The sequence below is a fragment of the Cinclus cinclus genome, chromosome 2 (assembly GCF_963662255.1).
Source record: "Cinclus cinclus chromosome 2, bCinCin1.1, whole genome shotgun sequence".
NCBI lineage: Eukaryota > Metazoa > Chordata > Aves > Passeriformes > Cinclidae > Cinclus > Cinclus cinclus.
The window spans coordinates 4,866,533-4,996,163 of record NC_085047.1 but is presented as its reverse complement, the minus strand read 5'-3'; the positions used below and the strand labels follow the sequence as shown (position 1 = coordinate 4,996,163).

At 44.2% G+C, this 129,631-nt stretch overlaps 4 protein-coding genes across 4 annotated transcripts; 2 read left to right on the top strand and 2 right to left on the bottom strand.

Moving 5' to 3' along the window:
* Window positions 1-36,590: 36,590 nt before the first annotated feature.
* On the bottom strand, window positions 36,591-69,989 carry ILDR2 (immunoglobulin like domain containing receptor 2). The gene is made up of 10 exons (XM_062511353.1): window positions 69,929-69,989; window positions 62,878-63,210; window positions 61,669-61,788; window positions 51,323-51,379; window positions 46,836-46,982; window positions 45,907-46,083; window positions 40,683-40,799; window positions 39,093-39,303; window positions 37,449-38,148; window positions 36,591-36,626 (listed from the first exon to the last, which is right to left on the bottom strand). The coding sequence occupies exons 1-10, from the start codon at window positions 69,987-69,989 to the stop codon at window positions 36,591-36,593; spliced, it is 1,959 nt and encodes a 652-aa protein (XP_062367337.1).
* A 12,515-nt stretch (window positions 69,990-82,504) lies between these two features.
* On the top strand, window positions 82,505-91,771 carry MAEL (maelstrom spermatogenic transposon silencer). The gene is made up of 12 exons (XM_062511340.1): window positions 82,505-82,543; window positions 82,957-83,037; window positions 84,439-84,541; window positions 86,440-86,595; window positions 87,058-87,099; window positions 87,663-87,790; window positions 88,545-88,599; window positions 88,937-89,078; window positions 89,794-89,856; window positions 90,466-90,598; window positions 90,815-90,893; window positions 91,656-91,771. Exons 1-12 carry the CDS (start codon window positions 82,505-82,507, stop codon window positions 91,769-91,771), a joined length of 1,137 nt encoding a protein of 378 aa, XP_062367324.1.
* Window positions 91,772-99,832: 8,061 nt separating this feature from the next.
* Window positions 99,833-108,624, bottom strand: GPA33 (glycoprotein A33). Its single transcript, XM_062511327.1, has 7 exons — window positions 108,576-108,624; window positions 105,202-105,353; window positions 104,136-104,346; window positions 103,441-103,599; window positions 101,136-101,249; window positions 100,556-100,679; window positions 99,833-100,097 (listed from the first exon to the last, which is right to left on the bottom strand). The coding sequence occupies exons 1-7, from the start codon at window positions 108,622-108,624 to the stop codon at window positions 100,016-100,018; spliced, it is 891 nt and encodes a 296-aa protein (XP_062367311.1). The 3' UTR covers window positions 99,833-100,015.
* A 6,576-nt stretch (window positions 108,625-115,200) lies between these two features.
* On the top strand, window positions 115,201-124,627 carry STYXL2 (serine/threonine/tyrosine interacting like 2). Its single transcript, XM_062511315.1, has 5 exons — window positions 115,201-115,319; window positions 117,719-117,813; window positions 118,669-118,900; window positions 119,650-119,867; window positions 121,800-124,627. The coding sequence occupies exons 1-5, from the start codon at window positions 115,201-115,203 to the stop codon at window positions 124,625-124,627; spliced, it is 3,492 nt and encodes a 1,163-aa protein (XP_062367299.1).
* The last annotated feature ends 5,004 nt before the right edge of the window (window positions 124,628-129,631 follow it).

Below are 129,631 nucleotides of genomic sequence, written 5' to 3'. Positions count from 1 at the left end.
AACTTTGCCAGGCTCTTTTAGTGGTACCTGCTATGCAGAAAAGGCTCCGTACAGCCACCCCAGGCAAAGAGTAAAACTTACAGGAAGTTGAGTTGCATTGCAAAACTAAACTGAATGTAGCCCAAAAGCCACCCCTGCTCTGTTTGGAGTGCAAATCTCAGAGATGAGACTGAAAAGCCAATCCTGAAACACTGGAACTAGTTTTCTGGAGAGCCAGGTAGGGCTCTTTGCACTTTTTGAGATGGCTTAAAACCCACTGGGTGTTGCACCAAGTGCCTTACACAAACACAACAGGAACTGAAGGAAGTCAACTGGTATAGCACTGGAGCCAACATCTGGATGTTTTCAGATGCTCAGCAGATGTGCTGGGGAATAACTAGAATAGCTGGGTTCAGGATGCAGCTGGGAACCCTATACTTTTGTGCTGTTTCTCTGGACAGACACAGACACAGCCCCCTAAGGGAATCCACGCAGTAGATTCATGTGCACACACATTTCTGAGAAGTGGGTAAAACCCTTGTTTGAAAAATAGAGCAGACCACAATGCAATCTGCCTATGCTTGAAAAATTCCACATTTTAGCTGCTGGTTTGGTCACTCTGACTTCTTACCAATGACAATTGCATCTCACCTCCTGCTTCCAGCATCCCAAACTTACAAATTTGGTTCAAGGCTACCACAGCAATATGCTGTCTTTATCATATGTGCATAGGACAGGCTTAAATTGATCTAAGATGAGACAGAAATAGACCTCTCTGAGAAAAGCAGTGAAGTGAGTCTTCAGACACTCACAGCAGTGCAGGGGAAGGGAGAGAGAAAAAAGAATTTACAGCAAGAAACACTTTCATTTCCTTCTGTGCTGCTGAAATAACATGAAGAAAAATCTCACTCAAATACCACTGCAAGACTGGGGCTAACCATCTGCCTCGGATGTGCACATTCAACTTCATTTCACCTTCATGCTTGAAGGGCAAGCTGGTAGAGCTTAAGGTTGTAGTGCTGTGGTGGAGACACGAGCCAGAACAGACAGCACATGCAGGGTCGCTTCCGAACAGCACCCCAAAAATGTCCAGAACCTCACCAAAACAGGATGCAAAAGGGGTCTGCATAAAGACTAATCCAGCAAGAGTTCACCTCCTCTTCCAGCCAGCGAGAGCAGAGCCCATTTACACACGTGCAGCAAAATCCAAGAAAAATACAACCTTTCTGCTGCTGCTCTGTTGTTCCAGAAGTGACTCTGCACGACTGTGACATTGCGGTGTCCTGCATTTCGTCTCCCTCTCAGTGACTCCAGGGCAAATGAGTACATTTATGAGTTCAATATTTCTGACTGCAAGTGCCCCATACATCACACAGTATATGAAGTCCCATTAGGCTTCTTCTGTCCCTCACATCCTCACCAGCTAAGAAAAAAAAAAAAAAAAGGAATCACAGCCAGGATAAAGACGACAGCACGCACACTATCTGTGTTGTCATCAATCAGCAACCTCTTTTAAGAGCAACACTCTCAAATTTCACATATAATGAGACTGTTAGATGAGATCTGGCATTAATTTGTAGCATTGGCTAATGAGTGTTTGCAGCATCCTTGCCTAGGCAGAGAATTCAGTTCCCCTTTTTATATAAAGGCACAGAGTTTTGTGTGATTACTGCAGACAAAAAACACCTTATAAGGCTCAACGGAAATCTGAAGTAGAAAAAGGGGGAATGAAAGGTGGACCAAATTAAAAAAAAAAAAAAACAAGAATTTGTAGTTGGAAGGTGAATTTAAATCATTCGGTGAACTGCAAGCTCACAGGGTCATTTTGCCCCTTCATGCTGAAGGCTTCACAAAAGGGGAATGGAGATTCATTCCATGGATGGCACGAGGCCTTGATGGAGCGTGGGATATGGAAAAACCTGAGCTAGCAAGTAAAGCAGGAAATAACCCATTCAATATTATGGAGAAATCTGTACATATCACCTCCTCACCTTTCTTGATCATGGCAATAGAGATACCAAGCAAAAATAAAAGCAAATGCTAGTATCAGAGCCTCAACTACTCAGCTATCTCCATGACAGGGACATTTAAAGAAACTCACAAATTAAAAAAAGGGTGTTGCAGAAATGTACTGAGATCAGAAGCTGCTACAAAAAGGCTCCAGACTTAACTAGAGACAAGGTTCATGTTGTTTTCTTCATCCTGTAATACCCCTGGGGAAGGAAGAGTCCAACACCTGCAAGAGTCAGAGCCAATAGTAATTCACTCTCTCCTTCTCTTCTTCAGAGAATATCATGGATATTTCCATCTGTCCCTTGCTAAGAGATGGAAGGAAGGTCCAATATCCTACAAACACATACAGTTCCTCTGACATGGCTCTCCAGCATGGCCCACAATGACAAGTGAAAAAGAAGAGCCCATAAATGGAAAAAAAAAACTGCTGGAAATGACACAGCTTATATTTAGCTGCGTGCAGGGTGAAATACTTTGCATTTGCTTGAAAAAAAAAAAAGAATTAAAAAACTCAACCCCAAATGGTTTATTATTGCAGAGCTATTCAGGGTTCAAACCTGTCACTACATGAACCAGGCTTAACTGAAGGAGCACATTGCTCTTCCTCCTTGTTTTGTCTTGCCTCATTCTGAAGGGAAAGCAGATTTTGCTAAACCCCATCTTGGAAGGTGAACATGGGAAATTTCACTAATGTTGCCACCTTCAAACTAATCATAGAAGCATTATTTACGAAGGCAAAGATATTTCACAGGTTAAAATTCTCTGCAGGATTCAATGAACAGTGTCTGAGCATTACGTCTGCTGTGGTTAGGAGAAGGTTAATGCCCGGCTCATTTAAAAAAATCTTCAAATACAGTGCAGAATGGGGACAAAAGCCACCAGAACAGCATTATAACCACAAGATTGAGGGTAGTTGTGACAGGGATTCCCTATCAGTCACACTCCAGCACATGAATAACAGAATGTGACAGTCAGAAGACTTGAAAAAGCAGGAAAAAAAAAAAATAAACACTTTGTGCCTTTACCTGAAGCTTTGCTACCACACCGAGAAACTGCCACCACTGATACCTGCAACAAGTTAAAGCACTCAAGAGCTTTAAAAAGCTTCTTTTAAGTAGCAGAGACTATTCTTTGATTTATAAAACAACAACAACCAAAAACCCCGGGTCATTTAGCTTTGTATTACTTACTAGAAGTGCTTGGAAAATGCAGACATTTGGGATAATGGCTGTCTTGACAACAGACTGAAATTCATTGTAAAGGCACCAGAACAGCACTGGGGGGAAATAATTAAGAGATCCAAAAATGAAAGAGGCTGAAAATAGTGTTTTGAAGGATCAAATCTGGAAACATATCTTCAACATGCCAAGTAGGACTTAAAAATCAGATTGAATAGTCCTTGCTCATGACACTCTTTAACAAGGTAGCTCTGGCTGGGGCCAAAACAGCAAACAATTGAGGCCTTTTAAGACTTGATTAAATTTCTGCATACCCTTAAATTTTGAAATGAGTAAGATTTTCAGAAAGTGCAAGCATGGAGGCACCCCACAAAATGAATGTCTGGCCATGCTCTACCAGCAACCCCTGGACCCTGGGCAGTGCACAGATCCAGCTGACACTCACCCCTGGTTCTTTTCCTCTAGAGCCCTTCTGAATACATATTTCTTTTTATCTCCTTGGAGACTGGAATCTGGGTGTATTTATCAAACATTTGGATTTTTGGGGTCTCTCCAGTAATAGAAGTAATAAATAAAAGGCAACAAACTGGAATGTTTTTGCAGCCAAGACTGTATTCGGAATTTGAATATTCCAGGCACATAACACTTGTGCTTGGGACAGTCTCAATTTATTTGGCCTTTACACCTCATGTGCATTAAAGCAACAGGAATACAGGTATAGCATCTGGCCACTTAAGTCTCTGCACAAATCTTTGGTGTCTTTAAGGCTTGGATTCATTCTTCCTACTCTCCCTGATGATTGAGTGTGGCACAGAGTACACAACTCTTCCCTAGTCCTAAACTGTAGGCTTAGAGATACCTAGGAGATGTTTTGTTCAGTTGTGTGGTACCTTCCTGCCCTCTCCTGACAAAAAAAAATTCCCAAATACCCTCCCTTTTCTTTACAGAATTGTAATTTGGCTGGGGAGACTTAATAGCTTTTAGCTGTCAAAGCAACTGGCATTCCACTCCAATGTATTCCAATTTTCCCTATTTTAACTTGCCAGTAGCACTGCGTCCACACACTGTAGTAATACAAAGTTATTGGTTAACTCTCCTCTAAATCTGCCTAGGATTTTCAAAAATAAAGTTCACCATCCTGCAAGCCCTTGAGGAAATCCAGTACACTTTTACTGTTTTCCCTCCCAGGCAAAGACAAAATTATACTGAGATTCTGGATGCACCATTATACTGAAACAAGCTGGGCACAAATCAATTACTGTAAAACATTTCAAATTAGCCAGCACCGTGTTTATAATTGTTGAAGTATCAGGAACTGGAGTCCTGGACAAATCTATAAACTAATCTTCCATCTGAGCTTAATTTAGGGTTTTTTTAATCAGCAAGACAGGAGTATTCCAGGGAGACTTACAAGGGAGAAAATCCTCAATTATTGGTCCAATACCTTCCCTTGCTTCCCAAGATAATAGGTGCTATTTTAAGGAGGGAGGTTTGCCTCCCTGCATTTCGAGCTGCATGGGACACCTCTGAGTTCCTGGGGTATTTCTTTCCCCCTTCAGTCACATTCCCATCATGATGTTTTTACCCATTACCCACTGAGAGTCACAATGTGAGCGCACAAATTCCTTGCGGAGAGCACTGCAACCATGCCCGAAATTGTGTAGCAAATGCCTCCCCACCCAGTTTTCTGGTGCTGATTCCAACAGCAGGAAAAGGATGATTGTCAGACTGCGGATGCATCTGTGCCATCATGTCCTGGGTACAAAGGTAGCTTTACCTTCTATTCATACAACATTTACTTTACCCTTAATTGTTGATCCTTCATGGGGGGTTGTTAATGTCACATAAATTGTGCTGGTATCTATCAGACATGCCTTAAGTTTCAGCTCCAGTTTTTTTATCTGTAATTGGTTGACTGAAGTCCCCCAAGGGGATTACTTTTGTATCTCCTTCCACTGCGAGGGCTTGGGGCTCTGGTCTGATCATTGCTCATCGCTTTCATTCAGCTTCCAAATTATTTGATTTTTGCTTTGTTGCTCTCATGGTTCCTGTCTCAGGATCACAGCACATTCTCTTGCCAGTGTCTTGGTTTTATTGCAATAATCCTTTGGACTTCTCCAATTTAAATTTCCATTCCCCTTATTTCCATTATCACCCCTTTGTCCTGTGAAATTCCTGCTTTGCAGAGCAGCTGCTAACAAGCCAGCTTTCTCTTCCTGCTGTTTTCTCTTCTGCCTTATCTTAGCCTCGTCCCTTACATTACACACCAATGTTGCAATAATTAATATCTCCTCTATGAGCTTCCCATGCCAGCCCAGAAAACACTGGTTCAAATTATTAACATCTGGGGTCACTCGACCTACAAATCAGGAGACAAAGCAAAGACCAATTCTGCAGGGCTTCTGGGTTCACTTCACCACCTAGTGAATGCCTTGTCAGCATTATTTTCCCTTTGTCCCGTTAACCATTTCTTAAATCCTCTTCAGCATGATCTTAAGGCATCTGATCCTGCCTTGGTCTGGTAATAGGAACTGTCTGGCTCTGCCCACACCGTCCTATCATCCAGCAGACTGTTCTCTATTTTCCTGCATAATCAACACTTTCTCTTTGTGGGGTAAATAGAGTTTCCAGTAACCATCAAACATCTGAACAAAAAGGGTCACATGCAGTAAAAATTCCCCCAGTCACTTGCTGAGCCTTTCACTCCAAGACTCCTTCCTGGAACCTGGGCATTTGCTGCTGCCAAACCACCAGATCTGCCAGACCAAATGGCACCATTGCTTCTGCCCCCACTGCTGCAGGAGGAACGGGGGGCTTGCACAGATGTTGAATGCGCAGAAAGAGGAACAGAGGAGTGATAGAGCAAATGGGAAGCGAAGGAAACAGAGACGCATCTACAGCAGCTGTCTGAGCTTGTATGATGAGCAGTGACAAAGGAAATAATTTGGTTTTGGTCTTATTCTTTACCTTACCTTATAAGACTGACTTGCAAATTTCCATTAGATCCATCGTGTCACCAATTACCCCAAACATACAAAAAATCAGTTCTGAGCTGGGAAATTGTCTTCAATATTAGCCTTAAACACGTTATGCAGTCACAGTTAAAACTGATGGCCCCTGACGGCCCCTTTTGGTCTCTGCTCCCAAATGCAGTCACTGCCAGACAGGCATCTTGATGCAAATCCAGAGTCCTTTCTCTTGACAATCCATGGATAATCACCAATTCTGCTACAATTACTCCAGATTTCTGATAATGAAGTACCTCTCACTAAACCTTGCCTCATCTCCAAATTGAATGAATTATGTAGAATTACAGAAATTCAACTTGCCACCACCTCTTTCTGGTTGACTCCCAGTGACAAAAGTAGATGAGCTCACCTGTCCCACAGATCAGACACTCCCCATGAGATGTCACAGCCAAACAGTGGATGAGGGGGCTCCATCTGGGTTAAGAATTCTGCTGCTAAATTGATTTGAAATGTTGGTTGACTGAGGAAGAAAGGGACACAAGAACAGAACTACAAAGTGTTTATTTCATGAGACTCCTCCATCAGAAGGAATTTTATAGGAGTTTTTATACAACTAGAAAAGAAATATTTAGCATGGCCATCTGACAGCACACAGACACGCTTTTGCCCTCTCCCCTCACACTCAGGACCTTTACAGCATTTTCACACACACAGTTCTGCATTGCCTTTGCCACTCCATGCTTAATGCAGGCACAGCTCCAGACCTTCCCCTTTGACTGCCCAACACAAGTGGTTGTTCATTAATCCTTCTCTTTAGAGCAACCTGCCAACATTCCACCTCATGGCTGTCACTACCTCAAAATTCAGCAAGGATATTGTGGTCAGTTTTGAACATCAAAAGTTAAGAAATCTCAAAATAACACAGCCACCCTTCAAACCCTCAAATCCTGCAGTAACTGAATTCTGCAGGAGAGCAGCCATCAAACACCAGCAAGGACAGATTGTGATCAGTACCTGTAGTTTTAAAGCATTTTCACCCAAACATCATTACAATTCCCCCTGAAAAGCATTCCCATAAGAGTCTAACATGTTTTCCTCACTGATCACTCTGGTGCTGGCAGGAAAATAACCAGTGTGGGGATTCACATGATGGTAGGGACTAACTACGGGATGCTCCATAAGTAATTATGGAAATCTGAGCTGAGTAACATCCTCCACGAGGAAGTATGTTGTTTAAAGCAGAAAGCAAACAAAAATGTCTGTTCACAGCTGAAGCCAAGTTTCTACAGTTACTAGATTTGTGTGTTTACTGAAAACTCAGAAAAAGTGTCAATTGAAACCTCAGTCTTTGCCACATCTCTCAAGCAGAACATCTAAATTTCACTTCGCTTTACCCACTACCTCCATCACTTTCTAGAATCATAAAACACAGCAGGAAAGGAGCCCAAGAGGACACATCTGTTCGCTGGACAGCCCAGCTCACACGTGATGATCCAGTGCAGCAGTGCTCAGCACTCCAGTGCAGGAACCACTTCTGTTCCACACCTCAGGGTGCCAGCAGGGACTGCTCCCTGTGCTCCTTGCAGATCACATCCTGGTGTTGAAGGGAGAGGCTCTGCCTCTTTTCCTCTGTAGGGTATCTGCCAGTGTCATGATCCTGCATCCTGCCTAGGCTAAGACGGTCTAGAGCAGTCTCAGAACTCTTCACATATTCCTTGTGGTACCAAAAACATGAAGCATTTGTCCAAGCCATTTCTGCATTTTCGTTTGTTTTTTTTTTTTTCCCAGATCATCTGAAAGAAGTGTTTCAGCTTTGTCTCTGTTGGATTCAAGAATATGGATTCACCAATAAGTTCTGTAATTCCTTTAAATGTTTATGATCCTGAGGGAAAAAAAACATATTTGCTAATTACTAAGATTCATTCCACAGAGAGTGACCACAAGCAGGATTATTCCTTTTATCTCTTGTTAATTGGAAATGCTCTTCCTTTATTATATTTATTTGAAATACTAGCCTAAAACCAATACAGAGAGATTCACTGTGAGTGCTTTAATACCTTGCCTCGTAATAAAATAGCATTTTTCATTTGAACAGCATTTCTTCCATCCCACATGCTTACACAGATTTTCTTCTCTACAAGAAGGGATGTACAGGAAGCCATATATATTTGCTTTCTGAAATGTCCTACAGTACCTCAGAAGTTCTGCCACACAGGTTTACAAATTGTCAACTACACAGCCAGGACTTGCTGTTGAGAAGGCAGAAGGTAACAAATGAGGTCCCTGATCAGTTCCACCACCACAAGAAGGTCCATTTCCTTGTCAAGCTGAGGATGCATTTTACTTGGATTTGATTTAGGAAGAGAGAATCCTACTGGGAGGTCACAAGTCATAGCAAGAGTGTGTTTTGAATCAGCGTCCAGATATATTAATGCCTAGGGACACATCTAGAATATTGTCTTTGACACTGTAAAAAAACTGAACTAGTCATTTTTAACAGCTTCCCTGCAAAACTGGAAACTGACATTTGCAACAGCTGCTATGTCAGAAGTGGAAACAAACCCCATCCTTTTGTCATAAGTTGAATTTGGCATGTCTGAGTTACACAATTACTGTAGTCTGAATGAAAATAACTCCCATACAAATGATAATTGCTTGCTTCTAAAAATCTAACTGCTTCCGGGCAAAGATTATTTTGTTCTGACTAGCAAAGATTCTGCCCACATTGAAACCACCTGCTATAAGATATTTGAGTCCTTTAGCTATTTCAGAATGAGACAGGACACGTTTCAAACAGCCTCCTGTTGATCTGTTCTGCCTTCTCATCCAAAGTAGAAGGGAAAAAAACTCCCTGGTTCCCATCTCCAGGAACCAGAGTAAGAACACTAACTAAAGGGCACAAAATCCAAGTCACCCCACACAACAGCATCATCAGAACCCACTTCCTACTTCATGCTCTTGTATTGCTCTGGCTTGAGTCAGGCATGGCAAATCCAGGCCACTGAAGCACAAAACATGAAATTTCCTTGGACATCCAGGGCTACCAGGAGGGCAGGGCAGCTGGAGTGCTTGGCTGGGTACTGACAGCATCAAGGGTGCAGTGCAAGGAGGAAACTCAGTCTCATCCTCTACTTCAGCTGCCAAATGCTGGAACTAGAGGGGAGGGAGACTGGGAAGACAGGGGTCATTGGGAAGAGAGGCAATGTGGCTTATTTTTGTGGCTCTCCAACAGCCCTGAAACTATAAACAGAGGGGGGTGTTAAGACAGTGAATTGGGAAGGCAGAACAAGGCATAACACTCAGACTTCTGTGCCAGGTAAAAAACAATAATATCTGACAGGCCAGGATGCTCAGGACAGGAAGGAGAGTCCTCATCAGTATTTTGTAGGTCCCAAAATCTCCACATTATTCCACTGTAGGTCAGACTTCATGAAGGCTAAGGCAACTTTCAGTAGCCTTGCTGGCCTGGGTTGACCTCAGTATCTATGTTAACACATATTTTAAAATATTTCTGGCTGGCAAAGTCAAGCACTGTATTGAGACAAAAAAAAAAAATACAACAAGATTTGAAAGAATTTAAAATTAGCACCCAATAATTAAACAAGGAAGCTCAATAAGAGCTCAGCACATTTAGGAGCTTAAATGGCTGGGTTTAAAAGTCTAACTAACGTCTTGTTTCCACTCTTGTAGCAGAAACCTAAATGCTAATTGCCAGGCTAACAAACCTTAAATCAAGAAAATCAACACGCAGGAGTGTCACTTAAATCACATGAGCTCAAAATGCACTGACAAACTTTTGCCAGGGGAGGTTCATATTGAACATTTCTTTTAAAGATTACACCAAAAGAGTGGACAAGAATTGGAATAATCTGCCCAAGGAGGCGGTGGAGTCATCATCTCGGGAAGTGTTAGAGGCTTCTGGATATGGCACTCAGGAATATGGTTCAGGAGTGATTAATATTGGTGCTGGGTTGAGAGTTGGACTGGATGACCTCAAAGGTCTCTTCCAACCTGGATGTTTTTTTGCGAAACAGAGGCAGCAGCTGCCAACTTTAACATATAGTCTGTACATCATGACACAAACAAGTGTCTGATCCACGCAGCCCAAGACAGAAAGACAAGGATTTTAGAGTGAGAATTTCCACCCACCATACACAAACACACCTGGAACTCTCTTTGGAAGAGACAAATCTGTGAGAGCTGTTGCACACCATGGCCATGTGCCATCCTCCTTCCTCTTTCCCAGCCACACAGAGCCCCGGTGTCCCATTAGGGAAGACAGGAATGTGCTGGTCAAGCTCAGTGTTCCTGTGCATCCAGCACTGTGAGGACCTATTTCCTGGTGACAGCTGATCCAAAAATGCTGCTCCAACTAGGGATAGCCAAGGTAAAAATAAACAAAAAAAAAAAAAAAAAAGGCTCAAAAAACACAGCCCCGTGCTTCCCCATCTATCATGGGGTCATTACTGTGAGCTGAAAACACAGCACATGGGAAAAAGTCACTAACAAACAGTTCAACACAATTATAGGCATCAGGCTGAAATTCTGGCAATGACAGGGGTTTGAGAATGTCACCTGGGAGCTGGGATTTAAAAGTGAGGACTGGGATTCACTTCCAAATCCAGTTACTGAAGTGTATGGTCTCTAAACAACCACTAAAGCCTGGCTTGTCCAAGTGCCATGCATTATGCACAGAAGACTTTGTAGCAGGTTTCCTCCTTAGCAATTTCATAAAGCTTAAATGAGAAATTTCTTTAAACTCCTGTCAAGATTTTTTATGAAATAAAGCCCCAAATGGCATAAACTGATGTTAAAAAATATTACTGACAGCTAATGAACCAGCTATTTCTATTCTCTGTAAACACTAAGACACAACTCTCAACTCATACTCAATTAATAATATCTAATAAGCAAACTCTGTCAAATTATATTTGTTTTATTAGTATTATCTTGCTAGAGTTTATTACAGTGCTCCTTCAAACATTAAATCTTTAAGAGGAGGCTGTAAGCTTAATTAATTAATATTCTATTTTTAATTGCTTGCCTTTTTCATATTCCAAATATACTGACGTAATTCCATTAGCTGAGGCCTTTTTTTTTTCCCCCAGTGGAATTAATTTCAGGCAGAAACTGCTTAACAACAGCAAGTGCAGCATGTTTAAACACTTCAGGAACATAATTTTGTTTCCACCCAGCACTCAAATGTTGATCTGGTCCTGCAGCTAATAAACCCACAGTCTAAACCTCTAAGACCACATCCACACCAAACCAGACATTCCAAACCAGATTAGCATAAAAACATGCTGCTACTGGGGAATTACTGGGAATTAAATACATTTTCTTACCTTCAAAAATATGGCACAATGCAGCCTGTATTTAATACTATTTAACATTTTAATAATTATAAAATATTAATAATTATAAAAGCCTTTTAAAATTGGTGACACTTCAAAAGTGGCCTTTTCTTTGCAATTATGTATACATTTCTTTATGGATTTGTTCATCGGGAAGAAATAGATCCAAGTATTCTTGCATGCTAATTATTTCCTTACTGAATCTGAGCAGAGAATTTTTAGATAGAATAGCTGCTTCATTTAAAAAAAAAAAAACCTGTAGTTTCATCAACTGCCAGCAGTGTCTGCTGTGAACTTTTGGGTGAATTTCCCTTTTTTCCATGCCACAAGAGTGACACCAGAGATTCGCCTCGTCAGGCAATTTTTCACAGCCAAAAAAAAATAACCAAAGGTATAGCTGTAGGTCAGCCAAGGAAGATTAATTGCTAGAGATGGACTTGCATATCTGGACTGGCAAGTGCACCTCTGGCCCTCAGCAAAATTCCTCTAATGCTGCCAAAGCTCCTGTTTGTGTCTGGTGTGTCTTTATCATCAAAAATGTGAAGATGTCTCAGAAAAAAAAAAAAAAAATTACACATTACAGTTACCTGCAGCATCAGAACTTCCCCCCAAGGAAACAAAATTTAGGAAAAATTGTGTAACCTCATACAGAAATCCAAAGCAGTGCCATGCATCCTCCTCAGCTTCCAGTTTTGCCTGTGGATGTGACAAGCCATGGGAAGCCACAGGAGACAGTGCAAAGCTCTCCTTGACACGCCAAGGCAGCATATGTGAAGAAGGCAAACTCCTGCAAGTCTCTAGAGAAGCCTCTCTGCAGTCACCTCAGAAAGTAAATTTATTTCTGGAGCTCACAGAATCTGATTTTCCAGCCTGCAGGAGGAAGTTTCCCTTTGCAGTGCATGCACTGCACCAAGGCTGCAACTCGAGCAGCAAATTATTGATTGAACCTGTCTTTGCTGCCTCCTGGCTTTGCACAAATCACTGACTTCAACAAGGAACAAGGCAAACTGCCTGATTTCTGCAAACATGGAGAGTGTTGTGAAAACCACAGCACTTGGAAAACAAATCACCTACGATTACATATTCATAAGAAAAGGGAGGGGGAAAACCACAAACCAGCTCCTTTCAACACTAAAGCAACCAAATTAAATATTTAAAATAGCAAGAAACAAGCACAAAAAGCTAGCAAATACAGGAAGTCTAAACCATGTGCAGTCCTGCAGCAACTTAGAGTTCTAAATGGGCAGAGCAGGTTAATGAGACCAGATAAAAGCTGGATGTCTGTCAGTGCCATTGGCAGCAAATGTCATTCAGCTTCCAAAGATCTCTGAAGGAGAGCACCAATAATTAATACATTTTGCTGTAAAAAGGATGGACAGAGTGCAGCCTCAGAGGCACAAGTATCAATCCTTGCACGACAATCTACACAAAAGGCTCATTAAATGATCTCCACAAGCAGTGCAGATTCCCAGAGACACCAATTCATTCACCCTCCTGCGGATCTGCTGGCAGTGGCACAGCTCCTTCCTGCCACACTAAATTGGGGCTGTTCCTCCTCACCTGGATAACAAGGCAGCACATTTATTAGGCAGCCAGGAAGTGGCTGAGCCTTTGCACAGTCCAAACTAGCAGCAAGATTTGCTGGGCAATGCTAGTTGGGGTTTTAGCTACAGCTTTATAACAGGTTCCAAGTGGAAAAATGCTGCCTTGCATCACCGGTCTTGCTAAAACTGGTGCCTTGCGTTTTTGCTTTTATATTTTTCAGAATCCCTGCTGCTTAGTGTGTAACTCTGAAACTTCATATTAGGTGTCAGTAAAGTCTCTTCACAGGGTAGTTAGAGAAAACAATAATTTCTAGCTAGAGAATCAAGGACAACCTGTACCCAAAAAGCATAAAGAGAAAAGGGAAGGGGGCAGGCCAGGGGGCTGAGACTTCATAGCCTGGGGCTGTGGTTGGATAATTGACCCCAATATGTCAATGAACCAAAACTTATAAAAGTGTAAGAACTCATGACCAGGATCCATCTTGGATCAGATTTGGGTGTAGCCCCAGCTGAGCTCTTGCACTGCCCAAGGTGTATCCTGTAAATAAATACCTATTTTATTCCTTTTGTTCTGTCTGGTGTCTGTTCCAGGTAACAAAAACACCCTGTCCTTCATTATTCTCATGCTCTGAGGAGCTGTGTGCCTGTACCTGTGCACATGTTCACAGGCAGCTCTGTCTAAGCTTTCTGTTTTAAGCTCTGTCTTGCTCGTGGGATCCTCAGGCAGTCATTGTAATTAGAGAAGGCTCAAGAGAAAACCACCTGAACAACTCCATCCTCCCCTGGCAGGGCTGCTGCACAAAACCCTCACAGAGCAGTAGTCTCATATTCATGGTTAATCATTGCTTCTCAGCACCCACAGACCACTGGAGCCCAGATAATTTGCATGTGCCATTACCTTTGGGCAGATAAGGCTGGTGCATGCAATTCCAGGTGAGGCAGATGCACCTGGAGCCTGTCAGTCCATGGGTTCCAATGGAAATGGAGCTGCAGCGGGAGCCGGGACCACTCCCTTTTACTTTGCATAATGCAATTACTCTGGTGAGGCTGAGAAAAATAAATATTTAAACAAATAACCGTGCTAATATAGCTCAGTCCCCGGATCAGCCACAACCTAAAATGAAGTAATTTAACAACACGCTGCCTGAGGGAAAAAAAACGTGGGGAAAGACTGACCCCTTCAGTACAAAAACGTCTTATTCCCCAGATATCTAAGAGCAAAATACAGCTTTCTTAGCACATCCCAGGATGTTTGTGTAATTTTAAAAGTCGACAAAGCGAGTTTCGACTTCTCTCTGGTGAAAAACAAGCTTTCAAATACAGATAACAAGCACCTCGTTAGTGCTTCTCCTTCAAATTCTGCCACAATTGTGCCAACATTTCCCTTCACCCATTCTGCTTGGCTTCCCAATACCTGGTGTCCTTCCATGCACAGGTCTACATCAGAACTGCTTTGCTACTTCCCCAAAAACTGCTGGGAAAATGCACACACACACCAGTCACTTCCTTTTTCTTAACTTCTGCTGCTCAGCATGATCTTTTTGAATGTTTTCTTCTAAATATCTAATCGATGCTCTGACGCCAGCTCTGCATCCCCAGTGATCTCTTAACTCGTTCAGCAGGAACAGAAAAGAGCGAGAGAACTGACTCACAAATCACCAAGTACAATATTGAAATCTGTCTGGGTATTACAAATACACTGGCAGACAGCAGCAAGCTTCATCAATGCCAGACTCGAGGGACAATTGCAGGCTGTGATCTATGATGTTTGCCTTTTACTTGAGGGTGTTTCATCCACGTTCCCTAAACAAGCCTTTTTTCCTCCCACAGGCAAATGTCAGTTCAGTAAGGGAGACTGCATTATACTCCAAACAGTCTGAAATGACTCAGTGAAAAACATGAGGGACAACCACAGCGTTTTACTGCAAAACTTACATATCTTAAGGGCACTTTTCCCTTTATATTCTGAGTTCTTCCTCTAGACCTCTAAAACTACCTTTCGAGTTTAATTAAAATTAAAAAACCAGTAGGTAATATTGTTTGCAGATACAGAAAACTCGAGAAGGAAGTTTACTAGAATATCATGTTCCAATATTTACAAGGAAAACACCATTAAAAACAAATGTGTAAACTGTGGTGTAAATGACAAAGTAAATTACAACATAAGAGAGCCCTGCTGCTGTAACCACATGAACACAAAGATGGTGGCACAACCTTTGAGCAAAGCAGCCAAGGCACAGGTAAACTGGACTTAGAAGGGTCTCACAAAGGAAGAATCACTCAATAACTTGCCTTTCTTATGGGCAGACCTCCACCTTCAGGAGGATCCTCAGTATGACAGTCCTTTCAATGCCTAACCATGCTTTCAGTGAAGAAAGTTGTTTTGTTTTTTTTTTTTTTTTCCTAATATCCAATCTGAGCCAACCTTGCCACAACTTGGGGCCTATTTAACCAGCAAACTATTTAAACCTTGCCTGTCTTCTAAAGATGTAACAAAACTGAGCACCTGTTGAAAGCCAAGTGCATGGCCAAAGCCATAAATCCAGGTAAGAGGTAATTAGGCAATCAGGAACTGAGATAAGGGAGACACTCCTGTAACTGCCTTTCTGGGGATACAAACACAGCCTCCATTGACAAGATGCACCAGTGTGTTGGCCAGCTGTCCCTGGAGTCTTGGGAGCTGGCTCTGATAAATTCACACTGGTGTGTTCACTTGTTCTTTGTTCTAGTCTTCTCTTTAATATTTTTTTTTTCCCAGTTACTCAAAGCTGGGAATGCCTCTGCTGCCCTTGGTTGATTCTGCTTCCCCTAGCTGTTACAGTCCTTTATGTCTACAAGGGTTTTTTTCCTTGAATTTTACTTAGGGGGTCTTAAAAATCACACAATGACAGCTACTCTGTTCTGGGTGAGGGAAGGGTCCCTCTCAGGTTCCTTACGTTAACCTTCACACATCAGCTACAGACTTCTGGCACACAAGAGTGAACCTAGGAAAAACCCCCAGTGATCTCACCCTGTGTTTTACAGGGGAGGTTATACATCAAATAAAGTAAACCTCCTCAAGTACGTGTCACTTGTCAAAGTGGAGAACCTGGTGCACAAACACAACTTTGATTTTGCATTTCATATGTAATTGGCTGAACACAGAGGTCAATTTCTTCACAAAGGGAGCTCATGTCATCATTTGTAAACAAAACAGGGTATTCAAAATACCACTCCACGTATGTGCATGCATTTTCATCTTTTTTTCATTTGGAAAATCTGCAATTTATCCAGTCTGGGTAAGTTTGAATCAAACCTAGCAAGAAGTTTGTGGCACGCCCCCCTTTGTTATCCTTACCATGTGTTTGTGATCACTTTGATGGCCATCTCAGTCCCCGTCTGTCACAGGTGTCCTTGAGTGTCCTGGCAGAAAGCTTTTCTTCCTGCACCCATTTTTAAGGCTGCCGGTAGACTCACCTTGATGTTAAGAAGCTCAAAGCAGCAGTTATTGATCAAACACGATATGAATATCTTAGGATGGAATCCTTTCACAGTACTGGCACCTGTTGTGGTGTGAGAAGCACGTGCATCTCCTCAAAACACGGTGAAGGTGCCCTGAACTACAAAATAATGGAACGTGACATGGTGATGTTGCCAAGTTTTTGGCAGTTTGCTTGTTCACCTGTTTTTTTCCACAAACCTAGGCTAACCTAGGTAGCTGTATTTTAGCACTGATACAGCAACTGTTTGCTTTCCAATTTTTCAACCAGTCTGGTGTCAGTTTTGCTTTCTGCCATTTTTTTGCCTCTTTAATGCCATGGAGATGTGGAGATCCTCAGATCTTGACTGGACATGGCCGTCAGCAGCCTGCTCTGGCTGATCCTGCTTCAACAGGGAGATGGACTAGGTAGTCTCCAGGGATGCCTTCCAACTTGTGAGTCTGTAACTCCAACATCATAAACTACTGGGAGAGGGGGAAGGTTTAATATTTCACATCCAAACCAAGAGCTGCCATTATCTTCTTGGAAAGCACTTCAGTTAACTTTCTGCAGTGTTAACAAGCAATCTTCTCCAGGCTACAGAAAACTGAGCGTGTTGATGGAGCTGAAATGCTTGGAATAGTTTCCTGTCAAACAGGCTTGAAGAAAAGTAAGACAGCAAACTGTTCTCCTCGTTTATTTCTCTTTTAGCATCTCTACAGAGTGCTGGTGCTTTCTGCATATAAGTGATTGATGTATCACTCCACGCCAAAAGTTCTTTCAGTGCAGGTGAAAATGGATGATCAATACCTAAGTTTAAGAAACAATCTTCAGTGGGCAGCCACAATTCTTCAAATGTCTTTATTAAACTTCCTTCTATTCAGATGGCAGTTTCACTCAGTGTAAATGAATTTCTATAAAATCTGCTGGGTAGGTACGGTGTTCCTTTCAGCACTGCAATACCAAGAGAAATGCAAAGGCATTTCTAGCTAGAGCTTGCTGCAAAATGGAAAAACAGTTCATTACTGATGTCTTACTCTGTTTCTGTTACTTTGTCATTCCCACCAGGGTTTTTTCATTTGCTTTTCTCCAGTATGGGGATTTGGCCATCTCAACTATTTAAGCATCATGGACCTTTTAAAGACAAAATAATTTGAACAATAAAAGCATAGAGACTTTTAAAACTGATATATTTGCCTTGTCAAAACAAAGCAAAAAACATAGGAAAGGCGACTGTTAAATCACTAGCCAGCTATAGTTCAAAGTAATAAAATACTGAAATTGCTCTGATGTAATAAAAAAAATTGAGCCAAGGCTTGACATGGTGGTGTTTCTGAACTGCTACAGATATTTTGAAATGCAAGACTTTTTTATACCTTCTATCTAGATTCAGGCTCATTTATTTAAATAGTGACCTAGTAAATGCTGGCTTGTCATTTATATATATGTGGAGTTATTTTGTTTCTTACCCTTTTCTGTGAGATACAGTCACATTACCCATTTTGTACACTTCCTTGCTTTATGCATTTTCACGACAGCGAAATCTTTTTCTGAAGATTTCTCCCAAATTACCAACTTCTAACCATTGAAGTGTCTGCAGGATGGAGACAGTATGAAAAGAGTTCTAGCATTTCAAAATATCTGTAATAGTTCGGAAACTGCTGAAATAATATATAGAATGCTGATTGGAAGAAACCTTTGGAATCCAACCTCCTGCTCAAAGCAGGATTATCACCAGCACCAGATCAGGTTAGGCAGGGCTTTGTCTGACCACACTTCAAAAACTTCCAGAGATGGAGATCCAGCAGCCAACCAGTTTCTCCTTTCCTTCCTTTGCATACACTCATACTTTGACTGTAAGCACAGTGATCTCCAGCCCTCCACACTTCTAAGCAAATGTGCTGTATGGCACAAGCACTGAGAGGACACAGCAATGAGCCTGTCAGTTGTAGTGTTTTGTAAATTGATGGGGTTATGTTTTCTCTTTCATTCTATTTTAGTATTCCCATCCTATTTTGTTGACGACTGTTTCTCCATCTGTACACAGCCATCGAGTCTAATGAGCCTGTGTCAGTCATCACTTCTCCAACAGAAAAGGTCTTTAATGCAAACTGATATTTTAACAAACAAAGCCTCGGCAGGACAACACTCAGCCCTATTCATTTGCCTCTTGCTGCAATTCCCATACATTTCAAGGTACACAGTGATTAAGGTTGCTGACTAATTCACATCGTTCCTGCCCTGCTAACAATAGCTTGAAGTGAAAAGGGAATCTGGAGGCTTTTACAGTATTTTTTCCCCTCGTTAGCAGGGAAGATTTTCAGATTCCTGAGAAAACACTGCTTTTGTCACCCTGTGTCTCCTCAACTCATGGCAAATCTGTTTTGTACCACTGCTGAGCACAAACTACGCACTTGGGTGTTTTTGCTCCTAGAAAGGCTGGGTAATTTTCTTTATTGTAACTCAGCAGCAAAACCAACACCTATAAATACAATGTACTCATCAGCTGGGACACAGGGGCCAAGGTGAAAAACAACTTGGCTTTTTACAGCCTCGGGAAAGCCATCTGCTATCTCATACCTGTGGCCACAGGGTGGCTTCCTTTGTCTGCAAACCTGCTACGGTAAAGTGGCAGGGAAACCCAAGTGTTACCATGCCTAAGCAAACCCTCTCCTATGTCACCTCCTGTGTAGGGAAAACTTCTCCAGCATCAGCACGGGAAGAACTCAAGCAAACACCCAAGCTCCCACGTTTTCCACCACAGTTCAATGAAAACACACAGAGTCAAATTCCTTCTTCCCTCCAGGTATGTGTGACCTGGAGAAATTAAGACGAGCAGGCACCACAATGTAAGAACATGTGTACATTTCATTCCACGGGGGAAACGCCACATAAGGCAAATAATTCCAGAACAGTGACCTCCTGTCTCTTTTCCTACCTCATACAGCATGGTGTCGTCACAAGGAACTCCTGGGTGTCCTGTTTTCTACCACTCATTAAGCACTATACCCCCTTCCACATCAGCTGAGTTCCTTTCTGCCCTAAAGCTAAGCCTGGCAGTGAGATGTCACAGCTCCTGCTTGCTCCGTGGTTTAAGCCCAGCTGGAAATGAAGCACCACACAACCTCTTGCTCAACCCCCCTTTCTCCTCTTCAGCCCGGTGGAGTGGGGAGGAGAATCAAAAGTAAAACCTTTGGGTTGAGATAAGAACATTTTCATGATTGAAAACGAAGTTAAATGTAATAATAATGGTAAATAAGAATCATAATATAAAGAAAAAAAGAGTGAGCACAACGCAATTGTTCACTACCCCTTCCTGAACTCACTTTCAAGTAACACCCCCCAGTTTTATACACTGGGCATGAGTTCTATGGTGTGGAATATCCCTTCAGCCAGTTCCAGTCACCCATCCCGACTATGCTCCCTTCCAGTTTTCTTTCGTGCCGTTCCTAACTGGCAGACCATCACACACACACACACAAAAATAAAAAAATAAATAAATAAAAAAGTCCTTGATTTAGGATAAACAATACCTAGCAGGAAAAAAAGCACCGGCGTGTCAACACCATTATTTCTCACGCTGAATCCGGGCGGTGGAGCTTCGGGGCTGGGTTATCCCGGGAATGAGGGGAGGTACCAGGGAGCAGGGCTTACCCCCGGAGATGCGCGAGGTTATCCCAGGGCAGCGGGGCTCATCCCGGGGATGGGTGCTGGTATCCCGGGGCAGATGAGAATCCCCCCAGGACCCCTCGGTCCTCTCCCCGCCGTCGCCCCGCCCGGGAAGCGCGCTTTGCCCGCGGAGCAGGATCCGGGAGCATCCCTGGAGGAGCCGGGGCCGGGCTTGGAACACTTCCCATGGCAGAACCTTGGTGTGCCGGCCCTGCCGAGGAAGGAGCCGGCCGGAGCAGGAGGCAGGGGAGGACCAGCTTGTCCATTCTGCCTCTGCCGTCCCTGTCTGCTTGCATCCCTCTCCGAGAACGCAATTCCCTGCCCCGTTGCCATCCGCCGCTCGGGAACACCTGTGCGTCCTTCCCCACTTCCCACCCAGATCGCACCAGCTCTGCGCCCCTGCTCCGTGGGAAATCCTTGTCCCCTCCTGCCTCTGGCAGAGACTTGTCATGGCCTTCCCCTTCTGCCTCCTGTCCCCCCAACCCTAATGTGTGATCAAGTATATAAAATAATCAGTCATCGCCTTTTGATTTTACCCCAATCATTATCTGTCCCAAAAAATAGATTTGAACGTGCCCAGTATGACCGTGGGGAGAGCTCTGGGCTGCTGGTGGCACGTCAGGAGCACAGGAAAGCTGAAAACATGGAGCTCTACACGAGGATGGGTCCCATAACCTCCACACCTCACTACAGCCATGACAGGAACACAGGGCTGAGAGGTCAGAAGAGAAATTGAATGGCCGAGGGAAAGAGCATCCATTGTAGGACCCAGATAGAAAAATAGGCTGTGACAATAAATAAAGCCGGGGGAACAATATGATGCGTTTGCAAAGCCCTCGATGGGGGTCTGGATTGGCTACCCTTCATGCCTTGCCTTAGTAAAGCTGTGGACATTGACTACAGGAGCTTCACATACACAGATGATCTCCCCGTTTTGGTTTTTTTTTTTTTTTTTTTTTTTTACGTTCAAGCAATAACTCAGTACACCCAAGGCTATGCTTCTGCTAGCAACAGATGAAATCTCTGCAGGAGTGTCCCCTCTGCTGATGCAGTTTGTGCCCTCCTTTCACCGAAGACGTGACTGTGGTCCTGGGGAAGGAGGAAGTCCTTTCTTCCTCCTGACTACCCTGTTGTGTAGAAGTTACCTGTTTCCTGCCATAGCAAATCTGAGCATAGCAGCAGTGTGTCACTGGCAACGTGAACTAGGAATTTTTGCTGGCTCAGAAGGGAACTCTTCCTTCTACACTGTACGCCTGCTGAGATGCTCCTCAGGGCAGTGGTTGTCGGGGCATTTATCAGATGCTGATAGCGCCTCTGAAATGCTGATGGATTTGCTCCTCCAAAGTTCCTGTTTGTTGACAGTTTTCAGAGCGAAACCCTTCTGTTTGCGGTGAGTTGCCCAGGGGGAAATATCTGTGTATGGACACAGTTCTGACTGCAGCTCTGGAGTGGGGGCTGCCCATCTGCTGCACCTTGCAGCGTATAAATAGCTTGGGCTGGCTGAGCCGCCAAACTCTACAGCAAAAACGCTCAGGAGTGGCAAAATCCAGAAAGCTGCAGGGCTGCAGAAAACAATCTCCCTTTATATATCAGCTTAGAACTGCTGGAAACAATCCATCTGCACAGGTGGTCCAGCATTCAGCAAATACTTCAAGTGGGGACTCAGATTAAGGCGCTTTCTTTTTTTTTTTTTTTTCTTTTTTTTTTTTAATTTTTGCTACAGCTTTCATTTTGCTCATCTGTTTATGTTTTCCTTTCTCTTTTGCTTGCTCACTTTCCTTCTCTCCAGCTTTGGCACAGAGAATAAAAGATTCCAAGACTGGTGGTTTTGCAATCCCTGGCATGTGAGGTCCAAAACTGCTCTGTTCTGTTCACCTGTGCTGCCTCCTTGATTCTGACACTATCCAATCCCTCATTCCCATCATTAAATGGCTGCTGGTGGATGAAGTGGACTGGGCACCCATCAATTTGCAGTGTTTTGCCCATCTGTCCAGCAAGTCAGTTCCATCTGCAACTTGCTTGAGTGATTGTGCAGCATCTTTGAAATGATGAAAACAAGTAATTCAAAAGATTAAAAGTGGTGGGGGGGGAAAGTAATGTCTTAAAAGTTTTAAAAATATTCCCATTACTTTTCTCAGCTTTAGCTGTGGTACATGTTGCTCCCTACTCCTAGATTTATCCTCCCAGTATCCCCTTCCTGCTGTCTTTGATTCTTACTTTTAATATAAAATGGGGTCTTTCTTACCATTATATTTTCCCTGTTCTTCTGCTTTTTTTCTGCAACAACTGCTAATGCCAGCTCTCTTGATGCTAACTGCTGTTGCTTACTGTTTGGCTGGTTTTGGCCTCAAAATATTAAATACTGACAGAAAAAATCTTGTTTTGGGTGTTGATGGCATTTGTAAGGGCAGCCTGCCCAAGAGTTGCATTCATGGTGGTTGCTGGAGCTCAGCAGGGATGCCAGGCTGGGAAGTGACAGAGCCCAGCTGGAGTAGACAAGACATCAAATTGGCTTTTTGTTGGGTTTGTCTGCCTCAGCCTGAGAGCCTTAGAGGAGAAAGAAGAGGTGAGATAGCAAATACAAAAATCAGGTTCTGGTGTCTAAAAAGTAGTCTTCTATTTGAAATACCTTTAGGAGAGTAATTAGACTTTTGGCTGTCATTTTTGAAGAAGTGTGAGTGTGGCTGGGTTTTGCTCTTTTCTGACACATGTATCTATGATTACTGTCAACCAGTTCTGAGCCCAGCATGTCTGGTGCATGTCCTGACATGTATCACTTATCAGAAGAGGGGCAACCTTGAGTGTCCTTTAAGAAAAATATCTGACACCAGATGCCTCAGTAATATACAAGATGTCCATAAATGTTTGTTGCTTGGCTGACTCCATTTCTTTAAGTAACCATTCCGTTTGTTTCCAGTATTCAGCAGGGCAGTAGATTTTAAGGAAGTATGAGGACTCTTGCTGAATATTCAAATAAGATTACTTTTGTTTGCTCCTGCAAGAAGGGTTCCTGATTGCTGAACCTGATGTAACTGCACAGATGGACCAAGGAGAAGAGCAAGAATGCAAAGCCTTAGAGGAGACACACATGGGTGAGGAACAAGTTATGTAAGTTTATAAACACAGAGCGAGCGAAATGCTCTTTGGGCTGCCTCAGTGCTATTTGAGCCACTCTGTTTTATGCAGGTCACATTGAGACTTGCTCTTTCCCCTTCAGGGAAGGCAGCCTGCTTGCCTTTGTCAGTTTGCAGGTAAGGGTGTGTAGGAAGAGGGAATATTAGGAATGTGTGAAGGTTTTTTGGAGATGAAGAGACACCTGTAGCATTGCCCTTGGCTCTGCTGTTCATGGCATGTCTGCTGTGGGTCGTGTAGTGAGGCTGTAGAGCCTCTCCAGCTGGGTTTCCATTTGCTTCCAGTCTTCCCTTTACTGCTTCTCCTACATGGTGCAAACAAGGCTCCTAAGGTAACAGCTTGCCTATTTGCTGTGCCAATTCCCAGTGGGAATCACAGTCATACTTTTTTTTCCCGGTGGTGAGCTGGGGCCGCTTCCAGATTTTGGTGGAGAAAATCCCTTGTTTTTTCCCTTTTGAATTTATTTTCTTGGTTGTTGTTGTTGGATTTATCCAAATCTGTTGGTGAGCACTGCCCAAACACTCAAGCAGTGACAGAGGCCACTGCTGAATGAATTAAATGAGCTAGAGCACACTCGCTGTGGTGCAGTGATTGTTATGAGCCTCTCTTTTGGGGATGAAGAGCACCAAGGTACTGACACAGTATGGTACATTCAAGGACAGAGAGAACCTAGAGATATTGCAAGGACCAGTGTCTTTTTCTGTTATTTCTAAAGAGGAGCGACTTTTATCCCAGTAAAAACCAGCTAAAAGTTGTACCTGTTTCCTGTACAAGCTGCTTGTGTTTTCTCTCACAAAAAGGCCACAGCCTGGGATGATTTTTTCCTATAGAATCCACATCTCCCATGTGCCAGTAGGCTTGGTTTTAGAAGGTGTTTGCATCTATTTATTTGAAATCCCCACAACGCTGTGCTGGGTGCCTCTGTGTGCATACTGTGGGCCCAGATGATGCTGCTCTGGTGCCATGTCTATGGAACAGTGTGTTTGCTGGGTTGTATCATTGGTAAATTGACAATTCCACAAATCATGGTATTGTATGGAGGCTTAGTCTCAGTTAACTCAACTAACATCCTAGTAGGTGTTTCCCTCAGAGTCTTGTTTAGGTGTTTTGTGGGTGACAATTTACAAATTTTTTTTCATAAGGCTTTAAAAAGTATTTATTATGACCTTTTCAATTGGGGTCTTTCAATTGTCTGATGAAATGAAAATGAACAGGAAAATGATGAGCAGAAAAATGATGGCATTTGCAAAATAAGCTGTGTCAGACTGATTTTATATTAAATGTTAAACACTTTTTTTCTTGTATAAAACTTTTGAATTCAAACACCACGGTTTTGAGTTGATAATGATTACAAAGAGGTAATTATGATTTCTCGACTGATTCCGAGAATTTCTGTGATTTTTTTTGAGTGGTTTTGACAGTTTTAATAATTACTTTAAGGAACATGAGGGATGCAGGATTCTGAGAAAGCAGAAGGATCTGACCTCTGAAGAGAACTTCTTCACTCTGAGGAGGAGAATACTACTACTGGAAGTCTGTCCTTAATAGGAATTCGAGCTCAGGCGACCGCTTGGTACGGGGGAGGAGGAGGGAACTGGCAGTAATAACAAAGATGTTAATATCTCTAGCATGGAAGAACTCCCTGTAATGAGCGTGGCAGTATATACTGAAATGCCTGTTCCACCCACGAAGACAAACAGGGGAAGAAATCACAGTGTGCTTCAGGCAAGAAAACGAAGCCATCAAATCTGTCGTGCTGCAGAATTTTTATTTTCAGCACCACACACAGGCTTGGTGCGAACACTGAGCTTTCACACAGGGGTGAGCTCCCAAACAGGGGAGATCACTTAGGGCAAAGAGAATGCCCAGCACGAAGAGCACAGGGTCCCTAGGAAACAAGCAAGCTGTGACCAGAATATGACTGGAATTACTGTCAGAGTGATGTGGATACATCCATGCCTCCCTCAGCCACCAACTGCTGCCACAAAGGGCACAACTTCTGGCCCCATTGGCAGCAGATTCTGGTTTAAATCATTTGGTCTCTATTCCCACCTTCTCTCCAGGAGCGTGAATTAATACAGTTGTGCTGAGTAAGTGTTCACATGGCTGTGCTCTTAAGATCCATGAGATGATCCATGCTTTTTAAGTTACAGACTTTGGAGAGTTCATTCCAAACTCGATTAGTCCAATCTAGACCACAGGCTCACGAGGAGCAGGGTATGTAGTACCACTGAGAGGCTTGGAGTCAGAAAAGACAGGCCCAAAAAAAGGAAAGAAATAATGTTAGTTCCCCCAAAAATGTATCATTTAAGAGGTTTGTTGCTTTTCTTCCTTTTTTTTTTTTTTAATGTTTCTAAGAAGGGCTAGACCTGAAAAAGTCTGGCACATTGCCTTTGTTGTTTCTGCATTCCCAGCCTCATGAGAAAGTCCATTGCCACCAGGGGATGGGAACTACAATTCATTTTGATGGTGTCCTTGCTACACATATTGTTACCAAAACATTTCTTTATTCTGAATGGTAATTCTGCCCCCATAAAGTGGTGAAAAAATGTCTCTTGCCTCAGAGCTGGAGTTGCAGCCAATTGTGTACATTTGTGGAATGGACAAAGCAAGGCCAGGTTGGTGACATTTACAGAATAAAATGTGCCAGGTGCATAGAAGCCAAGCAGTACTAGCCCAGGTGAACTCTTCTGCTCTAATACTGGTTTTGTTCATTTTTCTAAGCAGACACGTGGAGAACCTGTTGATGGGCATCATCTACACCCAATAAGTCCTCACACAGACTGCTGATCAGCCCCAGTGCCCTCACTCTCCACTCCTGCCATGACAAGCCAGGCTACTTTGTGCTCCCTGTTCAGTCACTACAAATCTCGTGGTTCAGAACCCACGGCATCTAATTCAGCTTTATTGCATGGTTAATTCAGGTTCCCTTAGCTGGGAGCCAGGCAGAGTGGGAAAACTATGAACATCTGAGGACATTTTCTGTCTCACACTTTCCATATTCTCCCTTAGTCATTCATTGAGGTACAGGAAGAACAGGCAGCAGGCCATTTTGGGACCAGCCTCTTTCTAGAAGTGGCAAACAAAACTGCTGTGAGGACTTGCTTGACTGCATGACTTCTCAGACAGCTGGCTGCCATGTTCTAAAAATGCCAGGTTGCCACCTAGCTAGTGGCCTGGACCACATACAAATTGGTTTTGGTGCCCCTCATGCCCTGGCCTTCTAGATTTGTAGCTCTTGCTCCAAGTGTCCCCATGGACAGCCTTGTTCATGTGGTACTGAGAGAGACTGAGTGGGGGCTGTGGCAATGATTTTACTCCAGAATATACTACATATATAGAATATAGTACACTAATACCTTATGCAGAGGAGATGGGCAGAGACAGCACCCATGTTCACTCCCTGGGGCTGTGTTACACATGGGTGTAGACAACACAAGAGTCCTGATCAGCTGAGTAAGATGATCAATGCTCATGCAGCAGTTTGGTGTTGCCACTTGACGTGCTGCCTGCGTGTTAGCCTTCACTTTGCTTGAATTTTGTGTAAATCTGCAGGCAGCTCTTTCCCTTTTCCAAACTCTCCCTGCTGGCTGCCTCACAAACACCAGTGTTCTCCCTCACTCACCTGAACAGTTTGTCCAGTATTTTCACCACGATTTATTTTTTTGTTTTCCCATTAATCTGAACAAGTTTAATCACAAAATTGAATGTAATTGAGATACTCAAACAGGAAATCAGTTAAGCTTAGTTGAAAGGGCAGCTTTTTAATTGATTTTCTTGCAAGTAAGGTTGAGCTTTTCACAGAAGAGTGTGGGTCTCAGATCTTCCCAGAAATACTTGGGATGCTATCCACACTCCGCCTTTCAAAGATCTTTGAAGTAGCACAAAACTAGGCTTCTGCTCTTCAAACACATTTTGAAATGTGTTCTCTGCATGCTGCACATGCTTGAGTTTTGAACTTTTAGACTTTTAATTCTCTTGAAATCCTCTAAAGCCCCTTGTTGTTGGGAGCTCTGTAACTCCAGGCTCATTGATATGATGAGGGAAGTTGGGACACTTAGGAATTGTTTCATCTACAATGCAGCATCTTCTCTTAATTAAGAAGTGTCTCTCATCAGCATGACAGGCTGTCCGTGGAGACCTCTTGATTACAGAGCTCTGCTACAGTAACTTTCCTTTTACAGCTATTCACAAGAACCAGCCTAGGTTGCATTTTGCTGAAAATGGGGAGTGAAATTGTTCATTCAGGCACCATACTGGTTGAACAGAAGGCAGCCTTGGATCTCTTTTCTGAGGAGCAAAGACAAAAAATTATATATCTAACTATATATCTATTTAAAAAGAAAACTTAAAAAAAAAAAAAACACCAGATCCCAAATACTTTTCATTGTTTCCCTCCCCCAGTACTAATTAAAACATACTTTAGGCTCAGAGGCTGCTAGCCACACCAATTCTGCCACTCTGTCCATGGGGTGAAGGCCTTTTAGACCATGGGGCCAAGCGTTCTCCAAGCCTTGGCAGCACAGCTCCACAAAGATGCAGTTCCAAGTTGCAGCACTAGGTTCTGGCTGCCAGAGCTGCACATTTCTGTCTCTGTAAATTGGCTGCACTGGGGTGTTGTGTGCACTGTGGTTTTACCAGTTTGATTAGTTTTACTTTCTCAGAAACCCTGAGCATTTGACTGTGCTGAAAGCTTCAGCTCAAGGAGCTGGGACTCCAAGTTAAAAAGAAAAGTGCTCCAGGTTCCAGATCCACACACCCTTTCTGTATAGCACTCCGTAATTATGGCCAAGCTCATGCATGAAGATTTGTAGGACCTGCCTTGCTCAACTGCATAGGCCTACTCTTTGAACTCTAAGATTGCCAAAAACCTGAAAGAGAAATCCACCAGGAGTTTATATAGCTAAGATAGCCTTCATTTTAGTGACCTCACCCTCCTTGCAGAATCAGTGATGTGAAGATGAGAGAGGGGTTGCAAACCCCTTGTCAGGGATGCTGTCAGCAGCAGGGCTGCTCCGTGAGAGCAGCCCAGAGCCAGCAGCCGTAAATCCTGCTGGGCTGTCCTTCCCAACAGGACACAGTCCCAGGTTCCAGAGGTCTCTGGGCATTCTCACTTGGCTGCCTTGCTTTAACCCACGTTTTCCCCTACGTCCTCCTTCCAGAGATCCATTGGCAAGGACCATGGGTGTCTTTCTGTCATTGCACATAAATTTGGTAGTGACAAATAGACATACTGGTCCTTAGGGAGGAAACAGCAGTGTGTCTTTATACTTCTTACACACTTTACACATCTTTTACACACTTTACACGAGGTAGAGCTTTTAGCTTTTTGTGCTACTGATTTACCTCATCTCCGCCCTACTGGATGTTAAAAATCCTTGCCAAAACTTGCAATTCCAACGTGAGCAGGCTTGAGGCCTGTAGAAACACTCATTCTGATTTTGCCAGGAAGCAGAGAACTTTGAGAGATTAAATTAATTAATAATTTAGCAGGCTCTTGATTGTAAAATGCAACCAGTTGGAGCTCTGCCTCTCACCACCCTGGAGTACCTATTCAGAGACAAGTGCACTGAGTGATTTGTTGCTCAAAGAGAAGATCTGATAACTGGGACATGAAAATCACTCCCACCTGCTCTGGAGAGGCTGATGCAAACCAATTTGACATGTAAGCAGAAAGGATTTCTGTCACACAGCAAGGACTAAATGAAAACACTGCACCTGCTGTCATAAGTGGTCTTGTGCCATTTGAGGCAATATTTTCAGACTCCTTTCTCTAATTCAGAAATGGCCCTGTACCACAAACTTATACCTAGAGCCAGGTGCTCATGGATAAGTGTGACTGGGCATGGAAGAGTGCAAGTTGTAACCAGGAATTATGGTGGGAGCTGCAGGGCCTCTGCCTTGGCTGGCACAAACACTTTCTCACCCAGAAGTGACTTCCTGCAGAGCTCTGAGCTGGGTGACCTCTCAGTTTTGTTAGGTCCTCCTCACCCTCATTAGTCTTTAAGGTGTGGATGGGCACCTTTTCTGCTCCGTGTTGCCTTGGAGATTTCTGCAGAGGGGCAGCATTGAGGGACGGATGGAGGAGTGATAAAGAAGCCCAAAGAAACCCTGAGCACTTTTACAGGTGGTAAAATAGAAGGTGAGTGACACTTTTCAGAGCCAAGGGATGCCGTCCCTTGCACGGAGCAGAGCTGAGAGCTGCTTCTCCTGCACCTGACTGGTGATAACACCTATCAGACATGATCTAAACATTGTAAATGCTGTTCAGGTTACCCCTACAAACTGTGTGAGTCTTACTCCATTATTTACAACACTGAGACAGGATCTGAATGAAGTTGCTTCTTTATGACACAAATATCATCAGTCCAGAGTACTGCAGACCTAAGGACAAAGAGGTCAAAAGAAAAGAATCTGTCTGTGCTAAAAAGATAGAAGTTTTCTGAATTAAAAAAAAAAGTATTACTTTAATCTGCAAGAGCAGGGGAGAGTTTATCCTTTCTCTGAAGCACTGTGGCTCCATAGGGTACCTGCATGATTTTCTTTTGTATGAAAATGCTGGGCAGAATGTTTTTGTATGTTATCCTGTGAATGGTATGAGATTTATGAAGGGTCTGCTGCTCCACTGGAAAATATTTGGTTTATTGCCCATTAATCAAAAACATGGGCTGAAAACTACTCATGTAAACTGCTCATATCTTAGCAAAAATTGGGCAAATTATTTGCCTGCAGGATAATAAAAAGGCAGATTGGTGGGAGCTTTTGCTGCTTTTATTCTCCATGGTGACAACTCAAAAGCAACAACTTTGATACTGTAAGCATGGCAAATGTATAATGCTTGGTAATTGGGGATGTGGACCTCTCCCAAAAAGCCATAAAAGTGTTACATTTTTATTATAGAGTATTGCTGCGTCCTTCACCCCTTCATATTGAAAAAGTTCATTACAGGGGAGGACAATCTAAGTAAAATAACAGCAGCAAAGAAAACCACTCACTCACTGTGTAATGGCTGGGAAATGGCTGTGGCAGGCAGCAACAGTGGCAGGAAAAAAGCCCAGCCCATCTTTGAACAGCAAGAGGATTGAACCCCTGGGCCAGGGCTTAAATTTCCCTGGACTGAATTTTGCTTTCAAGCCAAGCCAGTCGACTTCTAGTCCACACTTCTCACATGCAGGTAACAGCACCTTGGAACTCCATTTGCTTTCTGATTCATTAAATGCTGCTCCTCTCTGCCACTTGTCTCACCAAAGACAAGGAAACCTGAATGAATTTGCTCCTTCTGTTTGCACTCCACAGCTCTGGCTGCAGCTGCCCTGGGGTTGAAAACAATACTGACCTATTTTGAAATTATGTTCAGCTTTAATTTTTAAAATGTTTCCAGTTAATACCCCTGTTTGGGCTTGAGAGAATATCTGGAGAGCTTGGGGTTTTGTTGAAGACATTCTGTAATTTTTGTTTTTATAGGGGGCAAATGTACCTTTTTACAAAATGCCACTCATTCTACATCCAAACTAGCTGGAACTGCTAGGCACCATACTGAAGGCTGGCTGGAAATAGCCAAAGGAAAGCAGAGGGGTCAGAGAGCCATTACAAGCATGACAGAAAAATGAAAGGCAAAAGGGAGAAGAGGTGATGGCCTCCCCTGGCAAAGGCCTCTGTGCAGGCAGGGCTGAATCTCAGAAAGAATTATAAAGGTCACAAGAGAATTCATATGGGAATCATGGCAGGTTTCTTCCTTTAGTATTAGCTAATTTTATTGTTTAGATTTTTGCTGTTTCTAATGCTGGTAAATCCAGCTGGCATTTTTGAGATCACACCAAAATGGTAGCCGTTCCTTCGCATTATCCAACAGACACCTTTTCTGTTCTTCCAGGAAATGAGGAAGGGACTTTTTAGGAGCCCCAGGTGACTATGAGGGTGGTTTCAACGCAGAAAGTACATACAGCCAGTAGAGCCTGATGGAGATGCCACACCACAGAGGTTTCTGGAATTATAGGAGAAAATCTGTAGCATCTGGCAGATGCCAAAAGCATCTTTACTCCTGGATTGTAGTTTGCTCCAGTAAAAATGGGCTAAAGCCCCTTCAGCTTTTATTTCCACATGTTCCAAACCCTGCACCTGGTGACCAAGAAGGGATCCTCACCCACATATTGAGTGAAAGCTACCTGGAGAAAAAGACAACTCCATGCAGTTTCTCAATAACCTCCACATCTTTAAAATTATTTTCAGAATAGCTCAGGAATGATCCATGGTGCTGCATTTCTGTACCCAGAACAGTCTGTGTCAAAGTTTGACTTGTGATTGCTCCTCCTCAGGGATCTCTCCCAGCAGCTGTCCTTTATCTCTCAGAAATGCAGCTCTGGGACCCACCCCTGACCCAACTCCAGTAACAGAGGTGGGGATGCTACAGCTCCAGTCCCCTGTACCATATGCCAGCACAAAGAGTAATTCTGGCTGTTTCAGCTTATAAATGTTGAGTTTCTCAAGAATTTAAAGTATTCAAAGTGCTAATTTTGTTAATTTTCCATTTCAGTGGAAATGGAGTGTTCTGAGGATGTTCACACTGAAGCCACCCATTGGAACTTTTACAATATACTTTAAAGGAATAATGGGATTGATGAGAAATCATTAGCATTGGTATTTATATTCTCATTCCATTATGTCAAAACATTTTTTTTTTGAGTAGCCAAGATCGCTTTTTTTGACAGCACAGCCAAATCTACTGCTAAAGTTTGATCCTGCTTTTGCTCTAGGGGCTCTTTTAAATTTTTACAGGATTCCCTCATTATCTGTTTTCTTAGCAAGTCACTGTCATGACGCTGTGATTTTAAGACCAGAAAACTCTCCATGTCCTTGATATGACCCAGACATCCACATCCAGTAAGAAAAGGATTTTAATTTTATGCTAGCAATAAAAATTCATCACTGGAAAACTTATAATTTGAGACCACATAATAACCAGGCTCATGATTTCCCAGCGCCAGTATTCTGCAGGTGTTCTGAAAGATGGCACAGATACAAACCATTACTTCTCTCCTGAAACATGAGGCTCCTCTCAGGCTGTCTGTCAGTCTCTGGCCCCCTGCTCCCCTGATGCAGGAGTCACAGGTCATTAGGGTTGTGTAGCTGTGAAGATACTTTAGTCACCCCTCACTTCTCCATTTGGTCCATTTCCTGCTGCTGCAGGCACATTTCTAATGAGAAAAATAAAGGTGGCCTGAGGATAGACATGATCAGTTACTGAAAATTCCTGCAGATTTGTACAGAGAGATACGAAACCCAAAATTTTAGAGCAAGGTTGTTGCTGCCCAGATCTGACTTCAGGGAACTAAGACCTCCTTTTTTTTTTTTCCTGCAGCTGAAACTTTTATCATCTGGTAAAACTCACAGAATCATTAGTCACAAAATCTTCAATACTTTTCCAGATACTTGGATTCAAGAGATGTTTCCAAATTCTCATAAACAGTTGTTTGTACAATTAAAACAGTTTTCTTAAAAGAATTAGCTTGCTACTACTTATTTATAAGCTAGATACACAAATGGCAACTTCTTACAGTGTACAGATGCCCTGAAGTACCACCACTGAACAAACAAAACTGACTCAAATAAATGAAGACTTGTATTTTTAATACACACAACTCATTCCTGAGGGCTTGATCAAATAAAGTACAGTGACTGAGATAAGAGACAGAACATAATTGAAATGAGAAGATTGTAATGCTCAGGCTTCCAGTATGATTTAAAAGATAGAGGTATTCAGAGATTGTAAAACCACTGGTTTGGCCCCTTTCTGGCATAGTCAGGTGCACTTTTTCAATTTTTATGTCAACTGTTTCCTGGATCTGATGGAAACGAAAGCAGGCTAAGCTCCCTTGAAATTCATGGCACAGGAGTTGCCAAGGTTTTCAGGCTAACAAAACATCAACTTGCTAGAATCCTTGTATGTCAGAAATTAAATGTTTGATTTACAACAGCATGTAGCTCTTTAGCTCTCCTCAAGGCCTCAGAGACCTCAGATAGCAGCCACCTCTTGCTATGATTTTCCTAAGAACATACAATTAATGGTAGAAAAAAAAGATGAAAATACTTAAAATGTTAGTCTCTCCAGCCATAACACAGGTAGATGGTAAATGCAGTTGCTAAGTTGCTCTCCATGTTTGAAAAGTCACAGCACTCAGGCAGTCATGTCCCCAGTGACTGGTTAAAGGGAAACATAAGACCTGTTTTAAAGGGATAAAAGAACAAGGCCCTGGGAACTCTTGACCAATCGGCCTCACCTCTGTGCCCTGAAAGATCCTTGTGGAAGCCATCTCAAGGCATGTGGATGGGAGAGAAGCAATTAAAGACAGCTGGCATGTCCTTTACCAAGGACAAATCACACCTGCTTACTTGGGAGACCTTATATGACAGAGTGACTGCACTGATGGATAAGGAAAATCCATCTGATGTCATGCACCTTGACTTCTGGCCTTTGACATAGTCCCACACAACATTTAGTTTCTAAACTGGAGAGAGATGGGTTTGATGGATGATCTACTTGATGGACAAGGAATTGGCTGGATGGCCACATCCAGAGCATCAGTCAGTGGCTCAGTGTCCAAAAGGACATCAGTAACAAGTGGTGTCCCTCAAGGCCTGACATTGTCCAACCTTCATTGATGGCACAGATTCTGGGACAGAGCGCCCTCTCAGCAGGCTGTGGGTAACACCAAGCAGAGTGATGCCATGGAGTCATTGGAGGCAAGGGATGCCACCCAGAGTAACCCTGGGACAGGCTTGAGGAATGGGCCCACAAGAACCTCAACACCACCAAGTGTGGGGTGTTACACCTGAGTCAGGGCAATCCCTGGTATTGATAGACACTGGGGGAAGAATAGACTGGGAGCCCTGAGAAGGACTTGGGGAACTAGATGATCTTTTAAGGTCTCTTCCAAACCATTCTACAATTCTGTGATTTTATAGTGGTGGATGAAGATTGGATATGAGCCACCCATGTGCTCATATGCTGGGCTGCATCTGGTAAGTGACCAGCAGGCCAAAGAGTGGAATTTCCCTCTCCTCCATTCTCTTGAGACCCCACACAGAGTATTCTGTTCAACTCTGAGGCCACCCACACTAAGACATGTTCCTGTTAGAGCAGGTCCAGAGGAGGGAGACAAAAATGGTCAGAGGGGCTGGAACACCTCCTCTATAAAGATAGGTTGACAGAGTTGGGGCTATTAAGCCCAGAGAAGATAAGCCTCTGTGGAGACCTAGAGGGACCTACAAGAGAGCTGGAGATAAGACTTTTTACCAGGGCATTGATTTTCAAGTAAAATACAGTAATTTTAGACTAGATACAAGAAAGAAATTCTTTACTGTGAGGGTGGTGAGACACTGGAACAGGCTGCCCAGAGAAGCTGCAGATGTCCCACTCCTGAAAGTGTGCAAGGTCCACTTGGACAGGGCTTTGAGCAACCTCATATGTGGAAGATGTCCCTTCCCATGGCAGAAAGTTGAAACTTTAAATCTTGGGAGTGCTTAAAGGCTACCTCCTGCACAAACAATTCTGCAATTACACAGTTCCTGTTGGCTAATCTCTCTCTGGCCAGGAAGACCCAGAACTGGGATTTCCAAAACTACAGTCATCACTAGAGGAGTGTGGGAGAAGAACATCCTTTCATCAATTCACCTTCTCACATGAAAATTGTCATCAAACCTATGGGAATTATGTTTCCTCTCCCCTGAGCATTCCTGGTGGGTGAACTATCTGATAAAGGAGCATTACAGAAATTAATCTATCACTTTTATGGAGAACTGCAGTGATGTTATTATACCTTGTGTTCCAAACAGTACTGCCAGTTTGACCATCTGAGGCCAGACAGCTTCCCAAATTCCCAAAGGAACAACAAAGATATCATTTCAGAGGCTGATAATGTCTGCAACACAACAGGGCACTAAATTGTTTCTAGGTGTAATAGGGATCAAGATACTGAACCTTAAAATGTTCCCATCATCTTCCCTCACATGATGATTTTAGCAGCTAAATAAATGACTGCATAGTACCCTATGAAAACCAGAATGACAGGCTTCCAAACGGTGTGAAGCACTCAATTCTAAATAAAGCTATTCCTGAGACAACAGCCACTAAAACCACATCCCAGCCAAAGTGAATGGAATGGTTTTAAGTGAAAAGGGTGACTTTCAAAGCTTGTATCCATCCACAGCGCTTATTCTTTTCCCACTGCTGTTACTGCTCTCTTCAGTAGTAGTTCCTTCTGGAAAACTATTCCCAGAAAGGAGTGATAGCAGTGGCACAGGATGAACATGTGCAGCTGCCCTCTCACTCAGACTGTCTCCTTTTTGCTTCCTTGAAACAAAAAGGCCACTCACTAGAGGGGCAGAGGTGTCTGGTGGTGCTGGAAGCAGAGCACTGGGAAGGCTGGAGCACTGCTTTTAAAACAGTGGAATAGGTCCTCCAGCTTGAAGCTCTTCAGGGTCACAGCTGAGCTGCAAGGAAATGCAACAGCATCAAAACAAAACACAGATGGGGGGCAGGGAGGAAACAAATCATGCTCTCATCACAATAAAAGCTATTTTGACCCACTTTCAAAACAATACATCAATCTCACCTGCAACTCTCATCACACAACGAACAGAACTAAATATATTGAACAAACCAGCTCATAATTGTCTTTTTTCCCCATTCAGCCCTTACCAAGGTAACATCTCATCAGTCATTTTCTTACAGTGTCTGAAAGGATGTGGATTTTCTTTCGTGATTTAGGGACTGATCAACTGGAGGCAGTCTGCAGTTGCAAGAACAAAGCCTCCTCCCAGCATGGGGGTGATACAAAAAAGGCTTTAAGCATGGAGACAATTTTGATCCAAACAGAGAACTGAGGAGACAGAGAGAGCAAGAGGCACAAATGCCTCCCTCTGCACATGGGGCAGGGCAAGAGGCACAAAGGCAGCCTCACTTGTAGTTCAGGGCTGCAGGGAGGGCTGCAGGGTCAGTAGGGGCGTGGCTGCTGTCCAGTGCAGAATGGAGGGCACTGGAAAACAGGGTGCCAAAGAGAGCCCTAGCCTCATTTTCCTGGCAGACTCCCAGAGTCTCTTGAGATCAAGTGCTGTCCATTGGAGTCTGTCTCTTACAAAAGCCTCAGCTCCCCTGGATGAAACAAAAAATTGAAACAGTCCATGGCTGATGGCTGCAAAGGTTCACAGAGGCATGTCTTGCTTGTTGCTCTGCATCTTCTCCACTGCAGTCACCTCATGATATCCAGCCCATCAACATGACAGGTCCACAACAACTTCAAACCACAAGGGACATCCTTGTTGGGAAATCATTCTGAGAGGAAAGAGAGAAGATTACATGTCAACAGGAAAGCTCTCACTGGAACAGACAAAGGGACAGACAAAGCTTTGACACAGACACAACTAAACAGCAACAGCTTTGTCCACTCACAACGCAGCCCTCCCTCCCACAGCCAAGCTACTCTAATGATAAGGTTTCCCTCATGCAGACTTCCCCAGCTGGGTTAGATGGGGAAGATCCCCTTCCCCAGCAGCCATGAACTCCTCAGTCCTGACTAGCTTGGACTGTGGCAGGATGTTCTTCACTTGCTGGTATCCTGGGTGAGGAATGCCTTTGCCATGAATGGCCCCATCGAAGCCCATGGGCCCATACATCCACAGGATGCTATGGTCTCACTCCTTTCAGAAAGATGTTTCTTACATCATCCCCTGCTACCAGCCCTATCCCAGTCCAGAAGAACAAGAGCCTCTCAACCCTTAACAAGGACCAAGGCCAAAGCAAAGCTCTCTAATTTCTGTAAGGCCTGGGTAACTCCCCTACCACAACCCTCCTCAACTATAAACTCCCACCACCTTGGATTACCAGGCCACAGATGCCAAAGACATCCCATACCTCCCCAGTCCCAGGCACATTTGGCCTTCCCCTACATCATGGATTCCCATGTAGGAGCTGGGAGTCGGAGTGTAGGAGTTCTGGCTTCCAACCCCCACAGTTCCTTCCCCCAGGGAGCGACACCCAAACTCCAGGTGTTACCCTCCTGAAAAACCCCCTTGCCCATCAACTCTGGTTAGTAACCCCTGCCTGGTGGCTCTCCGCTCAGCCTATTTGGACCAGGACCACCAGACATGGCCTCACTGTTTTCTTGGGGTCCTTTTTCCTCTTCTTGTCAGAGGCATTGAGGTAGGCCTGTTCCCTGGCCCTGTAGGAAGGGCCTCGGCTCAGCTCCCTCTCGCTGTAGGGAGGCAGGCTGTCCTCCTCCTCCTCCTCCTCGTCCTGCTCGGGGGACGACGACTGCTGCGGCGGCGGCTGCGACTTCTCGGCTTTGTAGGTGGAGGGTGGTGACCAGGCATAGTATGTGCTGCCTCCTCTCTGGCTGGGCTGCGAGCTCAGCTTCGAGGGGGTTGCACAGTGGTCACCGCTCTCATCATAGCTCCGGGATTTCCTCTCCAAGACGCTGCTGAGGTAGGAGTGATCGTATTTCTGGCTCCCTCCGGGCGTCCGGCTCACCAGCCTGGGGAGGTGCTTCTCCTCGTGGGCCCGTCTGCGGGGTGGGCTGTAGGACCAGCCCCGATCCGAGTCCGTCAGCGGCTCCCGATTGCCCCTGCAGCGCTTGGTGTAGTATTCCTCCATGGAGCTGTCCTGGTGGGGCAGGCCCCCGGCGCCGCGCCCGCCGTGCGACTCGGAGCGCTCGAAGCGCCGCATGTCCTGACTGTCTGCCCGCCGCGGCCGCTGGCTGTAGGACTCGGCAAAGGCCGCCAGCTCGTCCATGGACACGGCCGGCACTCCCACCGAGAAACTCTTACGGGACAGCATCTCCGACTTGGATCTCTGCTGGCTGCAACGGGGAGGAGGCAGTTAGAGGGCAGGATCCAGCTGCGCTCATCCCCTCGGCTGCCTGCACAGACAATGGAGGGAAACAGGCCCTCCTAGGGGCATGAATCATCTGAGCTGTTTTCATCGTCTTCCATAGGAAGAGATCTATCACATCCCGGAAACCTCGGGTTCTCCCTGCTGACTGTAAAGGCAGCTTAAGTGCAAATAGCTCAGGTTCTTCATGTCTAATGTTACCTGAGGTTACCCCCAGGGTGCACATGCCCTGTCGTCCAATGTGCAGGGCTGGACCTGCTTCTCCTTCATCCTAGAGCTTGTAGGTGTAAATCCTGCTGGAAAAACCCAAGAACCCAGCTACAGAAGCTCACAGCAGGGCAGTTTTGAAGCAGGTTTAAAGACAGTGAGCTGGTACAATAGCCCAGTACTGAAGGAAGGAAATCCCTGCCATTGCTTTTGGAATACTGGGCTGCTTGAGGGAAGGTTGTGCTATCTCTCTTTTAGGCAGCAGAGTGCAAGTCCTTCAGGCCTCTAGCACTGGTTTGGCTGCATCAAAGCAGGAGGGCGTGACTCCTATATAATAAAGCACACCGGCACTGGGAAGTGCTGGAGGCACCAGATACAGAGCTCAAGAGTTTGCACTTTTGATTTGACACAATTTGCACTTTCCCACTATAGGAAGGGTGGCTTGGCCCCCTATTGATCTCACTTTTACATCTCACTGGGACTGGGGCTTGTACCTAGCTTTACTCAGCAGGCTTGTGGCAATCAGTTTCATTCTGACCTCATCTAATGACACATCCAGATTTCCTGTTTCTCTCTAGCCCTTCTCTCCTGCTAAGCAGAGCAAGGGCAGCAGGAAATAGGGGAGAGCTACCAGTCCATCTGTCCCTTCTGCTTTCTTTACCACTTTGCCAGAACGAGCTGCCCCCCGACAGTGGTGTCCCTCACCTGTGCCAGTAGCTGTCCCGCTCATCCCTGTAATCAGACATGGCCTGTGATCTGGAGGTGCTGCCTCCCCCCACGACTCCTGCCCAGTACTCGGCGTCGCCGTCCATGTCCCCTGCTGGGGGCAGAGGTTTCCTCCGCGCCTGCCGGTAGGGCTGGCGGAAGTTCAGGTCCTCCTCGTGCAGCGAGCTCAGCTCAGACACGGTGTTGTTATCTGCAGTGGGGGGTGCAGGAAAGAAATGAGATGGGCATCGCCTGATGGCAGCCAGGCAGGGATTATAAAGGTATCACAAATGGCTTGAGGGTTCAACTGAGTTCAACCTTCAGGAAGAGTTTCTCCTCAGTAGCAGGTGTGAGCTCCCTGCCCTTGTGAGGTGGTCACCAAGCTTGGTGGGACACCACTACAGCACAGAAGTTGTGCTACCTCCCCTTTTCCTGGTGTGAGACAGGCTGGCTCTGGATTTGGCCTGACTCGCCCAGCTGAAACAAAAGCAACCCCCTCAAAAAAAAGATTAGGAAAAAAGTAAAAGTCTGTCTGAATCACTGTCAGTCTCTACCTCATCAAGCACACTGACATCTGTAGGCCTGACATACCAATCTGCAGAGGTCTTTTTATAGTAAATCTTGTGGGTGGAGAAGACTGTGTGCTCAGCAATGACTGTTTTAGAAGTACATATAATTTGTTCGTTATGCCTAATCTGTACAGTGCTTTGATGTAGTGTCATTCCTTAAAGCCCTTCCCTTCAATGATTTTCAGGATCCCACATGTCTGTTTTAAGTGAGCCTCCAGCAGTGCCTAACATGGGTTAGCTCTGTGTGCTGCCCACAGGACCTGAGCCCCCAGCCTGCCACTGTCTTCTGCACACAGCAGCCACAGGACAAACAGCAGCACTGCAAGCTCTCCCCACACACCTTGTCCCATTCTGCACCTCTGCCTCCTAATGTGAAAAGATCCTCACTTGGGTTTGTATTCTGACACACATTAAGCGCAGCCTCAGCCTTTATTTAAGGAAATAAAGCTTACAAGAGGCTATGGGAAGACAGTGAGGAGTTTCACACAGCTCAGTTCAGAGTTTGCACCACATCCCTATTCACCACCCTGCTCCTTCTGCAGAGCAACAGCCACTCCAAGCAAACTTCCTTCAAGCCGTACTGTGGTTACTGCAGCCCACAAAACACACTTTTAATAAAATTATCCCTCTCCTATCTTCCCATGCTGAGAATTTACAGACACCACAATATTCCAGCTGTTATCACACCACAGGCTGTAGAAGGTATGAGTAGAGACTTGGCTTTTCAGATGCTGATGATCCCAAAGATTAATTATCTGAGTGGACAATTTTCATGAGCTTTTCAGTATCCCTTACTTTTCTCTACGAATGATTAGGCAAGCACCAGACCTTGAAAACTGGAACATACCTGTAGATACCTAAAATCTAGACTTTATCTATCCCAATTAGCTTATCCTGGATATCATATCCTAGGGGCTGACCCTGTGGTAAAGCAAGTGAACTTTTAACTATGAATTTCCCAATCTTTCTTAGGTCAGTGTAAAAAAAAAAAAAAAAAAATCAAACCATGCTTATTTCTCACATCGTTCTCGCATCCTCCTAGCCGGGTCAAACTGAGCCAATTCCTTCTCCACGTAGTACAACACCTTCATGGAGTCCCTGTCCTTGTCAGTCTGGATCCTGTAGCCCTTGCGCACTGCTAGGGAGAAAATATAAAACATTTGAGGAAAATCCATGTAAGAAGAAGGAGCCTTTCCCACAGCACTGCTTCTGGAGTTGAGCTCATGTCTGCAGGCAGGTAGGCTGCGTCAAAACATGCTGAAGTCAGTCACTGCTTCACAAGAAATTTGTCTACAGCGTGGGATGTGAAACTGTAAGAACTTGCATCATTTTAAAAGTTTGCAAATGCCCAATTTGTACAACCCAATGCATCCAGTGATAGACACTGAGCATAGTGGGACATCCTCACAGCACCTCAGCCTCCCTCATGTGAGACAAGCTCGCTCTGCAGTTAGCCTGCTTTGCCCAGCTAAAACAAAAGCAACCCCCTCATTGCCACAGAGTGATTCCAACTCCCACAGATGATGGCACAGAGAAAAGCAGAACTCATTTCTCCTTCCTCAGCACTACTGAAAGGATTTGTCATGGTATGGGAGAAGCAGTCCCAGAAGATCAGGCTAACTCTAAGATCTCAGTCTGCAGGAGAAGCAGGTGGCTGAGCATTTGGGAGTTGGCACTGTGCAAGACCACTCCACCCTCCCACCCCCATGAATTTTCCTCACACAATTGAAGAGCGTGTGGCAGAAGCTCCAGAGAATACAGAAGGAAACACAAAGTCCCACAAAGCACATTGCATTGCTTTGAGATTTATACAGACTCCAGGGATGAGGCCAACCAGGTCGCTGGTAGCTGTGAAACTGCTCTTTATAAGATTATTTATAAATTCTTTACAAGCTTAACTTTACAGAAAAGGTATCTATCTTAGACATACATGAAATGCTTGACTTCTGGGAAGTTTGGACAGCTTTTTGACTTGTCTATGTGCCTGTGTGTGAAAAAGAAGGACCTACACACCTGGAGCCAGAGCAGATTTAACTCTGGCAGGTTACCTCCAGGCACACTTTACCTACTAACAATAGCTACAAACAGCCTGACTACCTCAAGGCAGATATGTGGTCAGCAAGAACTCCACCTTTCCACTCTTTCTTTGAAGAAAATAAGGTTTTTATAGCAGATTATTTAAGAAAAGTCTCAGCCTGGAGCTATTTCAGGATTGACAGAAATTCAGATCTAGGTACAAGAGAGGACTACAACCCTCAAATTCAGCCTTATTAGAGCATCATTGTAAGGACAATTCACTTAGCACTACAAAATGGAACCTGCCTACCTTGCATGGGGTTAGCACGTTCCCTTGCAGGAATACTGCAGTGCTGCATCAATGCTTCTGCTGGGGAACAATTTAAACACTTGGACAGTGCTTCTGAGCCAACCTGTTCCTTCTGTTTTATCCCTCACCACCGCAACACATCAAGCTATTAACATATGGGTTCGGTAGTACGTCGCATAGTATGTGCTGTGTGGGCTGAGCAAGGACTTGGCAGAGGTATTCTTAGGCACCTCCTGTCCTAAACTGCTGTGCATGTGTCTGTGCAGTAGGAAATAACCATGCTCTGCTTCAGGAATGGCTGTGCCATAGAAATGGGTAGAGTGATTCCTCCCACAACCCCACAGATTGCTTCAGAAGCAAAGTGCTTTACTGTGGGTTTGGACTGCACATGTGTAAGATAAGTGATTGCATTTGGAGATATTACCTTGTCTGCCTGCACCTGGGAATGGTATAGGATCTAAAAATATAGTAGGGGTCTGTCAGGGTCCTTCCTTTAACGTGCCTCCAGAGAGTTTAGCTGACAGCACAGTGTGGCTTATTATCCCTGTGAGTGAGTGCACAGTGGCTGGAAATGCAGACAGTGGTTTACAGAACACAAGGAATCCTGCCTTTGCCTCCTGAAGTGGAAACACAGCTGGTCTCCTCAAGTGAGGCTGGACTGACTGGCCTCAGAAGTGACAGCTCTGCTCAGCATGAGAAGCAAGGGCAGTTCTCCACCTCACCATCATGACTGGTACCTCACTTCTGTCTGGTACCGTGCCAGGAAGGAGGCCTCTCTCCAGTCTTTCTTCTAATGTGCAGACTAGGAGCTCATTTATACACAGGCCAGCAAACCACTCTGACCTACTCATACCCTTTGGGGTACTTGAACAGGCAGCTTCCAGACTGTGTCGCGCCAGAGCCACAGCTCACACTGAGCCTGTGCCAAACAGCAATTTGGGCAACCCCTATAGCTCCTGGAACTCATGGAGAATTAGCTAGGCTTCATACTAAACTTGCTATTGCAGCTGTGTATCACAAGGCAAATTAATTTCTTGGTTAATTCTTCAAATATCTAGAAATTAATTTTGGATTTAAATCTGCAAAGATTACTGTGAACAGCTAATAAAAAAAATATTTTCCACTACAGAGGAAGCAGTTTTGTCTCTACGTTTGTTTATTAACTACTTCTCATAATGATACTAAATGTTCAGCTTATTAAATCTCTTCATTATTCCTTCAGCTGAGAACCAAAGATATTATTGTTTCTTCCTCACACTCTTCATCTGTAAATTGACTAAATCATTTAATCAGGTCTGAAACATTTTAAGTCCATTTTAATTATAAAGAGACAAAGATGCAGAGATGTTGACCACATGTCCAGAACCACTTGCTGAAGTCAAAGGGAATGGAACATTCTTCCCATATTTTCTTCTCTTGAACAGTTCATAAATTTCTAATGCTTAATTTGTATTTAACCTAAACACTATTTTTATTCTTCCGTGGGTGGAACCAACTCAGCCAAAACTGTAAGCTGTCTCCCTCCCCAGAAAGGACAGCACTACTATTTTTTTTTCAGACAAGTATGTTTAAGAAGTAAATGATGCCTCATCCTTATACCCTTTTAATGTTAAAAGCTAGGACCAGAAGCTTCCCTGTGTGAAGAGTTTAAAGGATCTATATGAGAACCTCTAGGTAACCATTGCATTTAAAATAGAGCATAAATCCTAACTTCTCTGTTGTCAACACTCTTCTAAATAAGAGAGCTAAATGTTTTGGGTGTTTTTTACCTCCATTCAGCCCTAAATTTAGGATAGAGTTCCTAGGCTTAATCTCAGCTTTGCCACATGGCTTTTATAACCCCAGACAAATTTTCTAAATATCCTCAGGCCTGAGTTTGCTCACTAGATCCCTTCATAGGGGTAATTTATAAGCACAGAATCTATCTAGGGCAAAGGCTGCCATTTTTAGCCAGAACTACAGAATCCTCCAGTGTCTATCCCCCAGTACTTCAGATCCCATTTTTTCAAACTGACTTGACAGAAAGGTGGAAGCCCCAAAGCTACAAGGTTTCAGATCAAACCTACAGCAGCTGTGTGGAGGACACAGAGGCTTTTTATTCTCCTTCTGAGAAAGGCTTTTATTATAAACTCAACCATTACCTGTTTTGTTTAGCTTGCTGTCTGGCCAACAAGCAAATAAGTAGCTTGGGAAAACCACACAGTGTCTTCTCTTCTACAGCCTGTCATTAGGGGATATTCTGGCATTGTGGAGGACCTTAAGAGCAAAAGAACAGTGTACAGGCTATAATTGTCCCTTATCTCCACAGTTCATGCACCTTGAACAACAGGTCCATGATCCAGAATAAGGGTTTGTCCATATTATTGCAAAAAAGATTAACTATTTTTAAAAAGTTTAAGAATCTCTGCTGTCTTGCCACAAAGGTTAAAGCACTGTGATAATGTCTTTATTTGCCATATATACTATTTCCTGTCAAGTCCTGAGGTGAGGGATTAAGACTAGATATTTGATTTGGATGCATTATATATTAAATGCATCCTTCTGAGTAAGGATCATGGGATCCTAAGAGCCATTCCACTTGGCTACCAAACGTATGCACTGTTTTTTACTCTGAACTCGTGTTCTGCTAGCAGAGACAAGACTGGGAGCTGTGACCTGAGTCTTAAAAAAATCCCTGGAGTTCCCACAACCAAGACCACACTCTATGTGCAGCGACATTTTTCACAGGAGAAAAAAACTGAAGCACTGGGGTGTCATTCATCATTTTCTGACAAAGGTTTTTGAATTGGATACATTCTGTGTTGGATCAGTAATTGATTTATTTCCTATTTCAAAATGCTCCATTCCAGAGCTCCGTTTCAATTTCAGTGGCCAAAAAAACAAGTCTGATTGCTGAAAGAAAATACTTTTTGTAATTCCAGAAAGGTTAATATTCTGACTGGAGCAGTGGAAGCATGTGTAGGGTTGTTTCAGAAGCTTAATTAATTATGCTACTTAATCTTGTCCTTCCAGATGTGTTTGATCAACACACTGTTGTGAGTTAATTTAACAACTGATACTTAGTGTGGTGAAACCAGTCATGTAGCTGGGTTAGTGATGACTCTCCATTGGTGAGAGCCATGTCTGCTGCAGAATGTTAGAATTTAGACAGCCACTCTGACCCTGAAATGCATGTGGCTAAATAGCTGCCCTCTTTTCTCCCTGATGGCAGCTTCCTGTGCAGCAGCAGAAGTGACCCTCCCCAAGACAAGAGGCATCATACTGGCACTCTAGGTCTGACACTCATCCACAGCTTCTTTCTAGTCAGAAGCCTTTCACCACTCACCTTTCACAAATGCCAAGGCTGAAAAAAAAAAAAAAAAAAGGGTAACCTACTGACTTCTGTACAACAGAGGACAGGGTCCAGCCCCAAAAGATTTTGGACAGAAATATCAAGGGAATAGGTTACTTTGCCCAAAATGCCATGGGGACAGTAAAGCATGCTGCAGCAAAAACTGCTGCCAGAGGTCAAGCAGTACCATACAGAGGGTTGGAAGGACAGTTTACAAAGAGAAAGGAGCTTGAAAAGCATCAGCTCTAAGGGGAAAATGGCTCTTGCTTCTGTTCTCCCAAAATCATCTTCATCCTTTTGTCCTCTGCAAGTGAACATCTGCAGCAGTAATGAGAGGGGTCCTGTATAGGAACTTGGCTTCCCATTCCCTGCTGGCCTAATTAGGCACCCACAACGTGACTCTGTGTTGATGGTCCCAGAAAAGTTCGACCACACGGCCCTAATGCAAATGTCACTGTCAGCAACAGAAAATGCAGTTTCCCTGTGTTTCTTCTCTTTACACCACTCAATCACTGACAACTGTTCCTCCCCTTCCCAGCCCTACTCCCAGTAAAAGGACTGAATGTTGTGCCTGGCACTGCAAATTACCATTTTGGCTTCCTCCGCTGGCCTCACTTGGGGCTAAGGGAGGGGGGTGTGACTTATCCATCAGCACAGCAGGAGATGGAACACCAGCTACAGGAACACTGGGGATGTAGTACGGACCCGGCATGGCAGAGACTGCAGGAGGGTACCCAGCTTTTGCTGCTTTGCCTGCCACATACACTGAAAAAGAAAAAGAACAAGAGTCAGCATCACACACCAGCCCCCCATAGACCCTCTGGACACGCAGATGAAACCTGCATCAACATTGGCGGCATCCCCACAGGAGACAACCAGACAAATTAACAAGGACCAACCTGAATTTCTCTAAGCCGCAAAGGGTACTGAGGGGAGTTTAAAATATGCACTGCATATAATAATAGTACATATCATAATAATGGCACTGCAAGATGCCCAGAAAGACACTCAGGGTGTTACAGCCAGCATTACCGCTGCCATGATTTAGTGGCAGGTCAGCTTTAAAAATAACTGATGACTCAAGCAGCAGGATGAGGCTCATGGAACTTGACAGATCTGACTGAGCCTGACCAGGAACCTTGCTGGGTTGCAAGGATTTTGCACTGTTGTAGAGGACAGCTGATTTGCATTGCCAGGAAGAAACCTCCCAGAATGCTCTTAGCTCTGACCGGCAACATTCACTGACACAACAACAACTTTGGAATGGGAGCATAACACTTTGGAAAAGCAGGCACAGCTGCCAAGGCAGGGAGGGCTTGGGAAATTACATTTGTAATTAACTTTGAGCATTCAACCATTGAGTAATAGGTCAGATGCTTCACTCCCTAAGAACCAGTTCTTTAGCCAAGCAAAGTGCTCAGGGCAAAGGAAGCAATATTAGCAGATTCTCCTCCTGCTCTGCCAGGGAGCAGCAGTAGTAGGGAAAATTTGCACCAGGCTTGGACAGGGTCACTCACGTGCCCGGGGACAGCAGCAGGACTCAGGACAGCAAGGGCAGCGGACGTAACAGCAGCAGCTGTGTGGGCAGCACTGGCACCAGCAGATCCCCACCAGGAGGAAGAATAGGAACGCCCCCAGGATCACCAGGCCCACAAAGACCCACTCTGGAAAACAAGGGGAGAAAGGGAGATACTTACAGGACTGCAGAGCACTGTGGAAGAGAACCTCAGCAACATCCTCCCAGTGGAGAGCATGGGGACAAAACACACAGGTGAGTAACAGGAGAGGAGCGACTCCCTGCGGGTCTGGGTCTACTGGAGTAGACTGGGTCTACTCCTCCTCTTGTGTCAAAGCAGAAATGGCACATGACAGTGAGAAATGAGGTACAGAGACATGGTCCCTTCTGGCAGCATCTCTGGCTGGCTGTGAGGTGAGCAGCACAGAGGCAGCAGCCCCAGTTGCCCGGGCAGAAACCCTTCACCCCGCAGCAGACCTGTGCCAGCGCCCCAGGATGTGCTCCACTAGCACTTGGACCTCATCAAAGACTCATTCTTCTTGGCCATGTTCATGCCCTGCTTATGTGTTTGTTCCCTACCCACATTCTGGTTTTAATGGGCCAAAGGATGGTGAAAAGCAGGCTATAAATAGCCCAGTAAAGGAGCCAGGCCTGCCCCTTTGCATCAGGCCTACGCATGCAATTATTCTTCTTTTGAATGTGCCCAACTAACATCCTATTCAGGCGCCACAGCCAGCCAGCAAAACTAACAACCACTTTTTTTCTCCCCCATTGAAGCCTCAGATGATGTGTGCCAGGCCCCAAAAGGGCTGAAAAACACCCTACAAATAAAAGCATGCAAGAGCTGGCAGACAAAAAAAAAAAGAGGAGGGGGCTTAAAGGCGAAGGGGAGGGAGAAAATGTTTCTCCAATTTTGCTGCTGGAAAATCTGGTGGGAGCAGGGTTCAGCCTGTGCCAGGGCAGCACCTACCGCCACATAGGAATTCCACAGACTAAGGGAATGATGAGTGAGCACATCTGGACCAAGAAATTACAAGACTGAACATACAGGAGGTCTGCAGCTGGTTTTATGTTAGAGAAATGCACCAACCTATCTCAAAGCAAGACTGCCGGTGGGGAAAAGACTTCAGCTGCGCCCAGGTGGTCATTCAACCACCTTGGAAAAATAGCAAAAAGCAAATAAAGACATGGTGGAGCTGTGAGAAAGGGTTTATTTCCACTTCAGAGGAAAAAAAGCAGCAGATCAGTATTTCCAAACAGAAGTCCAATGTTCACTAAAGAGTCTCCTGGTACATTATTATTATTTGAGATGAAGAAGTATTGACACAAGGATTGCCATGTGCACGAAGAATCACACTGGGAAAACAGTGCACCCCTCACCTGTGTTGCTAAGCTAAAATGTCAAGGAAAAATGTTTCATTTAGACCATTCAAAACAGAATTTTTCCTAGTTTTTAATACAACACAAAAAATTAAAAGTGTCATTTTTGATCCATCCACAGCGCTCTGTTTGAACAAAAGTAGGATTCTTAACTTTGTTGGAGCTTTCCTTAACTCTTTTACAAACAATTACCCTCTTTTAAAATGTCGTTTTAAATCTAGAATTTAAAATTTCCTTACAAAAATGTCAGTCAAAGCTCTGGCATCTACAAATCAAAACACTTCAGAAGCGTGAAGTGATTTTTTTTTAATTCTTTATTTCTTTTTTGGCTGACACAGATGAATTTCATTTAAATTTGCATTTAATTTTGGTCTCTTTGGAATGATTTTTTGGTGTTGAACTTACTATATGCTGAGAAAAACTCAGCTAACAAGTGAGGAAAGGGCAGAAGGCAAGCACTCATGAATGGGAAAGCAAGATCTGAGAGATTACTGACAAAGTCCCTCAAGTTCAGCTTCTAGCAGCTGTTTTGCTTGATATTTTCATAAGTTACCTTGACACAGAAAATAAGAATGTGTTAAAATATCATGACAGTAAGCAGCAGGGATGCATTCTCACTAAAGGCTGGGACATGTTTTACCAAGGGCTAGTTGTCCTTGGGTCTACAATAGGAAACATGAAATGTGGTATTATCCTGAATTTCAAAGTATGCAGCAATACTTTCAGGGTCACAGGTTCAAAGATCAAGAGCTATTTTTTTCTGAACAGGACTTCACTGGTTGAAAAGAACTGAAAAACAAGAGAAATGATCCATATATATATACACATAGGATTACTGTCACCACTCACACAATACAGCCACCAAAAATGGCGAATGGAGTCCTAGGCCCAATAAGGGAAGAATTTCCAGTGGCATTAAGGAAATATCAATGCCATCACACAAGGCCTCCTCTCCATGTTGCTTCATCTGAAGTTACTGATGTTATACAGCTCTGTTCATCTCTGCAGCAGAAAAGGCAAATTTAGATTGGAGCCGATGGAAAGCAAGGATTTGAGGGATGAAGGGACTCTGGAGCATGCCTGGCAGCAGGGGAGCTGAATCCTGCTGAGTTACTCTATTAAACAGAAGGCTGAGGGAAGATGTAGCTCCTGCCTGTAAATATGGTAGGAGGATAAATGCAGGAGGAAAAGCAGGTATTAAAAATCTTACATAAATGGACAGAAATAGATGATCAGTGATGAAGAGAGAAGCTAAAAGAAGCCCATCAAAGAAAGCGATCCAATGGGAAAGAGAAAGGCCAAACCTTAGGCTACTCTTAAAATTGCTAAGCTTACAGAAAGGATGAAATTACATGGTGCTGGGGATAAAATGCAAGATAGGACTATCTTATCCAGACTATCCTTTCCAGTCCTGTACTTTCTAATCTATGGCAATCTAAGCAACAGCTTAGTTGCTTAAAACTGCTTTTTCTTTGTTGTGTCCTCATCTTGTTTTCTACAACCATCATGGACACAGAGAAGGAGGTGAAACAGTACTACTTGACACAAGTGGCCAGCCACAGCCACCCAGTAAAACTCAGATGTCAGATCTCCAGAGCTATTAGTGAACAGTTTACATCCACTCCATAAAGGATAAAAGCCTGGTAGAGGAAAAAACAGAGAGCAAGTCCATTAGAAGTCTATCTGTGGTCTCCCTGAAAACATTCTAAGAATACAAAAGGGCGTCAGGTTAGTGTGTACATTGCACATTGCAGGATACTCACTCAGCATATAAAGTAGAAGTCTGAAATCAGTGTCCCAGCCACATGACCTGTGAGTCAGGATTTTACTTCACAGGAAGTTGGACCATTTCTTTTTCTGATTAGGTCAAGAAAACAGCAAAAAGAGCCTGCTGGCTCTTCCTTTATGCACAAAACTGGGATTCAGCTGGTTCCTGATACAACTCTGTGATGTTGAGATTCAAATGACCACCAAGCTGACACGCTCTGTGTCCTCACTGTTTGGAAACTACTGGTTTGTGCTTGCAGAAGTATATGCTTTTCTTTACTCAGGTAACAGGCAACACCAACTGCTGAAATGTGGTTTGCTGCTGCATTTCACACTTTCTTGTTGTCTACCCATGCAGTGAGGGCATCAGAAAGTTATCTGGCCAACACACCATTATTTTATACTCATTCAATAAAACTCTAAATAACAGGGAGAAAAGTGTTAGGCAATAGAAAATCAACTTATTTATTTATGCTGAAAAGACCAATCCCTCTCCTGCCATGCTGGAATTCTAAGGAGCTTTGGGTTACACTGAAGTGGGTGAGTGTCTGCCTTCTCTCTGTTTGCATCTCTGGGACAGGCTTAAAAATAACTTCACACATTTATGTGGAGTTGCAATTTTGCACAAACGTGTGAAAGAGATGCTCCTCGAGCACCACCAGGGAATGATCAGATGACTTGAGGGCTAAATATTCTCACAGCTTTTCCCTTTCAAGAACAATCTGTTGCACAGTCTCAGTCCCCTCTGCAAGGAGTGCCACAACTGATGGCTCTCACTAGTTTTGGATAGCAAGGGATTTATCACGGGCACGGAGCTCTCACGTCAGGCCCAGCCACCTGGTGTTACCAAGATCATGGCCTGGCTGTGCAGCACAAGAAGGGCTGTGCCACTGATGGGTTGCTAGTCAATGCTCTACTCCCAGCACCTCCTGTGCCACCATCTGTGGTGATGGTGGAGCTGAGTGACTGCACAGGAGCAGCTGACACACACAGAGCCAAGCAGAGCTGTGGGGTCTCACAGGCTGCAGCAGTTTCCTCTGTGCTAGCAGGGGGAGAGCAGAGAGCTTGATAGAAAACCTCCTCAGAACAGCTCTGGCATTTCTGCTCTCACACCGATCTTGGCATGACATCAACCATCCCTGTGCCGGCGCCCAGCATGGCCCAGCATCAGTTCTCTTGGGTCTCAACCCAGCACTTTCCAGTAAGTGATAGACTCTTCTCTTTAAATCCCCAGATAAAACACACATACAAGTGAAACATACACCACATAAAGATGCTGCAGGAGGATAAACAGACAAGATGACAGAGGAATGGATGATTAAGGGTGAAATGACCGAATACCTGGCATAATCTCCACAGCAAAACTGGGCAAGAGATCAGCAAGCAGCCCTGTCCTGCCTAGAAAAGACAGAGGAGGAGAAGAAGGAGAGAGGTTACTGCAAGAAAAACACACTCCCCGGCCCCTACCTTAGCTTCCAGTTCCCTTCCTCATCAGCCCACTTGCACTCTGAGTTATGTGAATGCCTGTCAACCACAGATGTCATCCTGCTCGATGCCTGGTGTCTGCCTCTGCACTTCTGCCATTTCTGTGTCCTTGCATTTTATCTTTGTCAGTGGAGCTAGGGGGAAAGAATCTGGAACAGAGCTTCTCTAATCTAGGCACAAAATGAGAAGAAAAAGGAGTCCCTTTAGCACGGTTACATGGTAACATCTTTCTGGAGTTATGCTCTGTACATGCAAAAGCTCCTGGAAATGGACAACAGCCCTTAAACAGAGGGACAGACTTTATTCCCGAAATGTACTGATGTAGCTTCTACAGATATGAAGCACCTTTAACCCAGGGCTATTGATAAATCAGCCATGTGCTTCCAAAATCTGTGGATGCTGCTCTCCATGTGGGGCTCTGTGAGTGCACAGTCAGCTCCAGGGAAGGAGCCTTGAAGGAATGCTGTGCATATGTGCTAATTATTTGGAGATGCAGAAGCATTCTTGGTGAGACTGTGTGACAAAGGCCAACTCCCAATGGAAGCAAACCAACCAGGGAAGGATTTGTGTAGGAATTTGTGGAATCACTTTGCAAAAGAAAGAGGAAACAAACAAAAAAAGGCAAGTCAACTTCAAATTTATAATTTACAACCAAATACAAACAAACTCCAAGCCCAAAGGCAGCTTGGTGCCTGTTTGTTTTGGCACAGAATGTTTGTGATATTTCCAGTATACAGCAAACATCCTGCACAGTACTCAGCTGTAATTTACACACACCTGTGCATTGGCAGAACAGCCCTAAGTGCAGCTGTGCTGTGAACTCTTCCACAGAGCTCCCAGGATCATGCTGGCATTTTTTAAGACATGCATACGGTAGGAGAGGTGCGCTCTGAAGAGAGACACACACTGTGGGCAAAACAACAGGAGCAGCTAAGGGTAAGCCAGTGCAGAAGTGGTAGAAAGCTACCTTTAACCTCCCCACATGCCCTCCAGGTCCTGCACTGTGCAGCACTCAGACACAGTGATGAACTGGATCCCAAGTTCCTCAGCCTCTTGTCAGTCCCTGAAGGTGATTACAATCAAATTCCCACCATCCGTTTTTCCTTAGTGCTTCAGCAGAGACTCTGCAGAGATCAGAAATCCACAAGGAAGCCTGCTGGAGCCATAATGGAAGTCCTGTGACTGTGCAGGCAGTGCTTTGCAGCCAGTTACAGCTCATGAAGCTGACTAGTACTCACAGGAAAGCCCATCCTGATGAGGTGGTCCCGAATCCTTAGTAAAAGACAGCATGGTGATGTTCCACATAATTGTTCCCCATTTACCACTTTGAGGGAGGACTCCTGCCACCAGTCTGCTGCAACATTTTCATTTACATATACAAAGAGTTTCATGACATTCCTTGCAGTCCATTTCCTGGAAGGATCAAGTGTCCAAGCTTCTCACAACTCGAGTGTTATGTTCCACGTGCATTTTAAGTATATTCCTTATTCTGGTAAAACAATACACAATTCTTTTGCAGGCCCCTGTGTGCATATGTGAACAGCACCCACATTAACCACATGCATGCAGAATATGGGCAGACATGAGCATGTAGCTCACCTCCCATATGTTATTACCTCTGCACAAGCTTACATGCTATTGTGAGAGCAAATGCCACTGGTCAAATTGCTGGAGGTACACAGCTAATTTAGGGCTTCTATTTGTTGTAAAAAAAGGCAAGGGAAGGAAACCTTTAAACAGCAGAAACTCTTTCTCAGATGGTCCTTGGCAAATGGGTGCCTGCTTTATTTTGAACCTACCTGGAGAGCCTCGAACCCTGCTAGTGCTGGGTACCTTCTGATCTCCAGGAGGAATCACATGTCCAACAGGGAAAAAACATCCCTTAATACACCAGTGCCTGAGAACTTTGTAAAAGCAAAGACAACCAAAGCAACTCCTCTGTGCTACCTAAGAGCAGCCAGCACTTCCCTGCTTGTGCAGCCTCACTTGGCTTTGTCAGAGTACCTCCCTGGGGAATTTGCATCCCTCCCCTGCCAACAGGACTCACACAGCCCTGGAGGCCCCAGAGCCCCCAGCAGGGATGCACAAATCCTGGGAGGACCCGAGGCAGCAGCAAACCCCACCACAGCTCCTCCTGAACTCTGCCTGCCTCACCCAGCCCAGCTGACAGCCAGTAAGCACAATGCCCACCCCTGGGCTGGATAAATCCCCTGATTAACCCTTCCCCACACCATTCCTTCAGGGAAGCCAGCAGGCTGAGGCTGCCTGCGGTTACCCCAGCAACCAGAGGCTCCCAACTATTGTCCCTCATTGAAGGCGACTTTCCTCCCTCTGCTGCTGCTGCCAGCAACAAGTGGAGCAAAATCCCAGTCCTGCCAGTCAGCAGGCACAGGGACACAGGGACAGGGCAGCTCAGGGAGGCAGTGCTGCCACTGCTCTCGCCTTCTGCTCTCTGCAAGCCTGGCCCACATATGGGCACAGCCCAGAGCCAGGTGGTGGCTACAGAGGGGATCCTGGGGCAGCACCCTGGTGGGGCACACACTGCCCAAAGCACAGAGGGAAGGGCAACCTTTTGGACCCATGGCTGTAAGAGCAGGCATGAGGCAGTCAGAGCATCCATGGCCCCCTATCCATCTCTCCATGCCTAGGATGCTCCTTCCATGGGTTTTAAGCCCACCTCCTTCTCTCTTGATTTTTGTTTTTTTTTTCAAGAAAATTTTAAAGTGGATGCTGGGGCTAGATAGCAATCGGTGGGGAAGAAACAATCCAGTAAAGCATCCTGCCAAGAGATCATCTGGCCACAGCAGCTCTGCCCACCTGAGAAAGGGCTGCAGGCACTACAAGTAATGGCTGGGCACCACTGCTGAGCCACTGATCTGTGCCCCCACCCACAAGAGTTTTGTGTCCTCTGTGCAAGCTCTCACCACCGAGGGGATTGAGAGAATAGACAATGGCCCCGTTTTCCAGGGTTGTCCCGGGTGACTGTGTCAGAGCTAGGAGCTTTGTCCTCATTCTGCAAGGATCTGGGACATGTGCCATCTCTATTCCCACCATGCTGCTGAAGGGTTTTACCTGCCCATAGCGGCCTCTCACCAGGTACCTCACACGCCCCAGGCCCCAGCCAGCCTTGAAATGCAACGGAGCTCACGAGGCCCCCATCTGCACTGGCAGAGCACAGGAGGAGGAATGGGAGAGGAAAAGCTGAGGGGATGCAGAGCAGCTCCAAGAGGTGCAGACACACAGCAGAGGCGAGCGAGGACAGGAGTTAATACACAGGAGGCAGGCAGGCGACAGAGCAGTGAGCAAATAGCAGCAGAGCAGGGAAGACCTGGAGTCAAGCACACAATTAGCAGAGAGTCTGCAGAGAAGAGACACAAAAATAATTAGGGTAAGTGGTACAGCTGAAAAGAAACGATGGCGTGAATAAAGTAGGCGCAGGTGCAGTCAGGAACACGGCAGTTGGGTAAATATGGGAACGTGGTAAATCCTGGCAATCGCATAAATGTGATAAATATTGGGTAACTATGGCATGGACTGCTGAACTGTTTTCCTCTTTGAAGGCTGCTTCCGCAGCCCAACCTGCTGCAGTGGGATCACAGGACACAGAAAGTACAGAGGGAATTATTTCCTTCCCAGTGGCAGAAAACTTTGCCAAGCCATGCCACAGCAAGAGGACCCTGGCAAGGGATACTGCCCTGAGGAGGGGCTGGAAAGCACAGGAGAGGAAGTGTGGTCCTTGTAAATCAGATACTTTTCCAAGACAGCTGCTGTGAGATTTATTGGGGGAGCATGGCTCTGCAGTGAGTTCCTCTGTGCTCCCTCTGCTTGGAGTAAACTTTATCCTTTCTTCCCATCCTTCTCTTCAATTGGACAGGGAAACAGCAGCAGCCCCTTTTGGAGATCAAAGTTTTAGCAGGCAACAAAGACCTCCAAGGAGGCTGTCGCCATGGCTACCGTAGTAACCGCGTCTTTTAATCGCACCAGTCTCCTTTGTGAGCAGCATGTGGCTGTCCCTGCCAAATAAGGAGGAAAACAGGGGTAAAAAACCTTGGCAACAAGTAGCACTTCTAATAGGTGTGAAATAAATAACCAGGAGTAGGTTAGTAGTGAAATAAATAACCAGGTAGCCTAGGACAAGGAGGACTGGGGTCACAAAGGCAGCAGCACAGTGGTCTGGGGCAGTGCATCAATGCTTTTCCAGGATTTTTAAGAGGAAGGCTTCTGTGCCAATCACTTCTTTCGCCTGCTGGCATCACCCACCTTAGGTCACAGCTCAAGGTCTGTGAGCCCTCTCCCTGGAGTTGCTCACAGCCATTTTCCCAGCCGAGACGTGGGCCAACACATCCCCAACACAAGGCCACCAGCACAACTCTGCCAGCTCCTGTGACCGAGCACTGGCTCAGATGCTACTGGCAGCTTTTCAGCAAATCAGAGCAAAATCCTAAAACCAACATCATGTAAGGGAAAATTCTGCCAAGAACTTTTCAATCTCCAAAATCATGTCAAATTTCATTATACAGTCTCTCCTGGCATAGAAGAGACTCCAAACCTGGCTATATTTATACCAGCTATTGAGTCACTTTGCTGAGTAAGAACTGCCTTATTAGCATTGCACACCATACACACGTGTCCCAGTGGAGATTTATCCTCACTGAAAGTCAACACATGTCTCTATTAGTACATTAATTACTGTACAATATGCTCTGTGAGTATATGTATCTACATTCTTTACTTTACATCCTTTACTACTTTTACTATGGGTGTAAGACTTTAAATTTTGGGTTTAGCCTATATGGATACTGGCTGGTAATATAAACTGCAGAAGATGTCAGTTTACCAATGTTAGTTGCCAGCTGTCTCCAGAAATTAAAACAAACCTCAAATGCTAATTGTTGTTATTGAAAGCATAACAAGGGAGAAGCTTCAGCTTCTAAAAGACTTACTAGGGCCCCAATTTCAGGCCTGTCAGGCTGACCTTGGTGCTTGGGAAGGTTATGGAATCTTGAGTGCAACCACATGGCACTTACAGGACAACCAGAAGACCAGAAGGATCCAGCACAGATTTAGGAAAGGCAAGTCCTCCTTGACCAAGCTGATCTTTTACGACCAGGCAACCCATCTAGAGGATGAGGGAAAGACTGTGGATGCATCTTCCTGGACTTAAGAAAGACTTTGGGAGTGTCTCCCAGGAGGAGCGGGCAGTGCCACAGGCTGGGGGAGAGTGGCTGGCAAACTGCACAGTGAAAGAATACCTGGGGTGCTGGTCAACAGCAGCTGAACATCAGCCAGAGTGTGCCCAGGTGCGCAAGAAGGTCGTTGGCATCCTGGTTTGGATCAGGAATAGTGTGGCCAGCAGGACTAGGGCAGTGATTGTCCTCCTGTACTCAGCACTGGTGAGGCCCCTCAAGCCCTGTGTTTATGTTTGGGCCCCTCCCTCTGAGAAAGGCATTGAGGTGCTGGAGTCCAGAGAAGGGAAGTGAGCTGGGGAAGGATCTGGAGATCAAGTCTGATGAGGAGTCACTGAGGGTATTTAACCTGGAGAAAAGGAGGCTCAGGGGGCACCTTACCACTCCCTACAACTGACTGAAAGGATGGTGTGGAAAGATGGGTTGACCTCTTCTCCCAGGGAAGAAGCAATAGTATTAGAGGAAATGGCCTCAAGCTGTGCCAGGGCAGTTTCAGGTTGGACATGAAGAAGAATTTTGTCACTGAAAGGGTGGTTAAGCACTGAAATGGGCTGCCCAGGGAAGTGGTAGAGTCATAATTCCTGGGAGTGTTCAAGAAACACCGGACATGGCACTTAGTGCTACAGTTTAGTTGAGATGGTAGTCTTCAATCAAAGGTTGAACTCCGTGATCTTGCAGGTCTTCTCCAACCTTAATGATTCTATGATTCTGTGATTAACCATAAAATAATATTTTACTGATACACAGTTTATATAATATTAGCTGCTGAATTGTATGGAAAAGAAACCTGACAATATCTGTCTAGCAAAGTACACGGATCACTAACCAAAGTGTCCAACCAACAACTTTCTGGCCTCTTCCAGAAACTTGACAGGTCCTGGTGAATGGAGCCACTGCTTTGTGAAGCGTGCCTAAGCTATGTAAAATCTCAGAATGCAAACATCACCAAGCTTGCACAGACTTATGCACTCCAGGGTACCCAGCTGTGCTGAGCTGTATGTACAGGCACTGCTCTGTAGGAGCTTACATAGGTCCCTGCACCTGGTTAGTAAATTCTGGCTCTTGGGAAGGCTTATTGGGTTGTATGCAATGCCATGCAATGAAGCTGGACTGCTTCCTGATGTGAGCTGGTGACACGAAGCTAGGATGACACTGACAGTGCACTGTACTTCTGGTTTGAAGGTTACTCCAGGCACGCTACATCCCTGCACTGGTACACGCGCAGTTCCCATCAGAAAGGCTGCAATGAATTACTTTACTGAAGCCCACTGACATCCTCATATAAAAAGCAATACACAGGGGCTACAAATAACAATATGATTAATAGCACTGTCTGTGTTTCAAGAGGCAGGACATTATCTGCCAGCTACTATAACAGAAATGCAGACTTCCTTCAATTTAGGATTCAGCCTTTCAGATTCAACCACAACAAAAAGTTTTAAAAAATAAAATATATAAACTTGCAAATGGATTCATTAGCCCAGCTGTAATGTCAGCAAAGGTTCTCCTTTTCTAATAAAACATGAGTGCAAGGAGTGTCACTTGATTCTTGCTGCAGAATTGCTAAGGTCTGACTAGTCTGCAGCAGAAGCAGAGCTCATATAGTCTCCAGCATACAAATCCTGTTTGGAGATTCCAAATGCCATCAAAATGCACATGTATCACAGAATCCTTTAGGCTGGAAAAGACCTCTGAGATCAAGTCCAACCTGTGACCAAACACCACCAGACCACAGAACTGAGTGCCACATTCAGGTTTTCCTTAAACACCTCAGAGACAGCGACTTCATCACCTCCCTGGGCAGCCCATTCCAATGTTTAGCCAACCCTTCCAGGAAGAAATTCCTTCTGATCCAACCTGAACCCACTCCAGCACACCTTGAGGATGAGCTCCCACCTTGCTACAACCTCTTTTCAGACAGTTGTAGAGAGTAATAAGGACTAAAGAATATTTTTTTAAAACATAACAAATGTGCAATAGTTTTTTTTATTATTATTAATTTAAATTCTCTCCTTACTCTACAGGAGGTTCCCTACCAGTGGGTCTCCTGTGTTCCTGAGGCAGAGGTTGTTGCCCCTCCTCCCTCACCTGCACTGATTCCCTTAGGGAGAGTTCAAGTCCCTGACTAAGCAGAAGATACTGAATGGGCTTTTCAGCAAAGTGCATAATAAGCACATGCCTAGCATCAGGTATGCTTTACAAGTCTTATCAGCTTTGCTGAGCACACATGGATATAAACAAATACTTGCATGCTTTTCTGAAATAAGTGTGACATGAGGGCAGCACATGGGATTTTCTGATGCTACCCAGGGCTGACCAGCATCTCTGTGTGTCAACATGACACATCCAGGTAACAAAACCCAACATGCAATCTCATCATGACCCAGGCTCTCTGGCTACTTAAGAGGTCACTGAAGGTCTCTGTGATCACTTTCCTAAGAAAAAAAAAGAAATACTGTAATTTGCTCAGGTGTTGGATTTTGCTCTAAGTCATTATAAGGTGCCCTTTGATCAATTTTTCATGGTATGATTCACTGAATAAAAGCAGCACCCTCCACTTTTAGCTAAACAGACTTCCATTAATTTATTGATGCTATAAGTATGATATCTATCATTTTTGCCTCTCAGGCCTTTCATGGTTCCAACATGATATTAAACTGCCCTTTCATACTGGAATTAATATGAAACCACTACAAGGGATATTTTCCTATTTCCTTTTCCATTCAAATTTTTCTGTCACCCCAAAGATAATGTGAGTGGGTAGAACCTCTGCTCTATTCAAAATTCTAATTTATGCTGAAATCATGCAGCAACCCCAAAACAAGCAATGTAAATTGCTTTGAGAGACCACTGTAAGCAGGGAGCAAACAGCAATGTGCTCTGGAATCATAGCATCCCTCACACACCATCCCTCTGCTGCTCCAGCCCCTCTAACAGAAAATCTGGGTTCCACCCAAAGAGCAGCAGGACAGCAAACAAAACCCTTTTACCACATGTCCCTAGGACTGTAGAATTGCTACAGCCTGTATTTATTTCTGTATTTAGGGTCTCCCTCCAAGCAGTGGGATGGAACAAAAAGTATCCCAGAATATGCAGAATATTAAGAAGTGGTATTTTCATCACTGGCTGCTTCATCCTTTAGCCATCAGTAGGGAGAGATAAAAGAAAACAAAGAAAAAATAACAGCAAAGGCAGAAAGAAAAGAGTAAGGTGGGAAGGGGAAGAGAGGGAAGGAGGAAAACAGGTCGGTAACCCTGGAATTGCACCAAAAGCTGGAATGCTGCCTCTATCCAGGAAAAGCAATGTACAGAAGCTGCCTAACAGCATGAGGCAAAAGTAAGCCCACGACAAGTCTGCTTCCATGCTGCTGCCAAGCTTGGCAGAGAGCTGCATAAAGTGCAAGGTCAGGCCCAGAGGCCAAACAGAAAAGCAGATGTGGTCAAGGGTGATGCAGCCTAAGCTACATGTGTCCCCCAAAACAACCACAATGAACTGGGGGCAGAGACATCAGGCCAGCTCCAGAGGAGGGGATTTCTGTGTTTTCTCCCCACAGTCTTCTGTACACACTGAAAAACCAATTCTTCCTGTTACCATGGCACTGTTTCATCACTGGTGTCTGAGCACAGTTGTAGATACACAAAAGGAAGGCACCAAATCCTAGACAAGAAGGTGAAGAAGGGACAAAAATTCAGCAGTTCATCACTACACAGACACAGGACCCCAGGAGAGGATTTTAACAGCTACCACTGCCACCTGGCAGAGATAACCTCACCTGAACTCACACAGGCTGGTCCTGGGCCTGTTACTAAGTGGCAGATGATACACAGTCACACTGGATTTACACAGGCATGTGACACTGTTTTCTGGAGTGACCAGACTGACCTTCTACTCCAACTGTCCATTGTTTGGCTGACATTAAAGGGGTGAGGAGAGGCAATGGCATTGTGACAGCCACTCACCCATTCAGTCTGGTTTATTTGGTGATGATAACTACAGCTCCAAATATAAATACCAATTAAACTCTGACCTTTGACAGGAGATCAAGGGAATGCTTGACAGACATGTTCTATTGTATACCTCCACAGATCACCTACACACTATCAACCCCAACTTCTTAATATTTCCATCACAGGATACACAGATCTGTAGTCACAAGAGCCAGAGTGAAGTCTTATGGTAAGCTGGGAAAAACTCAGCTTGCTCTCCTGGGACATGTAGCATTGAAGTACTACAGCTGGCTCCTGGCATGTCAGCAAAAGTCCCTGAAAGGCCCATTCCACTCTGCTTTTCTCCTCCAGTGGGAATGGCTGCTTTTCTCACCTTTACAGTGAGCTGTATCATGGAAGCCACCACTAAAAGCATACCCTGAAAATCAGGAAGAAACTGATCCTGCTCAGCACACTGCTCAAGGGAGGTTAACACAGAGCCAAGCACATACACCACAAAGAAGGTAGGTGCTGTCAGTGGCAGCACCAGCCTAGACCTGATCAGGGTGACAGTGAAACTGCACCTCTAACTGGACAAGTGTTATTAGGCACACAAAAAAAACTCCCAAACTGACACATTCAACACAGGGCTTCCTGACATCCTCACAGGTTAGAAGAGTGGGAGAGGACTGGAAAAATCACAGGATCTGATATCTTCTGGGTGTCTGCTGTTAAAAGACTCAGTCCCAAATGTTCATTTTGCTGCAAGTTTTTTTGTTTTATCCCTTAAAAACAAAAGTTCTGCCTTTCCATAGCCACGCAGTTTCTGCAGTCATTTATGCCTGTGTAACGTGTGAGCAGTGTGGGTGTAAACATTACTATTCTGGTTTGGTAGCATTTGCCACCCACTTTGCCTAGGTGTGAATGACTGCACAAGGTGCAAGGCAATGGTGACAGTGCTGCAGGGACTGTTTTACATAGCTCTTACACCCATAGTAATACGGTGCACAGGGATGGAGAGACAGCGAGAGAGCAGGAGGAAAGATGCATCAGGTATCTGCCAAAAAAGCAGCCTGACAAGAGGCCTCACCAAGCACAAGCAGCTCCACTGATTCTTCATTCTTGCCCTCCACATCATCTGGTGTGATAATAAGGCAGTAATAGAGGCCACTGTCTCCCCACATCAACTTCCCGATTTGCAGGTCTGCATCTGGAAGGCAAAAAACAAAAGTCAGGTTTTTCCCTCCCACACTTACAGGAAAAATGGAGTGTTGAATGCACTGGGTCCATCTCTGTGTCCCAAATCCATTTCATTTCCTTACTAAGAAGAAGGGTTAACCTTATCCAGAATCTCACAGTATTCAGGAAAAAACAACAGGTCAGGACATCTGGCTGTAGGTAATGCTGCATAGCCAGCTCACCCTGCAAGAGCCAAGGGTGGCGCAGGAGCCAAGCCCTAATGTCTCTCTCTGTCCTTCCTGTCACTTCAGGCTGGGGTCCCAACACTATTCATGTCATGAAAGAAGGACTTAGTGTCTCCTTTTCAGCACCTCAGCCATTTGTGAAGAGGTTACACAGATACAAAGGAAAGCACTCCCTCTTGTGAGGCTGATCACATGCTCTCCATACCAAGCAGTCTCCACTTCTGGCTAGGTGGTTTCCCCAGTCAATCAGACACCTGTTACTTTTGAGGGACAAGGTCTCTCACACAGCCTTCCAGATAAAAATGTTTAAGGACCCTGCCATCCTCCATCTCCACCCAGCCTGACTTCACCCCATGAAAATCTCTTTCTCTCACTCTGCCCAAGGCTGTGTGGGTTTAGGTTCATCACGGGGTAAGCTGGTGAAGTCCATGGCTGAGCAAACATGAGGTGCAGGATAATCTTGGTATTTCAGAACTAGGAAAACATCAGTGGCATTTGCAAGGAAGAAAAACATATCCTGCAGAAAGTGAATTTGTATCTTTCATGCTGCCACCCCTTTGCTAAGGAAAATCTTTGTGACACAGCAATATGCAGAAATCAGGAATGAAAAGCTTCCACTTCATGGAAGGGGAAAAAAAGGACACTGGATCTGAATTGAAGACCTAGGAGGAGTCAGTTGAAGGGAATTGCCAAAGAAAATTGCCTTTGGGTCTAGGATTGGCTGGCTGAATCCTAAACGTCTGACATACAACAGCTCTCTTCCCACAGCCTTTTCTGAGGGAGTCAACTGAACAATTACTGCCAGACTCCAGTATCCCAAATTGATAAGGGTCCATTCCAACCCCCACCAAGCACCACTGGGGTAGGAGATTTACCATGGACGATGCTGACGTCTCTTTCCTTATAGAAGTCTCCTATGGTGATGGCAGATCCCTGTTTGGAGGCCACGACACGGACTGTCCTCCTGCTGTCCACACAGTCCAGGTAGGGATCCCAGTCCAGGTTCCTCTTGCTCATTGTTTGCAAACCAGAAGTCACCATACCCAGAGCTTCTCCCATCCGGTCCTGGCAGTAGGATTTGTACCTCCACTGTACCACAGCTGGTTGGGTGGAAGAAGTGGAGAAATGGCAGCGAAGCAGAGCAGGCTGAAATAACATGGCCACCTTCTTCTTCTCAGGCACAGTGACCTGCAACCCTTCCACCTCAGCTGGAAGACAAAAACATGAGTATCATATGCCTTGGCACTGCTTGAAGAGGGAGCTACTGCATTTTATCACAGCATCATTCTCCCCATATATATAAAATTGTCCATCTGCTTCAGGTGTTAGGGCACAACACTCCTCAATGTATGCGAGCAAGGATGTTGGCAGCAGAAATAAGTTTGCTTCTTCATAGCTTATAGTCACAAAGAAAAACACAGCATGATGGGGCTGAAGGCTCAAATGCAGCATTCTTATGCTGTAGAAGCTCTAACACAATGGTGTGATGATTCACTGCTTCTGTGGCAGGTTCAAACATAAGGAAGGGGTATTTTGGGGATGGCCATGCTCCACTTGTAGAGCAGGTCAGCCAAGGAGCCAGATCCTGAGTTCATGACAACCCCACTGCAGAATAAGTCACCACCTTCCCCATTTCAGTGGCATCACACCTCCTCTTTACAAGTCAGCAACACACAGTGCCTGGACCAACATATTCTGCACTGGTGCCCAGTTAGTGCTGCCTGCTCTGCCAAACTCCAGAGATGCATGAAGGAGTGGATCCAAATCACAGAGCTCATCCCAGGGCTGGCAAGTAGCACTGAGAGAAACTGCTCCGTGTGGGAGGTGTGGAGAAAAAGGGCCCAAACCCACAAGTTTTCACATTCCCGGGGAGGAGAGGACTCTCAACATGTAATGTTTATCTAGCAGCTGACAGAAGAGCTGCAGCCTGGACCTGATGCATTAAGGCCCCAAAGAAGATGCAGGGGATTGCTGCTACACCCTTGTGTAGCTGAGGAGAGTCAGTGAGCAATGTCAGCCCTCTGGAGAGTGAGGCATTCCAGCCAACCACAGAGATATGGCCAAAACTCTCCCGCGTGCCCTTCGTTGTTTCCCTCCTTGTGCTGCAGGCAGCAATGTCTGAGAGCACTCACAAAACACTGGAAAAAGGGGATCAGGTTCAGTGTTGAAAATGTTGGTGTTACCACACACCTCACCCAGGGCAGGTGGAAAAGAGGGAATACACAGTGAAACGGGGAAAAAGAAGAAACACAAGGAAACATTCAAGACAACAAAGCACAAGAATAAGTCTACACAACACCTGGGGAAGGGACTGGTGGAAGCTTAGTGAGGAATGAAAAGACTGAGGACAGACTTTCTGATACCAAGAAGCAGTAGAAGAGAAGGGAAAATGCAAGAAAGAAGAAAAAAGAGTAAGGACAAAGTATCAGAGCAAATATAAAAAGCAGAAGGATAAGCAGGATGACAATCAGGAAGCTTGCATTCAGTTGGAAGAAGCTGGAGAAGGTGACTGAGCCCAGGTAAAAATAACTACAGAGGGCTGCAGTCAGGTTGCAGGAGATTCAGAAACGATGTAGAGAAGAGAGGAAATGGAGTCAGCAAAAATAACCCACCCACTCCAGAAAGCAGAGATGAAAAGGAGATGGAAATTGGCAAAAGAAAGTGAAATGACAGGAGTTATCTTTAGAACGGAGGGGGGGGAAAGGCATAGACTAAAGCACTGGAGCTTGAAGCAGACAGAGAGCAATAAATGCATCAACTGTATAACAACAGCAGGCATGAAGAGACAAGGTCAAGCTGGAGACAGCTGCAGACTTGAAAAGCAAAAGTGAGCAGAGATTGCATGATCAGGATTCAGAACCAAAGCAAAGTGAAGAGGCTGGAAAAACAGTGAATAATAAATTCAACAAGTTATCACTGTCTGAACTGCAATGCACAATGAAGTCTATAAATCCCAGTTGGAGAGGAAAACACAATATGGACAGAATCGAGGAGAAAGCTTATTTCAGAGAGGCAAGGTGGTCACTGATACTAACAGAGTTACTGATCTAGGCAGGATTTGACCTTGGGGATTACTATGGGAAGGTTTGAGGAGCACAAGGATGCTGTGACATTTGCACAGAAATGCTATATTATGCAAGTAATGAATGCAGGACACTATGCACATTGTGCTTGTGCCATGTGGAAGTTGCACAGGAGGTTCTCAGTTTTGCCAGAAGTGCCTGGACCAAAACCCAAACACTGGAGTGTGGCTGTTCTCCAGACTGCCACCAAGCACAGCTGAGGTCTCCCACAGGACAGGCAGGGGAATGAGGCAGCTCCCACACTTTCCCAAGACACAGGCAAAGAGATTATTCAGGAAGTGACAGCTGTGACATTTCTGCCAGGCTTCCTTTACCCAGGGACCAAGCATAGAGGCCACGCGGCACTAAGGGAACGCCAGCACTTGCTTCTCAAGGTGAACCAAGTGGTGAATCCTCTCCTCTCCAGAGGTCCACGCTTTCGGGGTTGCATCTGAATGCAGGAATCATGAAGAACACTTTGAAAAACCAAGGGGTCCATGTCAAACCTGTGTCTGGCAGCTCCATGCCTGACCCCTCACAGTCTGAGGCCAAAGCCAGCATGTGGCATGAGCTGATCAAGTGACTCATCACGTTACCTCAGCTTCAGGGATAAAACAGTGACACACTGAATATTTAAATCTTTCCCTTGTGAACCAAGTATGCTGCTTAGTAAACACAGCGCTCTCAGCTAACCATGCTCCACAGCCCTCCTTCCCTGTTAATGAGATTAATGAGTTTGGCAAGCCAGGGACTGCTTTAATAAATGATTAGGTGAGCTTTAGCAAATTCTCATCTGACTAACTTTCCCCACCCTACCCCCATGTGAATGCCCATATCAAGAAAAGAAAAGCTTTGGGGAAAATACAGGAATTATTTTTCTACCAAAAAGCATAAAGATGAAAATGTGCATAAAATTATCTGGCATCTTCTATATCCTATCCCAAGCTCTTTATTAACTTCTTAAGTATTATTTTCACATTCCTTCCAGGAATAGCATTTAAGAGCAACACAGTGCCTCAGATTGGGAGACTGGAGCAGAGGAAACTTTAGATCTATTTAAGTCAAATTACATATAATTATATATGGCTGAATTGGGAAAATATACACCTGTTATTTCCTCTGCCAAAAAAGAATTACTGGAATTGATTCATGTAGTATATCACTGCTGTAACAGTGTCCACCAAAAAGGCCACCAAAATGTTTGGCTGCCTGAAGACAAGATGGTGGCTTACACTGATCAGTTATGTCCAGGCATGGGAATTACAGGACTTCCTCACCTTCCAGAAGAAACTGCTGACCTCAAAATGTAGTGTAGCCAAGACAAGAAAAACCTCAAATGTATCACAGGACAGAACTCTGAGTTGTTAATACATCAGAGGGAAAAAAGTGTGAAATATGTGAAAAATTATGAGAAGCTTAGTGACAGCACTGTGGTAGCTCTTTGTCTAGTTTAATACAAACAGGACTAAAAAGAAACTGAATTGTGGTGTGCTATGTTTTGAGTGATGCAGACAGAGCAAAATTAGCCCATACTTCAAAGTTATCATGGAAATGTAACTCCTGCACTCTAGAGAAGGAACCTGTTCATTGTGAATTTCACAATGTTTCAAGCTTCACAAGAAAAATATCTAGCTCCTGGGAGTCTCATGACTATGTGATTATTTTGGTTTCCTCCATTCTTGTTCTCCTAAACCCAAAGAAAAAAAGTCTGAAAATATTTATCAATTGCATCTTATAATCACAGTTATCCTTTCTCTTAGAAAATAAAAAGAATCCATGGGCTTGTGTGTCTGTACAAATACATATACAGAAACTCCCGAAGAAAGAGTTTAAAAATAATCACACTTCTGAAATATAATTGTATGGAGTTTGTCTCTTTCAATTGGGAATGTGCATTTGTCTCCTTGCTCTGATTCCTTTCCTGAACTATCCTCAGATTACGTATTCAAACTATGCAATCAACACTACACACAAGCTATCACTAATACATTTCACTGCTGATTAAAGAAAATTCCAGGAAGTGATTACAGAGGGGATATTTGTAAGGGTGGGTTTAAGCCTTCTGAGCCTGATCTTCCTAAGCCCTTCCCTGAGCAGAGGTGATAACTTAGGATCTTGTTTTGCCATTGACCTCCAGAGAAGTCTATGCCTCCCCGAGGTGAAATGAATCCCAGGAAGATTTAACTTCATTACACAGCCTCTAGGAATAGAATCACAGCATGGTTTTGGGTTGGAGAGGACCTTAAATATCATGTAGTATGAATAAAATTGATCTGAAGCACCAAACCCTGGAAGTAATGGCAAAGCCAAATACTGTGTTTCATTGGAACATGTATCAGGCTGCATCCTTCTGGAACACACAAGATTTGAGTCCAAGAGAAGGCAGCACACATTTGTTCTTCAGGTCACATCGGTCTCCCTATCTGGGCATACATCTCATCCCTTTCTTTGCAATTATTTTGGCTCATGCTACTGCTTGCCTGAGGTAGTACAGCTGATTCTATGAAAATACAAAAATCACATCCTCCATTTTCACGTACCTTTATTGACAGGAGTGGCAGTTGTGCTTACAGGAGAATGGAAATCACTGGGTCCTGAACCAGGCACCTCAGAAAAGTTTCTCCTAGACTTTAGCTAGGAAAGCATGCGTTCACCGGTAAGAGACAGTGCCCTTAGGGTAGCTTATTCCACTTCCCAAATAAAATAAACTGTTGGGAAAAAGTATCATTGGTTTTGGCCCCTTGGATACTATGCATCATTTCAAAGTGCTCTCTCCCCCACTGCTGAATACTGGCACACTCTTCACACTTTCAAATGTGGATCAAGTTTGAATCAGGAAGGGCAAGATCTGGGCTTTGAGACCAGAAAGTCAGAGATGACAAAGAGATGTGTAAACAGATGAATGGAGAGTCAGCGGGATCACTGAGATTGTATTGTACAGGTTCTTGCCTACTCATGTTGGACTAAATCCAATCCATGCAATTTACCAGCAAAAGCCACTGCCATCAGATTGTATCGAGTGCTTATGGGAAATTAATTGGATGTCTTGGTCCGGTTCCTATCAGACTTGTAGTATTAGCAATGTGACCACTAATTGTGAATTTTTTTTGGAAGCAAGAAACCAATGCCTGAACAAGACAGCTGCAGCTGAGGTGAAAGCATGGCTCCGTTTTTCACAGCTCCATAGCAAAACCAAGAATTTCAGCTCTCCATCTACTTAACCTGGAAAGGGGAAAACACAAAGCTGCTGCAGAAAAGCGTGGCCTTGCACACCCAGCACTCACAGCACAGAACAGAACCTCAACATAAAAACACTCCACATAGGAGAGCCCAGGCTGTGCAAAATGACTGCAGTAGACATTGGACTATTCCTTGCTCTTCCACATTCTCCGTGGTGCTCTCTCCAGGCACTCCCTGCTCCTCACTTCATTCTCTTCACCAGCTTCCCTGTGCACGTTACACCCTCTTACCACAGCTCCTTACACACATTCACAGAAGTCACTCTGGATGCTCTCAGGTGAATTATCTCAGCTCTGGCCACCAGATCAAACCCACTCCCTGCCTTACTACTGTCTGAAAGCAGTCACAGTTGTCAGATGCCGCCTGATTTAGACTGGGTTTGGCATCCCAGAAATATCACTCATCAAAAGCCTGAGAATAAAGCAAAAGAAATGCAAAGAATCTCTCCAAGCCTTGTAACACCAAGCCATAATACCTGCCCTTGGGATGGCATTGGGATTTCCACTGCTGCCAGTCTCAGTCGAGGTGACCTGACAGGAATACAGAGTAAGAAAAACATGAGATTTCTTCCCAGTTACACTACACTTACACTCTGTGAAGCCAAGCAAGGGAAGTCAGATGAACACTTTAAATCAAGACAAGTAAAATAGTCCAACCATTTCCCTGCCTTCCCAAGAAGTGTGGTCAGCTGGACAGAAAAGCAAAGCACAACTGTGCTCCAGCATGCCCCCTCTGCCTGCCCTCCTAAACTGTAGCTGGGAAAGAACAGGTACAGCAACAGTATACAGAGACTGAGTGCTAAATTACTGGTAGAAAAGTACTTATCAGGAAGAAGAAATCCCATTTTAATGTGAGCAGTCTTCTAACTGTAATTTTTCCAAGCTTAGTCCAAGTTGTTAGGCAGAAAAAAAATTTAATCTGCTTGTTCTGTACATAAAACTAGAGCTCAGTCTCCAGTGGAGCACCATGCTCTTGTTTTAAATGAATTAGAAATTACAGCATTAATAAGAAAATGGTAAACACAAGGGGAAGATTCATTCCACAATCAAGCTGCACTTGGTAATTTACAAGAACAGGCTTTACACAGGGACTAAGGATACTTGGCAAATTTTATCTTCTTTTTATAGAATGAAAGCACAGTCCCACACATATCTTAACCCGTGTGACCTCGCAGGAAGGAATAAAGAACGACCTGCTCTTCATCCATTTGCTGTTGTTATTAAAACACTCGCTTTAGGCATGTGGGAGAGCAGGACAGGAGGGGGAAAAGCCAAACCAAATCCATTGTACCTCACACAGGATTTTTTGAAACTGCCGTAAGAACTCACAATGCGCAAAACCAAACAAAAGATAAATGCAAGAGCCAAAAATTAAAGACAAACAAAGGACAGAAAGGAATTACTGCTGGGAGGAAAGGGACTGAAAGTGCTGATTAGAAATTTCTCAGCCCACCTCTAACAGGGAGGAGGGGAGGGAACGAGGGCCTTCTCTTTCTTCATGCTCCCTTTTGTCTCCCTGCTTCTCCCTCATCTTGCACTCTGTCCCCTGGCCCCTCCACCTCCCAACCCCCACTTCTCTTCCCCAGAGTGGAGTGTACCAGTCTGGCTGGATTAGGGCTCTTTACCTTGATGCAGACCTTTCATTCCTTTGCACAGCCACTGGGGAGAGGAAAATTTTGAATCCATGTTTGCTAGCCCCCTCCTCCTTTCCTGTGCATACACACACATGCACACACGCTCACACACCTTTGCTTATTTGCTTGCTCTCGGCGGTGAAAAGGGACATCACCACCTGATTTATCGCTGGGCAGCAGCAGCTGGAGGCAAGAAGGCGAGCACTGACTGCCTCCATCTCTCAGCACACAGCTATGGATCACCTGTTGCCTGCCGGAAGCCTGAGCCTGCCAGCTCTCCACAGCACCAGCAGCACGCAATCCTGTTTCAAAACCACAGGGCTAGAGGAAACTGGAAGGTCTTCCCACTGCAGCGGTACCTCTCTCTCTGCATTGACCCTGCATGCTCCAAACAGTGCTCGCTGCCAGGAATCTCGAACTGCCCTCAGTGGAAGGAGAAAAGTGTCAACAGCACGGTCTTTCAGCTTGATAAAAAAGTCCTGATTAGCTTGACATGTCCAGATAAAGAAGCTCTTTAAAAAGAGGGAGGAATGTAATGTTATGTTTAGCTACCCCTTGTAGCTAAAATCCTTTGCCGGTCCTTGGATGCTATTTAGCAGCACACTACTATGGCTAGTAGGAAAGGAGGGGTAGCTGTGGGTGCACTGGTACTCCAGACCAACTCACTGAAGTGGGACGCATTTGGAGGCAGCCAAATGGCAGGGAAGGAGGAAGGGAGAGAAGGGAGGGATGATGAGCTGGAAGCTGATGAAGCCCCAGATGAGGCCGTGAAACCCTGGAAGGGAGCAGTAGGCAGGCACCGGTGTTGAAGATGACTCAGAGTGAAAAATGCAAGAAAAGGGGTGGGTGGGTGGTGGGAGAGAGGTGTTATGACTAAAAGCCGAATTTACTGCTTGTGAATCCTAAATCTGAATAGGAAGAAGGAAGAGACTGAGGTCTTTTTTGTGGGATACATAGGTGACAGAGGGAAATAAATGCCACTTAACCCAAGTGTGTCTGTTTCTTCTTTCAGCTTGTAACCAGCCTGCCTGGCTAAGTCATCCTACTGCAGCTTTTCCTATAGCCTGCTGTTCCTGCCTGTGCCCGGCTGCTGCACCGGCTCACAGGAGGCAGATCTTACCCCTGACCCGACACGGCTTTCTCTTTCTCCCCGGTTCCCGGCTGCCCCGCCGCTCTCACCCCGCTATAATCCCTTCCCTCTCCATTCCTCGCTGCCCAGCTCTCAGACTCAGCCCCTTTTCAGCTTGTCCCCCCTGCCCTCTCTCCATCACTGAGCCCTCTCTGGTTGCCTCTCCGGCTCCCCTCCCCCTGCCCTAGGGGGGGACTGGCCCGACCTTTTCGGGAGCCGCCGAGGCAAGTGGCGGGCGGCGAGCTGGGCCGGGGGGCAATCCCGTCCTGCGGTCACAAAGGCCTGGGCACGACTGCACTGTCACGGGGAAGGGCCCCCCTAGAATTCTGCCCCCCCCTGGAAGCAGAGGCAGGGCAGCCCCCTCCTCTCACACCTCTGTTGAGACGGCATGTGCGGTCAGGATACCGGGTAAAGGAGAAGTTCCTGCAATTGTTCACGGCACGGCACGGCACGGCACGGGTGGGGGGAGCCGGGGGGTTGTCGCCATCCCTCCCGCACAGCGGCCAAGGACACTCCGACGCCCCCGGGCCGGCTCCCCGCTCCCCGGCACGGGCGCGCTCTCCCCCAAGCGCCGCCGGGACCGGGTGGAGAGAATCGCCGCTGCCCCTCGGACCAGCCCCGCGCCCCCGGCCGGGCGGCAGGCACCGGCTGCTCCCACGACCCCAGCCCTCTCCGCCAAGTCTCCGCAAACTGCACAACGGGACGCTCCCGAGCAGCTCCCGCCCCATGCCGGCCCCCTCCGCAACATCTCCCCAGATCCCCCCATTTTCTCCCTTAGGAAAGCCGTGAACCCCGACCGGTCTGGCCACGGCGTGGGGACGTCGGGGCCACCGGACCACCCGCGCTCCCGCCCGCGGCCCTACCTGCGAGCCACAGGAGGACGATCCATCCCAGGACGTGCCCATCCATCTTCCCGGTGGTGCAGGCGGCGCGGGGCGGCGGGAGAGGCGCGGGGGCGGCCCCGCTCGGGCAGCCGCCTCCCCGCAGAGCCGGCCGGGCTGGCGGAGCGGTCGCGCCGTGTGGCTCCGCTCCGCTCCGCTCCTCCCCCGGGCTCCCCGAGGCCGCCCCCGCCGCTGTCCGGGCTCGGGCGGGGGGCGGCGGCGGGGAGAGGAGGGGGACGCGGCTTCCCGAAACTGCTTCGCTTCCCGCCCTGCCTCCCTTTCTCCCTCCGGCAAAGGCTCGTTTCGGTTGCCTGGTGCCGCTCCTCAGCCTACGGGCATCCCGGCACGTCCACCTGCAACTCCTTCAGCCCCCGGCATCCCCGCTTCTTAGCGGGGTTCTTACAACTTCTCTAGAAAGCGCTTAAAAATGTCCCCGCTGATCATCTGTCCTCCCCAAATTAGCCAAATGTATACCTTGGGAAATGAGCGTAGACGGTTCCTGTTCTAAATTTCTCTGGGGTTTCTACTTCCAGCATAGGCACATCAACTAATTATTGTAATTTTAGATAAAGGAGTAGAATTTTTGGTGAGGAAGTGCTCTGGCTGTTAACAATGGGCAGCCGAGTTGCGGGGTGTCAAGTTTTCGTGCCAACATGATACTAGAAGAGGATGGGGATTTTTTTGTTTGTTTGTTTTTGATTTGTTGTGGGTTGTCTTTGTGAAAAAGGGGTCACATACAGCCTTAAATTACATTTTAGAATATGGATGTTGCTAAGAAATTAAATGGTCCTGGCCCCAGCAAACCCACGTGGATACACACTAACTGTACTTAAAACTTTTAAAGTTTCTGTGAAAACTTAGTAAGTCAGTGGAATTATTCATGGGCCCCAACAGCTGGCTAAAATAGGATCATGCTTTCTTTTGTGACTCAGCACCGGAGAGAAGCACTTTGCAAAATGGCACTCCCTATTCACAGCATCCAGCACAGCTTCCCTTGGAGTGTTCATCCTCAGGCACTTTTCTTACCTGGGGCTGGCTGGTGTCTGTAACCAAAACTGGGATGCTGAAGGCACCAGTGATCCACATGAGAGATGGGAGTAGTCTGCAACTTCATCTCATCTGGAATCTGCCAAAAAATATAAGCGATTCTGATTTTTCTGAAGCAAAGCCCTTGGTGTGTCCTGCTGCTAAAGGCAGGGTGCACAGGGATACCTGCATTAAATCTGTACAGGCCGTTCACATTCCAGCAGGTGTTGTCCAGTTGCTTGTAGATTCCTCATCTTTTCTCCTTTCAGACTGAACTTCTCTACAGGCAAGATAAGCTTTTCTTAAAAAGTGTGAATGAAAAAAGATCAATAATTTCTGAAGGAAAACCCAAACCAGCATGTTTGCTGTAATTAAGAGATGTGTTGAAACATCTTTGCTTGTTTTCAGACAGGTGTAGTCCCTTTGTTAGTACAGTTAAAAAGGAATTAAGCAAGGAGACAATCCTTAGGCAGTTGATCTGTCTTTAAATGTTTTATTTGGAGCTATTCAATGTTATTTAAAAATATTTTTCACATGGAAGTTTATTTTTATTCAGCATTGCTTTTAAAAATAAACACACACCCACCCCAATCAGTTCCTGATGTTCCTCTGACCTGATACATTATAAATTTAACTTTTTGCACTTCTAATTAAAAGTTACTATTAAGGAGTCCCTGTTACACTAAATAATATATATCTGCAGCAGGGCTGTTATCCAGGGCCTGCCTCACCACTGTAACCTCTCTGTAGGATATAATCCATTAAAGTTTGTCTGGGTTGAACTAAGACTCCTAAAAGGTAAATACAAAGCTATTTTTTTCTCCTTCCCCTAACCATTTTTCCTGACAACCAGCAAAATTTCAAGTGAAATCCTGGTTCCTTGCTTTATTGTAACTTACCTGGCCAGAATTCTGATCCAGAGTTTCCTGAGACAATATTGATGCTGACATTATCTCATCTTTTTAACACTGGGAGCAATACAATCCCTTAAGCATCACTATTGTTAGCTACTACTGGGGGGTTTTTGTTAGGTTGTTTTTGTTTTTTTTTTAAATCTACTCCAGCTTTTGCAAATAAATTTGGCATGCAACTCTTTTGCTAAACTTTTGACTCAGGACAAAGGAAGGAAAGATTTTCAATAGAAGGAAGCACCATTGTTTCGCATGTAATGGATTTATATCTGCTTTGAAATTCTCATAAACTTTCTCATTTAACAGTGAGCTGTCATGTGTATACAGCCACCTAAAATGGATGCCCAGGCCCTGAATAGATGCTCCAGATCTCTGCAGACCTTTGATCTCCTGATTGCAACATCTGAGCTAGCTTAATAGTTAATGTTGGGATGTTGTCTTTCCTTTTAGCCTAAGACAGAAAGCTGCATGACTGCAGTTAGCCCCACTTCACCTTCAAACGGTGGGGAAATTCCTATGCAATTAGCCAGATGGCTTCAAGCCACAGCCCAGCAGGAATCCTCTGTCCTTTGAAAAACAACACGCTGATGGACTTAAACCTTCATCTCTCTCAGTCACTTGACAACCTTGATACCAGATGAGCAAATTCCCGGTGTTTGCCCTACGTAATTGAGTCCCAGGCAGAATGGGAGGAATACCACACTGCAACACTGATTTCACTGCTGATACCGTGACTCCACCTGAAGGAGTTCTCTAAGCGATTGGATCATGAACAAATTCAGCTGAACAACAGGGAAACAAACAAACAAATTTTTACTCAAGCTGTGGCAGCTGCTGGCTCTTTTTTCTCCTTGCCAAGTACTTCATTCCTCCCTCCCTCGTCTCATCTTTCAGTACCAATCTTTTGTGGTCGTTTCCTCTGCTGATACTGCAGAGTCAGCTTTTTAAGTTACTACCACGTGGAACGATTTACCTCAGTCAGAATGACCCATCTCGGCAACATCCCTGAAAACCTACTCTGCTGCAAGAAGATTTTCATGCTGTTCAAACCCCTGGCTGGATTTCCCTTGTAGAAATTTCCATAGAAACAGTGATTTCAACAGCTTTTCTGGGATGCCATGCTAGACTCAGCCATTAGACACGGCTCTCTTGATTTAGTACTTAGATCAGCGCGTCGCAGAACTTACTGGGTGACACACCATCAGTTCATAGCTTTTAGTGAGTCTCTTCAGATAGCTACTAAGTAAAACTTTTCCTCGTTTCCTGTGTTACACTGGAATCTCCTATTAATCCTTGATAACTTCTCAGCAAGACATTGTTGAAATATATTCACTCTGTGTTGGTTTGTTTGTTGGTTTGGTTTTTTTCCCAAGCTGCCTGGCTACATTTGATAGCACAGTAATACAAAGCTTTTATGTCCCATTAACATCAGGAATGAGTGATATGTATATATACACTGCTATTGTTTTTTAATCATGATGTTTGTACCAAGAAATGTTTCAAATGCTTCATGGAGAAATTTGTCTTTCTCACTACAGTGAACCTTCAGGTCTGTAATATAAATTCAGCATTAGGAAGAACCCAAAGGAACAGTATCCTCTATAGTATTTACTCTGTATAAATTTCCTATGCTGCTCCTGACTCCTTTTCAGACACCAAAAATCATAGTATGCCTTTGCTACACTTACAGAATGAACCAGAAATTTCCATTTAAAACACTAATGGCATGTCAGCAATAATTTTTGTGAATTTATGGTACAGGTAGAAGATCACAAGTGAATCATCCCAGCTCACCATCTTTTGTGGGTCACTATAGGCAAAAATACACAATACCACAAACTGCTTGCATATTTACAGAAAACCTAGGAGGTAACAAGCTGTTAAATCCTCTAAGGTTTTTGCTGTACAGGAACTGTGGGCAGCCACAAATACCTTCAGGGACTTGGAGTTCACAACCTGGACTCTTGTAACTGTCCAGCCCAGCTTTCCCAATAAAACAGCCCACATCACTTCACCACACTACATCGATTAGTTTGAACTACAGCCTGTGTGTTACAAAAATGAATCACACTTTACTTGGGATGGGATGGAATGGGACTTCACCCTGCCCCTAATTTAGTCTAACTTCACTTTCTAATACTGCCAAGCCAGAGGGCAAGGCAGACTAAAGGCATTTCTGAAGAAGTCATGGCAAGCTGTGATCAAAGCACCCTTATCCTCTCTGGAAGTTCAACAGACTGTTAGTTTGTTATTGAGCTAACACCAGAACTGGAGAGAGCATCCCAGGCCCAGTTGCTGAAAGCATGAAAGCAGAAGTATTACAGCAGCATCATCATCCCTGCTTAATACTTGTTTATCCTTCCAGGGATAATGGTGCTAGTCCTCTTGACATAGCATCACATAGACAGCTCCTCTTTGGTCGACATCCCACTCTATCCCTACCTTATTAAGTATTCCTTCATTCTTTGCATTTTTTGCAAGTAATCATGATGACTACATGTTTTGTTGAAAGCTAACAAGTATTTAGTAGTATGCAGCCAAGAAACAACCTAAGAAGGATCTTAATAAAAAGTATGACTACAATTCTTCATGTAAAATTACATTTTGAGACACCTTAAGCTAATGCTTTAACCAGGGACTGGATGGTCTTTGTATCATAAATCTGTATCCTTGATTCAGTGTTGTGTGGTCGAGTCACATGCTTCATGTGTCTGAATGCATTACCTTTAGTAACCACACTTAATATCTTTTTGATGCAATTACAAACCAATGTGACAGAATGTATTTGCTGCAAACCCATGTTGATTAGCATTAATTACGTTACTTTTCTTTAATTCATTATTGAAGCAAATCCTGTATCAGTGATTCTATTCTTTTGCCTGGGATCCCTGTCAGTCTAACAGGTCTGTAATTACTCAGGTCATCCTACTTAGGGCCAGATCCAAAACAAGAGTTTGGAAAATTTTTGGCACTTAACATTGAGAACTCAAATCTAAAAAAAACCCCACATTCAGCAGCAGATTGAGACTGAAAGCACACAGGTACTGTCCAAGCTGCCTAAAGGCTTACAGTTTTCCTTCTCTGCATACCCAGATAGTCCTGAGCACAGAGATGTCTAACACACAGCCAAGGCAAGGCTTTCATACATTTGGAGTGTCACAGCCAGGTCGTTGTTTTCTACCTAAAAACCTGGTCTGATCTGATGTTAAAGAGTTCCCAGACTTTGTCCAGGATACTTGGAACAATGTGGTGGTTTCACTGGAGCCATGGCATTAAAAATTTTTGAAACTGATGGCATGGAGGAGATGCAGTTCCAGCACACCAGGGCAGCTGATTGCCATGTACCAGATCTACTGGCCCTGGGATGTGCTGGTCAGCAGGCTTACAGCACTTGCCCTGAAAGTCCTGTGTATCCCATAACTCCACAACCTGCTGCACTGCAACCCCCAACACAAATGCTACCATTTCTGCAGAGAAGAAAGAAGCATTATCAGTTCTCATCTCAGTTGCCTGAGAAACCTGGAAGAAAGGTGCTGATACCACCCATGAGGCAAGGTCCAGAGCATTCACAATAGGTGCAACACTCAGCCAAACCCTGCAAAGACATGGGAACAAGGCAGGGTGAGCTTTTTATAAAAAGGCCTCCTGAGTCCTACACCTTCAAAGTTACATCCCTAATCACATAGGTGAGGTGTGCACTCCTCTTCCAGTCATGGCACTGTTCGAAAAGAAACCCAAGATTCACTAAATAAAAGAGAAGCTGGGAGCTGTAGCTGACTAGTTAAATCATTCGCCTGGGGAAGGGAAGCCTGCAGGCTCTCATCCCTGAGATGTTTATGCATTAATGTGAAACAATAATAATTACTGGTCTATACTTTATCACTCTCCAGAGAATTTGTAGGTTTTAAAATCTCCTTAACCAGGCTGAGAAAGAAATCAGCCGTGAGATTATGTGACAAAAGCTTGTCTCCAAAGCACATAAAGGAGTGCAGAGCGACAATGGCACCTCAGTGGTTGGTAGTCCAACTAACACCCTGCCCTGGCTCCTCCCACACCCATCACAAAAACTCATCAGTGGCTCATTTTCACAAGTCCGCAGAAACACGGGGACACAATGGCAGATGAGAATCCCAAGACAGAAACTCAAAACAAAGGCTCAAAACCATTCCAGGCTCTTCCCAGGACTGTCCCAGGAAAGCTTCGGCCCCAGGGTGCAGGCTGGAGCCTATCAAGATGGGGTAACACCACAGCGACTTTAGGACTGAGGGGGATCGCATCCTACTGATACAGGACTTACTAGAGGATACAAGGGAAGAGCATTTCAGGATTGCACAGGATTCCTTGTGGGATGATTAGGGAAAGAATCAAAGGCAAAGTAAGGGTGACACCTAGGTGATTTGGGAAGGAACAAGTAAGAGAAATAGATGGATAAGGGGATAGAAGAAGAGCCAGTTGTGTGTGAAGAGTTTGCTGGGAGATGTGCTTATCCCCCATGTACACTGCATTCCTTTCTTCTTACTAAATTCCTTCACATTTTTTTTTCTTAGTGAACAACTCTCTGTTTTGGGTGTATCCATGTGTATGGGGGTCTGGTGCCAGCATCTAGTCATGCGTTGAGTGGAAGAGTGAACGTACCTGGCTGACAGTGGCTGGACAGAGAGGTCTAAGTCGACTTAAATGCCAGCATCTGGAGCGGGACTGCCAGTAGACAGAGCCCCTACGTGTCCCTGGGGCCAGGAATTGGAATGAGTGACAGTCTGGGTGCCACCAGCTGGGCCTGGACTGCAGGCACTGGTGTGGCTGGGTGCCAGCAGCTGGAGAGCCCCGAGGAAGTGACCAGGATTACTGCCCCCTAGAACAGCCAGAAGCCCTCATGTCAGTGGTGCCAGAAGGGTGACAGCATTAGTTACAATCCAGCTGGACTTCCTTGTGGGATGGTGGTTGTGCTCTGAGAGCCAGGGAGGGGGAGAGGATGGCTCATCTCTAATGGGAAAACCAGAGGAGGAGCTGGGTTAGGCTGGGAATACATACTTGACCTCCCTTCACTTGGACCTGGGAGTGTGGAGTTACATCAGCCTCGCCTCTCCTGGGCTGATGGATCTGGCCTGATTCCTCCAATGTAAACACCAAATATTTCCCTTTGTGGGGGAGTGCTGTAGCCCCAGACCAGCAGGTAAGTGGGGAACAGCAGATGTAGTCACTGCCATGTTTTTCAGAATAACTTTGCTCGTTCCTTCTGACAAAAAAAAAAAAAAAAAAAAAAAAAAAAAAAAAAAAAAAAAAAAAGAGGCAAGGAAAGATTACAGCCTTGAATCCTGAATGGATGAAAATACATTACTGGCAGCAAAGCTCCAAATAGTTTTTCTGTCCATATAGTACCAGGGTATATAGACCCTATTTTGAGATACTGGCAAGCTCCATGCATTGATGGAAAAGCACAGGCAGGCAGAGGAGCTCTCTGGACCATTTATACTGATTTTATAAATTCTGGAGCTGTGTTTCCAAAGCCAGGTAGAGACGACTTAAAATGTTGGCATACCAATTAACTAAATTAAGTGCTTAAAAAAAACCAAAACAAAACCCACAAGTAATATATAAATACTGGCACAACACTTGTTGCTATCTGCTGGAAGGGCTCCAGTGGTACAAATGTTATTTTCAAACCACTGTAAATGGTCCAGAAAAGTCCTTTGCCTGCTAAGTTAAACAGCAGACAAATGAAGATTTAAAACATGAGTTTCTTCAGAGGCACTGGGCTCTCCTCAGGGCCCTGGGGAAGAATACTGATGGTACGATGCTCTGAAGATGATCTGCTCCCTGTTTGTTTAATCTGACCCCCACCCCACCAGGAAAACCCTTTCTCTCTTTACTGCTTATGAATTTTATTTTCCAACCACACCTCTAGCCCTTGGAGAGCTATCACTGGAGCCTTGTGTTTTTCAAACAGTTGATGCACACATTATCTGAATTTCTTAGAAAGGAAGGGCTGCTGAAGGGTGGGTCCCAAAGCTGCACGTGAGAGAAAAGAATATGATGTGAAGAAAAATAAAACACAAGTGCACAGATGCACTCCTAGCAACGAGTCTTACAGTAATGTAACAGTAAACACTTGCCTTTCTGCCTGAAAGAACTAGGCTCTGTGCAGATGTTTATATTTACAAGATACAAGTCATTTCTTGCAGTCTTTCCTCAGAGACTTAAGCATTAATCTATCTGGAACTAGACTGGAATATAAATGATTTTCCTCAGCAGTAAAAGTGACTTTTAAAAAGCTTACCTGTTCTCACTGAGGCTACATCACGATTTTCTACATTTTTAACAATGTGATTGACTCCTCCTCTATGTTTTACAGCGAATTTCCTAAGTGAAACACAAACCAAACTGTTTCACAAGATTTGAGCAAGATAGAATCGCCTCCAGAATGAGCCAGCATTTTTTAACCCTCGGAGAAACCAGCCACCAGGGAGATGCAAGAGCAATCTGGTCTGACCTTACCTGATAGCAGTTCCACCACTGACAAACATAATCAGCTAAGTCAAAGATTTAAGCCTGAACAACAGCAACCTCCTTTGGAGCTGAAGAGATTTACTCAAAGATGAAAAAAAGCAGCTACACTGAGGAAAATAGGCAGATTTTTCCAGTGATTTGGAAATGAATTGATGTGTTTCATCACTGTTTTTATCCTCATGTCTAAGCTTACAGTAAATTCAAGAGGATTCTGGGATAGAGAATTGCAAAGAATCTTCCATGTCAATGCTGCCATTTATTTTCATGGAAACTGTCTGGATAACTCCACTGAAGATGGGATGCATGAGAAGCAGAGGGATGCTGAGGGAGATTCCCCAAAAGACAGGGGAACAATGAGGAATGTGGGAGACATCACATGCCCTGGCCAAGGAAAACCAGGCCAGAAGTTAATCAGGGCCTACGCCAGTATTGCCACTTCAATAACCCTGTCTCATGTCAAACGTAGGGTCCTCTGTTCCAGGCAACCAGATTTCTGCAAGCTGATGAAACTTTGTTTTTAAAGCCAGTTGTGATTATTGACCTGCTGTGATTATTGCCCTGCTAGCTTCTCTTTATTTATTTATTTATTTATTTATTTATTTATTTAATTATTTTTACTATGACCAGTGAAGACCATTTGATTTTTGAGAGAGGCCAATAACAGAAAGCACAAGGCAGTACACAGCTCTGTGCCACTTATAAAGATGATGCAGGACAGATTATTTCCAGCTCTTATTTAGTCTGAACTGTGGTTCCCTATGCAATTTCAGTGAAGTGTCAGTTACGTCAATGAGACAGATGAAAGGAAAAAACCCCAACGACCACAAAGAAACAACCCAAAACCACAAAAAGAGTCTCAACAGCAGCCTCAGTTTTGGGTAACATGAGCTCCCAAACAATTTTTAATAAACAAGTCTGCCCTTCCAAGTGCACACATGCTCACTCACCTCCTCCTCTTTCCTCCCATGTATCTCAAAACTAAACCCAGGGTTCTCACCTGAAGTTGGTCTCTGCTTTTTCCCCTTCTCCTTCCTGAACCCCGTGCCAGCTCCTGCTCCCATGGGGTATTTCTTACCCTTACCACAAAATACAGATATACCTACACGGTGTGCAATAAGCCAATACACACTTGAGACAGACATTGATTATTTATTTATTTATTTTGGGATTTGCACAAGCCTGGGTGCTTGGTGGTACTTCACAAATCAAGCACAGCCCACTGGGCTTTCCATGCCATTACTTACACACAAAAATGTTGTGTTAATAACCTCCCAAGTATGACTGGTAATAATTACCATAACATTACATAATCCCACCTGTCTCCTTTGCATGCTCAGGGGAAGGTTGATCAGGGATCTTTTTGACCTGGAGGTGTGATTTTTAGTATCACAATGGAGGTAGCTCACCTATATCTAGATCTGTTCAGGGGGCATCCGGATGCGACACTGGATAATGTGGTAATGTGGTTTAGGATTTACAGCGATAGTGATGGTTAGACTGGATCATCTTAAAGGTCTCTTCTAACCCTGATGATTTTAGGATTTTACAGGATGCATGGGCCTTAAGCCTTTTGCCAGGCTGGCAGTATATATGTATGACACATACACAATCAAACACCTTGATTTACTTCACCCACAGAGCTTGTTCGTGACAGGATGACACACAATATCTTGTTCTATTTTATGAAAGCCAGGAAACTTAGGTTGGATATTAGAAGGTAATTCCCTGCTGTGAGGATGGTGAGGAACAGGGAAGTTTCCCGTCCCTGGAAAGCGTTCGAGGTCAGGCTGGACGGAGCTCTGAGCAACCTGCTCTGGCGGAAGGCGTCCCTGGAACTACATCACCTCCAAAGTCCATTCCAATCCCTTGCGGTTCTTGCTGCCCGCTCTCTGCGGCGTTAAGTCTCCTCGACGGCTGACGAGGAGCTCGCAGAGATCCCCCGGTAGCGGCAATGGCGGCGCTGCCATGGCCGCCCCTCCCTCACCGCCGGACCGCGCGGGCGCCGCCCCGCCCGCCCCTCATGAGGGGCCGCGCTGCTGCCGCGTGTGGGCAGCGCCCTTGGCCGAGGCCGTGCCCGTGCCCGGCGCCTTTCCGCGGTTCGTGCGCGGCCCGCATGGCGGACGCCGTGCCTTACTGCTCCCAGGCATGGGGGGTGAGGGCGGAATGTCGGCGGGGCCTTTCGTGCGGGGTGGGCGCAGGGGCGGCTCGGCGCCATGTCACACGGCTGCCCTGAGTGGGCTCAGGTGGCCGTGCCCTGCCGTGCTCCCCTCGGCCCAGGGGCGGCCGCGGTTCGCGTGCGGGGTGGTGACGCCTCTGGTTGGCAGGAGGAGCTCCAGGAGGTTTCTTGTTTGTGGCTTGCCCTACCTTCTTCGCCTTGCTGTGTTTGCATTCGAGGCTTACGGCGTTGCTACCAAAAAAGCGAGTGGGAGTGTTTGAGTCAGGCTTGGCAGCCGTCGATAATGTCCTTTGGGATTTGCCGAAGTGGTTTCTTAACGCGTGGAGTGTTGTTCGTCTGCTAGAAGGAAATGGTAGAAACCTTTTTATAACAGCCGACTTTCCTTCCAGTCCCTGACAGAGGAAAAGAAGACAGTGTATGCAGAGAAGGAATGGAATAGCAAGAAACGCTCCCAGAAGGCAGTAATGGAGGTAAGCACTGAGAGTGGAAGGCCATCATTAAGAAAGGGGAATTTAGTGGTATTGGGCTCTGTGTGGTCCGTTCCATAGGATGCTGTGGAATTTCCACCTGCTCTCCACATCCTCCAGCTAGCTCTGGAGTTTATGGCTGCATTAGTAGTGCTTGCCATTATGTGGGTTGTGCAGATAATTGTTCTGGTTTGAACTGAAGGTGGAAATACTTGATGCCTCTCTAAACCATCACAACTTAGTTCCTTTGGGTTCTTCCGCCAAGTAAAATGTAGTTCTGTAACACCCTAGCTTTAACAGTGTTTTGAAGTGCCTGACTTTTTTCTTTTTTCTTTTTTTTTTTTTTAATTATACTGTAAATTGGTGTTACTTCTTGTGATAGGGTCACTTTGTGGGTGTTATCTGTTTAGGCAGTTCTTGTTTGGTGTCCTGAAAGCACATCCTAGAAGCAGCTGATCCGTGGTTCTCAAGCTGTGTGGCCATTAAAATGTTGTGGCCTTTGCACAGATAGAATAATTATACCCTGTCATTAGTTTGTTTGGATATGGGAGAGAGTGGTAATACTGTTGTGGAGAACAGTGTAGAAGTGGGCAGTTAAGTGTGTATGGTTGTGGTTGGAAATGGTGCTATACAGGTAATTTTTGCTATTTACTGCCTTGCAAAGGTGTTTGTCCTGATTGTTTCTGTCCCTTTTCCTTTCCCAGCACTTTCCTGAAGTAGAGTTACTTAAGAGTTTGAACTGTGTGAGGTGTCAGCTTGTTTTATTTTGGTATTTGTTGGTAGTGTAGAAACTTGTGTGTCCAAGTTACTGCCTGAGTAAGTGGATAGTACTGCATTTACTTCTTAATGCCTCTGTTACTAGATAATGACTGTGAACTATGGATAAATGGTGAGGATAAATTCCAAGATTTCAAAACACGTGGTGATAGAGGGAATGACAGGATGATCATAGACTGGAGTAAATAGTAAAAATGGATTAGTTAAATTAGTCAGTCTAGACTAGAAGGGAGGTGTTAGGCAATGTTTCCTGTTTTGGGGGGCCTGCCTGTCTGGGGAAAAGCTAATTAAAATGTTCAAACATCGTGTCATTTAGCAGGCTGAGTGTGTGTAATTAATGAAACTCTGAGAAGAGGTTCAACTTTTTTTTTTTATTAATACATTTTGTAAATTTAGCTGTAATTCTTTAAAACTATAATGGGTTGACAAATGTACTGAAGAGAAATCTTGCCTTCCTGGCTTGCAAGTATACAGGCACTTCTATATATAAAACTTTTCCACCTCACCACAGCTGTTAGTGGATGTTGCATTTTCCTCTGCTAGAAGGAGCTGAATGACTTTATTTGGGGCGAGAAGACTTTTGTTGTTGTTTGCTTGTTTGTTTTTAAACTTTCTCATCTTTTCCAGACTTGTAATGTGCCTGATCCAGTTCCTGCTCATCTGACCACAAAGATGCCCAATGTTATTCCTTTGCCAGATGCCTGTGCTCTGTCTTGGAAGAATGATCAGGGTATGGTGATTTTAAAGCAATTGATCCTGGTAGATGAGAACTTGCCCTTTGAGGATGTTCTCAGTGGTACCAGTACAAAGACTGTTTAAATTTTGCTAAAAGCCACGTGTGTCAGATGTTTGACACTACTGGGCTGCTGCTGTAAAAGGCAGAGGGACACCAGGGGAAATACTGTTCTGCCCCCAGCCTTCAAGAGTTCTATCCTCTGGTTTTTAGCTCAATGGGAGTATGGCCATTAACAGTTTCTTAACTGTTATTTCAAGGTTTTAAGGAAAAGGTAGTACTTCAAGTCCTAAATTTATGATTTGATAAGGCCTAATCCAAGATCAGCATAAAAGAATACTTGTACTGATTTCAAAGGGTTAAGAATTGTTAGATCTCAAAGTTCAAAATTTGTATGATAGAGGTATTAAATAAAACAAGGGCCTAGCCTCAGTGGGGGAATAAAAAAGGGGATAGGTACTCTCTGTCCTTATAACATCCTGACTTGCTTCCTTATGGGAAGAATCCTTGGAAACTAAATCTTTCGAACCTATACCCTGTCTTCAAATGGTTGTTCTGATTAGGGTTGGGTAGTGAACCCGTTTGTAATCTTCTACCCAATGACCATTATGATAAAAGGTGGTGCTTACAAGGTAAGTCAAGAAGCCAGTTCATATAAGCTGTATCTGCTGTGTGGTTGAGTCTCAGCTCCAGCTTTTTACCTCAGTCTCTTGAACTGTTTTCATGTTGTCATATTTATGGGGGAGCAAGAACAGTAGCTCCATAGAAAGTGAAATGCCTGTTAGTGCCCTCTGTGCCAGAGGTCATGCTCCCCTGTCATTGTGATGCAGATTTGATTGGGCTGATCATGCTGGCTTGGGTTGACACAAATGATCTTTGCTGAATGAGAGGCATAATGATAAAGGATAATTGAGATACATTTCATGGTGCTACTCTTAATATGTCTCTGTTAAAGTTCTGTATGGTTCCCTGGAACTATATCCATTTTTTCATAAGGTAGGAGAGGTGCCTTTCCTATGACCCCTGAACTTGTACAGTTTAAGACCCACATAAGGGAGTGTGACCTTTCAGGCTCAGGGCAACTGGTGTTAAATTTCCTCAAGTCTGGCATTCAAAATTATTTATGTGTGAAGACAGTTACACATCTCTAGTAAAGCAAGTACGATTTTTTTGATGAGGAGCAGAAGTTTAGAGTAAGGATTAAATATCTATGTCAGATTTGACTGAGGACATTGTGACAGTCATGAAGAGAAGGATTAAGGTGTATTTTAAAATATTTGTCATAGTTGGATTTTTTTAATTATTAAATGATAAATCTATTTCTTAACATTTGTGTTGAGTATTCTCAGGCTGCTTTCTTTGGGAGCTCATTTGGTGAAGGAGAAGCAATCCTTTTAATAGCAGACTTCTCATCTTCTTGTCCCACAGGATTACTACCAACTCACTTAAGTGGTGTAAGCTGCCAAATTTAGCTTGTGAGGCTGTTTTGCAACTACTGATTTGGTTTTTCCCTAACCTTGTTTTCTGAAAGGGCAAAGAGACTTATCCTTAAAAAGAATAATGGTTCCCGTTGGATTGCAGGCCTCTTACCACCTCTTGTGAGTTTGGAGGTTGGCTCTTTTTGTATTTGTTGGGCTTTTTGCCCCATCTCTACACACAGAGTAGGATCTCTGGAAGGTGTATCAGCACTACCAATGAATTCAATGCCTGAATTCTACATAAGTGTTGTTATCTTGGATACAGAGCAAGAGCTGCGTGTTTTGCTTGCTTGTTACCCTTCTTCACCCAGTCATAGGAGAAAGTTCCTAAAGCTTTCCCTGCATGAGGTGAGACCAGCATGATTTCTGTAACTTCTGGTGGCTTATCTGAAGATAGTTTTGTTCTTTTTCTTTCAGATATGGTTGCAGACATCTTTTACTTCCTGGACATTTACAGCTATGGGAAGCTGCCACCCCACTGCGAGCAGCGCTTCCTTCCCTGTGAGATCGGGTGTGTCAGATACTCCCTACAGGATGGCATTATGGCTGATTTCCACCACTTCATAGATCCAGGTGAGTTCTAAGAAAGTCAAAGAGGTACTGGGGTGAGAGGGAGGCTTTCTGGAGTCACTGCTGCCCAGGTTAGACTACTGGTGTTAAGACAAGTTTATTTCTTTCATTATAGGTGGTCAGACTTCTTAAAATATCAGAGCAGTGCTGTGTTTTCTGAAGAGAATTAGTGTTGGAACTTGATGTAACTCCAAAGAGTGTAGGCTAAATCCAGGAGGACCTGCACATGTTTGTGCTTTGTTTTTCGTGAATGTTTCTCTTGATAAACACGCTCTGCAATGCACTTCTTTTAAAATGCATATAACTGAAAATAACTTTTCCAAAAGTAGTTGTGGCACTTCCACAAGGCCACAAGGGAAGATGAAGCTGTTCCTTTCTGTATGTGAAGCTGAGGTGTATAGTTGAGAGTTGAGGATCTCTCCTTGGTGGTGCTGGAGGATGATTGTACTGTCTCCTTTTTTGCAGAAGTACCACCACGTGGTTTTCGGTACCACTGCCAGGCTGCTGGTGAGTATTAATGGAGAAAAAGAATGGTTTGCAGTTTTAGACTCAGCTTATCTGACATCTATCCGAATGTTTTGCAGGTCTTGATAGTCCTTGAGTGTATCTTCAGCACGAAGTGCTAATTAACAACAGAGTAACTCAAAGATACTGCTTTATATTGAGAAGTTATGTTTAGCAGCTTGGCATATATTAACAAAATTAAATTATCTACACAATTGTGGCTGGCTTGGCCTGCCTGTTTCCTTTGTGACTCTCAGTAATGTTTATAGTCTCCAGTTTGTTTCTATTAGGACATTTCCTCTCCTTGTGTACGGAGGGAACAAACTTGGCCCTGTTTTCCTCCATCTAATACTTGGATAATGGCCTTTTAAAAGGGACGGGAGTGTGAGTGTTTGCTCACAGCCCAGAGCTGCTGACAAAAGGTTTTGGTAGCTTAAACACAGACCCTGTCTGTGGAGAGGAGGAGTCTGTCTCTTAAGGAAGATGGACTTCTCACAACTTAGTGGTTGTTTATTGTTATTTTTTGTTTTTTTTTTTTTTCCTGTCCCACTTCCCCCCTCCATTAGGTGATGAAACCCATAAGATCCCCATATCTGGATTTCACCTTCCTCGTTCTTGTTATGCAGTTGTCCTCCAGGAACTCCTTGAGTTTGCCCAGCCAGCCAGAGGTGCTCAGCCTCGCTTCTTCTGCAGGGTATGGTCAAAATCAAAGCTCTGAACCTCAACTTCTGCTTTTACTCCTGTTGGATGGCAAAGGAGATACTTCACTCTAAAACCTCATCAGTGTACATATAAGTGGGGAGAGACACTTTTTCCAAAGTGTCCCAGTTCCTTGCAGGAAGAAATGGCCTCTAGAAGCCAACCTTTTTATAAAGCAGAGACCTAATTTTCTGCCTTCTTATTTTCAGCCTGCACTTTTGGCTCTGATCTGCTGATGAGCAGGGTCTATTGTTCTCTGACATTGTTATGACTTTGGTTAAGGGCTCCTAAGATTTGACTTAAATTGGATGTGCTCAATAATAGTCATAAATCCTGCTTTTTTGAAAGGATATTTTTAAGTTTTTGTGACTCTTTTCCCCATGAGAGCAGCACATGTCTTAAATTTTTGCTTAAGTTTCATTTTCCAGGGAACAGAATAAAATGTTAGGATTCAGAGGTGTTTAAGTTTCATAACAGGTATATTATGTTTCTATTCAATTCAAACCTCATCTTAATCTTCAAAAAGTAGGGAGGGACAAGATCTTGGGCTCCATCCGTAAATACAAAGCTCTGAGGAATTATGCATGAATTTTGGTTCCTTTTCAAGATAGTTGTCAGGGAGATTGCATTTAGTGCCACAAACAATTTTGTTTTGGAGGTGACGTTTTCGGGCCTAGTCAGAAGTCATGGAATTGTCAGAATTTTATGCTGTACTCCTTTGAGATGACAGAAATCTTTTTTGCCTCCAGTCTAATGACAGATTCCGAATTAACTGGTGTCTTGGTCGAATGGCCAGCCTAACAGGTAGGAAATGGGTCGTTTTTGTCCGTCCTTTTCCCCTCCTACCCTCAGAAGTCAGGGCTGTGTAATCACGGACAGCTGTATTTGTGTGAAAAGCATGTCTCAAAGTTTTCATAAAAGCTGATGGTGATAGCTAAAACTGCTTTGCATGCTCCTTCCTCTTCCTTTCTCCCAGCACTTTCTAGGAAGGCAGGTTTTATTAAAACCACTGGTGGAGTATCGTTGAGCTTTGATGCTATGATAAGATGCTGGGTAGTGAACAGGGGCTGACTGAGCAATGAGCTGAGCAGGCTATTCAGTGACTCCTGTTCTCCTGGCCTGGATTTTCACTCAATTGTAGGCACTGAGAGCCACTGGGAGCTTTTTGCTGTAGAAGACCTGATAATGAGACTGTACCAGAAGAAATACCAAAAGGAGCCATCCAAGATATGGGTGTATAGAAAACTGGATGTCTGCCTGTGGGATTTCTCCAGTAATACCAGGTGTGTTGGGTGGCTCTTTGTGTAAATGTGCCTGCTTTCAGATTCTTCTGGTTTGGTACAAGAGGTACTATTTGCTTGCAGTGTTGCAGGAGCATACTGGGTGATCGTGCAGTTAATTTAGAAATAGATTCCAGTGCTTCCTCTGCTACTAATTTAAGAAAAGAACCAATAATTCGATCTTAAATTTCAGTAGGTTTTAAAAAAGTTATTCTTGGCATTGTACTTGGAATATGGATTTTAAGATCCATTGGGCTCATAATTGTCACTTTGTCTTTTTATAGTCAGGCAGTTTTCTGCTTCCATGAGTGTCTTCACCCTAGAGGGAGACCCTAAGGAGAATGAAAAAATGTACTTCAAAAGACACGTTTGGAGAGGAAAGTGAGGATGTTTATGCTGTGAGGAACTATTTCACATTAATGGGAAACTTGAAATGGTTCAAATGGTTTAAATTCCATTTGTCTCTTAGGGTTCTCATTTCTCCTTGCCCCCCATCTCAGCATGAAGCAGATTGCCTGATAAGCAGACCTTTAAACTCTGCATAAACTACTTAGGGCAAAGCTATTGAACTCTGTGGAATTTTCAAGGTACTGCATGGTCACTGCAGTAAAAATATACCATTTTTAATATTTGTTCCTGTCATCTGGCCACACCAACTGTTCTTGTTGATTAACAATGTAGGTGCTTCTGAAGTAAGCCTGAACTTCATTGTGTGTAGGTGCAAGTGGCATGAGGAGAATGATATCATCTGCTGTGCTCTGGCATCCTGTAAGAAAATGGGGTGAGTATTGCTGAGGAGTTCTCTGTCATGATGGCTTTTATTTGTTAGCATTGCAGTGGTGAGAGAAGTGTTAATTACATTAGAATTCACTGTTTGACTTCAGAGGCATTCTCAGTATGCTCTGGCATATTTCTGCTTTGTAAACTTCTATACTGTCTGACATATAATGTAGATACATAAGGTTCTGTAATCTTTTTGGTGGGAAGAAAGGAAAAGTAAATAGTTGGGACACAAGGAAATGCCGTTTATGATCACTCTTGACAGCAGTAGTAGCACTTAGACAATGATAAATAGTCTTTCATTCAAAACACTTGTCATGGACTGTTGTGCCCCGAAAAAAAAGTTGTTTTTCACACTTGTAAGTGCTGCATTTGATAATGTGGGGAAGCAGTTTGTTTTTATTTCATGTGTAGTTGTACAACAGACTGGTGGTCTCTGAAGGATGCAGGGATGCTGCCCTAAAGTCCTTCTGCCCTCTGGTATCTGTTCTGTGCATCTCAGGCTTTGGCTGCTTTTGTTTGCCGGTTGAAGAACATAAAATGCTGTGCTTCCACACATCAGCCCTCTTAGCCAAACTTTTCTTGTTTCCCTTTTTTTTTCTTGGTCAAGTTACTGCATCAGTAAATCCTTTGCTAGTGCGTATGGAGTCTCACTAACAGCATCTCACCTCCCTCTGCAAGACTCTGGTTGTGATCAAACAACAAATACCAGGATTGTGAAACTGGGTGGTGGACATATCCAGGTCAGATTCTTTCAATTGATACCCTGATTTATTTCCAGTTGTCCATTTCAGGTGAGCTGTTTTGTCTTTGGATGCTGTCCTTTTGTGGCATATGTTGGGCAGCTGACGAACTTGCAGGGTTTTGACCATGATTTATAGGTTTGATGGATAGTGGTGTACATTTCATGTTAGCAGGTATATGTACCCTATTTTGAGTATTTATTTTTTTTCATGCAGAAAATGAAAGCTGAGAGTTCTGAATGTGACAAACCTTTGGGTTCTCCAAAACAGGATCAAGAATTTGTCCCTTCTAATAGTGAGTTTGAGACTTTCATGTTTTTTAAGTAGAAGGTTCTTTAAACTTAATCCAGGTGTTGCTTTTTCAAATTTCCGGGCTTAGATGTTGCCTGTAAGTGGTGCACAGCTCTGTGTGAGCTGTGCTTATTCTTATGTGTGGCTGAAACCTCAAGCATGAAGATCTGGCCTTTTCTTACTGGATAGAATCTAAGGGTCAAAAACATCTCTCAAAATCCAGTTTTTCTCAGAAACGTTGCCCTCCAATTTATGCTTTTCTGTTACATGAAGCCATTCCCATGCCCAGGTGCTTTGAGGCAGGGCCATGTTTAAAATGCTCTCCATGCTCTTAAATTATTGTATGTACAGACTGAGCTGGTCCTTGCTGCAAGTGTTCTGTCACAACTCAGTTAGAAGACTTCTCTTTTAAAGTCTATTTTTGCAGAAGGGATTTGTTTACTAGAAGACCTCTGAGCTCAATTCATCTGGGCATTTCATGGCTAACCTTCAGAGGAGCAGAATCAGGTTTGCAGAATAAAGAACTGTAACAATTCTGAGTTTGCAGCTTGATTTCTTGCATATAAGGTTCATGCTGAGTTAAACTCTGTTGCACCTGGAAATTGTGATCTTACAGTCTTGGTGTTTGTGGAGGACATGACCTGCCTGACTTTTTGTATCAGAGCTGTTGAATGGGTTCAGCTCCACAGCATACAAAGAACAATTCCATTAATTTATGCAAGCTTTAAAGACTGATTTGATGTGCAAACTGTATTTAATTTAATAGGTGGTTCTCCTTGTGGTGTGAAGACCTCCCCTTGTGGAACACGTGTTGTACAAGGAAGAGGAGTTATTCGATTGCTGAGAAGTGCAACTGGTCTATCGACGTCTTTCAGTAATTGAAAATCTCTTTCACATCCAGGACAGCTGTAAATTCTAATTTTCTCTGTTTCCCTAAGATAACTAATAGTTTCTCCGGACTGCAGTTTTTCATGTTCTGTGCAAACCATGACAGTTGGAGTTCTTGTCAGAATGATTAAACTATTGACTGGATTTAAAGAAGACAAAAAAATCTTGTTCAGTATCTACAGGAAGACTTATTTTGAAGGGACCTGACAGTCACATCTTTAAAACTGCATGCTGTACTAGTTGTATTTCTTAATGAATGGAGTGCAAATTCAAGATTGATTACTCAATATAATTGAATTAGAATAATTCTTTAGTGACCAGTGTCACTAAGCAAAATTTTTTGCTTTATTTCTTTTTTAATAATCTTCCCATCTCTTGCATGTGGAAGATGGAATTTCAGTGTGTAACAATCTTGCTTCAAAAATTGATGCAGGGGGGAAAGCATTGAAGGTGTAAAGAGCTGCCCTAGGGGAATTAATTGAAAGTCAGTAGTCCCAAAAGTTTGCTGTAATATTTCAGTTTTAGCCGTGAAAAATGTGAGTGGTCTTTCAGGGCAAAAAAGCAGATTTTGTCTAAAATGTCTTGAAAGAAAGAAATACTGTGGCAAATTTATCTATCTGTTAATGTTCTTAGACACACAGGCTGTGTTGTATAGATCAGGAACAAGTACAACATAGGTTTTTTTTTTTCCATCAGTTTTCTTTTTAAGAAATGTGTGTCCCTCAAATTTAGAGACTGAAGAGAAGTGTAGGTGTTAGGGGGTTGTTTTTTTTTTTGTTTTTGGTTTTTAGTTTATTGGGGTTTTTTTTTTTTGGAAAGAGTATCAAATTCAAACTGATATATTTCACAAGAGTTTAGTCAGGCTGGGTGGATACCAGTCATAATTATTTGGGGGCACAGAGAAAAATGGGACACTGTCTGACATTTTCTAGGGAATTTAAATGTTCCTTTTTATGGAGGTAGTGCTTGGACTAATCCCCAAAAAGTTGTCTGTCTGAGACTTGTGCTTAATCCATGTGTCTCCTAAGCAAGTGATTTTGAGAAATAAGAGCTTATTTTGTTAAGTTGTTCTTGGGTTTTGTACCAACAGATGTCCAGTTTTGAAATACTATTTCCATAGCAACTGTGTGAAGATTTCATTCCTTGTAGGTACTGAAACTCTAGATGAGGTGGTTCGTTCCCTTGAATAAGGGGGGAAAAAAAATCAACAAAACAGATGCAAGCAAAACCCAAAATGCAGCCAAAATGAGAGGTTTATTGAGCACGCTGGCCAGTGTGTCAAAGGGCCAGGTGCTGGTTTATTTGGAAACTTGTAATGGTTGCTGTAAGGCCAGTTGAACCCTTTCTTCCAGTATTTAAGGATCATTGAAGCATGTCTGTTCTTGCCTGACTGTTCACCTTTGAGTTTCCTCAATTGATTCTGTATTTCCATTCTTTGGAGGCTGCTATCCTGCCTGCTAATTTTCACCATGTAAAGGGCAATGAAGTTCTAAGGCTGAAATTTACCAATGAAGCACCCGGGAATGTTGTAACCGACTGAGAGTGTCTATCTTGGTAGTGCTAAAGGCTTTTCTGCATTTTTATAGTCCAAGTTCCTTAACTGACAGCCATTGCTGCATTGATACTTCATAATGTACAGAACCATTGTCTTTGAAGTATTTTGAGAGTTCACTGTTGCAATAAAAGTTTTTTTCAGTTCTTATGTAGGAGAGAATTAATTAAAAAGTACTGTTAAAATACTTACTTGGTGTTAAGTACACAAACCAGAGAACATTTTTTTACTGAGCTTAATGTGTTACATATCAAGACTGAGATAAAGAATGTGAGCAGAAGTGGGAAAATGCCATTAGGATTCCATGGCATATCTGTACCTTACCACTTGTAAATTAAAATAGCACATAAGATGTGGAAGATCAAATTGTGGGCTGTTAACTGGGGCAGTAACTGTCTTACTGTAATAACCAACAACTCTAGAGGGGGTTTTGTGTAGTGAAAATCGTACGATCTGTGCCATTAGAATGAGTACACTAACTTAAAAGTAGCCCATTTCATACTGTTATTCTGCATTTATTGAGGGGAAACCTTAACAGCTGTTGAAGGGTGATAGAAAATTCTTTCATTTTGGACCTCTTCTTCCTTGTCTGTTCCACAATATGCGACTCTGGTTGATTTCTGGAAAAATACATTCTGAAAAACAAGCACAGTAAAGTAATGCTTCTCTCCTTTAAGTAAAGGAAAGTAAAGATGAGGGATTGCAGCCTTAGTCCACATCCTAAGTGCAAGGAGTAGTGTACAAGTGGTTGAATTGTGTATTGCTACTCTTCAAGTTTTGGCCAGTTTTTGTCTGAGGGTCATGAAAACAATGCCTGTAGTGACAGCTTTGCTGATCTAGTCTACATCAGTACATTGCAATCATATTCTTTTACATTCTCTTTATGTAACTGATACTGAAAAATAAAGTATGTTAACACAAAGTAAGCAGCAGTTAGTTGCTGCTGCTTTTAATTTAACTGTTACTTATGCATTGCTGGCTTGTTCACCTTCTCCTTCCAACAAACTGCAGGAAGCAGGGATGTGGCAGAAGTTCCAGCATTCTCTCAGTTGCACACATATCTACTGTAGATAGAGCAAAACCTGGTTTTGACATTTTAATGTGAATTTTGCTTTGGAAGGCTGATCTTATATTAAAGCTCAAGGTAAAGGTGGCCTTAGCCTTGTCCTGAGTGACCAGCTGCCCGTTTTCATTCAGATGCACCCACAGCAATCTTTTTTGCCCTCCCTGTGCTTTACTAGGTGCAGCTTTGGGGGTACTTTGGCTTTCCCCATACCTGCACACACACAGCACTTCTGTGTTTTTCCCCAGTCACTTGTTCCTGCTGCTGTCTCTTGTGTGTTTCTTTTTCAGGGGTGACTTCTGTCAGGAGCTCTTTGGTCAACCTCTGCTTGTTTTGCTGTTTGTCTTGGAGGTGATAATGGAAAAATCACCAGGCTTGCCTGGATCTCTTTCCAGCACCATGTGCCACGGGAGTCTTCCAAATAGATCTGTGAACAAGGCCAAGGACTGCTCTCCTGAGGTCCAGGGCTGTTTTCCTCTCTCTTTGGGTCCTAGACTCCATTATCTCATGGTTACTGAAGCTAAATTTGCCCTCTGGCCTTCACATCCCTGACCAGTTATTTATTATCCATAAGGATGAGATCCAGCAGGGACCACCTGGGCTCCTCGGTCACTTCTGTCAGGAGTGTCGGGCTCCTCACAGGTGACTGAAGAAGGTCTTGAGAGCTTCCCTCCGGCAGGGCTATCTGCAGCAGCCACCCCCTGGAATGTCACCCATGTTGGCCTGTCCTCTGTGTCTAGCCCAAGAGCTTTGACTGGCTCATTGTCTGTTCCCAGGTGCATCTCTGCATTCCAGCTGCTCTCTCACATGGAGAGCAGCTCTCCCTCCTCACCTCTCCAGTGTGAGGAAAGGGGAGCCCTGCTATCTCTTGACTCTTGATGCCTGTGCCAATTCTGGGATCTGCATCTTAACTATTATGTTATCAGAGAGTGTTTGCTTGCTGTGTCTAAGATAAGAGATATCTTTATTGCATCCTTAGCAATGTGTCACTCATCCAAATCCTAAAAGATAGAAACAGTGCAATAATTTGGTGGGAATTGTGTGGAGGATCTGTCAGGTGTGAGGCTGGACGAAGCAGTGCTGTGATGCTGGATCAAACAGCAGCAGCTGATACTCATTCCATGGGGTGTGTCCTGTGGCAGCTGCCTAGAGTGAGGTCCAGGCTGAGTCATTCCCCACTAGGAAACTTGCTGCCATTTCAGGGATTCAGTCTTGAGCTGTCACAGTCAAGTAGTGGTGTGCTGAGGCTCAGATTCTTCTGAATAAGTATTTGTTTTATGTGAATGAAAACCTTTGTTCTAGGAAACCCTGTTTCAATTTTCTTGTCAAATAGTTGGATTTTTCTTTTCCTGACGAGTTTTTTGAAAGCCTCCATAATTACCACAGAGGGGCTGTGCTTTTGGACCTGTTAGTTGAAGTAAAAAGTGCTAACCCTTTCTACTAGCAAGGATCTCAAATTTTGCCCAAAAGTGAAGTGACTCAAGTATATGTGTGAAACTGGGCTTATTTTCTGTTTGATAGATAGAAGTAGCTGCAGCTGACTGCAAAAGCTTTAACAACATCATTCTTTTTGGCAGAGTAAATGTGCTCTGGTGGAGCAGGAGAAAAACAAGTTGGTTATCTAATTTCTGCCCTCCTGATGACTTCTGCAGGAATATCATTCCTTACTGTCACCCTAGAGTGGCCAGCCAGTAAAATTTATTGCAATTATTTAGTGAAATGAAGGAATTGGCGAACACTTCTATTAATCTAACCTTGTGCTATCTCTGCTCTCTCACTGTTCTATGGTTCTGTCTTTGAGGCTCCCATAAACTTCTCTAACTGCCATCTTCAAATAATTCCCTTCAATCCCTAGTGAACAGGTGAAGTGCAGCAGAAGTTACAAATTCCCTTATGTTGGGCTGTAATAAATTTAGTAGTAGCTCCAACAGGTCCAGAATTAATCTTGGAGATTTGATCATTGTACTGTGAACTTTATCAGGAACACTGCCTCGGTGTTTTTCCTGGAACATTTGATGCAAATAAACAGAAAAGGAGAGCAGTTGCTCTAGCAACAAGGATGGTGAGGTAATTAACTCTTTCTGACAAGTTGTGAATTGTGCACTGTACTGCATCTTGAGGTGGGCTGTGGCTGCACCAGCTTTTGTGTGTCTGTAATACTGGAAATTCTTGCCAAGATGCTGAGAAGAGTGGGGAAGGCAGTGAGAGCAGATCTTAGTGGTTGTGTGGGAAAGGGGGAGAGGTGGAATCCCTGGGGCCAGCTCCTGGGGTAAAGGAGCATTAACGTTGGCAGTTCATTAGGGACAGTGTCTCCCAAGCACAAGAGCAATCCAGGAATGCAGGGAGATTGGGAAGACTCTCTTGTCTTCACAGGGCTCTTGGCTGCATCCTAGTCCTAGTGTATTGTAAAGGAGGGAGAAGCAGGTGTGGGCTGCAAAGGAAGAATCCATAAACACTGCTCCGGGCTGTTGGGCTGTTGTTTGGAAAGCAAATCTGTACTTGGGAAGGGTTCAGGGAGAACAGCAGCAGTGGGAATTCCAGACCCATGCCATCCCTCGAGCCAGATGTGCTGCATCCCAGGATGCTGAGGAAGCTCACTGACACCTTTTCAAGGCTGTTCTCTTACCTTTGGAAGGTCACAGAGAGCACAGGAAGTCCACAGCAATGGGAGGCAAATACGGCAACCATCTGTCAAAAGGGTGATCTAGGAAAGCCTGGGCTGCTTAGTTCTACTGCACTCCTTGGAAAAATCATGGAGCTAGCCCTCTTGGAATATGTTTTTGGGTACATGAAGGAGAAATGCACTGGAAAGAGTCAGAATTGATTTGTCAATGTGAAATCACGCCTGACCAGCCTGTTTGCCTTCTGTGATAAGTTTGTGAATAAAGAAAGTTGAACATAACTAAATAGTAGTTTACTGTTTGCTGTGTGAAGTATAAAGTAGGAATTTACTTTTCTACCTGGTCATACATTTTCTCCCTCCTTTCCTGCCTTTTGAGGGAAGTGGTTATTGAAGTTTGGTATACATACGTTAACTCTTTGGAATTAGTTAAGTATCATTAGCTTATTTTGTCTTCCCTCCAAATTCATTATTGTGGGTTTAATTTTGCATAAGGTTGTGGCTGTACTACAGGTTACTCTTGGAGTTATTCCTGCTTCAAAAGACATACAAGACAGGCAGGAAATTAATTCAGTCACAGGAAAATCCTGGAATAAGGATGAGATTGAATATGTGTATTTGTGTATTTCTGGCTGACAGAGTAGAACAGATTGGTTGAGGAAAAACACATAAAACAGTCTGATAAATGCACTACTTCCAAGGTATTTTAAAAAAAGCTAAAAATGATAAGCAGCACTGAATTACCTCAGCCATATCTCCATGTGCTATCGCTTAGTCTATTTCTCTGTGCAGAACTGGCCTTAGCATTGCAGAACTTGAAGTAGTTCTGTTTTAAATGTTGCCAAGTTGGACTATCTTGACTTTTTTGTGCTGGTTCTTATGGAATCTACTTACAGAGAATTAAATTCATAGGTTTGGGAGTAATTTTGTAAACTCCTATTTTGTGGCTGGTTTCTTTGGAGAACTTAGTGCAGTTGCCCACTGCTAATCTGTATTTTCCTTCATGCCTAAGATTATGACTGTGCAAATGTTACATGAAGACTTCAGCTGACAAACAGCAATTAAGCTTCACTTATCCTAAAAGTGAAGAGTGTGGGACAGGTAGCAGAGTGTTACAGTGGTTTTGTGGCCAGAGCCAGTTTCTGGCTATATTCTGACAATATTCTGCTGATAATTTTCAAGTCCTTTTGCTGGACTGTGCAGTTAAGATCTTTCAGAATCCACTCTGTTATTCTGCAGCAGAAGTCCTCTTCAGCCACAGGGTTTTGGTGGAAGAAACAGGTTGTGCTGACTAATGTCTGTAACATTTATTAAAGAAATACCTTTTGTTTCACAGTAGAAATGTGTTATAGTGGTAATCAGATAATTCACGCTATACTTGTTAGAGCTCTGCTTCTGAGCTATGCACTTCATTTTCTATCTGCCTTCAGCTTCTCTGTGCAATGTTCTTTTTTGGCCATCCATTTTTGCAATGTTTTGTCATGCATTGTGAGAGAAAGTCCTCAGAATGTCTTGTATTTCAGGTTGTCTATTGCCAGAGAGATGTAGATTTGTGTGTTCTTTGTAAAGAACTCCTGTTGTTGGTCTTTGCAGTTGTTATTGCTACAAATGAGTAATTGTATTTTAAGTATTATGGAAAACAAAGGCAGCCAGAAAGCAAGCCAGAATTACAGTTCTGGTAGGGTGATTTTTGTAGTTTGAAATCTAGAAAATGCTGGTCATGTGTAGGAGGATGCCTGGTTCTTCTTTGAAGTTAAATTTTAGATTTTTATTTCAGTCACTGTTAGGGGGTAGAGGGTATGTGAGAGGCATTGCTGTAAGTTTCTGAAACTCCCAAAAGTTAAAAATGCAGTGAGGAGTTTTGAAAGGATAAATATTTTACTGCAAACATATCTTAAAAAAAAAAACAACCAAAACAACCAAAAAACACCCCCAAAAAAGCCAAACAGGAAAAAACCCAAAACCAACAAAGAAGGCAACCAACCCCAAAAAACTGCTGATTAGCTTTAATACCCATTGATAGTCCTTGGGAATGGACAGTCCATTCTCTTCCAAAGATAGAGTGGCAGGAGTTCCCTCCACACTTGCATACATCTTGCACATAAAATGCAGTGCTTCTGATTAAATTGTTACAGTTTTGAATAAAAAGGGGTTTTTTCCTTCTTCCTTCCCCTTCCCCCCTCCTTTCTCTTTTAAATTAAGGATGTACTTACCACGTACATGCTCTCACATTGTCATTTTTTTCAGAAGCAGCAGGAGCAATGGACTATTTCTGACTTGCTCATGTAACAATCAGGAGAAAGGAGTAATGTAATGAAAATTAGGAACTCTGGGAGCTAGAACTCAGAAATTCAGAAGTCTGACAGCAAATACATTGTTTCTAGTTGTTATCAGTTGCCCATCTGAGTTGTTATCTGTGACATTATTTTATGCACTATTGTCGCAAACAGGAGATTTGTTGGTCATCAGTTACTTTTTCCATATCTTTATTTATATGTGCACGTACAATATATACAAAGAACACATTTTAAAAAACAAAAATCATCTTGCTTCAACCTCCATAAAAAAAGTTTGTGTTGGACCGTGGTGAAAGCTGTGACATTTGCATGACTCAGTAAACAAGACCACCCTTGATGAAATACTGTTGGTGACCTTGAAAGTTTTTGTGATCTGGGGATCAGCAGCTCTGTTCCTCTGTTCTCAAGATAAGCCTAACTGGTTTATTTTTTCAGAAAGTTGGAAGTCTGGAAGACTGGTTATTTTTGGATGACTCTGGCTGGGTGCAGCAGTGCTCCACGTGCATTTTCTGAGAGTGTGTGTTAATGCTCACTGTACATCAAACATTTATTTCCATGGAAGCAATAATGTTCTCTCCCAGAACTTAAAGGCAGAGCCTTTGGCTTTCATTTTATAATTCAGGTCCTTGCAGTAAGAAAGAGGGATTGATTTCTACAGCAATGTCTGTGCCTCAGCAGATCCTCGAGATGGCAGTGGCTTCTTCATTCATGCATTCTCCACATCCTCCCCTGTGCACTCCTGCCTTGTTGGCATCTGCCTGGAGGGTTCACTTCTGTCTTCTTGTTCCCTGAAACATTGTTCAGGAGTAGAGATGTTAGTCAAAACCAGCCAGAAACCTCTTTGAAGAGATTTCATGCTAGCGTACTTCTAAACTGCTCTAAGCTGAGCTAGAACTGTACCCAGCTGAAATCCACAAATTCAGTCTTGCTGGTGATGCAAGAGTTGTGGGAGCTATTGTTTATTTTTGTTTGTTTGTTTGTTTGTTTTCCTCCTAGAGTGTGTGCTAATTCACATCCGAATTTTGAATAATTTGGTTCTACCCAGGGACACAAAGGTGTCTGGCACTCCTGGGCCTGTCCCATGAGGAGAGATGGGAGCCAATGGGGTGGACACTGCAAGGAGAAAGCAGTGCATGCTTTCCCAGATTTCTTCTCTCCCCAGCTTTCCACTCCCATTTGTTGAGGCAGGAGGGAAGAGGAGAACCCTTCACCTGTTCCATTCACTGCTGCAAGGAGAGGTACTCACGTCATCTCATAGTCAGCGTCCTTGCTTGCTCGGCAGCAGCAGCAATAGGCAATGATCCCAATCACCACAATGGCAGCAACAACTCCTCCAATGATGCCAGCATACAGAGCTATGTTCATGGATGCTGCGTGGGAAGGGAGCAGTTAGCAGGGGGAATGATGTCAGATGGCATCAGCACAATCACTACACTTCAGACCCTCCCACCAGCTCCAGACGGGGTGGAAGCCACATTTGTTTGACTACAGCAACTGGAAATAATTCTGTACTGGGTAGTGCAGGACCAGTTAGCTACTGACAGGGAGGAGCCCCTGGATCTGAGCAACTGCTCTTCTTTGTCTGTCAAGTTGAGTTTCAGGCATCACAAATTCAGTGCTGTCTGACTCCATAGAGCTTTTTTTGTCATTTTTGAACTAACCCAACGAGCTGGTGAGTGCTCTGCCAGCATGTAAACCACTGGAGAGGGTCTCTCTTAAAGGTGTGCAGAAACCAGAGGATAACATTCCCCTCCTTTAATGCTTTGACTCTGAGCTAAGATATTCTCTCTGGTACTTCTCTTTCCTGAGGCAGCCCCCTCTCTTACGTGGCACAACGCTGACTGTCATGTTGCAAAATTCTGTTCCCACAACGTTTGTTGAAGTGCAGATGTAAAAGCCAGAGGTGTCTGCTGAGATGTTCTTCAGAGTTATTTGTTGCCCTGTTGCGAAACACAAATCAGGCCAAAAAAGAGAAGAATTAAAGCAGGGAAGGAAGTGGCAACAGCAGCCCTCCAGTTCCAGCCCAGGTTGGTTAGAGTGATGTGAGGTTATTAAAGCTGATGGATTGCTCTGTCTTGCTCGAGAGCTGCCATGCTCATCCCTAGGTTTTAGAGTGATCTGTGGGAGGATAAACAGAAGTGTGCTGTTTTGATTACAGGGAACATGTGGTATTTGAACATTCCTTTTAGAAACAAAATTGTAGGTGGAGGGTAGAGAAGTGTCTGTGCTTAGAGAAAGCTTTTTTTTTTTTTTTTTTTTGGCATTGGATTATGGGAAATGTCAGATGCCCAAATCAGGACCTGGCTCTGAGAACTGGCCGTCTTGATGAATTAACTTGTTAAACAAGAGAAAGCTCTTCAATCCTGCAGCTCTTAGGATTTCAGATATGAATTATTTAGCAGTGGGGGGAAAAGTTTTCTAGTTTGGGAGAAGCCACACAGGCTATGTAAATAAATGAAGAAGAGCCGCAATGACACAATTGCAGTGATGCTGATGCTTTCTGTCCAACCTCACACAGCTCAGAACCATGGGCTGAAGCTTAGCTCTGTCTGCTCAGGCAATCTGTTTGTTTGTTACAGCTCCAGCTGTTATGGGTATGCTTGTGTGAGAGGTCCAGATTCCTGCTCTGAAAGCAAAAGACTAAATACTTTTTAATGAGTTTCCTGTTTCCTTGGGATCTCACTTTTTTATGTTTAGGATTTGCTGGCACCTAGTGCCAGATAGTAGAAGAGCATGCAAACTAAGAAATGACAGACCATATGCTTGCTTGGTTTTTAATTTTTCTTTTTTTTGTCTCTCCATACTCCTTGTATTTACTTGCCTCCCTCCTTTTTTTTTTTTTTCCTTTTTTTTTTTTTTTTTTTTTTTTTTTTCCCTTTTTGGGGGGTGTGTGTGATGTTTGTAGCTCTGAAAGTCTCAGTCTAGAAGTAGAATTTAAATCCCCTTAATAAATCAAAAGTAATTGAGTGAATGAAATGGAGAAAAATGTGGGTCAGGTACTGTCACCTCTGGAGTGTCTCCTGAGGGGGTTCTGCAAACTTTGCAGCAGTGGGAACTCTGCTGAGCACAGAAGGAAATTGCCCGTAGTGACAGGAGGGCACACAGCCAGCCTGGGGCACCGTGGGACAGTGGGCACATTGCTTGGCCGTGGGTGCTCCGGTGAAAGCAGAAATGAGGTGGGAATGGACCAGCAGAGATTCCTGTCCCGGGGAAGGACAGGGTGACAGCAGAAGCTGATGCTGTGACAAGTCCCCGCTGTGCTCAGGGCTGTGCGTGATGCACTGGCACCACTTAGTGGCCAGTGAAATGAATATAAAGTTCCTGCCCCTGGTGATACTTTGTGTATTTTGTGCAAGAATCACCTCTTGAGTGTGGAATATCCTGTGGAGTCTCATCATCTTTCGTTTACTTCCCTTAAACCAGGAAGGGCAGGTACAGACACTTAGTCTTCCTGAAGCTGGACAGGCCAGGAAAAAACAAAGCTGTTTAATGACTGAGTCCTCTGTCACTGATAGACTTAAAAGAGTATTAAACCCCAATTTCTGTATAAATAGTTCTGTCGAGGTCCTGTTGTAGAAATTCAGCTCGTTTTTCCTTCCAGATTCTGACTTAAAATGAAAGCAAATAAAATATTAGGGCCTGCTTGTCAGTCCTAAGGAACCAGAAGCCTTTTTCATGCTCAAAGCAGGAATGGTGTAACTTTCTCATACCGCCTTCCTCTAGGTGAGGCAGCATTGCTGGAAGAAAGCTTCCAGAGCCAGCTTTTGTTTCCTTCAGTTCCGAAAGAGATCTGCAAGCTGGGATGTAAAGACGGTTAGAAAACTCAGTGTTGTTCCTCATGCTATGCCTTACCCCCAGCAATTGAGAAATAATTATTTCTGGCTGCTTCCAGAGCCATCCAGCTTTCTCACCAGGGGAGAGCTGAAGTTAAAGTCTTTCTGACCATTCCTACTTCAGGTAAGAGTCCTTTTTCCCCTGCTAAGTTACTCATGAGCACGTCTTGTATCAAAAAGACAAATTTTCAAAATCCTGTTCAGAGAACATTGTAGAATAAGCCTCAAGAGTATTTTTGTATTTGCATTTTAAAATCTTCGAGACCTCAAGTCCTTGATGTCTTTGGGTTTCCCCTACCTTCTGTGTGTGGTAGCACACGGGGCTCATTCTGCACATTGAAGCTTTTCCAGGTGTATGTGGGTGCTGGGGAGCCCTCGTGAGAAACGCAGGTTAGGTTGATTGTCTGTCCATATTGTGCTGTCCCCAGTATATTGCATTCGGGCTTGGACGGTGCAACTGGAAGGAAGAAAAGAGGAATTGTATTAATCAGAAGTAGTTTCTTCTTTCAGCCCATCTCCATCTGTGGTTTTTATCCTTGCAAGCAAAGGCTGGTCTTGCACTTGTCACCTTCATCTTAAGAAACTTAAAGTGAATTTTGATCTTATCTTTCTAATTTGTTTCCCCCTTTTTGGCACTGGAAGTCCAAGAAGGAATTGCAAGATGCTTTTTGAGTTTTGTCTAATAGTGTTAGGTAACCCATCCTTTGATAACTGTAGTATGGCAGGCCACAGGGGGGGAATGAGGAAAGCCTTGTAATGATGCCTGGATTATTATTATTAGGAAAGTGAGCTGTACAACTCTTTTCTACAGCCAGGTGTCTTGAGGGAGTTGCGTGCTCTACTTCCATGGGAGTAGGAAAAGACCAAAGGTGGAATCGGGGATGACAACTTTTTTTTGCTGCTAGGAAATCCGTTGTTTAAACCAGTGTGGCCACTAGAGGAGGGGTGGGTGTGTCTAACAGGGGTGTGGTGGCACTGCCTGTGTCACCTCACCGAGGACAAAGAGATCCAGGAGCGCGGACTCTCGCGGGGGGTCCTCGCGGAGGCGGACGCTGCAGGCGTAGGTCCCATTGTCCTCCATGGTGACAGCACTGATGGTGATGCTGATGTCCCCACTGTCAACGTTGCCACTGAACTGGATGCGATGGTCGTAGCCCTCCCCGTACTGCACGAACCCATCGAAATAGCGCGTCACAGCATCAACCTGGCACAGAGGGAGGGGACACCATCAGTCTCTTCTGTGCGAGTCTGCCACGTAACTCTGTGAGTCAGCCCACTCTTAAAGAAGAACTTGGAAACTTAAACTGCACCAGTTTGAGAAAAAGCTAAGAAAAATATACAAATTTCAAAAGGATCTCTGTTTCCATCTGGAATCCCCTTCTCGCGCCTTATCTGAAATCAGAGACAACTGATTTCTTTTACTGGGGCTTATTCACCTTTCCTCACCATGAGGAGAGGACAGCATGAGACTTGTCTGAGTCCCATGTCAGTCAAATTGCCCTATGGTTACTCAAGCTCTCCCAGGAAGGATCTCCAGAGAAGAAACCGTCAGCAGATCTTGCAAGGAGTTCTCCAAAGGCTGCTTCCCCTCTCGCTAATTCCCAAGAAGTCAAGGAGAACTTTAAAAGTTTCTTAACCTTTAAATATTTCAAATGGATGTCAGAGACCTCAAGAATCTCTCCATATAATCAACTTAATACTTTTTATATAGTATCAAAGATGTGTATTAGACGTATATGTTCATATATATGCATGTTTTTAGAAATTATCTGAGTGTTTCACATTTCAATAGATGCAAACCCCACAGTACATACAGTGATGTATCCTCAGTAAACAGCTGTAAGAGCAAGAGAAGAGGAAGAGGGGTGGGGGCTTCTCTAGATGCAATAGATTTGGGATGAATTGCATCTAGACTCAGTATTTCTGTTTGCACAGTTCTGGGATTAAAAAAAGTCTGGAAGAAGTCTTTTTCTGCCAACATCCATTCCCACTCATAGCTTCCATCTCCTGCCCCTTCTTGGATGCCCTCTCATCTGTTTCTTTATGCAGCTCAGTTTACCTTGCTATTGATTTTCTTCCAGACAACCAGGTCTCCTCTGTCAGGAACTGAGTTTGATTTGAAATTACAGTGCAGGGTAGCATCTTTTCCTCTTGCCACTCGGATTTGGCTCGTAGGTGCTTCCACAGTGAGGGCGTGAGCAGACACCAGAACTAGGAAGGGAATAAATGCTGCAGTCAGCAAAAATAACAACATCTAGATTCCAATGGTAGTCTCTTTGGCTTCCTTACATGCCACAATAACCCCTCATTCCCTGTCAGCCAGGACATTCCCCACTGAGCAAGAGATGATGTGTGCTGGGGCTGATTGGCTCTTCGAAGCTGCTGCACCAGGTGGCTTAGAGCCAAACTCTGCTCTCTGTTCCTTGCTTCCCTCTTCTTCACCGACTCATATATTGCCGTGGAGTTTAGAAAGACGCTGTGTTTTTTTCCTGAGCCCTCCTTCAGTGTGACTGACACCCTTTGACAGTTCAGAATGTACAGAGGGAGACAGATGAACAGATACTACAAGTGCATGAGCAGTCTTAAGGATTCAGGCTAAACTAACAAACTGATATTGTCGAATTCAAGGATCAGGAAAACTGTCAAAATAACTTGCCTCAATCCAAATCCATAGAAAAGTGACATTTTATGCTAGGGAATCAAAACCTGTTCATGTTTTTTGTCCCTGAAAACAGAAAAACCCAGGGAAGCAAAGAGTGATTGAAAGAAACAAGGGAAGATAAGCTCTTAGGGTTTTTTTTGTTTTTTGGTTTTTTTTAAATGAGTAAGGTAGTAGTCACCTTTCTCCAAGAGCTTGAGCTCCTGCCTCTGGAGCACAGGAATAGCTGAGACTTGAATAAACAGAAATCCCTCTGTACCCTGAGGAAGCAAGCAGGGTGTAGGGCAGGCGTTTCTTTTACACTGAATTCCCTCTGACTTGTTCTTAATTAATCACATGTGAGCATTGCCTGGTGGGCAAGTCTTTGTTTCTCTCAGAAGTGAGCTGGACATTTATGTCTGCCCTGCCATAGGTGACCTTCTTGCCTGTGGAAATCCATGGTTAAAAAACACCTGCTTTCTCCTAACAGTTTGTGTCAGTTCTGTATGTAGTTTTGTTGGGTTTGAGGTTTTGGTGTTTTGTTTTTTTTTTTAATGGCACCATTATTTGTGGAAATAATTTGGGAAAACTGTAAATGGCAAGGAAGGAAGTGCTTTTCAGAGGTGCTCCCATGGCAAAGAGGAAGGTGGTGGAAGGAGGAAGGAGGAGGAGGAGGGCTTCCCCCATGAGGGGCATGCTGAATGTGGTGGTGAAGGTTTGCTTCTGAAAGCTGAGTCACTGGGGAGGATTCGTCTGAAAAGCTGCCACCTAGCAAACTCTGGGTCCTCATTCTGCCATACCTTTGTCCAGGTTAGATCTATAAGGAAGTGTAATGTATAAAGGAGAGAGCAAAGGATTTCTAGATTCCACCTTGACTTGCAAACTGGTTGTGAACACCCACTTTTTTAGAGAGGAAAAGCGTGCAGCCCTGTGCAGTAGGTCAGTGAGTGAATGCCATTGGCAAGCTGAGCACTGCCAGACCCTTGACTAGCAGTGAACAAGCATCCCTTATAAAATATCAGCGTAGGGTTAGCACCAAAAGTTTGTGTTGTCACTGCACTGGGAACCTGGGGTGACAATTCAGGTAATTACACAGGGTGCCACGGGACAGTTGGCACAGGGATCTGCTTTTAGCCTAAACTCCCATTTGTCTGTATGCCCTGCCCCCACGACCGAGTGGGTCTGTGGGCTCCCAGAGTTCATTAGTGAGGTGTGGTTTCACTTCTGTGACATGGCAGGGGTGGCTTGTGTTCTCTTGGGGATTATTTCATTTACAACTGCTGACAGTTATGAGAAGGAAACTAGGGCAAAGTATTTCCAACATGCTTTTATTGCAGCCACTCCCAGATCTTTCTCTGACTGCTCTGGAGCACCCAGGGCAAGGGCCATGTTTGCATAGCCCCGGGGCTCTTTCTGACTGCTGTTTTCATCCTCGGATGAGAGACACCTGTGAAAGCTTTCTCCTTGCTTCTTGTGACTGGATAGAGATGCTTTCCTGTATTTAGGTGAAAAGCACTACTGTCTGTACTAGGAGATGGAGCAAAACCCATTTCCTGGTCTTTTTGTCCCTCAAAAGCTGGTTCCACTGGGCTGGGGTTTACTGACAGGTCATAAACGCAGACCTGAGACAGAGAAGAAACTGCCCAACCCTAAGACTTCTTTTCCTTCTTCCAATTGGATGAGTCAAATCCTACAATAAATGAGATCGTTCTTTTCTTCCAGACATGTTTAAGGCAGAGTTGGGGGGCAGCTGAACCCGGCTGCTTGTGAGGCACAGCCTGTAACACACTTATTCATCTGTTGCTGTCACCCTCACATCCCACTACTTCTGGTGCTCTTCATTTGTCACGCACATCTCTTTCTGCATCCCAGAAAGATTCCCTCTCTCAGGGAAGTAACACAGTTTCATTCTGGGATGTCAGACTCAGACTGATTTCCTCCTCACTTAACACCACATTTCACTTCATAGTCAGCATGTCTAAAAATTGTGGTTTATTCTTCAGAGGTTGGGGTTTTTTTTAATTTTTTTTATTTTTTATTTTTTTTTTCCTGAGGGAAAACAGAATGTGTTCAAATATGGCAGAAGGGAGGGGAAGCAAATTCTGAAAGAACTCCAGAAAAGGAGAGAGGACAAATAACTTACATACTACTAGAAAGACAGCTTATTTCTGATTTGCATAGTATGAAAGGTGAGAATAAGGAAAAAGAAGAGTCAATACCAGTGGCATTGCACACATTATATAATGATCATCAAACCATGATCCAAGTTACACGTATTACATGTAGAGACCATGCACTTTTTCTGATTACTTTAAATTTTGTGATTTTCCTTTTTGTAGGTCTTATTGCTGAAGTGAGGTTTTCAGGATTTTTAGTAAAAAACTCGAAGCAATTCTCATGTGTGTAGCTTGGTCCAAAGCCTGGAATAAGGCATAGGAACACTGATATTAGAAGATGAGACAGGATAAAAAGCAGTGGAACTGAGACTTCTAGAAGAGGACGTTCCTTCTTCAGAGGTAAATATTGTATTAACAGAAATTAATAAAACTGTTTATGAAAAATACTTTCCAGCTTCATAAAGAACAGCATTTTTTTCCCACTCTTAATAGTTTTGGGAGATGCCTGTGTATCTGGACATTCAGCACAGAGATGGTACACATACTTGTCTGGCCATAAACACAAAGGAACCTTCACCAAACAAAAAAGAGACTTACAAAGTGCACTAGAGTCCTTGTCCTTTGTTGTGCTGTTTCCTGCCACCCAACCCTTGAGGACATAACCAAATTAGTACTCACTTGCACTGAGAATGAACAGCCCAAGTCCTTTCGTTGCCATCCCCCTCATCTCTCCTTTGTTTCACCTCAAGGTGCTCTTCCTTGTAATCTCCAGGAGGTTGGGTAGGTAATTGGCTTTCCCTGAAGGGCTGCTTTGCAGATCTTTGCAGTCAATGATCTTAGGCATCAGAGGTTCATTTCCTCAGTCTCTTTTAAAGTGCTTCTGCCCTAGCCTGCCCCTCCCCTCCCAGCCAGAATGACAAGGCACATCACCAGTAAGCTTAGACATCACTTGCTGCTCCGTGTAGCTTGTGAACTCCTTCCACAGTTGTGAACTTTCTCCCACAATTAAACGGCCTTTCTCGGTTTCTCCCAACATGCAGGTGCATGAAGCAAGGGAAGGGTGCAGTGGGACTGTGCAGTGCAGCTGAATCATGCATTGTGATGACAGGCAACTAGGGGAGGATAAACCTTATTTTTGTCAAATATTTATTAAGGAACAGAGTTAAAAAGGTATTAAAGTGTTTCACCATGCAGGCAGCCACCCACATCCAGGCTTTGAGGACCTGAGGGGCCTAACTCCATTTACTTTAAATACTCATACCAATACGTAGTTTATGGGAGTTGGACGACTAATGGGTTATCTAAATGTAAGTGAGATGTATCTCAGCCAGGTTCTTACTCTCTTATGCCCATTGTTCCACTGCCCAGTGTGTGGCTTGCACAACAGCCACAGGTACCACAGGTACTTCTCCCTGTGTGATACAAAAGGCTGGTTGGATCACCCAGCCCATGGCTTGCAGCACTCTGGTGATGGGTCTGTCAAGGCACGGGCACTGCAGAGCCAGTACTGCTCACATGCTCTAAAGGGGCACTTGGAAGTCACAAATAACTGCTGCTATAATTGACTGGAGAGTAAAAGGGGAACTGATGGCAGCTGAGGCTAACATCTGACGTTATGTTTAACTGAGGGCAGTGTGTCTTCTAAACACTTCACTGCCACTAGGGAGCAAGGGCCGTTTCCATGTGGGATTGTCATCTTTGCTCTTATTTCCAGCCATCTGAGGGACAAAATCGCTGAAATGATGAATGATCATTTCAGGCACCTTAGATGGGGACATCATGTTCTTAGACGTCATTTTGTGATTAAATTAGTCATACAATGCAGTATATTATTGATGAACTTTGTTGTGGATTTGGAAGGAGGCTTCCTCAAAAGTAGTTGTCTACATTGGATACCTGTGTTTAGTGCAGTAAAGCAGATCTGTATCTTGCTCTTGTGTTTACCTCAGACTTGTGTGGTAAATCTGCCAAAAGCCACGCTGAAGATTCACCTTTTGGTCTATATGGCAGTTGTTCAAGAGACTTCCAGGACAATGAAACTTAGGAGTGACTGGAAATCCAATCCCTCTGATAGAAAGGACCATCTGTCTATACTTCTGTGCTTGATGCGTATGCTCAGTTCTCTGCAGACTGTTAGCACAAAGCAAAATAAAGCACATAAAAGTGCAGAAGCTTTATTCTTCAGGAATCTTCCAAATGAGGACAGCCAGTAGGAAAATTCATCCTGTTGTGTCTCATCTTTGACAGACTGCAGGAGATGGCAAGGACCCTGCAAAGAGAAGTGGAGACATTTTCCAAAGACAGCTTGTTAATTAACCTCAAAATGTTAACTGTAAATTACTTAAGATGTAAACAAAGCTGGAGCAAGGTCAGTAGTCTCATTTCTTATCTTTGGAGTCCACAAGGATGAGGTTTCTCACAAGGATGAGTTTCTTAAATGTTTACCTCCCTTAAAGACTTTAAACATCTTTGTGGCTTGATCCCACATCCTCCAGAAAGAGACACGCAGGATCTTTACTCCAGCTTCCACTTTTGATTTTGCTCCCATTTAATATTTTGAGTCTGATGAACAGAGGAAGTGACAGAAACGCTATCACTGTACACCATCTACCCACACTTCCAGTCTTAATTCTCAGTTCTTCACATAACAGCTTCACATAATCAAAGGACGTTAGAAAGTGCAGAGATTGTAACCATCTTGGTCAGCTTGCTGTTATCCTCTTCACAGGATCAAGAAACCTGTGATTATACAACCTTTATACAACCTCTCCTTCATGTACCAGTAACTTCAAAACCCACTTGACTGATTTCAGTTGAATTTGATGGACAGACAGCAATCTTAAAGATGGGAAGTTCTTTCAGTCTCATAAAAATCAGTAATCCAAATCAGTTGGGATAAGAGAGAAATCTGAATGATACCTCTTAGGCATTAATACTTGTCTTCCATTCCAAGAATCTGTGGTTTCACAACATGATGGGTCTCACCTTTTGTGCAGCCAGGGAAATATAGTAGAGTGAGTAGTCACAGAGACTGCCTCATCTCATATTGGTGTGGAAGTGATTGACTGGTGGGGAGATTTTTACCTGGCCACTATCAGCAGCTCTGATGCATCACAAATAAATAAGTTGGCACTAAGTTGGATTATATTCTGCTGTTTTGGAGACTTGGCTAACACTGGTTTCTTAGGTATTGTGGACAGCATATGCTTCACCACTTGATACTTACATAAATCTGATATTAAGATGCTTGTTTTAGATGCTCTATATTTATAGCTTTTGTTAGTTATTAAATCTGAGACAGGAAAAGGTATTTAGGCACTTTTATCCTGTCAGTTTTCCCTGACAGCTCTCATTGAGGGTCTCAGGAGCAGACTGCTTTAATGTGGGCAATTTTAAGATATTTTATATTTGTTTCTGGGTTGATTCTCTTTCCCTGTCTAGCATGAGCTGGCAAAGCTCACAAGTATTGGCACCACAGCTGAAAGAGCTGCCATAGGTACCAGCATCATTGCCAGAGCTTTGCATATCAGCTTCTTAATCCCTCACCTGTGGGTAATGCAAACCCTTGAAGTGTTATTTTTGCTGATGGCTGCAGCTCTGGGGAATCTTTTTGCTGATATATAGGATTTTTAGAGCATATTATTGTGTTGTTTAAATAAAACTGCCATTGAATGGAAAAGCTTTAGTACCAAACTAGGGTGACTTCATTGTGTTGCCAAAAATACACCCTCTGATAAGGCCTGCCTGTGAAAGCCAATGAGGAATATGCATAGGTAGCAGCATGCTAACACTATAAATCTTTGTAACTCCTGCCAGTAAAGAGAAGGAGGAAATCAAGGTCCCACCTTTCCCTTCTAAGAGGACACCACCTGTTTGTGTTCATTTCAGGTTCATCTATGAATGAATACATTATTCACCGATGACAGATGCCCAAGCACTTACAGATCTTTTTGCTGTGTTTGCATGTGCAGACAGTCATTAGCAAACATTTCTGTCGTCCTTGCCTCTGCTCTATATGGTCATCTTGATCCCAAAACCCAGCAACCTGTGGCCAGCAGTGAGGAGGACCTGCTAGGCTGCCTGTTCTGAGTGTTCTCCACAAGTCTAACCTACGGGGTCCTCTCACCATCTCTGCATCTGAAGGGTAGCAGTGGGCATGGCAGGGCCTTCACCATCCTTGGCTGCATTCGTATCCTAAAGATTCACAAAATTAGGATTTTCAGAAGCAGCTCAGTGACTTAAAAGCATCTGTTTTTATTGGATGCCAGTGGTACATGTGCTCCCACAACATTTAGGTCCTTTGAAAGCTCTGTTCTCCAATATAAGGCAGTCTATAAGCAAACGCCTTTAGATCACTTCTTGCCACAATTAGCAGTAATTAACAAGAACACATGGTCACTGCATTGCAGAAGCAGCTAGAAATTGCATTGCCCAGAGGAGGCATCTGCAGGATCAACACAATTTATTCTCTTTTTGTGCATGAAACTGTTAGGATCTTTTCAAGCCTGTAACTGGCTATCCCTTCTTCCCCTTGCTGTGACACGCAACATTCAACATACCACCTTCTCTTTTCCCTGCTTGCTCACCCCTGCATTAACGCAAGTCTGGGCTGTGAGCACACCAAGACTTGACTGGCTGTGTTACAGCTCTTCCTTGCTATGATGTGGCATCCCTGCAGACACAGCTCCCATCCCCATGTGGGGATGCAGCACTCAAGCAAGAAAAAAGGGCTGTGCAGGCCCTGCCTAGCAGGATACAGCAAAGTGTCTGTGGGATGAGGTAGGTGAGTGTCCTTTTCCACTTCCTTTCTAGTTTGCTTGTTTGTTTGTAAAGGGAATCAACAGGAATGTTTTTGCATGAGTCATAACTGGAGCCCCCAGTACAGATAAACAGTAGTCACACTTTCTTCTGGTTCTGTCCTGGGCCAGCCTGGCCCATGAGCTTTCCTGAGTGGTCAAGAGATGGGAACTAGAAGCTTCTTTTTTAAAAGACATCGGAGAAGACACAGTGTGACTCAGTCCTACCGCTTCCAAGGACAGAAATCAGTTGATCTTACAGTCATAGAATCACAGAATCATTTGGGTCTGAAGGGACCTTTAAAGATCATCCAGTTGAACCTCCCTGCCACAAGCAGGAACATTTTTCACCAGACCAGGCTTCTCAAAACCCCACCCAACCTGGCCTTGGACACAGCTTCTCTGGGCAATCTGTTCCAGTGCCTCACCATCCTCATAAAGAATTTCTTCCTTTTATTTAATCTAAATCTACCTTCTTAGTTTAAATTCATTGCCCTTTGTTCCAGCACTACAGGCCCTGGTAAAATGTCTCTCTCCTTCTTTCTTATAAAATCCTCCTTAAGTACAGAAAGGCTGCAGTAAGATCTCCCTAGAACCTTCTCCTGGATGAACAGACCTGACTTTCTCAGACTTTCTCCATAGAAGTGTTCCAGCCTTCTGATCAACTTTTGACCCTTCTGTGGACCCTCTCCAAGAGGTCTGTGTTTTGTGCTAGAGTCTCCAGAACTGAATGTTGTACTCCAGGTGGGGTTTCTGGGAGCAGAGTAGGGTGGGACAATCCCCTCCCCTGACCTGCTGGTCACACTTCCATGCAGCCCAGCATATGGTTGGCTTTATGGGCTGTAGGTGCAGCTGGGTCACATTCAGTTGTTCATCCATCAGTACTCCCAAGTCCCTCACCTCCAGGCTGCTCTGCATCCATTCATCCCCAGCCTGTACTGATATTGAGGACTGCCCCAACCCAGATGTAGGATCTTGCACTTGGCCCTGTTGATTTTGTGAGGTTCACGTGGGCTCACTCCTCCTCTGTATGGCATCCCTGTGCCTACTGAATCCAGGGCACCACTCAGCCTGGTATCCTCTGCAGAATTCCTGAGTGTGACTCAGTCTCGCTGTCTGTGTCATTATTAAGGATACTGAGCAGTACTGGTCCCAATACAGGATCCTGAGGGACACCACTTGGTGCTCTCTATTTGGATGCTGAGCCATTGACTGTAATTGGATCCTATCCAGCCACTTCTTTATCTATCAAATAGTCCCATCAATCAAATCCACCTCTCTCCAAATTAGAGGTAAGAATGTTGTGTAGGACCATGCCAAAGTCAATACAAAAGTACAGGTAGTTGACAGGTAGCTTACTTTCCATTAGGTTGGAGTGGTTCATCCTGCACTGCATTTCCCAAGGATATCAGAGGTCATACCTGCATTTCAGTTTGTGCCTGATGGGATCTCCCTCGCCTAGAGGTTCTCTGTGGGCAAAGGTCCAGCCTCACTGGCCCTGGACTCTTCTGCAACTGAGAAACTAGGATCCAGCCCACACAGCAGGGAAGGAGTTAAGTGCTTGACCAGCTGCTGTCTGTGAGGCACTGAATTCCTTCCCGTGCAATCCAGCAGCCGGTGTCAGGACAGTTATATTTAGAAAGCTGATAAAGGTTTGGTGCCAACAGTTGTCCTGCCCCTCGATGAAGAAACTGGAGAGAGACTGAGAGGGAGGCAGCTGATTGCTTCCCCCCAGTACCATTCCTTGCTGTCTTCAGTGGACTCCTTAGCCGTGCCTCCAGCAGGGACCCCCAGTGGAGCCATCAGGCACAGGGGTAAGTTCCCTTTCCTCGTTCACCCTTCTCCCTGAGCCACCACGTGGCCGCAATCCTCCGGCCTGAGCTCAGCTGCCGGGCCCTTGGGAGCTGCCGCTGGCTCCTGTGGCACTGAGGCAAGAGTCCCTCTTCCTGGGCCATGGCATGTGTTGGCTGCTGTGTTCCCATGTTCCCAGCTGAGCTATGGTGCCCTCACTCTCCCGCACCCAGGGTGAGAACAGCAGCCTCCACACAAAGGATTACAAGGACAAAGTCCCAAGCCTTCAGCTCCTTTGGCCTTAAGCTTTAGGAGCATTTAATTTTGGGGACACGAGGTCTCATGTTTCTTGCCCCTTACCCTCCTTCCAGCCTAGCTCTGGCTGTGTACGGCTCCTCCCAGCCACCACGTGCATTCAGGGGAGTATAGAGTTTCTGCCCTTCCTTCCTGGCCTTCCAGCACCCTTACTCACAGGCAGAAGAGCGTTGGTGCTCATTGGGCATTAGCCAGGGAGCTGCATGAGGCCCTGGGAATGGCATGCACCCTGGTAGAGGAGCCAGTGGAAAGGGCTCCTCACAGGAGCAAAGTGTGGGATGCCCCTCTGCTGTACCCCCCTGCCATGTACACCCCAGGGGCAGGGAATGGCCTCCTGTGCAGCCCTGTGTAATGGCTCTCCTTCCTGCCCTGCTCATTGTAGTGGATCCCCAGCAGCCGCTATGGCCAGCGGCAGAGATTCCGACAGCATGCCGGCGGTGCCCAAGGAGGAGGAGGAAGAGGAGAGTCCAGATGTGAAGGCTGTGCAGGCCCATTACCTGCGCAGCCCCTCGCCCACCCGGTGAGTCCATAGGCACTGCCACAGCCTCCTGGCAGCACGTGGGAGGGGCTGCCCTTCCTGCTTTCCCTTCCTTCCTCTGCTCCACATTGGCACTTGGGCCAAGCTGAGCCTGGGGATTCCCTGCCCTTCCTTCCCTGGGGTCAGTGTGCCAGCTCAGACAGGACTCCTGCACTAATTAATCTACCCCACTGGGACAGTGCATGGCAGGGCTAAACTGCAGGAAGGATTACTATGGGCTGGTGGTGTCCCTCTTCCCTGTCTCATCCTCTCATGCCCCTATGCTAAAATTTCCGATCCAGTTTCAACTCTTTGCAAATTCAGCTTCATGTCCATTGTAAGGACGTGTGGATTTATTGAATGCTGATATTTTAGGCTTTGTCAGCCCCAGGAAGTCCAAGAGTCTTGGGATTTGGGCTTGATTCAGAACCAACTTTAGCTACAGGCTTCAGGCACTGAACAGGAGGCTGTCACAGCACAAGCAGAAATTGAGTTACCTCAAGCAAAACAAGCATGATTAGATGTGTTGTCTCCTAATACAAGGAAAAATACACCCCTTTGTTCTCTTTTCCTAAAGCAAAATGCTCTGCAGGGCTTTCTGTACCCTTTGAGATGCTTTAGCTGGAAGCAAGGAGTAGGGATAGAGTTTGAAAAGAACCTTCCCCAGTGACCCTCAACAAGTAGGACGTTATGAAATGTTTCCTGCTAACTGTGGGACACTGTAGAAAAATTGAGTACTTATTTCATTAACCACATGTATTTTGAAATTGTTGAGGAAGATCACTGAGATCACAAAAAATAAAATTATGTATTGAGCTCTCTCCTACTGCTCATCAGTCACTCAAAATGAATAGAAACATCGCTTCGCTTCGCTTCGCTTCGCTTCGCTTCGCTTCCCTTCCCTTCCCTTCCCTTCCCTTCCCTGCCCTGCCCTGCCCTGCCCTGCCCTGTTCCTTTTCTTCTCCCTTTTTTCTTGCTGTCAGTGGCAAAACATGGTGTTGAAAATGGCAAGATATTCCCAGCCAGAAAGGGGTCATTGAAAGACCCAGGCTTGAGCAGTTCTGCATTTCACAGATGCTCAGGGCAGCTACAGGTAAAATGTGTTGAGGCTGTGGTGGCAGATTATTACCAGCTGTTACCTTTTTATTGAGCTTGGAGGCAACCTTTACAGCAAAAGGAATCGAAGGCAGGGCAGAGCTGCAAATTTGTGTCAGCTCCTATAAATGAGACTGAGACTGTCCTTGCTCATCTCCTAAACTCCTTTGAAGAACTAGAAAAGGATTGCTTTCAGTCACGGTTGACAAGTGCTGGAACTCAACTAAATGACCTGGATGAGCTTGTTAAGTGGTTTCCAATGGCTGTTCCCTCTGTTTTGATTCTGGAGCCTGGAAGCAGTTCAGCTTTCCAGACACTGTTGCACCCTGACTGAGTATTAGTCACCCTCCCTATCCTGCTTTAATTAAACAAAAACAAACTATTGCAAGTCTGCAAGCCTTGCATTGCTAGAGAGCTTCTGTGGTGGAAGCAAAGTTGTCCTAGTGATTTGTACCATCTATTTGGAAGAAAGTGTAGAAGGTGTAGATCAGGGAGAAAGCTCTGTAAAATATTTTGTTAAAATGGTCTAACTCAGAGACTGAATTTTCTTGGACTGCATAGTTGGACCCAGAGGGAAATATACTTGTTTTTAAGGTTGTGGCCTGTTCTGCTTAACAAAAACTTATTACACTATGTCAAATAATGCACTTCAAAGGTGTTTGCAGGTGTCATAGTGGTTTCTGACCTGAAGTTACACAACACTGAGCAAGAGGAGAGACTGACCACAGTTTCATGCTCTGAAGTGTCCAAGGTACAAAGTACTGAGGGAGAGATTCATATGCTTCAATCTCAATGCTTGCATTGCAGCCTGTGGTAACTCAAAGGATGCTTGCAGGCAATTAACTGGCAGAAAGAAAATCCAACAGTTTTCTAGTGCAGTCTGTTTTAAATTACTCAATAAATTCTAGTTAGGACCATGTTTATGTCTGTCTGTCTGAGTTACTTGTGAGACTGTTTCTTGTGATCTGTCCCCCTCCCAGTCTCAAACAAGATGCCAATCTTCTCTGCCAATAAACTCCTCCACCAGGCAGTTTGATTGCACTCCCAGTCCAGTGCAACTTCTCCCCATGGAACCTGCCTACATTCTGCAAACACTGGATGCCAAGGCATCTTTGAAGCCTTTAATGCCATTGAAGGTGGGAATGAGATGTGGGAGAAGAGCTGGGACTTCCCTTCTACAATCAAAGAATCCTTCCTGCTCCAGTTCCCTGCTCTTCCCCTCTGGAATGGGTGAAGAGGGATAAAGTCCTGGTGATGGGATCCCAGTGGAGGGCATTTACCTAACAGGCAGTGTGGTTGGTTGGCAGGTATTCAGTGATATCAGACACTGATACAGAGAGCATCTTCATGGAGCCAATCCATCTGTCATCTGCTGTGGCTGCCAAACAAATCATCAGTGAAGGTAAGAGAGCTATGGAAGTTACAAAGACCTGAAGTCGCACTTGTTTTGCCTTTCTCATCTACAGATCCTAAATGATAAAAAAGCCCTTATGAGAAAATTCCATCTGAAGTAGAGAAAGAAATAACAACTTAAAGAAAGGTTTGGTGACTTCCTTTGAAGCTGTGCAGTGAATCTGTGGCAGAATTGTGTCCTGCAGGGGTAAAAGTTTGAGTGCCAGTTGCTTGCTGCAATGAACTAAATTAGAGTAGAATGGAATAGAACAGAACAAAATGGAGTATTTCAGTTTAAAGGACATACGTGATCATCTAAGTCCAACTATCAGGGCTGACCAAAAGTTAAATCATATTATTAGGGCACTGTCCAACATCTCTTAAACATTGTCAGGAATGAGACATTAACCACCTCCCTAGGAAGCCTGTTCCAGTGTTTGACCACCCTCTCAGAGAAAAAGTGCTTCTCAATGTCCAGTCTGAATCTCCCCAGCTCAGCTTTGAACCATTCCCATATCTGATCACTGAATACCAGGGAGAAGAGCTAAGCAGTTCCCTCTCCATTTCCCCTTTTCAGGAACGCATAGGCAGCAACTGCATTCTTCTGGGCCTGGAAGAAGGGTGCCCTTAATTCCCAGGTCTTTGGCCGGTGTGGGAATGAGAGGACACTGCAATGTGCCCTTCTCATTGTTAATTACCCTGAGGCAGTTCCTGGGTGGGCATGTACCTGCCCACGTTGCACACAGAACAGGGGGATGTTTCTGGGGGGAAAAAGCCACAGGGCCTGTCCCAGGCACAAGTAATGATAGCTCATACATTTGCATTGTTTTTATATGCTTTTAGTTACAATGTCAGTTTATTGCAGAGCTGAAGACAAAGGATGTCAGGGTAGACTCAGTGTGTCCCAGGATGTTGGAGTCTGCGCAGCAGCTGATGGTGGAAGACCTGTACAACCGAGTTAAGGAAAAGATTGATGACACCAGCTTGTTTAACACGCCGTGTGTGATGGACTTGCAGAGGGCACTTGTGAAGGACAGGCTGGAGACCCCCAGGGATGCTGTGGATGAAGTCTGGCCTAATGTCTTCATAGCAGAAAAGTGAGTGTCAGCTTCTGTCATCAAGTTGCATGAGATTCCCAGTATAGGGTCAAATGGAACCATTGAAGGCATAACATGTATTACATGCATCTAATACCTTTCATCCCTAGAGAGCCCTAAAGTGTTTTTCAGACTGTGCTCGCAGAAATCTCTATGCACTGGAAAGTAAATACTTCTGGAATAGAATCCGCAGCTTTCCTATGCTGTTTAGATGCTTCAACAGTTTAAGAGAGGAAAAGACAAATAAGCCCATATTCCACTGTTCAGATTGGAATTTGACCCTAAAATTGGAACTAAAGTCTTTGTTATATAAAAGGGAGTTTAAAAGGTAATGCTAAATCAAATGTCGAATAAACATGATTAGGTCTCCTGTACCATGGTTCAGCTGTCTGAGATACCTGTGTGAGTGACCAGACAGAATTAGAAGGGAATATAGAGTACAGCATCAATTATAGAGTGATAAAAATTAAGTACATGGCCTGAACCTAGGATGGCAGTATGAGTTTCAAATCAAGCTGGAGTGGAAACAGAGCATGTGGCTCTACAGGTGAATGCAGGCTTCTTGTTTTCCCAGTGAGTATTGGAAAGAAATACCTGTAGACCTCTCAAAAGACATTAAGATCTGAGTGGTGCCTCATGCTGAATGAGTAACATGGACTGGGAGTTATGTAGACCTTGTAGCATGCAGCTTTTTTCCCACCTAAAATAGGAGCACTGACCTCTAACATGTTTTTTTTCCTTTTCTGCAGAAGCGTTGCAGTGAACAAAAGCCGTTTGAAGAGACTGGGGATCACCCATGTCCTGAATGCAGCTCATGGCACAGGTGTCTACACAGGACCAAGTTTCTACAACGGTCTCAATATCCAGTACCTGGGCATTGAAGTAGATGATTTTCCAGATGTGGATATCTCCAAACACTTCCGCCCAGCTGCAGAGTTCCTTGACGAAGCCCTGCTGACTTACAGAGGTAAGAGAAGATTGAAGTGGTTCCAGGTTGCTTGGGAATTAACAGGGAGAAACCTTACTCTGCCACATTTGTAATGGGGTAGAAGGCAGAAACTTGGCCCTCTGCATGCAGCTACAGCGAACTGCCCATTTCTGCCCAGTGTCATTCAAAACAAAAGTGAGCAAACTGGTAAGGGGAGGCAGCCCAGCAGCCCCATGGCTTCAACATGGCTGCAAGTCAGCTCCTGCAGCTGCTTTGAAAGAACCTGACTATAGCAAAAAGTAGAATCCCTGCTCTCGTACATTTTTTAAAAATATTGATACTCTATAATACTATATATATACAGAGAGAGAGGTAGATATATTCCTGTACCCTGCATGTTTCAGTTTTGCCATGATGCAAAAAACCAGGCTGATTTACTTGAACATTCCAAGTGGCTGAATTGAACCTCTGGATGTCTACACCCAGGCTGCTGTCAGATTTGCTGGACTTCAATTCCATGGCAACTGTTATTCTGTGGACCTCCAGTGCACACTGGTCATTTTGTTGCAAATTCAGTGGACAATCAGAAATATCTTTTTGCAGTTCAGTATTGAAAGAAGTACCAGGATCTGTGATATCACTGATATTCTTCATATAAACTGTCAATTAATTTAATTTCTGTAGAGAGGTAGCAGATTACCTCCTAGCAGTAGTGACAGTAAGAAAAGTGTAAAGTTTTGTTTGTATACAAGGAATATTTAGCCAGTTTTAATAGCTCAACAACATGAGGAGGATTCACCAAGGCAGAGGAGCCTTGGAAAAAATGAAAGGAAGGAGATCTTCCCCTCTTGATGAGCTGTTAGATTGGCTTTGCTGGCTGGTAAAACACTTGAAAGGCAACCAAGACTTTCGATGCTAAGAAAGGTATAAAAGATTTCAGGATTGTAGGAAGAGGTTCATTAAGTAAACCTCTTGTGATAACTTATGAGCAGTCAGAAAGGTGGTGCTTAAATTGGCTTCATTAAGTTTCAGTACAAACAGATTGATTAAACTGGAGTTTAACACACATTTAGAAACAGTAATTTCAGTTGTTTGCAAGCTAGCAAAGCTTAATATACACTCTCTTCGTATTTACAAGCTTTTCTTTAGCTGTAATTTGCCATACAAGTAATTTAAACCCCAAACAATTTGTCTGTGCCAAAGCTTGGTTTTCTGCAAGATAGTAAATGCTATAAAATAAAGCAGATCCTCAGTTTTTATTCTTGCTCATACTGTTACTGGTCCAGGACAGTGGGTCCCAGTAGTTTGAAGCAGCTGGATCAGTTTCTCAGTTAAAACCAGCTCTTTTCTGATATTTGCTTGGTTCTGCTCTTGTAAAATATAATAGGACTTCAGCCTTCAGCCAGTCTCCAATGTAATTGTTTGAGGGTACTTTGCAAAACTGACCTATATTCTGGCAAAAATACAATTAAATTAATATAAAATTATTATTTATGTCCTATAATGTCACTTACAGAAAAAAATAAGTTACTTGCTTATCCTCCAAATACCTTCCTGGAGGCTAGTGCTAATATCTGACTTTTTACATATTGAGAAAAAAGCATGGAAAGCTTAAATGTCTGACCCTATGTCAGCCAGCAAGTCAAGAATGTCTCACTTGTCTTTCTAATACCTATTATAAGGTTTTTGACTATTTGAGTAAGTGAAGTGTGTAGGCGAAAATATAAATACTATTTAGATTGTTTGGAAACGTGCCTGCCGACAGTTTTTGAAACCAATGTGCTTTTTATTCCTAGGTACCCAGATTTTTATCAAGGTAAAGCTAGCAAATATTTAGTATTGGTTTCAGCCACTGAGACATATAATCTATGTAGTTTTTAACACTATTCAGAGAATGCTTTTGTGCTACATACCAGAACACCCTGCCTGCTATTGGAAATAGCTGATTGTTCTCATATTCCCTGTCTGTAGGCAGAATCCTTGTCAGCAGCGAGATGGGGATCAGCCGCTCAGCTGTGCTGGTGGCTGCCTACCTGATGATCTACCACCACATGACCGTTCTGGAGGCTCTGATGACCCTGAGGAAGAAACGTGCCATCTACCCCAATGACGGCTTCCTGAAGCAGCTGAGGGAGCTCAATGAGCAGCTGCTGGAGGAGCGAGAGCTGGAGCCTTCTGGAGATGAGGACGTGACTCCGAGCCAAAGTCCTCTTGCCTATGCAGGGACTTCTTCGCGGGTGTCTGGAGCTGGGGACTCAGGGAGCGTCAAGGGAGCCAAAGCCCACTCCATCACAGTAGAAGAAGAGGACACCAGCAGCATTCTGGGTAGTTTTATGAGCTCTTCATCAGTGGAAAAAACTAGCTGGGTTTCCAAACACTCCACCCTGATCACTGAGGAGGAAGAGGAACAACTGTATGAGGAGTGGAGGAGGAAACAAGGCCTATCTGCAAAGGAAACAGGAGTTCACCATGAAAGAAGAACATCTCCAAAGCATCTGGATCAGGAAGAGGAACAATCTGATGAAGATGTGGAACAGATGATCCATGATTGGCAGTGCAGAAATGAGAAATACCAGATGGCAGGTACAGCCAGGGAGGAGGATGGTGAATGCAGCATGGGAGGAAGACCTTACCCATCAGGCGAATTCAGTGATGTTGAGAGTGTGAGCAGTTTTGAGATCCGAACGCTAAAAAAACAGCTGGAAGCCAGTAGCTTTAGCAGGATGAGGAGGAGCCGCACAGGCTCTGTGTCCTCTGAGAGCACCTGGGACATGTGGAATCAGAGGCTTCTGGAGATTGAGAAAGAAGCTGCTCAGAGGTATCATTCTAGGAATAAAACCTGTAGGGAGAGACAATCCCCAGAAACGGGAAGAAAGGAGAGGGATGTGGATGAGGAGAGTGTGTTTTCAGACTCCTCCTGTAGTTCCTTCTACAATTTCTGCCAAAAGAACAAGGACAGGTTGACTCCTCTAGAGAGGTGGAAGGTCAAGAGGATCCAGTATGGCTTTCACAAGAAGGATTTAGAACCATCACCTGGACCATCTCCAGCAGAAGATGGCAGCCAGGCAGGTCAGGAGGAAACAGAAGGGAAGAGTTTGTCAGATGTTGATCTGACTGCTTACCAGGCTTGGAAAATGAAGCGGCAGAAGAAGGTGGGTAGTGAAAGCAGCAAGGAGGAATTTGTGGAATTTGCCAAAACTGAGGATTCTGCTTCAGCTAAAAAGAAGCAGAGGCGTGTGGAGCTCCTTGAACGTTCAAAGAAAATTTTAGAAGAAAGTCAGTCCATGTGCAGCTGGGAGACAGAGAGTACAGTGAGTGGGAGTATTCCTCTGTCAGCTTTCTGGCCTTCAGCGTCTTATGCAAGCGGTGCTGACGATGCAGCTTCTGCCCTGAGCATGCAGACAAATCATTCATCTTTGTCACAGGCCAGGAGTTGTACAGGAGCAATGCAGATGCCAAATATACCTCTTCCCAATCTCCCAGTTGGCCCAGGTGACACAATATCCATGGCAAGCATTCAGAACTGGATCGCCAACGTGGTCAGTGAAACCATTGCTCAAAAGCAAAATGAGATCCTGATGTTGTCCCGTCCCTCGTCTGCCATGGCCTCCCTGTCAGGAGACCTTGGCAGGCGTGCAGATGATGACAAGCTTTCTCTTCTCAGTGCTCAGAGTGGCTCATCCCTCGCTGCCTCTCAGCTCCACCAGCAGGAACTGCGCAGGGCTGAGTCTCAGTCTGTGCTGTCCTGCAACACCTCCATGAGCACAAAGACAGAAGGGACTAGTTCAAACATGAAGACGACGCAGACAAGCAAACCACTGTACAGCCTCTTTGCTGATGATGTTGACCTAAAGAAGCTCAGGAGGAAGGAGAAGGAGATGCAAATGGAAATGAGAGAAAAAATGTCAGACTATCAAATTGAAAAGGTGATCAGAGACAATAAACGCAGTACTTTATTTAAGAAAAAGGTGACCAAAGCAGAGGAAAATGAAACAGAAGATGACAGAGAGAGTACAACAAACAGCCACAGGCGTCCCTTGCAAGCAGATTTTGACAGAACTGATGGAGTCTTTGATCTGTCCAGTCAACCTGCAACCTCAGGTGCACCAAAGTCAGAGATAGATACTGATATTACCAAGTGGCTCAATGGCCTGAAAGCAGAAAGAGAACAACTGTCATATTATGATCAAACTGAGAAAGCTAGAGAGAGATATAGCAGATCATCCAAAGTTAGAGAGATGGATTCTGAGACATCCAGTTACAGATTCTGCAGATCCCAAAGAAAAGAGCTAGATAGCTGTTCTTCCTACGAGTCAACAGGAGATTCACTGAGAACCATGTCAAAATTTTCCTCTGCTTCTGCAAAAGAGGACAAAAAGATGTACAAGTTCACCAGGTCCAGGGTCAGTGAGACAAGTTCCAGGGGAAACAGCCCAGAGCATGTTTTCAGCCAGTCACCAGAAGCACCCTTTGACTCTGATTCCCCTGCACCATCTACACAGAGCCGAGTTAGAGCTCATCGTGTGGAGGCATGTGAAGAGGAGGCCAGGTCAGACGTGTCAGAATGCGGAGCAAAGAGAAAGTTCACTCAGAGCTTTTCAAAGTCTGAAGAGGATGGAAAGAAGGAAGCAAAAGTGGAGCAAAGTGAAGAAAGGTTTGCATCTAGGCAGGTCTCTCAGTACAGGCGAAGCACGCGTAAAGAAGAGGAAGAAGAGATGGATGATGATGCCATTATTGCTGCTTGGAGAAGCCGACTAGAAGAAACTACAGCAAAGCTCCAGCGGAGAAGGGAAGAGTGACCAAGATCAGACTACAGGAACACAAGCAGAGCCACAGAGTACCTGAATCACTCACTCGTCGTTATAGTTTTGATAATCCTTTGTGGTTTGTAGGGCATTTCCTGCAGATAGTTCTGTTCTTAATCAAAAGCGATGAAGGGAAGAGGTCAAGTTCTGCAAGTGTTTGTGGTTTGTCAGAAAGAAGATGCTGGTGTTAAATGATCAATGTAGGTAGGAACACAATGTTAGAAGCCATTAGGAGCCAGACGATATTTCAGCAGCAAAAGCAGGTAACGGTGACACCTCAAGTCAAAAGACCAATCACATCCCATTTTGGTTATTTCAATTTCCTAGTGTCATTAAAGACTGGACATGTTTTTTCTAGGATCTTTTTTGATCTATATAAATGGAAGAAGCCAACAGCCTTTTCTAGGAACTTAAAGAATGTTTTTCTCTTAATCAGTTTTGCTTTATACGACTGAGAAGGTATTACCAGGTAGGCTTCATTTTCTGCACCAGCCTTACGAATGTCTAGAGAAATAAGTTCAGGGGAATACATGTTCTGTTTTACTTTATTAAGTAGCAGAAGAAAAGTGGAATACTAGAAAAAAGAAGATGCCTCCTGTTCAGAACTTCAGTGAATGTACTCATTGTTCGTTGTTTTCTATTAGATGGAGTAATCTCTGCTCCAGTATGGTTGGTTCCTGCTAACAACTTCAGGTCAACAAAGGAAAAATGCAGTAATGTTAACAGCCATCCAATTTTTTTTTTTAATGTAGTTAAAGAGATAGAGTTAGTATTAGTGTTAGTGTAGGCTGGGTTTCTGAGTATTGACTTCACTTTGGTTTATGTATGCAGCTCAGCTAAGTCAGTGCTTTTGTGTTTATAGTCAGATTAATTTTCAACATGATTGCCTTGAATGAAAAGAGCACTACACAAACTGACCTCATAATAAAATTGTTTATTAGACCATGGGTGTAAGGCATTATGCACCAAAGGAGAAGCTGTGTGTCTATGAAGGTGGCACCTGGAAGCTTGTTTTTAGGAGGCAGTGGTAGGTTCAGATGGCATCTTACAGTTATATTGTTCTTTGCATCCAGAGCCACAGAGGAAGAACCCCAGCCTTCATGGTAACTCTGAGTACTCCAGGTTAAGAGCCTCAGGTTTTTCCACTCCCTGCAGAGCCTTGTGAGATTGTGTGACACAACCCACCAGCTTCCCACAGCATCACTTCCACACCACAGCACCCAGCCCTCACCAGTCAACATCCTCCACCTCTTACAAGCACATAGGCTGGTTTCTACAGACTTTGACTCTGGAATTATTAGTTCTCTTTTCTGTACAGACTGTATTTTGAACCAACAAAGCCCTCTGGCAGAGCCGAGTCTAAATTGACAATGGAGAGATGATGCAGTAGCGCTCTCTCACAGGAAGTTTGTCTTTTTCTTGTAATCTCTTCTCCCTCCCACTGTGATGCTTAGAGCTCACCATTGCCATTATGCTAGTACCTCTCCCTATTTTAATTGTGTAATACAGACAGCAAGCTCCACAGGGCAAGGGCCTGCTCTTTGTCCCTGTCTGTATGGTGCTACACACATCAGCAATGCTATCTAAATAATGGTTACTGATAACAAAATGCAGCTGGCAATTTTCCTAAACTTAGAATCATTTCTCTCAACTATAACTCACTGATCAGACATTATCCCTGCTTCTCTGAAGATAAAGATAATTCTTTCTGACAGCCAGGACTGGGGTAAATGATAGCTACTTATTGTCAGGTGAATGGAGTCTCACAATCAGATGATTAACCAGTAACAAAAGTAGAAAAAATAAGAGAAATAACTTACTTGTGTGGGTTGTTTGGGGGTTTTGGGTTTTTTTCTTAGTAAACTCAGATTACATTTCTGAAATTCATAAGGAACACAGTCATGTTAATGTTCCAGGCATGCAGAGATGCTCTAAGGTTTATAATGCTCTTCTACTATAAAATAATATATAATATAATGCATCCCTTGTTTCTGCATATTTCTATGAGTTGTTATTTTTAAAGTAGTGAAATTCCAGGCCACATTCTGAGAATTTATCTTGAATTTCTGCAGTGTGTGTTAGGATAGGTATTTTCCTATTTCCTCCATCCCTGGTAAAGTTGCTCCACAGAAAACAGCACTAAATAGACATATATGGAGCTTGGTTTAATTTCATCCTAGAAAAGGTCTTAAGTTTTGATGGATCAAAGTTGAAGTGTGCAATACCTTTTGGCACTGAATTTACTTTTTTATCAAAGGCTGGTTCCCTCTGAAAAATCCCTCTCCTGCATCCTGTGCCTGGATGTTCCCAGCAGACAAGCCTGTCCTCTGCAGTACTGTAGGGGGCATCTCGAGCTGTAAAAGATGAGCAGTAGATGATGTAGTAATTGGTTTCATTTTGCACTGTACAGCACAGCCTTTGTTTGGGCAGCATTTTGATTTAAACAGTAATCTAGATCTGCTGCACAAATAAATTATTCAAGACCGAGGGGCAGAATATGGTTCTATAACAAGTCTGAACCAGACCATCCTGATAGTGAGTTTTGACCCTTGTGAGAAAGGGTTAAGTGGGTTCTGCTGACTCATTGAGGTAGGTGGCTTATTAGCTCACTTGTGTAAAAGGGAGATAAAAATGGGTTGCTGGGGAGAGGCCATCTAAGATGCTGGCTGAGCAGCCATGAGGGAGAAGCCTTAGAAATAGCTGAACTTTATTTTCTTATTGCTTATATCCTTGTTAATAAAGCCAAACCCCCAAAGCAATAAGAGGGTGGGGATCATTTTGGACTCCATGCAGTATACGGCCAGTGCTTGAAAGCAAGATGGGAAAGGCTCCAGCTCACAGGTATAAATTACATGAAACAGTGACATAAAGACCTTGCATGGTGAAAATATTAAAGCATTCAGTCATAAGACCAATAACCAGGAGAGACAGAAATGGAGGGGTTGAAGGCAGGCTAGAAAGTCAGGTTTTAAGATGAGAATGTAGAAAGGAGATAAGGAATTGCTGAAAAGGGAGAGGTCTGCACAGATTGTTTCAGGTGACCAGAGCTGCAGAGTGAATGGTTTTTCAGCAATGACACCAGTCTGACAGTAGATTAAAAGAGTAAATAAGTACCCAAATTTATCTGGGAAGGATTTTTCAGCAAAGATGCGCTGGGACTGATATTTTTTTTCTTCCTCTCAGTTTGCTGCTGTAGGCAGGAGAGTTCTTTTGGCACTGTATAGTGGAAGGTGAAAGTGCAAGGAGCATCCATACGGTCAGTTAAGAATATAAACACAAGAACATAAGAAAGGCTGTATGGGGTCAGACCAAAGGTCCATCTGGCTCAATATCCTGTCTCTGATAGAGAACAACAGCGAATACCTAGGGAAGAATATATACAGTGATAGAAGTGTTATTTTGCCAGCATGATCTTCCAGCTTCTAATCATTTGCAACTCAAGGACTTCCGAAGCCAGGTGTGATATTTTTGTATTTAACAGTCCTTAATAGATTATCCTTCTGAGAAAGTGGCTAGTAATTTTTGAGTTATAACCACTATAGCCTCATACCCGCTAGCTTCTGTGACCTCTTGTAGCAAGAAGTCCCACAAGTTACTGTACCCAAAATGCTAAGCCATGTTCTTTCTGCCTGTTCTGAACCCTCTGCCCACTAGCCTTCAATGCCAATGTAGTATCTGTTTAGTATCTACATGTCCCACGAGATTTTACCCCCCCTTCTGTCATTCTGTCCCATCCTTAGCTCTCTGGTTTTCTGCCTGAGTTACTTACTCCTCTTATAGGGGCTGCCCTATGTCTCTTCATTATCCTGGCCATTCTTCTCTGAGCCCTTTCTAGTTCTGCTTTGTCATGTTTGAGATGAGGGACCAAATCCTCATGCAGTATCCAGGGTGCAGGTGTGGCAGGGATTTATCCTATGGCATTGACCTTTTTTTTCTCTTTTCTGTTCCTTCCCTATTGACTCCTAATAGTCTGCATGTTTCTTTGGCTGCTGCTGAGCACCAGAGGGATATTTTCATAGAACTATTTATTATATACACCAAATATTGCTGGAGGGCAATGGTCAACACTGAGGTCATAATTTTATATGTTAAGTTTTCTTATTTGTAATGTCTTACATTTATTAGCCTTGAATTTCATCTGCCATTTTAGTTCTCAGCCTGTCTGTCAAATTAAGACCTTCTGCATTTTTCCACAGCCGTCTTCCCATTTCTACTACTGTCTCCTTAATGTCCTTTGAACAAGGTAGAAACTCAGAGGGTAAGGGAAGCAAAGAAGTTAAGGAGGGATAGATGAGAGGAAAAACTCATTTGATGTTGGTCTGCTTGAAGGAAGAAATAAGAAAGTAATGGAAGTCAGGGAGCTAGGCAGTAAATGTTCAAAAATAGATCTGAAGACAACAGGCAAATTAAGAAGTGGACCTACAGTGGTCAGACACATGAAGATACAAATGTAAGCCAAAGAGGCTAATGCAAAATATTCAGTTGTTTAGATGTATTGAAATCTGGCAAAAGGTTAGGAGACAACATCTGTGGGAAGAAAGGAGATTTAAAGAAGTTACAGGTCTGTGAGAAATATGAAGGGGACTGGGAGAAATGGAAAGAGTGAGAGACATGAGTGGGATACCGATGATGAAATAACATCAGTGTTGGATTGGGAATTCATTGTGGTACAAGCAAGTTTGAAGGAAGCAGAAATGTGCCAGAAATATGTTATTTCTTCTGTGAGAGCTGCATTTTGCATCATAATACTGATAGCTGTGGGGCCATGGCCCATTTCCCCCATCTAGGAATTTCAGGACAGTGTGATTTATTGCATGCAGCACTAGCTTAGACTGGATAATTTTAAAAGGAGTTTAGCACCATTTCCTTCCTTTACAGCTCCTTGAGAAATGCTTACACATTAGCTGTGGTGGAGAGCTAGGTGAATTATGAGACAAAAAGTTTTATTTGAGGAGGTTATGTTGCACTGCCTGCCTTTCCTTAAAGAGTATAGCTGGA

Coding starts and splice junctions, on each gene's coding strand:
- ILDR2 (XM_062511353.1), bottom strand. CDS start 69,989: ATGGATTCAAAATTTTCCTCTCCCCAGTGGCTGTGCAAAGGAATGAAA. Junction 63,211..69,928: donor AATGAAAGGTCTGCATCAAG/GTAAAGAGCCCT, acceptor TTTGTCTTCCAG/CTGAGGTGGAAGGGTTGCAG. Junction 40,800..45,906: donor CAGCGGAGGAAGCCAAAATG/GTAATTTGCAGT, acceptor TTTTCTCCCTAG/CAGTGCGCAAGGGCTACAGG.
- MAEL (XM_062511340.1), top strand. CDS start 82,505: ATGGCGGACGCCGTGCCTTACTGCTCCCAGGCATGGGGG. Junction 87,100..87,662: donor GTACCACTGCCAGGCTGCTG/GTGAGTATTAAT, acceptor CCCCTCCATTAG/GTGATGAAACCCATAAGATC. Junction 87,791..88,544: donor AGCCTCGCTTCTTCTGCAGG/GTATGGTCAAAA, acceptor TTTTGCCTCCAG/TCTAATGACAGATTCCGAAT.
- GPA33 (XM_062511327.1), bottom strand. CDS start 108,624: ATGAGGGGGATGGCAACGAAAGGACTTGGGCTGTTCATTCTCAGTGCA. Junction 104,347..105,201: donor GGAAGAAAATCAATAGCAAG/GTAAACTGAGCT, acceptor CCTCTGTGCCAG/GTTGATGCTGTGACGCGCTA. Junction 101,250..103,440: donor TGTGCTACCACACACAGAAG/GTAGGGGAAACC, acceptor GTTTCGCAACAG/GGCAACAAATAACTCTGAAG.
- STYXL2 (XM_062511315.1), top strand. CDS start 115,201: ATGGCCAGCGGCAGAGATTCCGACAGCATGCCGGCGGTGCCCAAGGAG. Junction 115,320..117,718: donor CGCAGCCCCTCGCCCACCCG/GTGAGTCCATAG, acceptor GTTGGTTGGCAG/GTATTCAGTGATATCAGACA. Junction 117,814..118,668: donor CAAACAAATCATCAGTGAAG/GTAAGAGAGCTA, acceptor AGTTTATTGCAG/AGCTGAAGACAAAGGATGTC.